The 144,179-nt window shown below is 36.2% G+C and overlaps 1 protein-coding gene across 3 annotated transcripts; it reads left to right on the top strand.

Moving 5' to 3' along the window:
• Positions 1-67,782: 67,782 nt before the first annotated feature.
• A1cf (APOBEC1 complementation factor) lies at positions 67,783-140,789 on the top strand. 3 transcript variants are annotated; one of them, XM_047553383.1, is made up of 12 exons: positions 67,783-67,877; positions 91,842-91,985; positions 106,973-107,107; positions 108,925-109,055; positions 113,774-114,012; positions 120,147-120,311; positions 122,988-123,085; positions 127,232-127,505; positions 129,636-129,817; positions 132,428-132,564; positions 133,576-133,730; positions 136,645-140,789. In XM_047553383.1, the coding sequence occupies exons 2-12, from the start codon at positions 91,887-91,889 to the stop codon at positions 136,794-136,796; spliced, it is 1,767 nt and encodes a 588-aa protein (XP_047409339.1). In that variant the 5' UTR covers positions 67,783-67,877; positions 91,842-91,886; the 3' UTR covers positions 136,797-140,789. The 3 variants fall into 3 exon arrangements, with proteins under 3 accessions (XP_047409339.1, XP_047409338.1, XP_047409340.1); XM_047553382.1 differs by having other exon boundaries at positions 129,612-129,817; XM_047553384.1 differs by lacking the exon at positions 91,842-91,985 and having other exon boundaries at positions 129,612-129,817.
• The last annotated feature ends 3,390 nt before the right edge of the window (positions 140,790-144,179 follow it).

Here is a 144,179-nt window from a genome sequence, read left to right as displayed (position 1 = left end):
TGAGCTTCCTATTCCTGTCTTCTCTATGCTGTCCAGACTCGATTATTATAGTAAGGGAAGGTGGTACTACATCAGTTTTACCAGCATTTTCCCACAGAAATTTATGATCAGAGCTAAAGATTTCATTCCAGGGTAGGTGCTCTCTGGAAACAAGGAACATAAATGGAAGAGAGGATTGTGCACCTATATTCTACACTGTGGGCACACAGAGCTGATGAGCAAGAGAGGCCATATGAGGTTGGTACAAAAGGAGAAGCAGAGATTAGTGAAGGTGAGAGTTCTGGGGGATCTGACTCCTGAGACATAGTCATATTGCAGTCTTCTGGGTCCATGATATACCGAGCACCCTTACTTAACTCAGTTGGAATTGAATTCAGTTACTAGCACTCATCAAGTCTGATTTGGCTACCCCACTGCTGTGAGCCTGACCTACTAGTAGCAGAAACCCATATCAAGTTCTCAATGTGGAGTCATTCCCTGGGTTGATTAGCCAGTGATCTGGTAGCAAGCTGATTGCTTGAAGCCCTTCTGTTACTGAAAGTACAGTACTTCATTCTTTACCTTACAGAAAGTACAGTACTTCATTCTTTACCTTATCCATATTGTGGTAATCTCTACAACATTGTTTCTGATCAAGGAGATCACAGCAAATAACATGCAGCAATGGGTCCATGCTCATGGAATTCACTGGTCTTAGTAGTCCTCACACCATCCCAAAGAAGTTGGTTGGACTTACTGGTGAAATAGTTTTTTTTTTTTTTTTTTTTTTTTTAAGATTCAGTTGCAGTACCAAATAGATGGCAATACTTTTCAGGGCTGAGACAAGGTACATCAGGAGACAATCAGTATTCAATGTATGATACTATTTCCCTGATTCACAGATCTAAGAATCCATGGGTAGAAATTGTGCCACTCACTATTATACCTAGTGATACACAAGAAAAAATTTAGCTTCCTCTTCCAGCAGCCTTATATTCTGCTGGAATAGAGATCTTAGTTCCAATAGGAGGGATGATTTCCCTGGAAACACAATAATTTCATTGAAATAGTAGATAAGACTTTTATCTTAACTAGTAACTTTAGGTTCATAATGTCTTTAAATCAGCAAGCAAAGGAAGCTACTATGATAGCTGGTGATCATTCCTGACTACCAAGGAGAAATTGGACTGACAATACCCAACAGAGGCAAGGAGGAGTATGTCTACAATAGAGGGGATCCAGAGTATATTTTAGTACTACCATGTCTTCTGATCAAAGTAAATGCAAAACCATAACTATATGATTATTAACGGTTCAGACTCTCCATGAATGAAATTTTTTTTTAAATTTTATTTTGATTTGAACAATGACCAAATGAGGTGTGTGTTGAGAGCAAATGGAATAGAAAATGTATGGTAACATATGATAGTTTAAAATAACAGCTACAACCATGTGCCTATTTGTAGACATGAGGATGCTGTATTTTTTCTTATTTTTCTTTTGGGTATACATATATTTATATATAAAGTAAATATTTTTCTTTCCTTCTTATACCCTTAATATCATAAAGTACATTAATTAACTTTACATCACTGGATTTTAATTATACTATATTAATAGAGTGAATACCTCTGAAATGAAAAAAAAAAAAAAAACAAACCTGACCATCTTGGTGTTGGTTAAGATGTGAATCAATTGAAAGTCTTATGCATTGATGGTGAAATGAAAATGGTATAGCCACTTGAGAAAAAGTTTGACAGTTATGTTTAATATGACCAATTCATCCCATGCCTAGATATTTATCCTAGGGAAATAGGAATCCGGTTAACACAAAGACCTCTGTATAAATGCATATAGCAGTAGTATTCATAATCACTAATACATGGAGACGGAAGTAACACAAATGTCCTTCATTAGATGTGTGGGTTACACCACAGGTACACGGATAAAATGGAACATTATTGCAATAAAAAGGAATGAACTATTGTTACATTCAGCAACATGGATGAATCTCATAAGCATTATGATTATTGAAAGTCACCAGAGTCAAAAGGATACATACTATATTATTCCATTTATATGACTTTCCAGAGAAAGCACAACTACCCAGATGGAGAACAGACAAGTGTTTGCCTAGGGCTAGAATAGGAGCTGAGTTTGATAAGAAAGCAGCAGCATGAGGAAAGTTTTGAAGGAGGAAAGTTGATCTGTCTCTTGTCATGATGGTAGCAGTTATAAAACTATGGATCTGTCAAAATCACAGAACTGTTCAACAAGTTAAAAAATGTGAATTTTAATGTGTGCACATTTTTAAAGTGTTCTCTAAAAGGACTTAAAGCAAAGATGTTTGCTTAAGAAAGATAACCTTAAAGAATGAATCAGATGCACCAAAACCCAGAAGTCTTCTTGGGGAGGGGGGTGTTGCATTAATTCAGTAAGACAGTACTACAGTCTTAACTAGGGTCACAACAGAAAGGATGGAGAGAAGCAGATGTGTTTGAGAAACACTATTGTAAAATTTGTAGAATGCAAGGAATAAAAGGCAATGCTTATGGTTTTGACTTGAATTAGTATTATCTACCAGGAGGTCATTCACAGGAGAAAACTGGATACAAGAAAGATTTTTAGAGGAAGACTAGTAGCTCAGTTGGAGATACAATAAGTTTTGAGGTATAACTGTAAGTTTGCAGGCAGATATTTACATGGTGTAATGTCTGAACTAAAATACTTGTGTTCTATCCAAGTAATGGTGCTGAAGAGTGACATAATACACTATAATTTTATAACTGACATTTCCAGGAACCCAAAGAAGTTCATTAAAAATGCAAAGTGTGTCTTTTCAATTCATTTGAATTACTCCTCCTGGAGACATTTCCAGTTTGGGGACCTAGAGTCTTCTGCACATTAATTTGTTGTCCACACAGAGGTGCAAAACTGATGACTTGAGTTTGAATAACAAGGGCAATTACTTCATTCCCTGGAGTAGCTTGAATCTCTCTTTAGCTCATGCCAGTTATCAGCTCCATTGAGAGCAGGCTCTTCAGACTAAAGGCGGAAAAGAATTAAAAGCTGAAAACAGGACAGATGTTTTTAGAAGTCCTTGAAAACCTTTAAGGCAACCTTTAATTTTATAGCTCAAGGACAATGAAAACAAACAAAAAAGTCTGCTTTTTGTCACATAATATTTCTCAGTAGGTTAATTGTGTTTATGGTACTTAATACTTAAGATGACTGGTCAAATTTTTTATCTCATTAGTACAAGCAGTAATATAACACCTAAACTGCACATAGTCATTTTTATGTCATCCTATGACTTCTATGTCATATCCTTACTCTCCTTCTCAACAAAGTGAAAATGCCAATAAGGCATAGTTGTTCTCAAAGTTGCAGATGGCAATAATTGTTTCTATGTTGTTTTGAGTTCTTTTAATTGTTTTATGTGTACAGATCTGATATTAATGAACATGATGTTCTTCAAGAAGCAGATGTCTGAAGTTTGTGTTGACCTCTTCCCAGTCCTTGACACAATGCTGGATACACATTCAGAAGTCAAAAAGTCCGAATTGCTTGCAATGTACCGTAATTAATCTTAAATGGTTTTTAATTGACCCAAAGTTAAAGTACTGTCTTTTTCCATCTTGTCTCCTCCTATCATGCTGTATCTCTCACCCCAACCCACACACAAACCATTTTTAGTCTCTTTCCTTCACTCCTTCCCAGGTTCCTTAAAGGTAGGGCAAATTCTGCTATAAATGTTAGGAAATAAGTCAAAATCTTTATGGCAAGTGTTTCTAGTATGTCTCAGGGATTCAGTTGAGCCTGATTGGAATTCTGAGTCTGCCTGATTGTGGGAACTGTTGACTTTTCTGACACTCTATCCCCAACCCTAGGGAGGTGTCCTTTGTGGGAAAGTAGGAGAAAGCAAACAGGTCCCAGAGGGAAACATTTTGTGTGCACATGGGCTTATGTCACAGAAAGAAAAGTGGAGCTCTAGAAGAATAGGAAGACATTGGTTCCCTAGGTCAGATCCTGAACAAGGTGATTCCCGAGGAGAGGGAAAGTCATAGTTTTGTAGTAAACTCATTATTAAAAAAATTCTTGAATGATTCTATGAGTGATAGGGTCTAAGCAGAGACACTCTGTGGCGAGGATAACCAATTCTGTACCTTTTAAAAAATATCTTAATGACTTTCCAAAGACATTTTCAAGAGGCCTTTCAGATGATTGATTTAGATTGGAAGGATCAGGTTATATAAATATGAAGACTTAGCCTATACTACATCATTATAAATGTATATATTAAGACCTGATTAATAGCCTATTCATAATAAAGGTCTTTTAAGCTACACTATGTTCAAGCTGTGAAGATTTTATTAGTTAATAAATGATTGCAAATCTTTCAATATTACAGTAAGCTTTCCTTTCCAATCATTTAATTATCTTTATGGCTTACTACCAAGTTTCCTGTTTCTCTTATATTTTTTTGCACAAAATTGAAAATAATACAACTTCTTTGGCTGGCTGATTTTGATTTTTTTAAACTTTTAAATTTTCTTCAACTCAATTATTCCATGTTCTCAAGCTGCCAGGAGCTTTCTAGAGTCCTCCATTTAGTCAGTCCACCTTCATCTCCTACATAGTACCTCATTCTCTCACTACCATCTTCCTCATATTGGCTTTCACCCTAAAACTCTTTCTGTACCATAGCAAGATGGTTGCTCCAGTCCAAGCAGCATATTCTCACATGACAGTGCCCCAAAAGGAGTACTAAAGAAAGGAAAGGGGATGAAGACAAAGCGTACTTTCCTCCAGTCTTATCAAGGAGAAAAAGCTCTCCATAAAGTCATCAGATGATCTACCATTATTGTTCATGAGTCAAAAGTGAGTCCAACGGACACTCTTCCATGCATGGGAAAAGAGTATAACAAAAATGAGAAATATTACCAAGATTGAACTAGTCAACCCATAACTTCCCATTTTAAACTTGGTGTATTGATGATCCAAAGAAAGTCAGGCTATTCTTATTAAGAAAAAAAAAATCAGGAATAGCTGTTGGGTAACCCACCAATTAGTTCTTAACACAGTTGGAACTAGAGAATAATGTGAATAAAGGGTTTTCTTTCTTTAGGAATCTGGTAGATCATAAAGAATGCTGGAAGATGAGAAAGTTTGGATGGGGTAAGAAAGATAATTTTCATTTTGGACATGTCAACTTTGAAATGCATGTGGCGAATTGAGGTGGGTGTGTCCAAGCAGGTGGGGAAGATGTGGACCATATGCTGGAGAGAAACTTGTGGGCCAGAGGAAGACTTGAGAACCAGCAGTGGAGTTGATGGCATTTGAAGCCAGGGGTTTGAATGTGACCACCCTGGGAAAGCACAAAGAAGATTAGGAACTAGTGTGATATACCCTTCATTTAAGCATAGGAAGAAAAATTGAGATCCTGGAAAACAGTTTAGAAAGATAAGACAGAGATAAGAGGAAAATCAGGTGAAAGCAATGTCATAAAAATCCAGAAAGAATTTCAAAACAGGACTTAAAAGAGAGTTAAACACTGTGGAAAGGTCAAATAAGATGAAAATGGAAAATAATGATACATCTCACACTGTAAGATACCACTGTTTGGTAGCAGCATTTTCAATAGAATGATTAAGAAAAAAAGGCAAATTATAGTAGGTTGAATAAATGAGAACCAAGGAAAAGAAGAAAAGTAAGATAAAACCACACACACACACACACACACACACACACTCATAAATATAATTATATACAGTTACTGCTAAGATTTGTGATATATTTAAAAACAAATGAAAATGGTGGCAATATTAGGCACTATGGGTTTTTTGTTGTTGTTTTGTGTGTCTTTCCACACACCCTCTAGTTCATCCGCAGGTTCTATGTGTGGACATGTGTATTTAGTATGAACTTTTCAATCTCATAAGTGCTATAATTCAACCTGAAATCTAATACTACTTTCAATCCTTACTAGCTTTGAGATCTTAGGTTATGTGCTTTGCCCAAGGTCACACGTCTAGTGTGTAAAGCAATCAGACTTTAAGATCGAATATGATTCCAAAACCCACATTCTTCAGCATTGAGACCTCTGGTGAGCCAAGTGAAGGATGAGTCAGCACCCATCTTTGTCAATGCCAGCAGACTTTAATTTTCCACATGAATCTAACCACCCTCCCTTCCACAAAATGTGAGTTACAAGGTAGTAAATAGAGGCCCTTTGATCAAGAATCCTTCCAAGAAGTAGGAGTGGAAGGGGTGGTCTCCATACTCTTAAGGATGGGAAATCTATCGCTTCCTCCCATCCAACCACCCCCTTTCTTGGAACTACAAGATAACTATAGCTAAAAAACAGATAACCTGTTCAACAGAGAAACTCTTTAGCAAAGGACTGTTTGAAAGAGGAGTATAATTAAGAGGTGTCAATAACAACAACTGATCATATGCAAACTTTACAGGTCATGCTGTATTGATTGTCCAGGTCTTCAACATAACATTGTGATAATAGGCAGCATGTTAATTATGTCATTGTAAGAGTGAAAAAAAAGTAGTAAATAAAAAACTCGAAACATTCATTTGAAGTCAATCACTCATATTTTAAGTGACTTAGCAGTGCAAGGAAAAAAATAATTTTTCAGTGAAATAGAGCAAATAACAATAACTTATTACAAGAAGTTTCAAAAGAAAAAGGATTGTTATCTGAAATTTCAGTTTTTTAATGGGTTTTCCATGACCCAGGGCTTGTCTTCTTTGCATTTTACTTTCTCTCTTCTCTTATTGAGGAAACAAAAAAATGACAGAAGCTAATGCCAGGTCCTTTGAGCTATCACTCTATAACAAAGAAATTTAGTGAGGCAGACAAAGAATGGAGTCAACTTTTATGAGAAAGCTGTTCATGTTTTCCTCTGATACAACTTTTCCATTCAGATGTTTTATGACAACTGCAGCCTCTAAGGACTAACTACACAAAGACTGATATTTTAAAAAAGACTTCCCTTATTACTTAATCACTGCAATCTGACAATAAAACCATCTGCCTATCATGGGCCAACTTTGCAAACTGCTCAAGTTTGAAAACTGAAAGGATTCATTGTTTTAGCCTGGGATGCTGAATTTTACTTTTAGTCAGAAATCTTAAAACTGAATTTTTCATGCCACCAACAGTATGCAACATTTTGCTATTTTTTTCTCCACTACAGGCATCTAAAAAATTTTTTAAAATATGATTAGTTTTACACTAGCTGACGAAAGTCATTATCAAAATTCCTTTATAAGTTCTACCTTTGGTGATCTGTTGTTCTATATTCACAATAGCAATAATTCCTGAAATTTATTAGGTTGTTAAGCTAGCCAGTATGCCTTACTTGCAATTTACCAATGAATGCATGCAAGGACCTTACAGGATAGGAAACATTATTTTATCAATTTTACAGTTGAGAAAGCTCTGAGGTTTAAGATCAGAGTCCAGTACTTACTCCAAAGAAAATAGAAGGCATCGGTTACTACAATCAATGACAACTCTCATTTAGGTGGCCCCATCAAATGGTAAATAAATTAATGCTACAGTAAGAAAGGGGGCTAACAAATATTCATTTAAACTCTAAATAGCATGGAAGAGACCTATACACAAGTCGTTTGTTTTCACTTTCATTGTTAGTGTAAGAGATCATTTCAAAAAATAAACAAGAAACTAAATGATGACTTTAGGTCAGTTGCATTTTCAGGAGACAAAATCTTGGTAATAAGAGTCTATTATGCCAAAGACTTAGAAAGTTTTCTAACACTTTTGCAAGGGAGCTGTACCTCAGCCCAACCCATTAGGTTTTTAAAGACTCAAAGTGGGAAAAAAAAGTAAAATATGCATCTTGTTCTAGTGATGGATTTTTTAATCATAGCATCATTTTTTGGACTGTTGCTTCATAACCAAGCTAACAGACTCCTTATATGACTCGTTGTTATAAAGTGATTTACTGAAGATCCATCATTGGTCCATATGGAATGGAATTAGAATGAAATAAAAGTCATGGTCTCTGGGTGGCCAAGTTTCATCAGTTTGATTATGCTTAAATTTGGATGAACAAAATTTTGGGGGTCTTTCTGAATGGCCACATCTCCTCAGCAGTTTCCTTCTCTTCAAACTGGGGATGAGTAATATTGTAAACTTTTGCCCTTTTTATGCAGATAGTATAAAGTTCATAGTTGCAGCCCTGATGAGCTTCCCAGGTTACCATTTTAGTAATTCCAGGATGTACATAGAATAATTTTCATCATTCTATTTTATGTTTTCATCTAGTACATTCTCCAGATTCTTCTTCCCATGGGGGAAGAAATTACTTCTTTTCAGAACTTTGGGGTATGAAACATACACCATGCAAAAAAATCTCTGAAGTTGGGCTCACTTGACTCAAAAGGAGTTGCTCCCCACTGGAGATCCAGTGGCCAACCATATCATCATCATACCTCTTTGACTATGTATGTCCTTAGAACTGTATTTTAATGAGATATACTTTAAAGGGTCAATGACAAGCTCACTTCTCATTCTTACAAGAGCTCTGACTACAATAATAATTTGGTATAAACTTGTAAGAGAAGAAACTAAATAGTTCTTTTGTCACAAAGATGCAGAGGAACTTCATAGCAAAAGCATGCATTTTCAATTCAGAAGGACCAAGGTTTTAATCCTGGCTCCACAACTTAGCTATGAAGGTTGATGATAATGGAAAAGGAAAGGAGACTATGGCCAGGAAATAGAAGTTACAGCCCTACTAGTATGTTGGAGCATGTTAGTTCTCCAGTCAATATGACAAAGATATGGAAGGTGAACAGAGTTTAATGGGCATGGAACCAAGAAATAAAGGTGGTTGCAGAAGGGCAAACAGGCTCAGAGAAAAACAATAAGCACATATTCAAGTCTTCCAGGAATTTACACACAGTCAGGAAGATATTAAACAAAACAGGTGACAGCAGTGATAATTTGAAGATGTTTTAAAAGAGGGTGAACTTCATGCATGAGAAATGAGAAGCATAGTCATAAACATAATGAGCCCTAGACCTAACAGAAACGAAATGTTTTACATGCATCATCTTACTTAAGCTTCAAAATTCTGTGAGTACATATTCTTCTTAGACCCATGTCACTGAAGAGGAGAGGGAGATCCTAGAGGCTAAGTGCTTTGCTCAAGGGCACAACATTTAGTGAAACCAGAATTTGAGCTAAGGTCTTCTAATTTCAGAACTTTCACCTACATCCACAGTTATACTGGTGCCTCTGTATAATAAACCCAGGGTAGGATGAGAAAGGCCCTGCTCTGGGGATTGAGAAAAGGCTTACTCTCCAATGAGAGCAATGAGCTGTCAGGATTTTGCAAAAAAGAAAACAACAGATAACAAAGTGGAGGATAAAAGGTGTGTGCGTGCCAGGATAAAGTTATTAGGTGTGTGTATTCACAGTTTTCCTCTTCTTTCCTCTGGTCTCTGAGGAAAGCAAGGACAAAGTCTAGGTGAGTGAATTCTTACAAGATAAGCTATCAGAAGGGAAGAATTACAATCCCTATGGGGACTTCAGTGTGACACAAAAAGAATGTGGGAGATGTGAGTATTGCAGGAGAGAGCTTAGGTTAAATGTTTATTTGGGGGAAAGGCCAGTGGAAATTATAGGATTTATGGAGGAAAAAATTTACAGTCCAAACTGGCGCACTTCTGAGTGAAAAGAATCACTATTTGTGGTTATAATGAGTCAGCAGGTACCATGCCCTGGACTCTGGATCATCCTACCTAATGCTGCCCCTTTTGGTTGTGGCCCTTCCTGTTGAAAGTAGGAAAGTGAGATCTGTCATGGAGTTTGGACATGCTAGAGAATCCAAGAGGGCAGGAACTTTGATAAGACTGGATGTGTACAGAGTTCTTGGACCCTGTTAGAGATAAGATTGAAATTCCTGTTTAAGCCCTGTTGCTTTAAATGCAAAACCACTCCAGAGTCAAACTAGTGGGCCATGGTTTCAGAGTTTTATTAGAGTTTGTACATAAAAGAATCCACACATACATGTGGACATAATCAGAGTGAGGCTGGTAGAAACTGGTGGATGAAGTCCATGTGAAAACAAGCATGAGAAAATAAAAGAGCATAGGAAGACCTGAACAATGGAAGAGAACGGGCAGCTCTTTTCTGTAAGGAACAGACTTAGGTTTCCCCTGTGGTAAATTTTCTTGTAGGACACATGCTGAAGTAAGAATTATGAGACTAATCACCAAGTAGCCCTTTGTTTATAAAAACATATAAACAACCACACAGTTTGGCTTCATAAGGAAGGAAACATAATTCAGAGAAAGAAAGCTTGTTTAGAATACAGTGTAACTCCAGATACCAGGTGATCTCCTCCCACTAAGCAGGAAGAGCTCCATTCCCACTCTACCATAATGACCACTCAGCTGCCCTCTCTGCCTGGAAGTCATTGGTTTCTGCTCTGCTCACCAAGGACTCCCTCCTTCTATGGGTTTGGCATTCAGCATCTCCAAGGCAGAGGATCCAATTTCTTCATTCACCCACCATCCGTAGAGAGTTCCTGCTGGGAAGAGGATTTGTGTCAGAAAAACTCATATGCTTCTAGTTAGTCTGCAAACGAGCTGTACTTAGATCAAATGCCTACTTCTTGCCCAATAGCTATGACCAGGGTCATGGGGTCACAGTAAATAGAAATAGAATGTGGTTACCCATGGTACTGGGACACCACATGCTCCTAGATGTGCTTCCACCTCTCCCAGCAGCTCCTCATATTTTTATCTGGTTCATGCTGCTCTGCTCAGGCACTAAATTTTGAATTTCCTTAAGACTGAGGCTTGGCCCTTTTACTCTTTTCCCACTTTTTCTCTCTGCTTATGTCTCAGATGCATGTGAGATATAACATATTCTGGATTTAACAGTACACTTCTGCCTCAAAACTGCTTGTCTTCCAGTAAGCTTCTTTGGTGAAACAAAGTCTATTTGTATTTACTATCATATCCTCAGAGGCTGGCACCCAGAGAGTACTGACTGAAGACTATGTTTTCGATGAATAGATGGGTGGATGGATGGATGGATGGATGGATGGATGGATGGATGGATTAATAAACACATACGTGAGAAATCACCATGGCCCATTTCTCTCAATATAATAATGATATAATTTCTCTTTGAAGTTTATCTCAGTCCACTTGGGCCACCATAACAACATATCATAGATTAAATGGCTTTTAAGGAGACTGGAAAATCCCAGCTCAAGGTGCCAGCAGATGCTGAATCTGGTGAGGACTCCTTTCCTGGTTCTTAAATATCCATCTTCTCATTGTCATCATGACAGAAGGGACAAGTGACCTCTGATTTCTTTTATAAGGTCACTAATCCCATTCACAATGCCTCCATCCTCATGAGTTAATCCCCTCCAAAAATCATACCTCCAAATATCATTAAAAGGGGGATAGCTTTCAACACATGAATTCCAAGGAATGCAACCATTTGATCCGTTGCAAATGGATTTTTTTTATTATTGTAAACAAATGGGATACATGTTGTTTCTCTATTTGTACATGGAGTCAAGGCATACCATTTGTGTAATCATAAATTTACATAGGGCAATGTTGTTTGATTCATTCTGTTATTTTTTTTCCCTTCACCCCCACCCCTCCCACCCCCCTTTTGCCTCTATACAGTCCTTCCTTCCTCCATTCTTACCACCCTCCTTATCCCTAACCCTAAACCTAATCCTAAACCTAACCTTAACACCTCCCACTCCCCATTATATGTCCTCATCTGCTTATCAGTGAGATCATTCGTCCTTTAGTTTTTTGAGATTGGCTTATCTCCCTTAGCATGATATTCTCCAATTTCATCCATTTGCCTGCAAATGCCATAATTTTATCATTCTTCATGGCAGAATAATATTCCATTGTATATATATGCCACAGTTTCTTTATCCTTTCATCAACTGAAGGGCATCTAGGTTGGTTCCACAGTCTGGCTCTGGTGAATTGAGCTGCAATTAACATTGATGTGGCTGTATCTCTGTAGTATGCTGATTTTAAGTCCTTTGGGTATAGGCCAAGGAGTGGGATAGCTGGGTCAAATGGTGGTTCCATTCCAAGCTTTCTGAGGAATCTCCACACTGCTTTCCAGAGTGGTTGCACTAATTTGCAACCCCACCAGCAATGTATGAGTGTTCCTTTTTCACCACATCCTCGCCAACACCTATTGTTGCTTGTGTTCTTGATAATCGCCATTCTAATTGGGGTGAGATGAAATCTTAGGGTAGTTTTGATTTGCATTTCTCTTATTACTAGAGATGTTGAACATTTTTTCATGTATCTGTTGATTGTTTGTATATCTTCTTCTGTGAAGTGTCTGTTCATTTCCTTAGGCCATTTGTTGATTGGATTATTTGTATTCTTCGTGTAGAGTTTTTTGAGTTCTTTATATGTTCTGGAAATTAGCGCTCTATCTGAAGTATGAGTGGCAAATATATTCTCTCACTCTGTAGGCTCTCTCTTCATATTACTGATAGTTTCCTTTGCTGAGAGAAAACTTTTTAGTTTGAATCTATCCCAGTTGTTGATTCTTGCTTTTATTTCTTGTGCTATGGGAGTCCTGTTAAGGAAGTCTGATCCTAAGCCAACAAGATGAAGGTTTGGACCTACTTTTTCTTCTATAAGATGCAGGGTCTCTGGTCTGATTTCGAGGTCCTTGATCCATTTTGAGTTGAGTTTTGTGCAAGGTGAGGGATAGGGGTTTGATTTCATTCTGTTGCATATGGATTTCCAGTTTTCCCAGCGCCGTTTGTTGAATAGGCTATCTTTTCTCCATTGCATATTTTTGGACCCTTTGTAGTATGAGAAAATTGTATTTATTTGGGTTTGTGTCCATGTCTCTATTCTGTACCATTGATCTGCCTATCTATTTTGGTACCAATACCATGCCGTTTTTGTTACTATTGCTTTGTAATAGAGTTGAAGATCTGGTATTGCAATACCCCCTGCTTCGCTCTTTCTACTGAGGATTGCTTTAGCTATTCTGGGTTTTTTATTCTTCCAGATGAATTTCATAATTGCTTGCTCTATTTCTGCAAGGTACATCATTGGGATTTTAATTGGAATTGCATTGAATCTGTATAGCACTTTTGGTAATATGGCCATTTTGACAATATTAATTCTATCTATCCAAGAACATGGGAGATCTTTCCATCTTCTAAGGTTTTCTTTAATTTCTTTCCTTAGTGTTCTGTCATTCTCATTGTAGAGGTCTTTCACCTCTTTTGTGAGATTGATTCCCAAGTATTTTATTTTTTTCGATGCTATTGTGAATGGGGTAGTTTTCCTAGTTTCTCTTTCTGAAGATTCATCACTTATATATAAAAATGCATTGGATTTATGAGCATTGATCTTGTAACCTGCTACTTTACTGAATTCACTTATGAGTTCTAAAAGCTTTCTGGTGGAATTTCCAGGTTCCTCTAAATATATAATCATGTCATCAGCGAACAGGGATAGTTTGAGTTCTTCTTTTCCAATTCGTATCCCTTTAATTTCTTTGGTCTGTCTAATTGCTCTGGCTAGAGTCTCAAGGACGATGTTGAATAGAAGTGGTGAAAAAGGGCATCCCTGCCTTGTTCCAGTTTTTAGGGGGAATGCTTTCAGTTTTTCACCATTTAGAATGATATTAGCCATGGGCTTAGCATAGATGGCCTTTACAATGTTAAGGAATGTTCCCACTACCCCAATTTTTTCTAGTGTTTTGAGCATGAAGGGATGTTGTATTTTATTGAATGATTTTTCTGTATTTATTGAAATAATCATGTGATTTTTGACTTTAATTCTGTTGATATGGTGAATGACATTTATTGATTTCCGGATGTTGAACCAACCTTGCATCCCTGGGATAAAACCCACTTGATTGTGGTGCACTATTTTTTTAATATATTTTTGTATGTGATTTGCTAAAATTTTGTTGAGAATTTTTGTGTCGATGTTCATTAAGGATATTGGTCTGAAATTTTCTTTCCTTGATGTGTCTCTGGTTTAGGTATCAGGGTGATATTGGCTTCATAGAATGAGTTTGAGAGGGTTCCCTCCTTTTCTATTTCATGGAATACTTTGAGGAGTATTGGAATGAGCTCTTCTTTAAAGGTTTTGTAGAACTCGGCTGAGAACCCATCTGGTCCCGGACTTTTCTTTGTTGGTAGACTTTTGATGACCTCTTCTATTTCATTGCTTGAAATTCATTTATTTAAGTTGTGTATGTCCTCCTCGTTCAGTTTAGGTAATTCATATGTCTCTAGAAACTTGTTGATGTCTTCGAGGTTTTCTGTTTTGTTGGAGTATAGATTTTCAAAATAGTTTCTAATTATGTTTTGTATTTCACTCGTGTTTGTTGTGATATTTCCTTGTTCATTCCAAATTTTAGTAATTTGAGTTTTCTCCTTCTTTCTCTTTGTTGGTGTGGCTAAGGGTTTATCAATTTTGTTTATTTTTTCAAAGAACCAACTAATTATTTTGTTAATTTTTCTGATTGTTTCTTTTCTTTCAATATCGTTGATTTCGGCTCTGGTTTTAACTATTTCCTGTCTTCTACTACTTTTGATGTTGATCTGCTCTTCTTTTTCTAGGGCTTTGAGCTATAGTGTTAAGTTGTTTATTTGTTGATTTCTACTTCTTTTGTTGAATGCGCTCCATGAAATAAATCTTCCTCTAAGTACTGCTTTCATAGTGTCCCAGAGATTTTGATATGATGTGTCTTTGTTCTCGTTTACTTCTAAGAATTTTTTTATTTCCCTCCTGAAGTCTTCTGTTATCCATTCATCATATAATAGTGTATTATTTAATCTCCAGGTATTGGAGAAGTTTCTGTTTTTTATTCTGTCATTTCTAATTTCAATCCATTATGATCTGATAGAGTACAAGGTAGTATCTCTATCTTCTTGTATTTGCTAACCATAGCTTTGTGGCATAAAATATGATCTATTTTAGAGAAGGATCCATGTGCTGCTGAGAAGAAAGTGTATTCGTTCTTTGTTGGATGGCATATCCTATATATGTCAGTTAAGTCTAAATTGTTTGTGTTATTGAGATCTATGGTTTCTTTATTTAATTTTTGTTTGGAAGATCTATCCAGTGGTGAGAGAGGTGTGTTAAAATCGCCTAGTATTATTGTGTTGTGGTCTATTTGATTTCTGGAGTTGAGAAGGATTTGTTTGACGTACATAGATGAGCCAATGTTTGGGGCATAGATGTTTATGATTGTTATGTCTTGCTGATTGTCCCTTAAGCAGTATGTAATATCCTTCTTTATCCCTTCTGACTAGTTTTGGTTTGAAGTCCACATTATCTCAAATGAGGATGGATACTCCAGCTTTTTTGCTGTGTCTGTGTGCATAGTATGTTTTTTCCCATCCTTTCACCTTTAGTCTATGGGTATCTCTTTCTATGAGATGAGTCTCTTGCAGGCAGCATATTGTTGGATTTTTCTTTTTAATCCAATCTGCCAGTCTATGTCTTTTGATTGATGAGTTCAGACCATTAACATTCAGGATTATTATTGTGATATGATTTGTACTCCCAGTCATTTGACTCATTTTTGTTTTTTGACATTTGGTTTCTCCTTTATTTGGCTATTCCTTTAGGCTAGTTCCTCCTGTTGCTGATTTGCATCATTGTTTTTCATCTCTTCCTCATGGAATATTTTGCTGAGAATGTTCTGTAATGCTGGCTTTCTTTTTGTAAATTCTTTTAGCTTTTGTTTATCATGGAAGGATCTTATTTCATTGTCAAATCTGAAAGTAAGTTTTGCTGGGTATAAGATTCTTGGTTGGCATCCGTTTTCTTTCAGGGCTTGGTATATGTTGTTCCAGGCCCTTCTAGCTTTTAGGGTCTGGATTGAAAAATCTGCTGATATCCGTATTGGTTTCCCCCTGAATGTAATTTGGTTCTTTTCTCTCACAGCCTTTAAAATTCTGTCTTTTTTTTGTATGTTAGGTATTTTCATTATAATGTGCCTTGGTGTGGGTCTGTTGTAATTTTGTGTATTTGGAGTCCTATAAGCCTCTTGAACTTGATTTTCCATTTCATTCTTCAGATTTGGGAAATTTTCTGATATTATTTCATTGAATAGATTGTTCATTCCTTTGGTTTGTTTCTCTAAGCTATCCTCAATCCCAATAATTCTGAAATTTGGCCTTTCCATGATATCCCATAATTCTTATAGATTCTGTTCATGATTCCTTACCATCTTCTCTGTTTGGTCAACTTTGTTTTCAAGATTAAATATTTTCAAGGATTTCTGTTTTTTTTTTCAGTATCTCTAACTCTTTATTGAAATGATCTTTTGCTTCCTGTATTTGCTCTTTTAACTGTTGATTGATGCAATCATTTAATGCCTGCATTTGCTCTTTCATCTCCTCCTTCAATGCCTGCATTTGCTCTTTCACCTCCTCGTTTGCTTCCCTGATTGTTTTAATTATGTACATTCTGAACTCCCTTTCTGACATTTCTTCTGCTGTGCTGTCATTGGGTTTTATTGATGTAGTATCTAGGTTTGTTTGGAGTATTTTCTTCCCTTGTTTTCTCATATTCGTCAGATGTCAATGGGACTCTGAGATATTGCAGATTTCCTCTATTGGCTTATAGTGTCCCTGTAGATTTCCAGTGTATCACCTCCCAGCCTTCAGTAGCCTGAAGTCTTGGAGGAATTTGATAATGCAGTGCTTCAGAAGAAAGTTGCCCCTAGCAACTGGTTCCAGGGCTTGAAGCCGGCTGTGTGGAAAGGCTCTCACTGGGGGGCCTGCTCCGAGAAGCTGGCTGTGTGGGAGGAGCCCACCGCTGGAGTGTGCAGGGCTACCTGGGGAAGACTCTAGCTGCCCTGCCCTGCTCTGATAAGCTGCTCCTATCCGTCCCTCCCGCCCAGGCCGAGCTTCATCTGGTGGGGGAGACTCACCCCGTGGCTCTATTTAGTCCGAGTCTCTCAATGTCTCCCCTTCTTGAATTCTGGGTTCTGGAGCGACTGGAGATGCAGTCACCCTCTATTCTGCCATCTTGGATCGCCCCTCTGCAAATGGATTTTTCCAGGCTGCTTATCACTCAAAGTCTCCTAGATTCCTTGTAAGATAAGCAGAAACAACAAAAGCAAAAACTAACTTTATGAATTAACTAGTGTGATATTACTGTGGAATCAACAAAGTTCAACTTCGACACTAAAAACTGTTATTAATCTGAGGTGGGAAAAAGGTCAGCCTATGCTTTGAATTGAATATGAATTTAGAAAAAAGGACAAGACAAGCAACATAAATAAAAAGCATATCAATAATTAGGTCTTTTGGTTTGAAGTAGATTGGTAAATTGTACTTTTGGTGTCAGAGAAGAAATTATCTTAAAATTCTTGAGATGCCAGCAACATAATATTTATGTTGTGAATAACCCACTCCAATACCAAAGACAAAATAAGCAGGTTCCATACTGAAAATTTGAGAGAATATAGGGAGATTTAAATATGTTTCCATAGTTGGCTAAGAAACACGTTATAACTATACAACTTCTATAATTTTGTGTGCTATAGAGTTAACATGTCTAATGTGTTAAAACTGTTAAAACACTTATTATAGTTATCTACTCTATAAAGGACACATACATCTCTCACTTAGAGACCAAATTCTTATACAATCCTGATAAGATAATGTAAGTATAACATTAAAAACACAAACCATAATGGAAAAATTTAATGGATTTAATGTTATAAAGATGCCAAACCTCTGAAAATCATGCATAAGCACCACAACAAATACAGTTAGCAATTTTTAAAAACTAATGAAAACTATGCACCACATATGACATGAAGGACTAATGCCTTGAATATAAAAGAACCTATTAAGAAGCTATTGAAAAAAGCAGACATCCTGTAAGAGTAGTCAGCAGATCAAACAAGCATATGATTCAAAAAGTAAGAAATATAAATGACAGAAGAAAAAGAATGCATAGCCTTACTATTAATTGTTAATAAATTAGTAAAAATGAAACATTGCAAAAAAAAAAAAAAAAACCCAACACAATATCAGTTTTTTAGCTCTCAAATGGAAAAACACTCAAAAGAATAAGAACAATTTACATTGGCATAAGTGTTGAGGAAATGGGTCTCTCAAGCAACTTATGTAGTAATGGAAATAAGTTGGTCCAATAATTCTGGTGAGCAATCTGACAATACATATGGGTCAAAATTTTTCAAATGTATACCATTTAACCCAGACATTTAGTCTGAGGAAATAATTGGAAAAATATTAAAAGGTACTGAGATTAAGAATGCTAATTTCAGCAATGTTTACAGTAGTACAAATTCTAAAACAAACTAAAGTTATAATAATAAGTTAGGTAAATATAATGAATCCATTCTATAGAAAACTTTGTAATGATATTTTTATGTTTATATATCCTTTATGTTGATGCATCATAAAAATGTGGTTTATTTGGTAAAATGCATATGAGAAAACAGAATTTTCTGAATATCAAAAGGCTAATAGTGAGTAGGACTGGGTAGTAAGCTTATGAGTGATTTCATCTTTTATTGCTTCCTCTTCCATTTAATTATTTTTATAAGCATAACTGCTCATATCAAAGTTTAGCATAATATAGACTTAGAAAATAGGTCTTAAAATCATGAAAGTCAGACTTGCACCTATATTGAGCTATATCCTGCTACTTCAGATATTACTTTTATTGGTTCTTTTTATTATATGTAACAACAGGATTCATTTTAACAAATTATACAAGGATGAAAATAAATTTGTTCTAATTCATTTCCTGGTACTTACCCTTTCCCTTTCCTCCTCCCTCCCCCTGTCCTCCTGTATACTGATATTTTTGCTATTTACTTATTTTTTTGTTTTGTTTTTAAATAGTGTCTTGTGGATGTACACGACAGTGAGATTCACTGGGGTATATGGATATACCACGTAGGAAAGTTAGTTGGGTTTCCTATCCCATCCCTCCTCCCTTTCCTTCATTCCCCTACTCCACTGATCTTTCTGCTGTTTTTTTTAATCCTGCCCTCTTATTTTGGATTAGCTTCCACATATCAAAGAAAACATTCAACCTTTGAATTTTGGGGACTGGTTTATTTCACTTAGCATGATAGTCTTCATTTCCACCCATTTACCAGCAAATGCCATAAAGTCATTCTTCTTATGGCTGAGTAATATTCCATTGTGCATATATACCACATTTTCCTTTGAAGGGCACCTAAATTGGTTCCATAGCTCGACTATTGTGAATTGTACTGCTATAAAATTGATGTGGCTGCAACACTGCAGAATACTGATTTTAAATCTTTTGGATATATACCAAGGAGTAGGATAGATGGGTCATACCATGGTTCCATTCTGCTTTCCAGATTTGTTGCACATATTTGCAGTCCCACCAACAATGTATGAGTGTACCCTTTCCCCACACCCTCACAAACATTTATTGTTACTTGTATTCTTGATAATTGCCATTCTGACTGGAGTGAGATTGAAATCTCAATGTAATTTTAATTTACATTTCTTTAATTGCCACAGATGTTGAACATTTTTTTGAATATTCGTGGCATTTGAATTTCTTCTTTTGAGAAGTGTCTGTTTAGTTCCCATGCACCGTTTATTCATTGGATTTGTGTGCTTGTGTGTGTGTGTGTGTGTGTGTGTGTGTGTGTATGTGTGCGTGCGCGCAGTGGATAGATACCACTTTTTTTAAGTTGAAAATTCCCATGCTTTGGAGTGAACGTCCTTTTCCAAGAATAGTATGATAACTCTAGCATGCCATCTAGTGTTAAGAACATGGGATGTCTTAAGAACAGTGCAACTCAACAAGATTTTTGAGTATTTCAATTCACATTTCTATTGGCAATTTGAGCAAAACAAATTCATCTTTTAAAAGGAACACTGAGATTTGTTGTGAGCATAGATCGTTGTCAAAGCTTAGTTTGTGAACTCTAAGAGCAACTATGCCCTTTCAATTCAGTATTAAGACATTTAAGAGATCCCAGAAGAATATCGAAGGGCTAAGCTACTAATTTAAACTGGTAAAGTTGGAGGGTGAATCTCAGACCACATCCTCATTTCTTTCTCTCTCTCTCTCTCTCTCTGTCCACATACACACACACACACACACACACACACACACACACACACACACACACAGCTATTATTACTAACATTGCTGCCTGGGTGTACAGAAGTTGAAAATCAATCAGTTTCTTTAAAAGGGTACAAAAATGAAGACTATTTGAAGATCTACCCAGAGTCTATTTACTTTTGCAGTAAGCATGAAAAAATAAACAATAAAAGGTAAATAACAGATTTATTTCTTTCTGTCTTATCTACATAGTTCATTACCCAAGAAAAGTTGATGTTCTATTGGTAACTTGGTTCTAGGTTCATCTGGGAATAACTTAATCAGTATAATTAAGGCAGTCAGACATCAGTCAGGTAAAAATATTTATTGAGTACCTGAGTACCTTCTTTGCCTGGTTTTGTTTGTTTGTTTGTTTTTGTACCAAGGATTGAACCCGGGGGTGCTTAACCACTGAGCCACATCCTCAGCCACTTTTTTTATATTTTATTTGGCACAGGGTCTCTCTAGATCCTTAGGATTTCACTAACTTGCGATTCTCCTGTGCCTGGCTCTTTTAAATGTTAAGTAAGTATTCAAGGTGTTAGGAAACAGTAGTCAAAAAAGATAGTCTTTGCTATCTGGCAACTTACAAAGTTGTGAATGTTCTGAATTAAAGGAGACTTTTCTGATTTAAAACCACATATCAAATGCCCTAGAAATTTGCTTACTCTATGACTGATCATTTGATTTCTGGAAGTTTATCCTAAAGAAACAACATCACAATCTCATCTCAGCAATATATATATAGTGACAAATTACTTGACCAAAAATAGGGGTCAGTTAAGAAATTAAGACACATTCATGGAAAAGAATACTCTGCAAGCATAGAAAATGAAATATCAAAGAATGTTTAATTCATTTCACAAATATCCATAATATCAAATGAAAGGAAAGAAAATGATAATATGCAAAAGTTCGGAAGTACGTCTGTAAGTGAGGTATTCGTGAGAGATTGAGCCTGTCAGTTTCAAGGACTGTCATAAACAAATGGGCATGGCCAAGTTCCAAGGCCAGTTTAGGCAACACATGATGCACAGTATTCCTTAAAACAATTCCCTAATATTATAGCAGACACACAGACAACCAGGTTCCTTCATAGACCTTAAAATGGAAAATAGCAGAGTGTATAACTGCATCATTATCAGATGTACATCACTCAGAAAGAAACAGAACTGAGTTTGAAGAAAATGTATAAATACTCCCATGTATTTAGCATTATTGAAAGTAAATATTGGGGCAATACCAGTTATCCAGCTCTCAACTTCAGTTTTCTGAATATTTTGAGATATTTGGTGACCAGCTTGGTTGTCTATAAAATAGAACAGTTTACCAGGAGTTTTGTAATGACTTTTTTATCCTTAGTAGTCTATTGTATTGGCCCTTGCATGCCTATGTTGAATGGAGTTTTATGTGTCCTTGCCAAAAGAACTGGGGAATGGTTCAATTTGTGAAGGAACCAGCTATCACAGTCTAAACTGGCAGCCAGGAGGGATATTAAGCTAAACCAAGAAATAGTTTGCTTTCCTAGCCCAGATCCTTCCATCTGCTCCTTCTGCATCCTCTTAGTAACGCTCAATATCCAAAAACCCCAACCCCAGTTAAGCTGCCTCAGTATCCATCCGCTTCATTCAGTTCTTTTTTTAATTTTATTTTATTTTTATTTTTTTTATTATTGTAAACAAATGGGATACATGTTGTTTCTGTTTGTACATGGCGTAAAGGCATACCATTTGTGTAATCATAAATTTACATAGGGTAATGTTGTTTGATTCATTCTGTTATTTTTTTCCCCATCCCCCTCACCCCTCCCACCCCTCTTTTCCCTCTATACAGTCCTTCCTTCCTCCATTCTTGCCCCCCTCCCTAACCCTAACTCTAACCCTAACATTAACCCCTCCCACCCCCCTTATGTGTCATCATCCACTTATTAGCGATATCATTCGTCCATTGGTTTTTTGAGATTGGCTTATCTCACTTAGCATGATATTCTCCAGTTTCATCCATTTGCCTGCAAATGCCATAATTTTATCATTCTTTATGGCTGAGTAATATTCCATTGTATATATATACCACAGTTTCTTTATCCATTCAACAATTGAAGGACATCTAGGTTGGTTCCACAGTCTGGCTATTGTGAACTGAGCAGCTATGAACATTGATGTGGCTGTATCTCTGTAATATGCTGATTTTAAGTCCTTTGGGTATAGGCCAAGGAGTGGGATAGCTGGGTCAAATGGTGGTTCCATTCCAAGTTTTCTAAGGAGTCTCCACACTGCTTTCCAGAGTCATTCAGTTCTTTAACAAAGCATAGTGAATGTGGTCTGTGAATTGGGCACTGTGCTGATGAAATGGAAATGAAAATTGATCACAGGTCAAACGCTTTCTGACCTTAACAGAACATGGGGTGGGGGATGGTGGACATTAATAAACCAATAAAAAGTAAGTAGCATAAGAGCGCACAGGAGTCACAAGAAAGCAAGGGTCAGGAGCCCCCTGCGGAGGGAGCTGAGGCTTCATTCCTAAAAGCTGAAGTTGAATAGATATTGACAAAGAGAAAGATGTTAAGAAGGGAACCCAGCCAGAGGCAGGGGCGGCTTGAGATGAGAAGAAGCTGATTCATTTGAGGGACTGAAATTCAGCAGAGCACCGTGAAGCCGCATCTGCATCTGACGATGAGATGCGGGTCCTGGGACAAGGGCCAGATTACAACTGTGTTCTTCATCCCAAGAGTCAGAAGCTCCAGAATTTCACGACTTTGCTTCTGTCCTTTCCCCTACTTCTTGAAAAACATGTAATTTTAACTGTTAATCGCAATCCTGCTTATCTTTGTAAAATGAAAAGGTTGAATTAAATAAGCACTGAGGTTTATTGCAGCCATGAATATGCTCTGCATTTACTTATACTTAATATTTACAGAATAGTATGAAGATTCTCAAGCATCTATGGGAACATGCAGTCACTCACCCTTATTAGAAACTTGATTTTAAGGCACTTGAAATATTCCCATACCAACAACTTCTCAATGCAAAGTAAATATTCACGAGCATCTTAGGAAGCAAACTGGTCAAGAATAGTGTGGATCAATCACTTTAGCTATTATTACTTTTTTCTTAGTGTGGAACACAATATAGCCAAATGCAGAAAAGGTTTCAATAACATAACCAATAAACTCTAATGCTTCATATGGTACAATGGATTTGGAATGATGCTAACACTATCCATGTATTTTCAGTACCTTTCTTCCAGTTATAACTTTCTATCTTAGAAAATTAGGCTTTAATGAACAAAAAACATTCTTCAGAATCCTATGCCACTGAGTATAATGTACCTTGCAACTTAGATGTTTAATCTTGTTTTGGTTTGAACTCCAGTCTGATACAGGCATTTTGTATGGTTTTGAAGACAACTTAGTTTGGTTTCCTTCTAATAGTGTTTCTAAATTGATTTTCCAGTGTTTTATTATGGTTGTTAATGTCAAGAGCGGGATGGCCTGAGGATTAAATGACAACTCAGAAGAAAGCAATTAAACATCTTTACAAAAGTCAAGTGAACACAAATAACCATAATTATCACCTGTCTAAAATCATTCTTGCCACCAAATTCAACTAGTCCTTTCATAATACTGTAAGTAATGAAAATGTATTACATGTGGACAATAGGCCAAGCCTGGTAGAAGAACATGTAATTTCCTTCTTCCTGCAAGCAAGTTTACTACATTCTCAAACAAGAAGTTATGCTTGGAAACTTTAAGTTGAAGCAAATCAATTCTCTTAGGTTTTTCAATTTTGTCAAGGTGGTCGGCTCAGTTCTTGCTTCTTGTCTGACGGGGGAGGACTGCTTTCTCTGTGTAAAGAATCTGTAATTTAAAGTTCAGAAATCAGTGACTTTTCTGGATGTCATAAAAGGTATAGAATAAAATGTCATTTTTTAAAAAGTCTGAATGATATTGCAAATATGCAAGAGAGACTTCAAATGTGAAGCAGGAACCACAGAGCATTTGGACTATGGAGCTATGGAACATTAAACCTCTTTCCCTCTTATTAGTTGGGTTATTTAAATTTTGTTTGGAGGTGTGTGTGTGTGTGTGTGTGTGTGTGTGTGTGTGTGTGTGTGTTTGAAAGAGAGAAGGGCGGGGAGAGAAAGATTGATTTAATTTTAAAAGGTAGAAAAAGCAGCAGGAACCATGGTGACAGACCAACAGGTAGTGACAACCAGCAGTTGCCTGTGGTGGCTTCGCCTGCAGAAAGGAGCAATGGTGCAAGGTAGTTAATGGTGTGGATTCTCCAATCAGTCAATCAGCACCACTAACCACTCATCCGAGCTGCTTAGGTGTGTGGTACCCTTCTGTAAATCTCTCTATGCCTCACCTAGGAATGCATCTAAAACTATCCACCTTCTACAATTGCAAGGGTTGAAATGAGGTAATGTATTTAGATTGTTGGAAGAGTATCTGCATATTATCTCACGAATATTGTAGCTATGTCTCATGTTACCCAAGACATTGCCTACTATGAATAATGAATTTTAATGGTGGTTACCACGATATCTGGGAGATTAAATCAAGCTATTTTCCCCCAAAGTTTATCAATGCATAAATAAAATAAGCAATGTCAAATGGAATGCACAGATCAATGGGGAACTCTTTGGACAATCCTAATGCTTCCAGGAAGACAATGTCTTACATTTTAATGCAGAATATCGACTGGGCAGTCAAAAAGTTAATATTTCATGGGGAAAGTTTCTAATAATCAAAAGATACATTGCTTATCTATGTACTAACTTATAACCTACTGAGATATTGACTTTACAAACACTTTTACTTTCATGTCTTAAACATTTTTGAGTTTGACACTTCTATAAAGCTTGCCTGTTTCTATTATATCTATTTCAGATAATTCTACATAAAGGTAAACATGTTAAGAACTATTTTAAAAAAATAAACATTTTAACAATGTAAATACTCCTTTATGAGAAAAGTCGGACATGCATTATTCCTTTAAATGATCTCTTAAATATGCCAGAAGAAAAATAAGCTTATCTTAGAATTGGGTGATTGATGCGAGCATTAAACAGTAGCAGTCTAATAGATCATTGCTCAAGCTGAAGAGTCCATAATATATAATTTATTGACCTAGACATGATATACAGATTTACAGATAGGGAAAACAACCTGAATTAGAAAGTTGGTAAGTATCCAACTCTTGTCTAGTGTTGTAGCATGTTAGGAACTGATCGACTCTTTAAAACCACAGGATTTCCTTGGACATTTAGTGTCAGGGTAAGAAAAAAGAATACAAATTAAAATATTAGGTGCAAAGTACAAAGATATAGCTGCTATTTTATGATTGCCTAAAAGTAGGTTACTAACTAAATAGATTTACAGTTTTGAAACATTTGTAACAAAAGTCGCTTTAATTCCTTTTAGTATTAATTTCATACCCTCAGCAATACTGGATTAAAGATCACACATTGCTAAGCCTCATTAGACTTCTCTGTAGAGATCATTTTAAATTTACATTTTTTCCCCCAATGGTCTTTTTTATTTTTTTCAACATCTTTATTTTTACGTGGTGCTGAGGATTGAACTCAGTGCCTTGTACGTGGGAGGCAAGCGCTCTACCACTGAGCTATAGACCCAGACCTTAAATTTACATCTTGATACCATACCATACCTAAATTTAAAATGTATATTGCTAGTTAGTTCATAACAATTTGTTCAGGAAGAACTAAGAGCCCTTTAGAAGAGTTTCTAGAAGAAGTTGTACTATTTTGTCATTTCTATCAGAGGTAAACTGTGAAAGTTGCAGAGGGAAGAAATAAATGTCTAAATTAATATTGTTGATAGATTTTCTTGAAGAAACATTGAAAATACCTTAAATATTGAATGATATTGTAAATATGCAAGAAGACTTTACACATGAAGTAGGGGCCACAGAGCATTTGAGCTATTATAACTCATACTTCAGTTAAAAACTATTTTTCCAAAGTCAGTAATCTTTTATGAAAGAGTTGAAGTCATCAGTTTAGAAATTCAAGTTACTGATAACAGTCTCCAAAAGCTCTACAAAGTCATCAACTTAAAAATAGGTAGATGGGGCTGGGATGTAGCTCAGTGATAGAGCACTTGCCTGGCATGCATAAGCCCTGGGTTTGAGCTCCAGGAAAACACACACACACACACACACACACACACACACACACACACACACAGAGTCCTTTGCTCTTCAGTGTACTGATAATGGTAATATTTTCATACTTTGAAATGCAATTTTACAACTGTAAAAGACCAGAGATACTGTGAAAGAAACCAAACAACTAATAATAGCTCTATCAACACACTAAAAGATGTTAAGAGGTCACCCGTTGTAACAGAGCTATACATTCTCTATTATTTATTACTACTAAGACTAACCAAATATTTACATGTTTATGATTCTGCCCATCAAGATGTCTTCTGACTTTGAACCTAAAAATAAAATGACCATAAAATACTGAAAAAAAAAAAAACTTAACAGCGGTTTTCAGAAAGGAGACATATCCAAATTATATGATATTTTCTATTTGCTGCTAGTGCTACTACTACTGAGATTAAAGATATTTTTTTAAAGTTAAACTTTCCTGGCTGGTATGATGACACATACCTGTGATCTCAGCAATTTGGGAGGCTGAGACAGAAGGATTTAAAGTTGAAGCCAGTCTCAGAAACCTAGCACTTTAGTGAGACTGTCTCAAAATAAAAATAAAAAGGGCTCAGAGATAAAGTACTCCTGGATTCAATCCCTCCCCACAACAAAAGTATCCATTCCTCTGTTGTTTTTAGAGGGATTATTAAAACTCAAAAGTAACCATACCCATAAAAATAGTTAAATAGAAAATAAAAATCTGAATAGGTAATTCACACACATGAAAAAGAAATATAATTAACGTAGGAATCAACTTTAGCCTCATTCACGGAGACACGTAATTCTTAACAGTTGTTCACATACTGACAGGCAAATATTTAATTGTCTCATAGCTAGAATAGGTGGAACCAGGTGCTCTCATACACCGCTGAAAAGAATAAAATTGGTGAAGGATTCTTGAAGGAAAAATTCTTGCATATTGTAATTCTTTTCAGATATACTCATAAAACTATGACAAGAGAAACATGTGTAAGAATATCCACTGAAGTGTTGCACATGCTGGAAAAAACTAGATATAACCTGAAAACTAAGAGAGAATGTCCCATGAATTGGAGCCCATCCATCTAATGAACTACCACACAGCCTTACACTGGACGTACCTGGGAAAATTCATTCCTGTGTGGGACCTGAGTCACTTCAAGCAAACTCCCACTTTATAGCAAGACTGTTTTTAATTAACAGGCTGCCCTCTAAAAGTAGTTAAAACCTGTCTTTAGGAGGAAATTTAGTTGAAATTCAGTTATAATGTAGTTACTTAAATTTTCATGCAAATGCAATGTTCGAAATACCCACTATGGAACCATCCATATGCGAAAAGGTTTATAAAACAATTGGGCACAGAAATCTTAGCCTCTGAATTCTTAACGGCTCAATAAGACACTCTGATAACCCATGATGATCTCCATAATAGAGAAGACAATCAGATTCTCTCTTTAGGACAGCCAGAGGTAACAGGATCAATTTGCAGTTAGGATAGTTCTGTATAATTGCTGAAACTGAAGTCTGCCCCCTCCCCTACTGGGAAATGGACTCAGCCCCATAGGCAAATATGAGGATGGTGCTCCTAAAGCTCACCAGCATCCACCATACCCTCAACCTCTTTGTGTCCTCTGCTTTGGAACCTCAGTTTTTGTTCCCAGTGGGACAAGGAGAGTATAAGACAACATTAAAGCTTTGGTTTTACACCTGGAGGGTCTGTAGACACTGCATCAAGACCCACTTAATAGAAGAAAAGTCTCAGTTCCAACATTAAACAATAAATTATTCTTTAACCAAGTGTTCAAAAAAATTAAAATGATATTCCTTTGTATGTGAGTACTTATTCATTATTTTATTCATTTATTGAACAAATATTTATTAAGTATCCACTAAATTTCTGGCACTGTCTTATGTGCCACAGACATAGCTATGGATATGGACCTAGCAGAGTGTCTGTCTGCTTTCTTAGCACTAACATTCAAATGGGGAATACAAAGAAAATAAATACATAATTATATATGCATAGAATTTTTTTTGCAGTACTAGGGATTGAACCTAGGACCTCATACATGCTAGATAAGAACTCTACCACTAAGAGGCGACATCTCCAGATTTTATGTATATATATATACTCCCTGACATCAAATATTTACTTATTTTAATATATATTATATATTAACTTATTTTAATATATATTATATATTAACATATAGTATATATTTTAATATATATTAACATATAGTATATATATATAACATACTATATATATAAGTATATATAACATATTAAAATAAGTAAATATTTGATGTCAGAGAGTAGCAATATAAATAAAGTGAAGGAATAGAGTATTAGAGGAATTGGTATTAGATGGGATATGTCCCTCTGAGAGGTGACATTCAATCAGAGACTTGAAGGAGGGAAGAGAGTGAAACATGCAGCTTTTTAGTAGACAAACCTTTCTGGTAGACAAGAAAGGAAGCTTAAGCCAAGGGCATAACATGTACAAAGGATGGTCCATTTTTATCAAATACAAAGGACATGGAAATAATATACTGCTATGTAGTTTTTTTTTTTTTTTTTTTTTTTTCTTGATGAACACTCAGGATAGTACTTATCTCTAGAGGGGAGAAAGGGAACAGAAATAGGGCATAAGAATTTACCTATCATTTTGTACTTTCTGTACTTTTGGAATTGTTTTTACCACGTGTATTTTCTTTACATAGTATTACCTCGGTGATAAGATCATGGGCTTTTTTCATTTTCTTCTTTAAATCTATATGTATCTTTAAAAAGGAAAACACCTAATAGTGATTTTTAAAGGAATAAGCAATAACCTCTGTTAAGTACCCACTTATGGAATTACAGTTGCACATGTAGTAGGTAACAGACACAACAGACACAGCTGATTATCCTCCCACAATCCTGTGGCCCACTTGGGCTTACCTACAACTGTGTTGGACACTCCTCTGCATGCTGAACTTCCTGTCTCACGTGACTGACTCTGCTTCTAAGGGCTTTCTCTGGCACCAAAGGAGCAAATATTTCAGGAAGGGAAAGGGTGTTGTGGTTTGTATAAAAGATATTCACACACACACAAAAAAAACCTCATGTCTGAGACAATACAAGAACATTCAGAGGTGAAATTATTAGATTATGAGTGTTGTCACCTGATTAGTAGGTTAATCCACTGATGGATTAACTGGGTAGTAACTGTAGGGAAGTAGAGTGTGTGAAAGAAGTAGGGTCACTGGGGACAAACCTTTAGGGTTTATATTTTGTCTCTGGAAAAATGAATTTCTCTCTCTCTCTCTCTCTCTCTCTCTCTCTCTCTCTCTCTCTCTTCCTCCCTCCCCACCTCCCCCTCTCTCTTTCTTTCCTAGTTACCACATTCTGAGCTGCTTTCCTCTGCCATGATGTTCTGCCTCACCTTGGGTCCTGGGCTATGGAGTCCACCAACCATGGACTGAACATCTGAAACTATGAGCCAAAATAAACCTTACCTCCTCTAAATTGTTCTTGTCAGTTATGTTCGTCACAGCAAGGAAAAGATAACTACAAGAAAAGGTTACAGATTCCAGGGGACAATCTTCAACCAAGATCCTTGGATAGATGCCTGAACATCCCTGTCATCCACCGCAGAAATTCTGAGGCATATGGGGTAAACATGTTCTCAAATGGTACTCCGTGGGACTGAGACCCTGGTATCAGTAGAAATGACCCAATAATTATTGCACCCTGACAAATTTTCGTTGCTTCTTTTGTGCTACCTGGCATCAACTCTCAGAAAAATTGTCTGCACCCAAGTCTTTGTCTCAGCATCTGGTCTGGAGAGACTGCAGAAAGATAAGACTATAGTACACCATGTGGCAAAGAATAGATGCTCAATAAATGCTGTGGAATTGATTTTCCAGACCCTGCTGTGTACCCTATCACCAGCAAAAGAGAAGTACTCTCAACATCCAGATCCAACATCCTTTCACAGGTAAAATTATATAACTCTATGATAAACCGTTGGTGCATAGTGTATTCTAGAAGCACAGATGAGAAAACAATGCTATCTTTGAGAGTCAAGGAAAACAACCCAAGGGAAGTGCTGTTTGAAATGTATATTAAAAACAAGGAGGAGTTTAAAAAAAAAAAATGAAGGTGAAAGGCATTCCAGGAAATAAGAATAATTGATGCAAAGATACTGATCTAGAGAAAATGTATTGTATTATTCTGGAAATGACAAGTAATTGTCCCATGAAGACTAGAACAATATAAATCTTTGTAAATGAGAGAAATCAAATTAAATGTAAAATAGATGTGAACCTGCCTAACAAAATGCCTAGCATAAAGTAGGTCCTCAGCAAATCTTGGTACATTTCATTGTTGTGGTTTAGTTATAAGGTGTCCCTTAAAAGCTCATGTGTAGGACAATGAAAAAAAGTTTAGAGGTGAAATGGTTGGGTTATGTAAACCTTAACCTAAACAGTGCATTAATTTACTGATATAGCCTAACTGGTAGGTAGGTAGGGTATGGTTGGAGAAAGTAGGTTGCTGTGGACATACCTTTAGGGTTTATATTTTGTTCCTGGAGAGGGGAAAGCTCTCTCTGCTTCCTGATTTCCATGTCCTGTGCTGCTTTCATCCATAATGCCCTTCTGCAATGATGTTCAGCCTCAACTCAGGCCTAGGGCAATGGAGTTGGATGTCTATGGACTAAGACCTTGGTAACCATGAGCTCCAGACAAACTTTTCCTCCTCTAAAACTGTTTTTGTCAGGATTTTTGGTCACAGAGGTGAAAAAGCTGACTAAAATATTCACTTTATCTTTTATGTCAGGAGTGGGCAAAATTTTCCAGAGGATCCAATAAAAATTTCAAGTTTTGTAGGACATAAGTTTTCTGTTGCATCTACTCAGAATTGCAACTGCAGCATAAAAGTAGACAAAAATGATACATAAATATAATCAATGTGCCCCGTTATAATAAAGCCTGATTTACGAAAATGGAGCAGGGGCTGAATTTGGTTATAAATTCCTATTGTCAACCAGTGGTTCCCAAACTTTTCATCAAAAAGAAAAACCTTAATATACAACATCACTATGAAAAAATGGTGAATATATATCTAACATATCATTTATTAAGCCTAGAGATAATGACTGGAGAGTGAATTTAAGGACTTTTGCAATGATCTGCAGCTTGCCATGGCTGTGCTGTGATTCAACGGAAGGAGGTGTGGCATGTTCACTCTGGGCATGTAGGACAATGTGAGGCTGAAGGAAGGTAATGATCAATACAAGGTTGTGCTTTTCAGAGTATTCCTAACACAATATAAGTAAATATATGGAATAATTGAGAAAGCCAGTACCCCAGCAGTTTTTAAAGTAATGGGGTCAAATAAAATTGAATAATTTCTGGGTCTAATGATAACACTTAAAAGTAAAAAAAGGGAGACTTAAGACTTGGGGCTGGGAGGATATTCTGTTGCAGCAGGAAGTAATAAGCCAGAGGATCAGAGACAGTCAACCAGTCCCATCTTCCGCCTTCAGGGAAAGTAGCAAGTAACCTTCCCTGAGTGACAATAGTGAAGTGACAACTGAGAGTTATAGTAGGTAAGTTCATTCATCTGACATCATGAAGGTGAGAAAAGAATGAAGACTTGCTCACCACAGTACGGAGTTTACTGTTTCCACTATATCTGAATAAAGAGAAACTGAAACAAAACCAAATAACTCTGGAAGTAGACCTACCATTGCTAAAATGGAAAACACAACCACAGTTGTCTAATTGTTTTGGTCCAAAAAGAGCTCCCTCTCATTTACTGGGGCACCATATCTGTTGCAATGGGGGTGACATAATAATGATAAAAATATGGCAGAGTAGCTACTTCCTAGAAGATGTTGTCTGCACATTCCTAACTAAACTGGCTAAATTATCTTGAATTCACACTAGGCAAGACTGTGATAACAGTTGTGAAGTAGACTCATTTTGGACCCTGGTCCCAGTCCCTTTGAATTTGAATTTTCTTTTCCAACTACATCCATCAACATTCATCCCCACTTCACGTGCAGTACTGCAACCTAGGGGATGACTAACCTCTCCAGTTTTCTAAGACTTTCAATACCAAAACTGGGATAATTGATCACTCTAACTGCTTATTGCTCATGGAGGGAAAAGCTGGCAGTAATGTGGCCATAGACAAAGTTCTAGTTCCCAAGAAGCCTGATCCACTTAGCTTGGTTCCACTGTTGAGAACCTGGCAGACTGCAGTGCAAAGCTGGAATGAAAAGAAAAAATGGAAAAAATTACCTGGATTCCTGATGGTTTCCTGATTCTGATTCCAGTGATAACTGAGGACCAGCTGCAATTCTATTCCTTCAGTTACATAAAACATGCTTGTATAACTAATTCGTTATTTATTGTTGACATTGTTAAATTAACACAGGTTGGTTTCTTTAATTCAGAACTAAAGTAACTTTGATTAATACAATATCTATCACTGTACTGTTTAAATGATTTAAAATTTAAAAAAAAAAATCTCATGCCCTGCTGATGGTGGGTCAGTAGTACCGTATTTGAGCACCAAAGGTAGAATTATTAATAGTTTCTGGAACAGTAGCAAGGCCCATTAATGGTTCAGAGAGAAAAGCACTAATGGAAAAGGGCCGCCTAGTTTCCAATTTTCTTTGTTAATGAGCACATTTCATTCTCAGGCCAACAATGACTAGCTCAGATTCCCTGGTGCCGGGAAAGTTCTAATCTAAGTGCTATCTTGGTCTGTTTTGAAATCACAATGCAGATAAAGGTTTATATTTCCAGGCCTTAAAACAGATTTGGAAACTAAAATTATAAAAAAAAAAAAAAAACTTTAAACAATGTCATTCCTAAAATCTTTATTCCACAGTATAGCAAACATCAATCCAATGCAGGACAATAAAAAGACAATTCATAAAAACATCAAGGTCTGAGTCCTAAATTGTCTCACACTCAAAAGAAATAATGTTCTCCTCTGAGTCATCTCCTCTAAAATGACTGTTTGTCATCTAACTTACACTCTTCCATTGAGTGTGAGAACAAGGAGGCATAAGTCACAAAAAGACAAAGAGAAGGACCAAAGTGGTTGAGCGAGTGGTCCACTATCTAGAATAACAAAACAATGACAGCAGCACAGTTTGGAAAATTCATCTTGAATCTCACCACTTTCCCAGTCCCAACCTGATCCACACTCCTCTCATCCCTCACTTTCATAGCAATTGCGCCCTACTTTGTCTCCTGCTTTCTCCTTTTTACCCCAAGTCAGCTCCCCCCAAACCAGCCAAGCTGTCATCTTTTGAAGCTAAAAATCAGATTGTCACCCTTGGCTTGAAACACTCTAATTGCCCATCATACTCAGAACAAAATCCAATCTCTTGACATACAATCTCTTGTATGTGTATCCAGCCCTATATAACCTAGTTGCTATTGTTGAGATTGTCTGTCTTCCTCACTATAATGTAAAGTTCATGAGGGCAAAATCGTGTCTTCTGCTACACAGCCATGTTCCCAGTTCCTGGCACATAGCGAGTCTCTGAGGAAATGAAAGAATCAATGGATAGGTCAAAAAGATGAAAAACACCTCTAGGTTCAAATCCAGCTCTTTCCAACTGCCAGCTTATGTTACTTTTATTAAGGCACCTAACTTCCCTAGACCCAAGTTTTCTTCATCTCTAAATCATAACTATCCCCTCCCTTCAAAAGTTGTCAGGAGGAACAATTGAGATAACTTATGTAAACCCCCTCCATAGTGGCTAGAACTTAACAGGCATTCAGCAAGTTTTCCCCTCTTAACATTCCTTCACCTTCCAGGGAAACCAAAAGCAGTGAACAGTGAGCCTCACAATTCTCAGGAGCTGTTGGGTTATATGAGTTTATCAGTACACCTGAGCACAGATATTCTGTCATTATTAGTCAATAGATTTCTCTGTCACTATGTATTTACTTAGAATGCAAACATTTCTATAAAAAAATATTCATCTTTATCTTAATAAAACTCATGCTTAAAATGTTTTTTTTTCCTGTGACAAGAAGCCCTGTAAAAGTCATAGAAAGCAGGACCCAAAGATGCCAAAAAACAACTTCATAGATGTTTAGAGAGTTTATTTAATTTAAAATCACAGCCTGAAATAAGAGTCTTAGCTGAATTGTCAGGGATGGAACAACTGGCACCTGTGCAGGAAAGACCATCTTAAGTATGAACCTCACTCAGGTAGGCAGGTTTGTTACTAACTGACGGATGGGTACTCCTACTGGGAAATTCCCAAGTGCCTGAGATAGACAAACTGTGCATTGTTTCATTGGCTCCAGGAATTATTGTATTAAAATTAAGCTAATGATACAATCATTTCAAACTGCCTTAAGATTTAATCATAGTTGTTCTAAGATGACCAGATGACCCCAATCCTACTATAATTTAACCTAATGCCCTATGCCCTCTGTTTTCTGTTTACTCCTGGAGGTGGAAAGGGAAGCAACTAACCTTAATCAGCAACTTTCTCTTTCTTCCATCATCTTTCCGTAAAGGAGGCACAGAAAGAAACTCATCTGATCTGCTCACAACACACCTCAGCCACAGATGTTGTTACCCTCATCTTTCACAACTCTTCAAGGCCATGAAATGCTTACCAGCCCTCTCTCTTCTGGCTCCATAGAGTCTAGAGCCTAAAAATGTCTTGGTTCTTTGGATCCTAGAGAATTTAGAATCTAGGAAAATCCCCCAAAGTCTAATAGCTTGTGGTACTATAACACTGGGGGATATCAAAAATCATCCTTTTATTTATTGAATCTTCTTCAGTGATGGGCTTCCTTTCCCCATAGTTCCAACCACCACCTTCAACCCAGGTAAGCTTTTAAAGTTGAAATCCCTCTTAAAAACAAAATTCTATCCTTTTGTAAAACATATTTTTTTTTCTGGTTGCCAAGATATGTTCACATCTATGTGTGTGGAATCATGGGGTCAATTATTAATAATCAACCCGGTTTGGCTAAGTTTTGTGGCTTTCTTTTATTCCTTACACATCCCCTTATGTAAGTTTAAGCCCACATTCCTAAAATTGCATGGGTCTTGATTTAATAAACAGCCATAACTAAGATTGCTCTTTGGACAGATATAAAACTTATTTTTATAGGAAATGGAGCTCACTTTTTAACACACCAATACCTGAAGCCCAGCCAAAACCATCTTCTCTCTTACAGAAATCTGGGCTGCTGATATTTCTTAGAGAAAGAATTCTAAATCTGGGAGGGAGGAATGACCTGAAAGCTCATCAGTGTCCTAAATTCTGTACTAGTAATTTTAGAATCATAATTTTAGAACATGAGATTGCACTGAGGAGCTAATAATACTACTAAAACTTGTTGCTATCTTTTCTCAGCCTAGATTAAGGTTTTATAAGCAAAGAACACCAAATCTCTGAAAAAAAATTATTACTGTTATTTGCAGGACAACCTAGATTAATTTTTGTCTCCAGGAGATATTTCATCTACATCTACATATACATATACATATACATATACTAAAGGTAGAAGAAGTGGGAATGAAAAGTAAAGTTTTGTTTACTATTTGTTTACTTGAATGGTAAGAAAAATGGTCTTTGAAGAAGATAAAGTCCTTGACCTATGGTTTGACGTTTTACACAGTTTTTTTCTTGCCATTCAAACTTGACTGATGAAGAGCAAAAAACATGAGAGAGTTTATGGGGTCATTGTTTATTTAAAGGCATTCCAGGGGTCTCTCGGATGCATCAAAACCACTATACCCTGCTCATTGTTTTCTCTATTTTCAATTAATTGTTTTAAAATTATTGAGTGTTTGCTAGAGGCCAATCACTGTGCTAGGAACAGAGGGTTCTAAATTGACTCCATTCCATCTTTCCAAATAATAACTCAGTCTTACAGTTCACTTGTCCTTCTTGGTGTCTGTACTTAGAATGATGAAGTCCTCATTGTTGGCTTCTGGAAGCCAGCAACTCTACTTTCCCCTTCAGTACTTTGCTTCCTCCATAGACTCATCTCTAAAAAGTGGCTTGGAAATAATCAGCATCTTTGTGAGTGAATACATGCTTCCTTTGCTTCTCTGTCTACAATTCACCTTTTCCAATAGAAGAGAATCTACTATTACAGAATATATACAATGATGTAGGGGTATTGCTTTTCCAGGAATGTCACTTTTTAAAAAGGACCCTGGGAGAGGATAAAGTTGAGCAGGAAATGAAACTTCAGCAATGAACTCTCCAGCTATGCCTACATCTGGCTACCTAGTATCTTTCATCTCTTATGATAATAAAATAATATAAATATAAAGAAGGATTCTTTTTAAGTTTTTTACTATGTTGCTAGATATCAAACCCAGGGCCTTGTACATGCTAGGCAAGTGCACTACCACTGAGTCACGTCCCAGCCCATAGTGTAAAGCAGGATTAATGATAAAAACATAAATATTTCCTGGGCCAAGGACAGAAAATGAAAAATTGATGGGAATTCAGTGTTATTTTTGCTGGAAACTAGAATGACCAAAGGTAGGTGTTACTCTCCATCTCTTTCTCTCTGAAAATTTCTAACTTCTCTGAGTTCTTCCATCTTCCTGTCTCAGTCAAATGTTTTTTTCTAATTTACCTTGGACATGACTCAATGTGGCTAGCAACCCCAACTCTATATCATCAAGTTTTAGTTCTAGTATTAGTATCAGATTTGGTTCCTAAATTCTAATATGAATGAGGGAGAGAAAAAGGGAAAGTATGTGACTCAGACATTGGTTGGTCCAGCTCATCTCTTTAAGCCAAGCCATAGAATGTGCTAACTAAGCATTGCAGATATTGGCCAAGGTCTTCCTCCAGGCTCAATTATCTGAGCCCAGAAAGTACCAAGGTATCAGAGTACATAGGGCTATCTACATGGGATCTGGACAGAACAGAAGTTTCCAAAAGTCTTTGGGATGAGACAGGCAATTAATATATTTTCTAAATGATACAGAATAATTACACATATTTATGGAGTATAATGTGATGCTTTGAGAGATGGATATATTGTGTAATGATTAAAACAGGATATTAAGCACAGTTATCACTTTACACGTTTATAATTTCTTTGTGGTGAGAACAAAGTTCTCTGTTATAAGCCTTTTTGAAATAACGAATATAATATTGTTAACCATAGTTGTCCTACTGTGTCATAATACCAGAAGTTCTTTCTCCTAGCCACTGTAGCTTTGCACCCTTCTACCAATCTCTCTGTATATCCCCCCCATCACTTTCTTTATCCTCTGCCAGCCCCTCTGTGCTCTCTACTGCCATGAGACGAGCTTCTTTAAATTCTGCATTTGAATGAAATATCTTTAATAGACCCAATCTTTATATTCCTAACATAAAATAGTTGTGGGTTTTTATAAAGTATGATCAACCCTTCCTCTCCTTCTCCTTTCCAATTGTTATAGATTTTCTTGGTTCAAATCCACTTTACATTGTTTTCTTGCCTCCCACATCTATTTATTTGCCTTCATTTTAGGCTCTCAACCTTCAGAACCTAATGAGTACTGAAACAAAATGTAATTCACATAGAACCACTAGTGACCGCAATTGCCCACTTTGATAGCAATCATGATAAGAGGGTGCTTAGACAGTCCCCATCTGCCTGGCACTTTGTGGCTGGAACATTGAGTATCAGAGACAAGTGGACAGAGGGGGTGGAGTATTTGTAAATGCCCTTTACAGGCATCCAGAGAGGAGCCAAACATCTCTAGATTTTTCCCTCTTCAACTGACAGGGCTGAACTGGCCAGGCCTCATAATATAGTTTCGTGCCTTTACCTGTATTTACCTGGTTGCTTTAAATGTCTGTCTCCCCTTGTCTTTCTTTCCCTCTCCTCCTGACAGTATGTTAGCCCTAATTTTAGCTATTGAGGGAAAACAAAAATTTTACTATAGATGGGAAAATTGCCCACTTGCATTCAATAAACAGTGATCCAAGAAACCATACCATAGAATAAAACTTGTTTCGGTGTAAAACGCCCTTATGAAATCCCTCACTATTCCATGGATTCAGCTAGGCTATGAGGCTCTGTCACCTACCTCATTTCATAATGATGTATTTGATGGCAAGAAAAACTTGAAAAGTAAATATTTTTGTCCTTCAGAAACAACTTTTTGGTGAATAGGAATAAACTGAAAATTATGGTTAATAGAATAGGATTTCTCAACTAAGTTCCCTGGCTCCATCATTGGATTCCTCATTGGACAAACTGGCTTAACTCTTGTGGGAGTTTGCTCAAAAGTCAAGTGTTAGACATAAAGCAAACATGTTGGTTGCCAAGAGTCATTCTCTCCTATCCTCCTTGCTATTGTAGCTCATCTCCCACAATAAAAGATGCAAATGATCACTTCAGTCTCTCTGCAGTGATGATTCTCACTTCTCCCATCACCTCATGCAACTAGGACATGGGCACCTAACCAGGGTTGGACAAGGGAACTGATCACCCTGCACAGAATTTTCTGAGGAAGGTTTCCTTTGCTACTGAAAATAAACTTCCCTCTACATGTCTTTGGAAGTTTTTTCATTCCTGGAACGATGGAAGTCTTAGGGCAACCATGAAGTAGAAGCTAAGAAGATTATATAGAATCTGAGCCAGAGCCATGAATGACATTTTTAGCTGCTTAGTTACCACCCTAAAAGTCATTAAACAATTTTCATTGTATAAACTGTTTTGATTGGAATATTCCATTCTTTATAGCCAAAAAATCTCCTTTCTGAATAACTATCATTACCTCTAAGACTACTTCCAGCTTACAGAATATATGATCCTATGAGAAAAGAGAGAAGCAATGTCCCTTTGAAAAGTAAGTTATTTGAAGGATCAATAGAAATTTCAAAAAGTGTTACTTCAAGAAGCCAGACTTACAACCAGTCAGAGTCAAGAGCTGCTGGCACAGTATGGCATGAAAAGCACAGAGATGACCTACCCCAGAAATCTTCTACCTTTATGGCTTAGTTGGGGGAAGGACAATCTGTACTGTACTTCTGTGACATTTTTTGACTGCCCATCATTTAAGCATTTTTCCTATTTTACTATGGAAGTCAGAGGGAGATATTCTCTCTCCAGGAAAATCAGAGGACTCAGAACTGCCTAGGAACAGGGCAGCTGATGCTCATACAAGGGGTATGGGAAAAGAGGGATGCCAATGCCGTTCTAGAGTTTTTGATGGCAGAGGCCTTGACCTTGATGTGGTAGTGAAGATACCACCAATCCTGTCTTCCTAACTAGACTTATGTCTGCAGAGTGAACTTGGATAAGAATTCCTGATGCTCAGTCTCCTTTGGTCCTGCTTGTATTTTGACTCTAGTTCTCCAACTTCCCAAAGTTTTCTGGAGGCTTTCCCCAATATGTTTCAAATTAATTGTTTTCTGGTTTTAGTTAACCAGAGACTGTTTTTCACAACCAAGAAAGCAGACCAATACAGACTCAAGTCTTCAATATGAAGAAATGTGTCAAGAGTCTAAATCTCATATAGACTTGTGAAAATAAAATTCATAACAATTGCTGGAGTTTTCAGAGAACATCTGGAATTTTCTAATACCTCTGACCCCATCCAAGAGGAGAATGTTAGTCTTAGGAGGCACTGAAGAAACCATGTCAGTCCTCCACAGAGCAGCTTCAGATATCTTGGCTGCCCCTATTCTGTACAGGACCCCCCAGCCCACAAAGACTTGAGATCAAGTGCTCATTCACAATTTTAAAGAACAATCATGTTTATCACCGCCATTTTTCAGTGAAAGCAACGATTGTCCTTCAAAGGTCCTTTTGATGTACACTCAGTAAGGTGTGTGTATGTGAGAAACAAAATTGAATAGAAAGTGACCTTTATGGAGAGGAACACCTGCAGAGTTGACTGGAGAGGAAGAGGCCTACAATCTTTCCATTTATGGTGGAGTTGTTCTCATATCCCCTAAAGAGCAGACTTCCTGCCATAATTATAAAAACAAGTTACAAAATTAAAATAAACAAAATTAAAGGAAAATATAAATTAGAATTAAACCAAAACAAAGATAATAAGCTAATTGCCAACTAAAGTTGTTGGAAGAAAAATACAATAATCAAAATATGAGCAAAAGAGATAAAACCATTAAAAAGAAAACAGGAATCAGAACAGTTAATTATAATGTAGAGAATAAAATATCCAAATACATTAAAGATAATAGGAACTTTAAAGTACAAATCAAAATGAAGAGTGAAAGAGAAAATAAAGTCACAAAGAGAGACTAAAAAATAATATGAAACCAAATGGAAGCATTATTTTTTAAAAATCTAATTCAAAATAATATAGAGTAGCAAACTGATGCAAAGATGTAAATGGTTCGTAACTCCATTCTCCGTGAAGATAAAAAAGCATGAACAACAGAAGCAAGTAGCTGTAAGACCTCAAAAATCAAGCAACTTCCTTTACAGGAAAGTTCAGTCTCTTGAAAGGCTTCATGAACAGAGACCACAGGGACAGAGAGCAAATAGAGAACCACATATAACCATAGTTATCTTTTTCAGTCTTACCTAATTAAGATAACAAACTGTCTCAGAAAATAGCCCCACCAATTAGGCAAGAATACAATTGTCTTAATGTTTGCCTTTATTACCTTTTGGTAACAAAAATACACTTTCTGAGCACCTGCTGCATATATCTCAATTTAAATCTTTTTGCTTTTATGAGTTTTCTTATTTAATTTCTTCAACAATGCTTTTGAGGCTCAATGATTCTCTAACACTACATATTTACTGTGTATTAGCTTCTAATGGATGCTGTAACAAATTTAGTGACTAAAAAAAATGAAACATATTAATTAATTCTCTTAAAGTTCTCAAGACCAGAAGTCCAAAATGAGTTTTTCTGAAGTAAAATTAATGTTTTGGGGAAGGGTTGATTCCTTCTGGAGTCTCTAGGGGAAAATCTGTTTTCTTGCTTTGTCCAACCTCTAAAGAGGCTGCCCTCAATTTTTTTTTTTTTTTTTTTCAGTTATAAATTTTATTTCATGCAGCTTCCCTCTTTTTTTTTTCATTTTAGCATACAATTTATTTGCTTAATCTCAAACAAAACTCTTAAAATTGCATTGTCTTCAATGTCCAGACATTGAATTGTGCTTCTAAAATTAACTGACATTTCATAATCTCAAGATTTTTCAAGAAAATATCATAGTAATGCTACAGTTATAGCAACTCTGATTTTGCTACAAAAAATTAAGAAATATTTGAAACCCCAATGCTTATTTTACTTTTCTTAAACAGAAAGCCTATATGGACAGAATGACTAATAATAGTTCTTAACTTTGAACAAAGCCTTTTCAAAAGACAACATTGTAATCTGATTAATTTTTAAATTACCAATATTTGTACAACACTTACATGAAATTAAGCCTTTTCAGTCACAAGACTTCTCATCTTTTCACTTGCCATCTAAAAATTAAACTCCTGTAATTCTAATAGAGTAGGTAGTTGGATCCTTTTTTTTTCTTCACTTTTTTAAAATTGTAAACAATGGGCTACAACTTGTTTCTCTGGTTGTACATGAAGTACAGGCATACCATTTGTGTAATCATACATTTACATAGGGTAATGGTGTTTGATTCATTCTGTTATTTATTCCTCCCCAAAACCCTTCCCAACTGGCTTTTCCTGCTATACAGTCCCTCCTCCCTCCATTCTTGCCTCCCTCCCAACCCCCATTATGTATCATCATATGCTTATCAGCAAAAATCATTCATCCTTTAGTTTTTTGAGATTGGCTTATCTCACTTAGCATGATATTCTCCAAATTTCATCCATTTGCCTATAAATGACATAATTTTATTATTCTTTATGACTGAGTAATATTCCATTGCATGTATATACCACTGTTTCTTTATGCATTCATCAATTGATGGTTCCACAATCTGGCTATTGTGAATTGAGCAGCTATGAACATTGATGTGGCTGCATCACTGTTGATTTTAAGTATGTTGGGTATAGGCCAAGGAGTGGGATAACTGGGTCAAATGGTGGTTCCATTCCAAGTTTTCTAAAGAATCTCCATACTGCTTTCCAGAGTGGCTGCACTAATTTGCAACCCCACCAGCAATGTATGAGTGTACCTTTCCCGCACATCCTCACCAACATCTATTGTTGCTTGTATTCTTGATAATCGCCATTCTAATTGGGGTGAGATGGAATCTTAGGGTAATTTTGATTTGCATTTCTCTTATTACTAGAGATGTTGAACATTTTTTCATGTATCTGTTGATTGCTTGTAGATCTTCTTTTGGGAAGTGTCTGTTCATTTCCTTAGGCCATTTGTTGATTGGATTATTTGTATTCTTCGTGTAGAGTTTTTTGAGTTCTTTATAGATTCTGGAAATTAGTGCTCTATCTGAAGTACGAGTGGCAAAGATTTTCTCCCACTCTGTAGGCTCTCTCTTCACATTGCTGATAGTTTCCTTTGCTGAAAGAAAGATTTTTAGTTTGAATCTATCCCAATTATTGATTATTGCTTTTATTTCTTGTGCTATGGGAGTCATGTTAAGGAATTCTGATCCTAAGCCAACATTTTGAAGATTTGGACCTAGTTTTTCTTCTATAAGATGAAGGGTCTCTGGTCTGATTCCAAGGTTCTTGATCCATTTTGAGTTGAGTTTTGTGCAAGGTGAGAGATAGGGGTTTAGTTTCATTCTGTTGCATATGGATTTCCAGTTTTCCCAGCACCATTTGTTGAACAGACTGTCATTCCTCCATTGCATGTTTTTGGTCCCTTTGTCTAGTATGAGAAAATTGTATTTATCTGGGTTTGTGTCTTTGTTCTCTATTCTGTATCATTGATCTACCTGGCTATTTTGGTGCCAATACCATGCTGTTTTTGTTACTATTGCTTTGTAGTATAGTTGAAGTTCTGGTATTGCAATATCCCCTGTTTCATTCTTCCTGCTAAAGATTGCTTCAGCTATTCTGGGTTTCTTATTCTTCCAGATGAATTTCATGATTGCTTGCTCTGTTTCTGTGAGGTATGCCATTGGGATTTTAATTGAAATTGCATTGAATCTGTATAGCACTTTTGGTAGTATGGCCATTTTGACAATATTAATTCTTCCTATCCAAGAACATGGGAAATCTTTCCATCTTCTAAGGTTTTCTTTAATTTCTTTCTTTAGTGTTCTGTAGTTCTCATTGTAGAGGTCTTTCACCTCTTTTGTGAGATTGATTCCCAAGTATTTTATTTTTTTTTTTTTGAAGCTATTGTGAATGGGGTAGTTTTCCTAACTTCTCTTTCTGAGGATTCATTGCTTATGTATAAAAATGCATTAGATTTATGTGCATTGATCTTATATCCTGCTACTCTACTGAATTCACTCATGAGTTCTAAAAGTTTTCTGGTGGAATTTCCCGGTTCCTCTAAATATGTAATCATGTCATCAGCAAATAGGGATAGTTTGAGTTCTTCTTTTCCTATTTGTAACCCTTTAATTTCTTTGGTTTGTCTAATTGCTCTGGCTAGAGTTTCAAGGATGATGTTGAATAGAAGTGGTGAAAGAGGGCATCCCTGCCTTGTTCCAGTTTTAGGGGGAATGCTTTCAGTTTTTCACCATTTAGAATGATATTAGCCATGGGCTTAGCATAGATGGCCTTTGTAATGTTAAGGAATGTTCCCACTATCCCTATTTTTTCTAGTGTTTTGAGCATGAAGCATTATCAAATGCTTTTTCTGCATCTATCGAAATAATCATGTGATTCTTGACTTTAAGTCTGTCGATATGGTGAATTACATTTATTGATTTCTGGATGTTGAACCAAACTTGCATCTCTAGGATAAAATCCTCTTGATAGTGGTGCACTATTTTTTTTAATATTTTTTTATGCGATTTGCTAAAATTTTGTTGAGAATTTTTGCGTCGATGTTCATTAAGGATATTGGTCTGAAATTTTCTTTCTTCAATGTGTCTCTGTCTGGTTTAGGTATCAGGGTGATATTGGCTTCATAGAATGAGTTTGGAAGCGTTCCCTCCTGTAGAGACATGTTTAAGGCTGGCATTGGGCCAAGAGGTAGCACATAATTAGTGTTAACACGGCGTGATCTCTCATGACCTTTTGCCTAATTAGTTAATGTCTCCTCTGCGCTACTGGTCAACAGATGTTTCTCATTCTTTCTTGACTGGTACCGTGGCACATGCTCCAACCATGCTACTTAATCCTAAGCTGATTGACTGCCTTAGTGTATACAAGACCTTCTCTTCACCTGGGAGGAGATCACAGAACAGAGGACTAAAGCCACACCTCTAGATCGCAGGATGGAGAACTAAGAACACACCTCTAGATAGCAGGTTGCAGGACGCAGGCTGCAGGCTGCACACTGCATGCCGCACCCCGCGCCTCCAAGAAGCGACTCACCTCTAAGAAGCAGACCTCTGAAAGCGTAGCCTGTCTGAAAGTGTAGCACCTCTAAAATTAAGCAAAGCCTCTCTTCCTCTAAGCAAAACCTCTCTTCCTCTAAGCAAAGTCTCTCTTCCTCTAAGCAAAGTCTCTCTTCCTCTAAGCAAGCCTCTCTTCCTCTATAAACTAGTGAATGAGCAAACAAGCAAGAAAGCAGCCCAGAAAAAGATAATAGAAGTAGTTAATTCCCAGTCCACCTCTGATTCCTTCCTGCAGGATTGTTGCTGCAGGCGGCAACACCCTCCTTTTCTATTTCATGGAATACTTTGAGAAGTGTTGAAATGAGCTCTTCTTTAAAGGTTTTGTAGAACTCGGCTGAGAACCCATCTGGTCCCGGACTTTTCTTTGTTGGTAGGCTTTTTTTGATGACTTCTTCTATTTCATTACTTGAAATTGATCTATTTAAATTGTGTATGTCCTCCTGGTTCAGTTTAGGTAATTCATATGTCTCTAGAAACCTGTTGATGTCTTTGAGATTTTCTATTTTGTTGGAGTATAGATTTTCAAAATAGCTTCTAATTATGTTTTGTATTTCACTTGTGTCTGTTGTGATATTTCCTTGCTCATTCCAAATTTTAGTAATTTGAGTTTTTTCTCTCCTTCTCTTTGCTAGTGTGGCTAACGGTTTATCAATTTTGTTTATTTTTTCAAAGAACCAACTATTTATTTTGTCAATTTTTTCAATTGTTTCTTTGTTTCAATTTCTTTGATTTGAGTTCTGATTTTAACAATTTCCTGTCTTCTCCTACTTTTGGTGTTGCTCTGTTCTTTTTCTAGGGCTTTGAGCTGTAGTGTTAGGTTATTCGTTGATTTTTTTCTTCTTTTATTGAATGCACTCCGTGAAATAAATTTTCCTCTAAGTACTGCTTTCATAGTGTCCCAAAGATTTTAATATGATGTATCTTTATTCTCATTTACCTCTAATAATTTTTTAATTTCCCTCCTGATGTCTTCTGTCATCCATTCATCATACAATAGCATATTATTTAATCTCCAGGTGCTGGAGTAATTTTACTCTGTCATTTATTTCTAATTTCAATTCATTATGATTTGATAGAACACAAGGTAGTATCTCTATCTTCTTATATTTGCTAACAGTGGCTTTGTGGCATAAAATATGGTCTATTTTAGAGAAGGATCCATGTGCTGCTGAGAAGAAAGTGTATTTGCTCTTTATTGGATGGTATATTCTATATGTGTCTGTTAAGTCTAAATTATTGATTGTGTTGTTGAGATCTATGGTTTCTTTGTTCAATTTTTGTTTGGAAGATCTGTCCAGTGGTGAGAGAGGTGTTTTAAAGTCACCTAGTATTATTGTGTTGTGGTCTATTTGATTTCTGGAATTGAGAAGGATTTGTTTGATGCACATGGATGGGCCACTGTTTGGGGCATAGATATTTATTATTGTTATGTCTGGCTAATTTATGCTTCCTTTATGCAGTATGAAATGTCCTTCTTTATCCCTTCTGACTAGCTTTGGCTTGAAGTCCACATTATCTGATATGAGGATGGATACTCCAGCTTTTTTGTGAGTCCATGTGCATGGTATGATATTTCCCATCCTTTTACCTTTAGTTTGTGGGTAATTCTTTCTATGAGATGAGTTTCTTGCAGGCAGCATATTGTTGGATTTTTCTTTTTAATGCAATCTGCCAGTCTATGTTTTTGATTGATGAGTTCAGGCCATTAATGTTCAGGGTTATTATTGAGATATAATTTATATTCCCTGTCATTTGGCTCATTTTTATTTTTTGACACGACTTGGTTTCTCCTTCATTTGGCTATTCCTTTAGGGGAGTTCCTCCCTTTGCTGATTTACATTGTTGTTTTTCATCTTTTCCTCATGGAATATTTTGCTGAGAATGTTCTGTAATGCTGGCTTTCTTTTTGTAAATTCTTTTAGCTTTTGTTTATCATGGAAGGGTTTTATTTTGTTGTCAAATCTGAAGGTAAGTTTGCTGGGTATAAGATTTTTGGTTGGCATCTGTTTTCTTTCAGAGCTTGAAAAATGTTGTTCCAGGCTCTTCTAGCTTTTAGGGTCTGGGTTGAAAAATCTGCTGGTATCTGTATTGGTTTCCCACTGAATGTAATTTGATTTTTTTTCTCTCTCAATCTTTAAAATTCTGTCTTTATTTTGTATGTTAGGTATTTTCATAATAATGTGCCTTGGTGTGGGCCTATTGTAATTTTGTATATTTGGAGTCCTATAAGCTTCTTGTACTTGATTTTCCATTTCATTCTTCAGATGTGGGAAATTTTCTGATTTATTTCGTTGAATAGATTGTTCATTCTTTTTTTTGTTTTCTGTGCCTTCCTCAATCCCAATAATTCTTAAATTTGGCTTTTTCATGATATCCCATAATTCTTGTAGATTCTGTTCATGATTTCTTACCATCTTCTCTGTTTGGTCAACTTTGCTCTCAAGATTAAATATTTTATCTTCAATGTCTGAGGTTCTGTCTTCCAGGTGTTCTATCCTATTGGTTATGCTTTCTACGGAGTTTTAAATTTGGTTTATTGTTTCCTTCATTTCAAGGATTTCTGTCTTTTTTTTTTTTCAGTATCTCTAACTTTTTATTGAAATGATCTTTTGCTTCCCACATTTGCTCTTTTAACTGTTGAGTGGTGCGATCATTCAAAACCTGCATTTGCTCTTTCATCTCATTGTTTGCTTCTCTGATCATTTTAATTTTGTACATTCTGAACTCCCTTTCTGACATTTCTTCTGCCATGCTGTCGTTGGATTTTATTGATGTAGCATCTAGGTTTGTTTGGGACATTTTCTTCCCTTGTTTTCTCATATTGGTCAGGTATCTACCCCTCTAGTAGTGAATCTCTGAGATATTGCAGATTTCCCCTATTGACCTATAGTGTCCCTGTAGATTTCTAATAACTCACCTCCTAGCCTTCAGTAGCCTGAAGCCTTGGAGGAACTTGATAACACAGTGATCCACAAGGAAGCTGCCCCTCTAGTGTTGGTGACCTTCAGGTGGGGTATATTCCCTGCTAGTGGGCAGAGGCGCCTTCACTTGTTGACCGATGGTCAACCAAAGGGGGACTAGATTGCCAGCTGGGGCACGTCTGGTCTGGGCCTGGGTCTCTGGTTCTACCACCCAGTGGGAAAACCTCGCCCGGTGGGGAAGACTCACCCAGTGGGGACGTCTCACTGGGCAGCTCTCCTCCAAGAAGTTCCCTGGAGTCCAGAATACCATCTGGCCAGGGAGCCTCACCCTATGAGTGAGTCTCTTGCTGGGCAGCCCTCCTCTGTGATGCTCCCATCTGTCCAGGTTCACGGCTCCAGTGGGGAAGTCTCACCGCGCAACTCTTCTCTTCGAAGTTTCCTGTGTTCCAGGACTACCACCCTGGCCGGGAACCTCACCCAGTGGGAGAGACCCAGCAGCTCTGAGTTGGTCCTGAGTCTCTCAATACCTCCTCTTCTTGAATCCTGAGTCCTGGAGTGACATGAAATGCAGTCACCCTCTAGTCCGCCATCTTGAAAAACCTACCCTTAATTCTTGACATATCACAGTGTTTTCTCTCTCAGTCATGACATTGTTTCTCCTCTAGATCTGACTCTCTCAGTGTTACTCATTATTATGAGAACTATTTTGGTTCTATCAGGTCATCTGAATAATCCAAGATCAATGTCTCCATTTCACAACCCCTAATTTATTCACATCTACAATGTCCATTTGCCACGTAAGTTGGCATTCACAGACTCTGAACATTAGGACATAGATATCTCTGGGGGCCATTATTCAGCCTACTACAGACTGGTCATGTTAGAATATCCCGAGGAGTGGGTTGTTCAGTTAATAGGATTGTACCAATGTTAATTTCTCAGTTTTGATAATTGTATTAAGATTATTTAAATTGTTAACTTGTGGGATAATAGATAAGGTGTATATACAAAGTTTCAGTATGATTTTGGTAACATTTCTATAAGTCTACAATTATCAGATGGTAGGGGTACAGCTCAGTGGTACAGAGTATGTCTAGCATATGTGGAGCCTTGGGTTCAATCCCCAGCCCCAAAAATAAATAAATAGATTAAATTATCAAAAAGACAATATAATTGAGTATATAAACCAACAATGATAAAAAAAATTTTCTGGGGGTTTTAAAAGATTGTCAGGATTATAGAATCACATTCTGCAGAGACAGAGACTAAAAATCTTTATTTTAGACAAGTACATGATCCTGTTTCACAGTCAGTTCTAAGAACTACTAACCTAACAATTATATCAGTACTATTCTAAGTGTGGATCACTATCAGCAACCTCACCTGACGTCCTATTAGAAATGTACATTCTCAGGCCCTGCCGTAGATCGACTAAGCACCTTTGGAGCACACAGCTCCCGCATTTTGTGTTTTAATAAGTTCTCCAGATGATTCTTCTGCACTTAATACTGATAAGAACTAGATTGAATGGTTTTTAAATAATGAAATGTAGCTATTGCAACCTAAGGCTCAGTTCTATGAGATACTCAATATAATAGAGCTAGGATGTGCAAAAACTGGGTTAAAATTCCAGGTTTTATTAGAATCTTCATCAAAATTTCATTTAATTCTGATATTTCACCTTCAGGCTTTAATGTTAATGTGTTGAAGTCCCTCATAAAATGAAAATACCTTACCCCATGTGAATATATCCTTTAGAGTGAAATGGCATTCATTAACTACAGATGAATGAAGTTATTAGCAGAGATTTGAGGGAACAAGAACCAGAATAATAAGCTTAATGATCAAGACAAAATGCCAAAATCAGACCCAATCATATATTTCAAAAATTTCAGGCCAAGTAGACCTTCCTTCAGTTAATTTATTCTATTGTCTCTGTAAGTATATTTATACTTCTCAGATATAACTGCCAAAGAATAAGATTCAGAAAAAAAAATATGATTATCTTAACATTTAAAGGAATAGCCAAGAAGGCAGGTCCACTTGTGTGGTGACAGGAAGAGTCTATTCCTATTACAATTCCACTCCCTGTTTCTTGGGCTCCTGGACATTCAAAGAGCAAAAGTGAGTGTTTGGTAATGTAACTCAAAGCAAAGAAAGAATAAGACACAAAGATCACAACTCAAAGTAAAGAAAGAATAAGACACAAAGATCACTCAGAGAATGCCCAGGATGGCAGAAAACAAGCTCTGATTGTCATGCTAATGATACACCTGGAGTCTGAACATCTTCCTCAGTACTACCCTGTGTACAAGAGATAGAACTGAATGATTGACAGCTGATATCAGAGAAGAGGCAGGGCCCAGAGGGTGAGAGCAAAAGAGATTGAAATTTAAAACCAACCAAAAGAAGAAAAAATGTCCCCTAGTGATAGAAGAATAGTTAACTGAGAACACCCAGTATTGTGGGAGATGTGAGTGACCCACACTCACTGCCTTCTGAAAGAACATGCAGACAAAAGGAGCAGAGCCAATTGCACATCCACCCCACCTGAGGATTCCATGTGAGTTGTATGATACAAATCAAACCTGATGGACTTCTAGATTTTTCTGGACCTGTGTATGCTTATCTAGTTGATGTAAGGATCTTTAATCATTAATTGATCCCCCATCCTATCCACAGCTCCGAGTAAGCAGAAAGACAGATATGGGGGTGGGGAGTCTGAAGCCCAAAGGAAGGTTTAGTTAGAAAAGAAAATCAACTTCACCTAAGCCTGAGAGGACTCCATAGTTGAGCATATACCCACCATGTAGGCCACAGTGCCAGGGCATTGTCTCTCTCTGGCTCTCTGTGATGTGTGAAAAGGTGGCTGTTTTAATTAGTTTTTCATTGTTTTTCATTGCTATGACCAAAAAACCTGACAAAACAACACAGAAGAAGAGAAGTTTATTTTGGCTCATGGTTGGCCATCTCCATAGCTCTGGACCTGAGCTAAGGCAGCACATAAGGGCAGAAGTGTATGGCAGAGGAAAACAGTTCAGGACATGACAACTAGGAAGCAGAGGGAGAGAGAGAACTCCACTCACCAGGGATAAAATGTAAACCTCAAAAGCATGCACCCAGTGACTTGCCTCCTCCAGCTACAACCTGCCTGCCTATATAGTCACTACCCAGATAATCCATGCCAGCAGATTATGCCACTGATTAGATCATACCTCATGTAATCTAATCATTAATCTCTAAACTTTCTTGCATTGCCTCACAGATGAAATTCTGGGGGACACCTCATATGTAAACCATAACAGTGGCCTACCTCCTGCTAAGAGTACTTTCAAATCCTCAGAACCCTTCATAGACTTGCTTATTTCATATCCTCATTTTTTTCAGCCCATTTTTGACTATGAAGAAACCCAGTTGTTTTTTGAAGGGACAAAGATGAGGAAAATAAATCCTAGAAATGATTCTGGGCTCCATTTGACATTGGTTCAACATTACCACCTGCAGCCTGACTAGAAAGAATTTTGAAGTGCTTTGTAAACCACTCAAGTACTTAGCAGCTCTTGCTTAGGAATGAAGGCTAAGAGCTCACAGAGTGGGAGGTAGGACGAAACATGCTCTTTCTGAGCTGTCCTGACATGCTGGCTGCCTTCCAGAATACCTGATTAAATCAGAACCTAAATTTGTCACTGACCTGTTTTCATATCTCTGGTATAGTCAGTTAATGCAAACCCGGTATTCTGTGAATTATTTCTTGTGTGTGTGAAATTTAGGTTTAGGCTAATCTGTTTTTCATATGTGAATTTTGCAAATAATGAACTATACTGCTAGTTATTGCTTAAAGTTGGTAATGACCCAATAATGTGGGGGCAAAAGAAGACTGGTAATGAGCCAAGAAGGAAAGCAAGATCCATTTCTATGCATGATTTCATAAACATGCTACTGCAGATTTCTGCTGAGCACATGAAAGCTAAAGAGAAATCAGAAAATCATGGAACTGGCCCCCATTCCATTCAACACTTTCAAAACGCATAGTTCTGCACTGATAATGAACAGTAGTTCTTACCCCTGGACCATTCCAGGATCCTGTGCCTAAGAAACTCTTTGATGAGGTGTTCAATGCCTAGAGTTCTGGAGCAGGGTCTTCGAAAATAAAACACACAGCTCCTGATCTCAAAGAACATACAGTTTAGTGGAGGAAAGACAAGCAAACATATTTATAAGACAGAGTGGTGAATGACACAATGAAGGTATGTCCTGTCTTGGAGCCAGAAGATGGGCAACCAACCCAGAACTGCTTGGTGCAAGAGTAAAAGGGAGGAGGAGAGGGGAGGAACAATGACCAAATTTATTATCTATAGTCCAAGGAAGTTTTTGCTTCACTTCATGTTTTCAGAAGATAACATTTGAGAATAACCCCTGAGTTTCTCACCAAAGCTTCAGTCCTTGAGAAAAATTGATTCTTTCTGGAGTCATAAAGAAATAAAGGGCTGATGACAACCTGGATGGAACTGAGGGACACTATGTTAAGTGAAGTCAGTCAGGCACAGAAAAAGCAATTATGTATGCTCTTATTTACATGTGAAAGCTAAAGTTGATAGACTAAAGACAACAGTGGTTATCAGAGCTTGGAAAGGGCATTGGAGAGGGAAGAGGGCAAAAGGATATAAAGAGCAGGTGGATAAAAGAAATGACTTCTAGTATTCCATGGCTTGGTAGGATAGCTGTGATTGACAACAATATTAAGTATTCCAATATACCTAACAGTGGGTGTAGCTCAGTGTAGAATGATTGGTGTACATTGCCTATACAATATACAAGGCCCTGGGTTCATTCCTCAGTACTGGGTGAGGGGCACCTAATACAGAGGATTTTGAATGTTCACAATACAAAGGAATGATACATGTCTGTGTAACAGATATGCCAATTGTCCTGTTCTGATCATTAAACCTGTACACATGTATTGAGATGTCACTCTGTGCCCCATGAGTTATGTACAATTACTATGTGCCAATTTAAAATACATATTATTAAAAATAGCTACAGAAAAATGAAAATAACTTAAAATAAATCTGATTTATAATTCATCCCCCCCAAATTTTTTAAACATCTTGAGATGTTTAAAATTCTATTACTACTATATGACATTTAAACATGTGATAGATCTGTAAATCTGTATGTTTAGCAATATGACTGTAGTTAACAATACTATATTGAATACTTGAATTTGCTAAGAAGATAGACCTTAAGTGCTCTCACCATAAACATCTAAAAAAGAAAAGAAAATGTTAACTATTATGGAGTGATAGATATGTTAGATGTTTGGAGTTATTATTTCATAGTGTTTACATATAGTAAAACATCATATTATGCATCCAAAATATACACAAGATTTATTTGTCAATTATACCTCAATAAAGCTATGAAAAATGAAAAAAAAAGGGGGGTAATAACAATGGATGCCTTTCTCAAACGAGTAGAATTTTCTAAGGCACTTTACACACATCATCAAACACCAGAGGAAAAATCACTTAGAACACTGAGACTATCTAAACTGATTTCTTCTCTTCAGAGCTTCCTGCTAACCTTTGTTGCCTAGCTTCCCTCCATATCTAGCAAGGTCCCTGGCTCTGGGTGGCATTCATATTCATGATTCCTCCCATACCTCTTGCTTGCATGGTACTGCCCAGATCCTACCTGTCTCTCCTGAATGTCTAGTCACAGGCTCAGAACCAGCCCACTGACTCCACTGCAATCCACCAGTGCTGTCAGATATATTTGCAAAATGAAACCCCTATCAGTTGAATCCTCTGCTCAGTAACTTTCTCCATGAAAGAGCTTCCTGAATCTCTGGACCTGGTTGTACCATTAGCACGAGCCAAAAAGAGTTCTATACTGTTTTCTTGTAAAGACTGACTCAAATGCCTTTCTTTGTTTTGGTTGGTACTGCTTTTTTTCTTTATTCTTTAATGTTAAACGTGTATACAGTAAATATTTAAACAATATGCATATAAGGTTAAAAAAAAGATGCCTTCTTTCATCACTGATGCTTTCCTCACTTTTGCAGAAGGAATAATGGTATCAGTTCTAGAAATATTCACTGCATCAGTAAGCATATCTCTGCATACATATGTCCCCTCATTTTCAGCACACTATGTACATCCTTTTGCAGTTGACTTTTGTCTTAGAGATTGTTTTACATCACTGTATATATAGTTCTTTCTCATTCTTCTTAGCAGTTACATAATATTCCATTATAAAATTTATCATACTTTAACCAGCATACTACTAACAATTTGATAAGTCCAGTCTTTTTGCAACTAAAATGATGCTAAACTACATTTTAACTCCAGCCAGAGATGATTTTACAGTAAAGCTAATGATTCTCAAATATGAGAGTCCCTCATTTGCATGGGCCCATTTCCCCATAAAGAGGGAACCATACAACTATATGTGCTTCAAGAGCAAAAGAACTTGGATTAACACCTGGAGACAGTATAAATTTTCTGTTACAACAAAATCACCATGTGTGTATTTTGCATTTTGGGTGATGTTACTGGATTCCAAAATCAATTCTGTAATCCAGGCTAATGAAAACTCTAGCTCCTTAGAATTTCCATGGCCTTCAGTTGATGCTCCTGGCAGGAATATATACCTATATGTTTTAGATTAGTTATTCAGGTGTCTGTCCTACCTTCCTCCTGGAGCTATAAGCACCTTGAAAACAGTGTGTGAGGCTTCTGTTACCATCTTCTATCCAGTGCCAAGCAAAGCTTTCATGTCAGGCATTCAAATATTTGTTGAATTTGCTTGAATTCATTTTTGATATGATGAACATATAATCAAAATCAGCTAATAAAATACTTATTGAGTACCTAAATAAACCACTTATACATCCTCTGAAGTACAATTTGAATTTGGATTCTACTCATGAGATACTATCACTGACAACTTTGAAAGTTTAATGACTGTTCTTTCTATCATTAAAATCATGTAAAAATAGTATAGCACAGTAGCCTAAGGCCAAAGACCTACACAATTTTACCTAATTTGTTCTCTTCCCATCTTTGCCAGTTAATATTAAGCCACTGATATTACAGTCTAAATATAGCCTCGAAATGAAACAATTTACGATTATTAAAAAGATTCAACATTTTATTGAAGCCTAAATACATACTGGCCATGGCTTTCTCATTATCTTTAATAAGGAAACTATGACTTTGTCAAATTTCACTTATCAGATATAGTTGGATCTTTACAAATGCAGTAGAGTTACTAGAAAAATCTTCAGTTTGTATGCATTGTTTGCTATTTAATGCAGAGGACTCAAGTTAAGGTGACCAGAGTTCATAGGTGTTAAATTAAATGAGATACATAATTTCTCATTTAAACAATATGAAATTTAACAGTGTTGGAAACTATGATAAAGGCATAATTTTTCCTTGATGTAAATAAAATCCTGTTAAGTGTAGAGGATCCCAGAACTCCTAATAAGCACTGTAATATGTTAATCTTGGCCTCATGACACCTACCTGATATTCACTTGATTCCAACTCCACTGGTCCTTTCCTGCTTACTAATTCTCTATTCACTGTCTTTCAGTCTACTCAGTATTTCTCTGACTTTGATATGCATCACCTGGTAAGTCTGTTAAAAATACAGTTCCCAAGTCCCATCCTTACAGTGATTTCTCTAGATCATGCAATTAAAAAATATGATTCCTATAACATAGCTTTGACATCACCTGTGAAAATGGCAAGCTCAGTCCCTCCCCAATCCTACTAAATTAGAATATGTATGTTGAACAACATCCCTAGGAGATTCATATGCAAAATCAAGTTGGAGACTGCACTGAACTATATCCCTCTTTCTTCCATCTCCTTTCAGTTTTTGTCCTTGATTCTGAATCCTTGTGTCTACTAATTATTCCTTCGATCACCTCCTTTTGCTAATATTTTTGTTGTGCACTGTGCTCGAAATATACAAGGGCCTTGAGGCAAGAGAAGTTGCTACCACAAGGAGTTTATGTCATCTTCAGAAAGACAATTAGTAAAATCAACAGGTGAAATAAAATAGGTAATGGCTGGGATAGGTTAAAAAAGAAACACAGAATGACAATTAGGTAGATACTGTTAGTATTTCTAAGAATTTCAAAAAAAGGGAAACTCACTCTGTACTAGAGTTGAGGTAGACTGGTCAAGGGCCATTGCCTGGGAGCAGGAATAAATTCCTAATTGTGAGTTTGTTTCTATATGCCGCCCTTACCCTATGAAGGAAAATGATCTGTAGGAAATTCTTGTGTGGTCAGCAGAGCAACAAATCAATACAGGAAATATCCATCTCAGGTACTCAGCATAGCACTCCTGAAGACAGGCATGAAAATTTCCTATTTACAGATGAGAAAACCAAGGTTCAGAAATTATGTGCCCAGAACTGCCAGAGGTCAGACTTAAGCTGAAATCTTTCTTACTCTCTGCTTTTTCTATACAACCTAGAATAATTACTTACTTTGTCTGATACAGACAACACACCCTAATATGATAAAATCATATTTAAAATTTCATCCTGGCCACAGTTACCTAGGAATGTATAAAGTTCACAGAATAATGAGAATGTCAATCTACTTCCCTGCTTAAATTAAAGAAAAAAAAAAGAAAAATAAAAAACAACTCCTCCAACATAAAGTCAGCAGTCAAATGTCTGAACTCACAGGAGCTCAGCAAAGTAGGACTTGCTGAATTAAGTGTGCCTTTAATTGGTGTTTGGGTTGAATGTCCTTTTGCATCAAACCGATCCATAATAGCTGCCATTAACACGGAGCTTGTTTTCCAACTGAGTGAACAGAATTGGGTGAGGTTGTAAAGTTTGGTTGTTCCATTTTCCATGTTGCTGCATTGTGTGAAGTTAATGGGTCAGAAGTAATCTACGTGGACAGGCCAAAATATTTCCAGCAACAAAATCCAGAAATATTTTGGTTGGCCAAAGCAAACACAACCTGGGATGAGTTTAAATCATGAGCCGCCTTCCTTTCCAATTCTCTCACCCCAGGATTCAGGCATAACAGTGCTACCCTGAGCACTAAGCGCATGTTTTAATTGTGTTTTGACACACACTGAGTGCAATGTGAGCCACTGCAACGTAGCAATCTAACAGTATAAAGTAGCTCTTCCCTTTGCCCACCGTTTATCAATTTTTTTTCTGGATAATGAACTAATCATATTGAAAGTCATGTTTTACTTCAATAATCTGTAACTAACATCTTTTGAATACTTATTTTATGCCAGACAATGGGTTAATCACTTCATATAATTATACTAATTAATCCTCAAATACTCCATTTTAGAAAGAAGGAAATGAAGCATCAAAAATTTGAATAATTTCAACAAGATTTCATCAGTGAGTAGAGGAGTTAGAATTTAAATGAGCAACCTACTTTAAAGCCACCTACAAAGAGTGCCTTTTCTGCTCACATTAATGAAGATTTTCATATTGAACATTTTGAGTTTCTATCTCAGCACCATCTTTGTTTCCTCTACAAAATTTTGCCATGCATACATTGATCATTTTCTTTTACTTTTTGTTGGTTTTGTTTATTGGAATGGAAGTTTCCTAAGAGAAGGTTTTATGAATATGCTTATAATTATATTCTCAGCAAAAATAAATGTTTCTAGTATGAAAAAAAAGAATGTAAATGAGCAAGAAGTCAAACTTGAGAAGCCAAGCCTGAGAGTCACTGCACCTTCCTACTGGACATCGGTACCAGTATGAGCCAGTACCTACCTCTTAGTTCAAACCTAGAACCCAGCAGGTTCTAAGATTGCAATCCACGTTTTAGAGTTGCTTACCCCAGTCCTCCAAACTCCAGTCCCCAAAGATACTCACAGAGAACTTTCAGCCTACCAAGTACACTAGCCCTCTAGAAGCTCATAGCACAAAGAACTGGTAGCATCACCATCCTAGAATGAAATAACCACAGGTTTTTACTGCTGGAAGGGAAGTTAAGAGTGATGGTGTACCTATGATCACCCAGGTGGTGACGGGCAACAAGGAAACAAAGGCCAACATCTCCTAACACCATTTTTTACACTAAAACCAGACTGAACTTGGTTATGCATTAAGACATTGACCCAAGCTGTGTTTCTTTCTCTGCTTATTTTAGTACAACAAAATGTGAGGAAGAGATTGATGAACACTATGTAAGGATCAGAAGACAATGAAAAAAGAAGAAAAAAGGAGAGATAAGCACAACCACCACCTCTCCACTGGCAGGAAATGGGGAAGAAAAAACACCTTTGACTACTCCTGGAAAACTCATCCAGCTCTCACACTGTAAAAAGGCATTCCTCAGCCAGCCACTCTTAGCAGTCCTCTCTATCACAGGGTAACTGCTATACCTAGCACAGGAATAAATAATGTGAGTGAGCCCTCCCACCCAGCCTTCTCTTTCCTAGACCAGCTCGTCAAATTGAGTTTTATTAAACATCTATTTACCAACAAGTTTGTTTAGTAATCTTATTACCCATATCAGTATATAGAATTGCTTTAGAATAATTGATATTCAAAGTAATAATTGTCCAAATTCAAATAATGTTGAAAAGAATATATTTAGTTGCCCAAGATTTTTTTTTGTAATGAGCTACTTTTGTCTTGTTTTATTTTGTTTTATGAATGTTGATTCCTATAACATATCTCTGGGAATAATAACTCTTATCAACTCTACCTTCCCAATTTGTTGCTTCTGATTTGTCTTGGCTCAAATGTTACTGATCTTGATTATTCATTTCATAATGCCTCACCTCTATTTGATTACTGTCAAGTTTCTAATGCAGGTTATATGATGGCCTACCTCAGGGGAGGGAGGGAGGAAGAGACAGAGGAAGAGGGAGTGGGGAGAAAATAAAGAGATGTCTGAGTACCAGAGTGGAGCTTAGTTCTCTGGATGCTGGGTTCCTCACTCTCTATTACCTACCTGGGCCAAGTCCCCACTTTTCTAGTACCATCTCCCTCTTGGCGAGGCTTTAGAGAGCAGTTACACAGTTTTGTCTCTTTGAAGTGATTTCCCACATTCATAAAACCTATGCTTTCTAGACCTCCTTTCAATTTGAATATTCTATGATTGAAATGACTACATTATTCAGGGTTCTCCAGAAAAACAACCAATAGAGGATGTGTTTTTATTTACATGTGTGTGTGTGTGTGTGTGTGTGTGTGTGTGTGTATGCAGCTCATTGTGATAAGCATAGTCCTTTTAATCCTAAAACATGTTATCACTTAGTATTTATCAATACCACTTAAAAAATGAGAACACTGATGCTCTAAGCCTCAGTTTAGCAGAAATCTTCCAAGGCTTCTCAGTGAAAAATGGCAAAAACCTGCACTCTGCTCCATCCCATGCTATTTCCTGGTGCAAGACTACTTTGTATGAAATACTCAACTTCATTATTTCATCTTCCTCTTCTTTAAAATAGAGGAATTTGCAGCTTAGCAAGTCCCTAAGCAACTCGATGAGATCCTGTCTCAAAATACAATAAAAAAGGACTGGGAGCATGGCTCAGTGGTTAAGCACCACTGGGTTCAATCCCTGGTACAATAAAAAAAAAAAAAAAAAAAAAAGAAAAAGAAATTTTCCAGCCCTAATTGCTTCCTGAAATTTCTTTAAGGATTAAACACAAGTACATCTAACAGCATCTTGATTTCCACAGCTACCTATGATCCTCACAGCACATTCACCTGGTTTTTCCCACAGTGTAAACATATGGCACTATTTACCAAACCAGGTAGATGAGCTTGGACTTTGTGATAGGAAATGCTCCAGTTTTCAGAGAAGTATGTCTTGAGATCACACAGGATTACAGTTTTCATTTCTGTTTGCTGGGATAATGGAAGAAATTCAGCTAACATTCAAGACTCTTTAAAACTCGTTAATATAAAATTAGCATAGGTAAATGCTTACCACAAATCTGGCATTGGGCTAAGCTCTTTCCATGCCTTCTCTCCTCAAAGTCTGACAGAAACTTACAATGTAGGTGTCACTGAGAGTGGTTGAGGTAGAATTTCAGTCCAAGCAACTGGAATGAAAATCTGTGCTTTCCAACATTATCCTTTACCCACTCCTAGGACTGATACTGTTGTTAGGACCTGGGAAAGTATCATGGAACTTCAGCGCACATATGAAAGGTAAAATTCCTTTATGTATAAACCACAATGAACATTAATTAAGAATTAGGTTCACCAAGCTGTAGCTTCAGTTTTGTTTGAAAGGTTAACAATGTTGTCTTCAGAAAATACTTGCCATTAATTTTAGCTTTCATTTTTTTCACTTGAACAGATATAAGTGCATATAATTAGCATTTTATTATTCTTTCTTTGATATTCTTAAGCACCAAGTTATTCCAGTATTTTTTAAGAAAATCAGAAAAATTTCCCTTTTTATTTCATTGACAAATGTTTTTCTACCTGGATATAGAAAGTCTGGATTTAATAAATTATTCTTGATTTGAATTCAGGCAATGATGGAGGCCAGATGTAGTTTTCATTGAGAAAAAAAAATTAAAGATGCTACCTAACTTGCCATATTCAACTTCTGAGAATCTTTGTTATCCTGAAGAATTCAAACATCAATTAGAGGAGTCTTGAGTTTGTGTAAAAGAGGAGAAAAAGATGATATGTATTTGACAATCTTGTCTGATGTTTTATACCATATTTTTACTGTCCTTTGTGTGTTTAGACATATGTAGACATGTGAGGTACGCACAGAAGTGCATGTGTACATGGTCATACATCAATTCACAGTAGGAATACATTCTGAGAAATGCTTCATTAGGTGATTTTGTCATGGTGCAAACATCTTAGAGTGTGTGACACAGCCTAGAAGGTGTAGCCTACGGCACACTGGGCTATATGGCAGGGTCTATCGCCCTAGGCCACAATCCCAGCATGCTATTATGCTATTATAATGGTAAGTGTTCTGTATCTAAACATAGAAAAGACACAGTTAAAAAATGGTACACCTGTGTAGGACATTGACCATGAGCAAAACTTGCGGGACAGAAGTTGCTCTGGGGGAGTTCTGAAGGCCTGGGACATTACTATGCCCTGTTGGCTTTATAAACATAGTACTCTTGGTCTGCAATAAATTTATTTTTAAAATATTTTTCAATAACAATTCTACCTTAACCTACAATAAGTCTCTCACTTGATGAATTTTTTAAAAACTTTTTGACTCTATGATAACATTTAGCTTAAAACACAAACACACCGTACAGCAATATTTTCTTTCTTTAAATCCTTATTCTACAAGTTTTTTCTATTTAAAACAGGTTTTTTGCTTTTCTGTTTTTCATTTTAAACCTTTTCTTAAAAACTAAGACAAATACATACACATCACCCTAGACCTATTCAGGGTCAGAATCATCAATATCACTAGATGGTCTTCGGAGTGCTATAGTGTGTAGCTGGAATGTTCCTCAAATGTCCCCTTAAGGTGTTGAAGTCTTGATCCGCAGACATAGTGGCATTAAGAGGTGGTAGAACCTATAGGAGGTGGGGCCTAATGGGAAGAAGTAAGGTCATCAGGTGGTGTGACCTCAGAGGAGATATTGCAACCCTGACGCCTTTCTCACTCTTTGCTTCCCAGTCACTATGAGTGAACAGGCCTTCTCTGCCACACACTCCCACTGTGATGTACTATCCTACCACAGGCCCAAGTGACCATGGACTGAAACCTCTGAAAGTGAACCTTTGCCCTTAGTAAGATGATTATCTCAAGGTTTTGTCACAGTGTTGGAAAGCTGACTAACACAAGGAGCAATAACACATATGGAGCTGTCAACTCCTATGATAGCAATGCTTTCCTCTGGACTAACTCCTGGAAGACCCATTTGAGACTGTTTTACACTTAACTTTTTTTTCCAATGAGTAAAAGGAGTACACTCTGAAATAATAATAAAATGTATAGTACAATAAATACATAAGCAAATAAGACTCATTTATTACCATCATCAAGTATCGTGTGCTCTATATGATTGTATGTGCTATACTTTTATATGGCTGGCAGTGAGGTTTATTTACAGCAGCGTCACCTCAAACACTACATCACACTACAATGTGGCAACAGCTATAACTTCACTAGGCAATAGGAATTTTTCAACTCTATTATGATTTCACAGGACCACTGTCAAACATGCAATCACTAACTAAAACATGACTCCATTCTGCATGACTATGTATTTCAATTTCCTTTATCTGGAGTGTCTCCTACCATTTGAAAAGAACATGTCTTTCTTTTTTTCAAAATTTAGTGAAACTAATGCAAAGAAATAGGTTATAACCTGATTATTAAAAGGAAGAGTATGAGATAAGTCCTCAAGAAATTATCTAAAATCTAGTGCAGATTTTTCTGTGGGAATCGTTTTCTTTACAGTAAATAGAATAGAGAACAGCACAGTTTAAAGGCCCAACAATCCACCTTTTAAATGTTACTAGAGGGAAACACCAGATGTGGTAACTAGATTTTCTAAAATTGCTTTTACAAAAATCAGTATTTGCTTTTGGGTTTGTTACGCTAAATAATATTGCTTTTTTTTAAAAAAAAAAAAGAACAATATTCAAAACTCTAATTTTGAAAATATTCATTAAACTCAGGAGTGAATATGAAAAGGAACAAGGATTCAGAGGTGGGAGATATTAATTCAGACTTAAAGGACAGGGCCAGTGTAGCATTCCTCCTGCTGCGATGTCTTTTAGATATAGCTTGGAATTCATATAAGCTCTCAAATTCTCATTGAATTTTATAACATTAAGATGATATTCAAATGTGGCAGGAAAAACAAATGTAATTGGGTGTCTGTTGCGGGTGAGGAGAAGGGGAGTGTGTTTAATCGACTCAACACTAGATGGCTCTAGTTACAAAACCAATGCATTTTTGAAAGCCTAAAACCCTGGACTCTGCCATTCTGAGAACAGATGGATTCTAATCCACTGATTCAAATTCTGCATCTTCCAAAGTCTTGCAGGCATTAAGAATAGCATCGAACATTTATGTTTGAAATGTTATAAATCGCCAAAAGAGCAGGCATAAATCCTAGAAGTCCTTACTTTACAGATAAAAACAAGAATTTGCACTGGCAACATGAAGAATATAGATTTAATTTGCTCTCTAAATATTCCACTCTATACTTGTATAGTACTCTATTATTTTTAAGTTACTTTCAAATCTATCAATTCGCTTGACCCTTTCAATAATGAAGGAAGATAAGGGAGGTAGACAATTTCCTCATTCCAGTGCACTGAGACTCAGGCAAGGGATAGAGACTTGCTCAAGGTTGGGTATACAGCCCAACGTTCTGACTCCTGGGTCGGTGTTCTTTTCTACACAATAAGCATGGAAAGGAACTGGATTTTTGCCCTTCAGTGTGTTTATGAAATGACACTTTTATCCTTTAGCAACTCCCTTCTAATTAATTACATACCTCCACCTACCTATCAAACATTCAAAAACTAAATCTTGAATTCTTAGAAAGATTAAAACCAATGAAGAAATATTTTTTTGAGGTGGGAGAAAAAGAATTACCAACCATGTATACTTGATAATCTTCAGTTTGGGATTATATTTATGACTTTTAAAAGGTTTATGCTATGTCTTTGGTTTTGGATTATATTTTAGGTTTTTAAAAGCCTTATGTTGTAAATGAAAAATCAGTGATTTTTACCTAAATAATCATCTGATAGTATGAGCAGGATAAAAACCATGATCCAAATAATTCATATGTGACTGATTAACAATTGCTGCCATTTAAGGAGCACTTCAGAAGCCTCTTCCTTTTGGAGTATTTCCACCTCAACAAAGGGTACCGCCATCCAGCTAATGCTGTACCCAGCAATTTGGGAGGCATTCTTCAGATGTCACTCTCCCTCAGTTCCCACTTCTCCTGATGGATTTACCTCCTTTTCTGTGTTAGTTAGTCAACTTTTCATCACTGTGACCCTAATACATGACAAGAACAACTTAGAGGAGAAACATGTTATTTGGGGCTCACAGTTTCAGCAGTTCAGTTCATGGTTGGTCAACTCCAGCTCTGGGCCTGAGTGAGGCAGAACATCATGGTGGAAGGACATGGTAGAGAAAAACTGCCCAGCTCATGGCATTCTGGAAGCAGAATAAACAAGCAAGGAACCACTAGGAATAAAACATAAACCTCCAGGACACACCTCCATGAACCACTTCCTCCAGCATACTCCACCTGCCTACAGTTATCATCTATTCAAATTATTAATCCATCAAATGGATTAATCCACCAATTAGGTGTCAACTCTCATACTCTCATCTGTTTACTTATGAACATTCCTGCATGGCCACATGAGCTCTTCAGGGGACATATCATAGCCAAACCATAATATTCCTCTTCATTTGACCAAAACTCATCTACTTTCCTCTCTCCCCAGAACCACCTTCATTTTCACCTCCATCACCTGCCACCTTCGTTCTCACTGGTCTTCGATACTTTCCTTTCTGAAATCCAAATCATAAACTCTTATTTGAATAAATAGATGAATAAAATAATAAGATGGAGGGATAGGTAGGCAGGCAATATTATCTCTCAGCAATTTATTCTTCACTCTATACCCAGAATACACACAAATGGATTATGTGAATCCCCATCTTCAAATCCTTCAGTGACTTTTCCTTGTCCCGAAATAACATGGGAAATCTGTAGCATCCTCATGCATGGCCAGTAATTTATGATTTATCATGACTCTGTCACCTACTCCAGTTACTTTCCTCCTCTTTTCCTTTTACTACTCATGATGACCTTCTATTAATTATCTGAATGTGCCATGCCCATTCAAATTCAGGGCATCCACACATGCTGTTTCCACCAGCTACCTCCAACCCCCACCCCCCATCCTTTAAGTCTCAGTGCAAATATCTTGAATTCTAGAACATTCTCCTCATCTACCTCCTAGTCTACCCAGCCTTACCCAATAAGATAATGCCTGTGTTTTATGCTCTGTTTGGCATCCTGTACTTCTCCTTCATAGTATGTAATACAACTATACTGAGTACATCACTGGGTTATTTGTTTCATACACCTTCTATCTACTTAGTTAACCACCGAATCCCTAAAGACTATTGCAGTATATTGCAGACTTTTAACATTGTGATCAATGATTAAAAAAATAAAATTTACAATATACACAAATACACAGGTATTTGGAAAAAAAATCTCATGAACAATACCCTTTCTAAGTGCAGTTCACTTGGTGTTTTCTATTCTATTTTAAATACATTTATACAACCCATTTTATTGATCATACAGTCTACTAAGAGACTCAACACTCATTTTAAATAATCATCCACCTAACAAAACTCTTAGTAGAAAGTAGGTCTTCAGTAGTTGTTTAGAGAATAAACTAACAGGAAATTAATACATAACAGGTACTACCTAACTGGGTTTATTTTCACAAAATTAAAAAAAAAAGCTTTGGACTGAGAATGTGGCTCAGTGGTAGAGGTTTTTCCTGGCATGCCTAAGGCCTTGGGTTCAATTCCCAGTGCTGCAAAAAAACAAAAACAAAAACAACAACAAAAAAGTCTTGCCATCCTCAGTACACTCCCTGTTTCTTGTCCCAGGGTCACAGATTTTCACCTAAATAGCCCTCAGAAAAAGAGAGATTGATCTTTCCATCATTTTGCACTTTATTTCCAGTCAACACATCCTTGTGCCTGTAAAACAAATGCTTTACCTAACAATGCCACCAAATTCATTATAACATAGGCTCCTATGAGCTGTGGTTCAATGTGACTATAATCCTGACCCATTGAAAGTCAGAACCTACCAAATAAGAAACTATTGTTTTTTTATAACTAATTTTTATGGACTGAATTTTTGCATCACCACTAAAATTCATATTTTGAATCCCTAACCCTCATGTTAGGTGATTTTGTGAGGGTGGGGCTCTGGTTAGGATTAGTCCCATTACTGAAAAATAAGACTCCGAATTTCTCTTCCTGCATGCATGTACCTAGGCAGGCCATGTGAGGATAAAACCAAAAATGTGGTCCTATTTGTACCCTAATTTTGAACTTCCAGCCTCCATAACTATGAGAAATAGATGTCTGTTTTTGAGGCCACCAGTGTGTGGTAGTCATTTATAGCAACCTGAACTAAGATACTAACTAAAACTAATAGCCCTGACTGAGAATAGGTCAACTTAGACTTCTCAACTTAATGATAAAGTAAAAGTGATATGCATTCATTAGAAATTGTACTTTGAATTTTGAATCTTGATCTTTTCCTGGGCTTGTGATTTGCCATAACCTAGTCTCTCATGATGCTGGGCAGTGGCAGTGAACCACAGCTCCCAGTCAGCCATGCAATCAGGAGGGAAAAACTGCCACTCCACATTGTATTATAACACTAGGCTATGATGTTCTGCAGGTTAGGCATATTAATGCAAAATCAACTTAGGGTATTTTCAACTTACAATGTGTTTACTGGGAAGCAACCCAATGTAATTCAAGGAGTCTCTATAGAGCTCACTATTTTACCTGTTATATTTTGCAGTTTCTATCAGATACCTAAAAGTTCCAACTTTCCCTTTTTTCCCTCTTCATTTACCACTATCAAGGCAACTGACCATACAAAGCAATAAAGGAAACCCTACCAGGAATGTCAATCTTAACATATCAATCAATAAATCTCTGTCAGGCCAGGCAAACTGAAAATAAGAATTCCCCATTTATGTATGATCTATTAAAATGTATAAATGCATTCTACTGTCATGTACAACCAATTAGAACAAATAAAATTAATAATTTTTTTTAAAAAAAGAATTCCCCATTCATTTGAGAATACTTCAAACCTAGACTGAGCTTTCCCTGGAAAAACCAAGATTGCTTGGTGAAGGGATCTACTCTGAGAAGATAGAAGGATGTGTCCCTCCATAACTGTCTGGCCTGGTGGGACATGAAGGCTTCCCTAGCTATCACTTCAAGAACACAATTATAGGGCAAGACAATTAATCCAGGGGTGCTTTTGTTAAACCCTGATATGTATCACTTTGGGAAAAGTTTAGGTAAATCAAGTCTTTCTCATGTTTGAGAACTGAAAACTCTCAGCGGAACTAGCATTCTTTTATCTCCACTATGTGTGATCATAGATGTGCTTAACTGGAGCATCTTCCTCTGTCTGTATCAGACAGAACCAGAATTGCTGGTTCTGTGTTTTTCTATAAACACAAATATTCTTCTTAATAGTTGGTTCCTAGAAGATTAAACTCCTTTTACTAGAAATGAAGCCAAGAGAGAGATGATCTTCTAATTCTACTTTTGGAGCCTGTGGTTTACAACCCTTAAACCAAAATTTATTCAAAATAAATTTTGAAGGGTTCAGTTTGTTCTTTTTTAAGTGACCCTTTACCCTTCAGACTGAAGTTCTTACTAGAGAATTGAGAATGTAGAGTATGTATCTTTAAAAATACGATTTCTCCACTTCTTAAGAAACACACTTACCACTGAGATTTCAGCAATAAACAATAGCATCACCCACATCCCCAGTGTGTAGTTAATTGTTATGCTTTCTCAGAGATGGATCCCTCTCAAAATCTGAATGAGCAGCTTGCATAAAAGGAAGTACATTTTCCTCAACCCGATCTGGCCTTTATCTGTCCACTTGGTTACATAAACGCTTTGTGTATTTTCTGTTTGTAAGACAGCATTTATCCACATACTTGACCTAAAACACCACACTTCACCCATGTAATACAATGATAGAAAAACCATAAAACAAAGGCATATTCTCCTAAATTGCCTTGGCCTTAATATCACTTTGGCATAGCAAAAAACAAGGGAACTCAGATGAAGTAAAATTTAGTTACCCAAATTGCAGTGAGTTCTACTTTTTAAATATTTAAATCAATAAAATAGCTTCAAAGGAATATTCATCCCAATGAATACATTTCAATATTGCAAACAAGAAGGAAGAGTAATTTTGTATATTCCATTTGGGTTGTAGTGACCCAATTATCTGGTCAAAGGGCTGCATGGATGCAAGAGACAGGGTGAGTTAAAGTTTAACTCCCAGGAATTGTAAACCAAACCTAAAGCCACTGAACCTTTGGAGTTTGATATGATGATTAGAACATAACCGGAGTGACACGTTGAATTCGCCATAATCAAGGAACCTTTTCCGGGTGGGGATCTCTGAAATTACTCAGGTATGGTCCATGCGTTTTGCTTTCTCTATTTCAATTCTGAAACTGTGCATTGTGGTACTAGTGAGAATGCATGAAAACAACTTTTACCCTCTTCTATTCCTGAACCTAATCGGGAATAGTCAGTCCAGTTTGCTTTTACAGTAACGAAAAGAACTGAAAACAAAGAAATATATTGGAATGATCACATAATCTCAAAAGGAGATGGCTGCCATGTTTTGCTCCTAAATTTAAAACAAAAGTAGATCAGGACTGTAGGTTCAAGAGTGGGACTAATGCTCTGAGAAGTTTATTTAGCTAGCCAGACATCATGGAGAATTGGGGTGGTGGTGGAATGCCTGTCCTGGTCCACCCACCCTGGAAACAGAAATGTAGTTAACAGGAGAAATAATAGTAACATTCCTGGCAGATTCGGGGTTCTCTATATGGGTCATAATTCCTATCATATTTTAGACTTAATACATTCAATTATCTCCTTCACTACCACCACCATAAAAAAAAAAAAAAAGAAAACCTTGTGGTGAATTCTCGATATTTCCTCTGCCATTATCCTGCTAACCAAAAGAATGTCCTAAGCTATTTGATTTTTATTCTAGCAAAAAAGAAAACAAAAACAGTTATGGAAAACTACTGACATTTAGTGTGTTAAATCTCAACCTTGGAATGGCTAATTATTAGATAGTTTCCACAGTTTGGACAACTGTACTGTGGTGGATATATTTTTATGTTATCATTTTTGTCGACTCCCAAAAAGATGATTCACAACCAGAATGCAGTGTGTTCTGAAGAAAGAAATCAATCAAGGCATTTAACAGGAATATTTCATTTCTACCAGAAATCTCCTAAACTCTCTGACTGAAACACTTTTGTTTTGTGACTAACCAAACTAAGTTCCAAGGATGAGTTTCTTTACTATAGGAATTCTCAGATGTACATTGTTTATCTTTAAGAAAATGAAGAATGCAGTATTATTTGAATATTGTATAGGATTAAGCCTTGGCAAAATATACACTACACTGTTGAGTTCCACTCCATTCATAACTTAGGAGCATCAAAATTGTGTTGCATTGGTCTGAAGCATTCTTTATATTATGCTGGAAGGCACAGTGGGAGGATAGATCTGGAAAAAGAAGTGAAATCACTTACTTGTCAAAGCAGTGGGACTTTCTCCAGTTAAATACAGAGCAATTAACAAATGACTTACAAGGGGTCATTCTTAAGGATGTTTTCTGGAATAACATTGATACTACCCATTTTAGACAATTTGTACATTTTACTGCTCCAATTTATTATTTATCAAGTGTAAGGGAAGTGAGAGGATAGTTGGCAAGAAAAAGAAGTTGTTATGGGCAAACATTATGACACAATAGATATAAAAATCACTGACTACTTTGTCATTTCCAGCAGAGCTAATAGCAAGTCAGTCTTGCAGTATTTCAAATATGAAGCTATCCTACACTGTATTCAATGATTAATAAGTCAAGTAAGTTGAGGATATGGTGTTAAAGTGTCCTTCATACTATATGAGTCTTTTGAGTAATAACATTGATTAAGCACCATATTGTTCAATGCAATTCATATTTATCTCATGTTATTTTCAGGACAACCAGATGATGTAGACACTATCATGACAAAACTGAGGTACAGACAATTTACCTAGCAAGCTCACTGTCACCCACTTACCAAGTGGCAGAACCAGTTTCCCCAGTCAGGTGGTCTGACTCCAGAGCACTGGTATGGGGCCATTTTCACAAGTGTTGGGGATTTGCTATGTGTGTAAATATGTACATTCACTGTGAATAACCAAGAGAGTAGGCAGTGTTTTGTTTCCTAAGCTTACTTGACAACAGAATATCTTCTTCCAGGAATATCTATTGATGCTTCTCAGAACTGCTATTCTTTGGAACAGAGATTAAGAAAGAATAAATCATTTTTATAGCTCATGCCTGGCATTCATAGCAGCCAGAATCAATTGAAATCATCACTTTTAAAGTTATGGTAGTCAAACACATCTAAGGTCCATACACTCTCATCTTCCATCAGCTTTGCCTCGCTGAAAAACTTTTCAAAAAGAACACGAGACTTTTCTCCAGACAGAGCTGGTCTGGAGAATGCTGGTTCCCAAACTCCCTTAGGCATATAAATTTGTGCATATTATTTGATTTCCTTGACTCTCAGATTCCTCAATTGTAGAATGGGTATAAAGTCTACTCCACAGACTTTTGTGACAGTTAAATGAAATCATAAAGCAAAATAGTTAAGCATAGTCTCTTGTGCTTAGGAATTCAGTAAAACTCTCTTCCCTTTCTATTTCCCTATTTGAAGAAACTTCCAGAAAAAACTACCTAAAACTATTAGAACTTACCCATTGGCTCCTCTTTGTCAAAACAATTCTATTAAAATAGAAAACTATATAAATAATGAAGTTTTGGTTAATTATGATCCTATTCCATTTATTCAGAGAAACAACCTTATTTTTTTAAATAACAGCACACACAGAGGGTATACTTTATTTTAGAAAATATTGCTCAAAACTCCTAGTTAAAGCCCAGCACACTTTTTGCTCAAATCCACAGGACACTCTGGTAAAGTGTATGCTCATTTCATCACACAGTGAGTTGTTGTTAAAAAGTCTGTCTCAGTAACTATCTTTTTAAATACTGTCATCTCTTAGAAAGCAGGGTAGTACTTTGGGTACTATTGCACAATGGCTGTCATTACCTTATGTGTCTCTAAATGACTCAATAAGTTCAAACAAGACAGTATTGATCGACAGAGGATAAACACCACTTTATCTTATTCATGGAAACAGTAACCAGGCTCCTCTAAAGTGCAGTTCTAATAGTCCAAACTCCCCCAGGAAAAGCGGCTAGAAAAGGAGCCCCACTCTTGCTGTGACAGTCTATATTAGAAATCTAATTCCATCTGCTCCTCGGTCTGAAACTGCAAATCCTGGCAGTTATTATTAACAAATATTTACTGCCAATTGGATCAGGAAAGATAGTTTATAATTTTATGCCATCAAACTCATTCCAACTAGTTTATCAGCCTTAAGCACAATTTAGAATTTTTAATGTAATAAACTAAAATTTTAAATTGCATATGTTTGGTTGATGCAAATCAAAAATTAAAATATAATGTCCCTCTGTAACCACAAGGGATTGGTTCTAGGACCCCCTATAGGTACCAAAAGTCTTCAGATGTTTCAGTATCTTTATTAAATGGCATACTGTCTGCATAGAGCCTGTACATATTCTCCCTTGCACTTAATTTCTAGACTACTTATAACACCTAATGCGATGTAGATGCCATTAAATAGTTGTTATACTATATTGTTTAGGGAATATTGTTCAAGATGAAAGTCTGTATATGTTCAGTATAAGTGTCATTTTTTTTCAATTATCTTCAAACCATGGTGTAATCTATACATGGGGAAGCTACAGCTAGACAACTGTATTTTCTTCACAACCATAGAAACGAAATGATGTACCCCATCTGTGTACAATGAATCAAAATGCAGTCTGTAAAAATAAAAATAAATAAATAAAATAGTTTTATCTAAAATATCCTGGTATCTTCAACTCTTCAGTTTGATTTTTAAAGGCCTGTGAGCTAAGCTTTTTCTTCATGGATATATGGGTAGAATTTTGTGTATACAGGTATTAGCAATCATTTGGAAAACATCTTCCAGGTTTGCTTGTTCCAACAGGGATCAGTCCCTGGTAATGTCAGGAGGCAAGTAGTGATAAGGATGGAAGATAACTCCCTCTACTTTGCACAGTTGTGTGCAGTGTTCTGCTCCAGTAAATGATATGACTAAAGAGAATTAGCACATGACAGTTTGGCCAGACAGACTGTCTAAGTGAGCAAATTGGCTTGTAATTCTATGAAACCCCACTTTCAATTATATAGTAATGTCTTCCCTTCCTACAGCAATTAAAAACTAATCATTGTTTTGGGATGCCCAATTGATTTAAAGAATACTAGATTTAAGTAGTAGAATTAACTACTCTAGTAGCTTATGCCCATAGAATATTCTAGTTTATAAAAGTATTTCATACAGAAGAATTTATAAGGATTTTTTAATGTCAAGTTTCTTCCTAAACTTAGTATGCATTTAAGGTATGTGAGTCCATTTTTTCATCATCCCACATGTATAAAACTAGTTAATTAGAAGATACTCTTTCCTTCTCTGTTATGTAGCACAGTGCTGATGATGTGGTGGACCTTCAACTATTCTATTGGACTGTAACTCATCCATTGATCAAATAAAAGATTAGATGAAACAATAAAGAGAGGATACAGGGTCCACAGGATGTAGAAGAAAAGGAGTCCACAAAAAAAAAAACATCCCTGAAAAGATTTAAGCCAGTTCAGATACCATAATTACACAGTGAAAGGGGTGAAGGAATGAATCATAAAATCCCATAACAGGCCAAGCACAGTGGAAAATGTCTGTAATCCCAGCAGCTCAGGAGGCTGCAGCAGGAGGATCGAGAGTTCAAAGCCAGCCTCAGCAAAAGCAAGGTGCTAAGCAACTCAGTGAGACCCTGTCTTTAAATAAAATACAAAAAAAAAAAAACAAAACAGAGGTGGGGATGTGGCTCAGTAGTCGAGTGCCCCTGAGTTCAACTCCGGGTACCAAAAAAAAAAAAAAAATCCGGTAACAGAATGTTAGGGGACTGGCAAAGCACTATGTACACATGCAATTGTGTCTCATTTCTAGTAGCTTTAGTGTTCTACTATTTAGCTCTTTTATTAGGATTCTGTTTGGTGCTTATCTTTTCTACTAGAAAGTCATCGTGAAGTAAAATGGCTTGTTAGATATAATTAGATCCTGAAGTCTTTCATTATTTGCAGAAGTCAGAAATCAGAATCTGATACCATAGGGGTGGAGGGAACTGTATTGGCACATAGAGATGTCCATCCCAGGAGTAACAGAACCAAACAACCCCCTGTGATCTGGGCATTTACTCCTAACCAATTAATTAACCCTATAGTTTGATAATGACGATATTAATAATTACTTGAACATTCTCATCTAGCTTTTGCAAAGTGCCAAGGCACGTTAGTGAACTCATTTAATTCTCCTATAAAACAGATTCTATTGCTGTTATTTTTCCAACAAAGAAGCAAAGGCTTAGGGATATGGATAAACCTTCTCAAACTCACAAGCTAATAAGTAGTGGAGGCAGGAGTGACTCATAGCAACACCCAAGCAACACCAAGGACAAATGGAATACTGAAAACATTGAGACTTGGTAGTAAAGGAAACTATGAGAACCTCTGGCAGAGAGGAGAAGAGATAAGTGAATTTCCAAGGTAGAAGATACTTTTGATTAAGATAAGACACCAAATGCAAAAAAGACCTAGCCATTACACTACCTGCCACTGCACTATTTTTTTTGGGGGGGTGGGGGCGGGGGACTGGAAATTGATCCTAGGGCTGCTTTACCACTCAGTTAAACCCCCAGTCTTTTAAAATAATTTTTTTTTGAGACAGGGTCTTGCTAAGTTGCTTAGGGCCTCACTAAGTTGCTGAGGTTGGCCTCTAACTTGCAATCCTCTTGCCTCAGCCTCCCAGATTGCTGGGATTACAGGCATATACTGCTGCACCCAGTGCCACTGTACACATTTGTAAGTCAGCCTATATCTACATAAATTATAGGAGACAGATTAGTAGGACTCCATGGTTAAGAGAAATTCTCCCTTCATTAAATTCCACCCTTCTTTCTATACCCACACCCACAGACAGACTGACACAGCCAGGCTCTATTAAAGGAGACCCATTTTGGTGACTTGGGAGACAGGGAGGTTCAAATCACAAAGAAATGTGCAAGCAGGGCACCATGAATATACTACAGACTCTGCCCTGAGATGTTACCGAACATACACATAAATACTTTGAAGAGCTTGGCTTCCCCATCTAAACTCTCTTAGTGCCTGAAGAGGACAGTGCCTCCAAACTGGAGGACACACCCTTCTCCTGAGGGGAAGAATAACTGGGCTGCTAGGTTCAGGTCTGCTACTGGAGTCCCCTATCAGACTGACCTAATTTGGAGCTTTAAATTGAGACTCAGATGTTCCCAAAGAGCAGTTCCACCAACCAGAATAACAGAATGATTCACTTAGGATAATAATAATTTCCAGAAGTTTCTTGTTAAAATAAAAATTAGCTGGAATGCAGGATGTAAGTGATGGGGATACTTCAACCTAAAATCACCGAACACATTAACAAACTTGGCAAAGCATTGTGGGAATGTTGCTCCGAACTTCAGTTCTAATGATGGGGAAGGGAAGAAATGGAGCACAGGTGACCAAGAGTAACCAAAGCATGATATAAGGATCTGGAATGTCATGTATTTGTCTGAACTTTGAGGTAGAATATGCTTATTTAATAATTTTGATTTGTCATTTGATCATTGCACTTACCAGATACTAATTCCTCCATGTCACTCCCCTATGGCAACAGGTTCTTAATACAGGTGAATTGATGAGCTGGAATCACACAGGGAATGCCATTATATGCCCCCTGAAGATATTCTAAGGGGAAAAGCTATATCTTCTAGAAATTCATTTTATTTGCCTTTTCAGAAACAAATCATAAAGTCAAATATTTTCTATAATAACAATTCAGTAACTCAGAATTGTAAAGCTTTCTCTAAAGCCCAATGATAGTTAGTGCTGGAATGGCAGAGAGAAACAGATTGTATGTTAAAGTAGAAGATTCTAGACCCAAAATGCCTGGCTTCAAATTCTGGCCCCACCATCTGCTGCTGTGTGACCTTAAACAAACTTACCTTCTCTGTGCCTGTTTTCTCTTACTTTAAGTCAGGACTGTTTTAAGAATTAAATCAGAAATTATATATGAAGTTCTTAGAACAGTACAAAGCAAGTGTGCATAACTCTTAGCTATTGTAGCTATTATTCTCATCATATTTCTGTTTGATAACACAATACTACAATAGAAGAAAATGGTTATTAGAGACATCATGAGGTGAAAATGTAGAGCATGGCTTTTAGGCTGGAATAAGGTGGTTGAGAAACTAACTCCATCCCCACCAGTGACATGAAGTACATGCTTGGACTAAGAATGAATGAAAAAAAGCACTCATGATGAATCAAATCTTTAATATGTCACATAAGTAACTGGTCCTAGATTGTTGAAGACACACAGCAAACATCTGCTTTTAAACTGAAGGATACCTACATTTGTATTCCGTGATTACCACTCCAGCCATTTATATGTCCTTTTATTTATATTAGACATATGCAAAGAAACCCTACTCTTCTTATTAAGCTATGTCATTCTAAAATTCTAAATTCTGCCAATGCTCTTTCCCAGGAAGCTTTAAGAAAGTCTGGCATGGTGGAAAGAGTTGAGCCAACACAACAGTCATCTGTAGCCTGATATTCCTGGTACTAGAACAATAACAAGAAATCAGAGCTACACAATTAATCAGTGTTCTCCAGAGAAAGACAACCAGTAGGGTGTGTGTATGTGTGTTCATGTACACACATACAGAGTTTTATTATATCTGTAGACTTATTATATGAAATTGGCTCAGAAGATTATGGAAGCAGAAACCCCAAGATTTTTTTTTAAGATATTCTTTTTTTTTATTGTAAACAAATGGGATACATGTTGTTTCTCTATTTGTACATGGAGTCAAGGCATACCATTTGTGTAATCATAAATTTACATAGGGTAATGTTGGTTGATTCATTCTGTTATTTTTTTTTCCTCCCCCCCCCACTCCTCCCACCCCTCTTTGCCATCTATACAGTCCTTCCTTCCTCCATTCTTACCACCCTCCTTAACCCTAACCCTAAACCTAACCCAAACCCTAACACTAACACCTCCCACCCCCCATTATATGTCCTCAACCACTTATCAGCGAGATCATTCGTCCTTTAGTTTTTTGAGATTGGCTTATCTCACTTAGCATGATATTCTCCAATTTCATCCATTTGCCTGCAAATGCCATAATTTTATCATTCTTTATGGCTAAGTAATATTCCATTGTATATATGCCACAGTTTCTTTATCCATTCATCAATTGAAGGGCATCTAGGTTGGTTCCACAATCTGGCTATGGTGAATTGAGCAGCAATGAACATTGACGTGGCTGTATCTCTGTAGTATGCTGATTTTAAGTCCTTTGGGTATAGGCCAAGGAGTGGGATAGCTGGGTCAAATGGTGATTCCATTCCAAGTTTTCTAAAGAATCTCCACACTGCTTTCCAGAGTGGCTGCACTAACTTGCAACCCCACCAGCAATGTATGAGTGTTCCTTTTTCACCACATCCTCGCCAACACCTATTGTTGCTTGTGTTCTTGATAATCGCCATTCTAATTGGGGTGAGATGGAATCTTAGTGTAGTTTTGATTTGCATTTCTCTTATTACTAGAGATGTTGAACATTTTTTCATGTATCTGTTGATTGCTTGTATATCTTCTTCTGTGAAGTGTCTGTTCATTTCCTTAGGCCATGTGTTGATTGGATTATTTGTATTCTTCGTGTAGAGTTTTTTGAGTTCTTTATATTTTCTGGAAATTAGCGCTCTATCTGAAGTATGAGTGGCAAAGATATTCTCCCAGTCTGTAGGCTCTCTCTTCACATTACTGATAGTTTCCTTTGCTGAGAGAAAGCTTTTTAGTTTGAATCTATCCCAGTTGTTGATTCTTGCTTTTATTTCTTGTGCTATGGGAGTCCTCTTAAGGAAGTCTGATCCTAAGTCAACAAGTTGAAGATTTGGACCTACTTTTTCTTCTATAAGATGCAGGGTCTCTGGTCTGATTCCGAGGTCCTTGATCCATTTTGAGTTGAGTTTTGTGCAAGGTGAGAGATAGGGGTTTAATTTCATTCTGCTGCATATGGTTTTCCAGTTTTCCCAGCACCATTTGTTGAAGAGGCTATCTTTTCTCCATTGCATATTTTTGGCTCCTTTGTCTAGTATGAGAAAATTGTATTTATTTGGGTTTGTGTCCATGTCCTCTATTCTGTACCATTGATCTACCTGTCTATTTTGGTACCAATACCATGCCGTTTTTGTTACTATTGCTTTGTAGTAGAGTTGAAGATTTGGTATTGCGATACCCATTGCTTCACTCTTTCTACTGAGAATTGCTTTAGCTATTCTGGGAAACCCCAAGATTTGCTGTCAGAAAACAGGAGACCCCACGAGCCAGTGGATAGGTCAAGTTCAAGGTCAAGGTCTGCGAGTTTGGACAGTCAGTAGTGTAAGTTCCAATCTTGAAACTGATAAGCTGGAGACCCAAGAAGTGAAATTTTCATTTTGAGTAATCCACTAGGAGTTTCCTTTAAGTGGTGTTTGTTCTACGAGGTTCTCAGTTGACTGGATGAGCCCACCCACATTAGGGATGACTCCTTAACTCAGTCTGTGGATTCAAACATGAATCTTGTCCAGAAACATCCTCACAGACGCCCCAAGAATAACATTTGGCCAAATGTCTGGGCCCTCGGTGGCCTAGTCCAATTAACACTACAGTTAACCCTCCCAGTGTCACCTTGAGGGGAGTAGCAGCTGCTCATGTTGCTGACTTAAAACTCTCCATGGTGTCCCCAGTCCTTCCCCAACACATGCACAATTCCCATCTGCTGTTAAATTTTCCCAAGGTCATTTTTGGATTTAAAAAAAAAAAAAAAAAAAAAAAACCACCGTTCACCTCTCAATCTTCATTGTTGACAAGTACAAGTCACATATGGTATCCAAGTCTCAAGGTTTCTACCCTTCAGGTCTAAGTTTTGTAGCTGAGAGCTGTTGACAGAACTGGTTCTAGAAGACATAGAGAGCTAGGTCTCTTGTGTGGTATGCTGCTGCCAGGAGCTTATTCACCCTAGTGTAGATAGGTGCTAGCGCCCTCATATGTGCATACACACCCCCCCACACACACACCCTTATGGAGCAGGGAGAGAGGGTATAGAAAGGGAGAGCACTGAGTAGGAACACATGTGGATAGAAAGTAGGAATACATGTGACTAGAAAGCAGAAAAATGAGATCCAGGCTGGCCCAGCCTCCTGCATTGGAGATTGTTCTAGATGTAGGGATTCCTAGAACTGCTCAGGTGCCTCAGCAACAACCTGACTCAACTTCTTCCTGCTCCTCCCTCTGCTACAAATCTGCCTCACTATCTTTTCTCTGCCTTTGCTTCACCTCCACCCACAGAGCCAAAAGAAATAGTTTTATTCATATGGTGTTAATATAAATACCTTCTTAGCCGGGCATGATGGCTGTCTACCTGTTATCCCAGGGACTGGGGAAGTTGAGAAGGGAGGATTGTAAGTTTGAGGTCAGTTTCAGCAACTTAGCAAGACCCTAGGCAACTTAATAAGACCCTGTCTCAAAATTAAAAGTAAAAGTAAAAAGGGCTGAAGATGTGGCTCAGTGATTAACTGCCCCTGGGTTCAATCCTCAGTACCAAAAAAAGAAAAGAAAAGAAAAGAAATATATAACATATATAATTACATATATGTATATAACATAAATATGTATGTATAAATACATGTTATATAACATATATCTCTTCTTGGTTGGTCCTCATTGAAATTGAGTTGAGCCAGAATCTAGTTAAGAATGAGGTTTTTGTTTTTGTTAGGTAGTTCCAGGTCCTTATTTCTAAATGCCAGCAATTTGGCAAACACTTACTTACTTAATAGAAATGATGAAAATGTAGACAAAAAATTATTAGAGACAATATGGAATCATTCATCCTTTTCTCCTGTAGAATAATCTCCACCTTTCTTTTATAGTATTTTTTCTTCTCTCTAATAAAAATTTTTGTGTGAGTATCTATCCTATTTGGCAGGTGGGAAAAATTCAATTACTCTGGGTTGTTTTGTTTTGACATTTAACACGTATAGATTAGAGCTTCAGTCAGCTGTTCTAGACTCAGCTGCATATTATCATCACCTAGGGAGCTTTAAAATATACCATTTCCTGGGCCCCAGGCCAGATCAGTTGAATCAGAATCCTCCAGAGTTGGGAAGATATGTGAGCACAGGTGATTTTAACAGGGAGCCAGGCAGGGAGTCTGTTCCTTGGGCATAGCTCCTACAGCGCACTCCTATTGTCAGCTGACTCTCCTTTGGTGATCATTTTGTGCCAGTTGGGAGTATGTGTTAATAGGGGTACAAATATAGGGCCTTAAAGCAAGTTATTGAAGTCACACTTAAGAATTTACTCAAACTGACCGCCGCCTCTGAGCAGTTTACAGTGAAGCTGTTGTTGTTTGGTTTTGTTTGTGGTACTGGGGATGGCACCCAGCGGCACTCTACAACAGGGCTACCTCCTCATCCCTTTTTACAAATTTTAAAACCCAGTCTCACTGAATTCTCAGACAGGTCTCAAATCTGCAGCCCCCTACCTCAGTCTCCCAAGTAACTGGGATTCAGGTACATGCTATTGGGTCCTTGCTTTTGTTTTTTGTTTTTATTTTTATTTTTATTTTTACTTGTTCTAATTAGTCATACTTGACAGCAGAATGCATCTAGATTCATGGTACACAAATGGAGCACAACCTTTCATTTTTCTGTAGAGTCAATACCATTGGTGCAGTCATACATGTACCTAGGGTAATGATGTCTGTCTCATTCCACCATCTTTCCCCCGCCCCCCCCGTGTCCCCTCACTCCCCTCTGCCCAATCCAAAGTTCCTCCATTCTTCCATTGCCACCCCTCCCCCCGCCCCATTATGTATCAGCATCCACATATCAGAGAAACAGTGAGGTTGTTTTTGAGAGCGTGAAAAAAATAAAGGAAGTCAAGAGTTAATGGAGCAAATGTGACTTGCTAAAATTGAAAAATACTTGTAGTTAAATCTCAAAATCCTATTTTGACAAAATGTGCATAAATTAATGCCTCCTCTGCTTATCTTTCCTTGTATAATTTCCAATTTCAAGCAAAACCCCAGGGATTTGAAGGGCTTCTCATTAATATCTAAAGGGCATTTAAAGCAAATAAGTAATGAAATGCCTTTTGAAGCAGATAAAATGTACCTCTATAATATCCACTTAATGAGAATATGCTAAAAAGCAGAAGTGTTTGTATTGGACCATAAATTACACAATTTTAAGCAGATTTTTAAATGAAAACAAATAGATCTATTTGAAATATTTCTTCAAATAAAACAAAAAGGATTTCTAGATTGTCAAAATTGATTTTGCAAGAAGCATAATCTGTGGGCCAGAAAATTATGCTTAATTTTCCCAAGAGTTCTATAAATTTTTTTTTATAAATTTGATTGTGTTTCATTCCTATTTTGACATAGTTGAAAAATTGTTAAAAAACTAAACATGGGAAAACATGTCTTCCATCCCACTGGCATATTTTAATGCCCTGATTTAGGCCTGGCGTGTGTCCACATATATACTCAGACATGTGTATATACACATATGCAAAATTGCAACACAATAATCATTTGCCTGTTATACATCTGCTTGTTATTTTTCTTTGGTAAACTCTTCAGTTAGTAGTGCCAATGATATTTTTCCCCTGATACAGTTTTATTTTTCTCTATAGGTATTTTTACTGAAATACAATTTCCCCAGTATCTTGTGTTTTGTTATTTTGAGTTACTCTAGTTAGGATTCAGAATGATTCCAAATAGGATGATACATGGATTGTAAACATCAACAAACAATAATGAAGTATCACCAACACTATATATTTCTGCAAAAAATAATTATGTATTTAGAAGTCATGTCTATCAACACTGCTTTCAACAACAGTTAATATCTCATCTTAAAATACAGTATGCATTTCAGATGGAATCAGCAACTTCTTTGCCACGAGTGTCACCAAAGGAACAAACAGAATAAGAAATTAAAGAATGAAAAAGAGTGAGGGACAGGAAAAGGAAAGGGAATATATGGACATTTAGAGGTGGTGAGTGTAAGACTCCACTCCCAAAGTAACTGTCCTGGGTGCTGTGAGAGGCAATTGGGACTGTGGCTACCCATTACCCACCACCCCATTAGATATTTGATTCATAGTGAGTTTCTTTCTCTATCTACAATCTAGAAGAACTGAAGATCAACAGAAAAAAAAAAACTTTAATTAAAATATAAGAATAAAAATAGCAGGTCAGATCCTGACAAGTGAAATATCACCTGGCAAACCATGAAGAAACTACTCTCTGCAGTGGGGTGATGTTGTTTGGGTGAGCTACAACTCATTTCATAGCAGACAGCTGTTAATACCACATGTCTATTTTGGACCACATCTAAAGGAGGTCAGATCCTGGTCCAAGTGAACCATCAGACAAACCACCCACAACCAATTCAAAGGAGTTATTATAATAACTCATTTTCATTCCAGTCAAGAGACTACATTATGTAGTGCTTCAGATCACCAAGACTATGTGTCCCTATGGAAGAGAATGCACAGTGGCACCCCCATCGTCTTCATTATGGTGTCCTGTGTTATTCCTAGCAACACTTTAAGGGAAGCAGGATGTATAATCTGCCTGCCCTCTGCCCATATTTTTTAAGGTGAAGAAACTGGGAATAAGTAAAATTTAGTAATTAAGAACACAGATGCTGTCCCCTGAATACCTAGATTCAAATCATATGCCTTCAACTTGTTACCTGTGTGATCTCGGGCACATTAATTCACCTCTCTCTACCTTGGCTTCTACCTGTAGCATAGGAATGATAAGACAAATCTCACAGAGTTTTTATGAGGATTAAATTAATCATGTTTCATTTTTTTTAAAACATGTCATATAGTATGTGTTCAGTAAATGTGAACTATGCTTCTTATTCTTATTTAAAAATCTTTTTAAATTTTGCCAAATAAACAAAAAAATGATATCTTGTTTTTTTCTTTTGGTATTTTCCTGATCACTAAAGATTGACATAAATAAATCTTAAGTTTATAGGTTATTTTTATTTCTTTTTTCTCTGAACTGACTTTTCATGTCCTTTGCTCCTTTGTCCACTGAGGGGTGAGTCTCTTTATTATTCATTTAAAAGCACTCTTTTAAAATTAGAGATATCATTCTTCTATTACTTAAATAGCAATCATTTTCTTGTACTCTGTGTGACCTCTTTTTAACTCATCTTGCCATTACAGAAGCTTGTGATTTCAATATAGTTAAGTCTAAATGTGAGCCACATTTCATCGTGGCTCTTTACATGCTTAGTTTTATTTTTAAAGGTTATTTATTTAATCCACTTAGAATTTTGTCTTAGGTCATATGCCAACTTTATCTCTTTCTCAAATTGTCTATGATTTCCTTATGATTTGAAATAGAATCTATTGGCAAATTCCAATATAAACAAATCCATGGATACAGGCTTTTATTCCATTGCACTAATTTATCTATTTTTATGCTTGTTTTACTTTTTCTGTTCAGTTGAGTAGGCTGGTTCCAAATCATTCTACACTTTTAATATACTCAGTAGCATCTATTGCACATTTTTCCTCCCAAATGAATGTGGATCAATTAGTCAAATTTTAAACTAATTTTATTTGGATTTAACTTGGAATTGCATTAAATTAATAATTTGAAAAGAACCAATATCTTTACAAGCCTTTCATTTATCCAAGTCTTTAGATCTTCCAGTAGAATTATATCATTTTCTTCATAAAGATTTTGACATTTCTACTTTTATCTTTGATACCTTTTAGTCCATTTTCCCATTCCTAATTTCTTTAGTTGAATGCTTATTTTCAGTGGGGTTTTGTTTTTTTGTGTGTTTTCTAATAAAAGATAATTTCCTCAGAATAAAAACTTGATCAGATCTCATAATGAAAAATGTGGTATGCTTTCCTTAATATTCATTTATTAATATAATTTTGATTTTATTTTTATTATTTTTTGTAGGAGTTATATATCATAGAAAGCTAAAAATAATTAAATAAGCAAAAATAAGAAAAAATAATTCATTAAGAACTTATATCTGTGATGAATGTCATTGGATTACATTGAATCTATGTAACACTTCTGGTAGTATGGCCAGTCTGATAATAATAATTCTGCCTATCCAAGAACATAGGAGGTCTTTCCATCTTCTAAGATCTTCAATTTCTTCCTTCAGTGTTCTATAATTTTCCTTGTAGAGGTCTTTTACCTCGTTGGTTAAAGTTATTCCAAAATTATTGAGTTTAGTTTGCTTGCTTTTTTTCTTTGTTGAAGTTATTGTGAATGAGATGGTTTTCCTTATTTCTTTTTCAGTAGAAGTGTTAATAGAGTATAAGAAAGTGATTGATTTATGTGTATTGACCTTATATTCTACTATTTTGCTAAAGTTGTTTATCAGTTCTGTAAGTCTTCTGGTGGAATTTTGTGGGTCTTCTAAATATGGGATCATATCATCAGCAAATAGATCATTTGTTCTTCTTGTACATCTTTAATTTCCTTCTCTTGCCTGATTGCTCTGGTTAGAAGTAAAAAAAAAAAGTAAAAAAAAAAAAAATATGTGAAATAACTAGACCAATTATCAGAAGAAAGTTATATTTACTTAGCATCATCAAGCAAACACATGAACTCAAGATAGCTCAAGGAGCTCAAGATGGTATTCATGCATTTCTTCCACCTTGGACAACTAATGCTAAGAAGGGAGGAAAATCATGACAACATCACAGATGATGGTTGAGTTAAGTCAACTGGAACAGCAGATGAGGAACAAGAAAGGAATTAACTGAGCACTTTCTAAATGCCAGTCACTGTTAGGTGCTCTCACATCCATTGTCTTCTTTACCTAATCTTAAGAAAAAGAAAAAGAAAAAAATCACCCCATACTTCAAGTTAGGTATCAGTGTTCCATTCTTTTAAAAAAATAGGAAACCAGGTTTCAGAAAAATTAAAATCATTGTAGCAGAACTGAAATTTAATTGCAAGCTTATCCTCTCCAAAAATGTGGACACTGTTACAAAGGAGAATTATCAATAATTGCAAGTAAAATTAATATATTCATTACAAACAGCTTTAATTTCTTTTCTCTATTTTAAGACTTGTCCAGGACCAAAATGACATAGTCCAAATTGATGCTTGATTTTTTACTAGTGTTTTAATAACTTAGAGGAGATTCTGGTTAATTTTTTTTTGAAATCTATTGCTTTAAAAAATAAGTTGCCACATAATTGAGATTTTTGTATGATGCCATTATGATTACATTTTGGAATTTTGTGTATGCATATTCTGTATTACTTTTGCTATACTTCATGATGTGGGTCCAAATGAAGAGCTGACACATTCCAAAATACACATTAAGACCATTTGTAAACATTTTTCCAAGTTGAATATTAGAATTAATTTATATTTCCTTTATCAGGCAAAAGAAAGTTATATTTACTTAGCATCATCAAGCAAACATGTGAACTTTGGTCACAAATCCTTCACAAACCACTTCAGTACAATCTGTAACACCATGCGAAATTCCCAGGAGATACTAAAAGTCTTAAAATTCATACTAAAACCACTTACACAACATGCATGTTACATAAGGGTTATGTCCAACTATAATCATGAAATGATAGAGCTTAAAACATTAGGAAAAGAGTGGATTTAGAGAAGTTCCAAAAGTAAGTAAAGCTGTCAACAACTTGACATGCACATGGGCGCATTGTCAACTTGAGCCCTAAGAAGACCTACTCAATTACAAAAGAATACCACTCCATTACTTACCTAGCCAGGAAGAGTCTTTCTCCCCAGTTTACTTGTCCAACCTCTTCCAAAAAATCAAATCAAATAAATAATATAGTAAGCATAATAATAACAGAACTCCTTCACTTGCTAATACTAATTAGTCTACCACAGGTATATAGCAAATATTAAATTAAGATTTATTGATATTTTTGTTAAAGTTGATTGATATTTTTATTTATTCAATGTTCAACCAAGATGCCCCCTCACTTTAATTCCCCAACTTTACCTCCTTTTTGTTCTTTTTCAAACTGTCATTTCTGCCTTTACCTCTGAAGCCTATTCTTCTTTGACTCTTTAAATGTGCTTTCCTAGCATGTATTTCTCATACTTTTGTCTCATTTATTGACCAATTTACCATTCTGAGAGACTTTTAAAAAGTCTTTCTCTGTTTCCCTAGTTGCCAGTGAATGTTCCACTGGGGTAATAATTCTTCCGCCATAATTTCTGGCAAGTCTAGATAACAAACCTCACAATTCTCTCCTGGTTTTCCTTCATGACTTGTTCTCTATGTGGCACCAATTTTTAAGTACAAGATAAATGTATTTCCTCCTTCTAGACCAGGGCTATAATAATGGAACAGAATATAATATCCACCTGCAAGGTGCGAATTTAGAAAAGTCAGAATTTTCTCCCCCATACCTGGTCTTCTCTTCCAACTTCCTTTCTGAACCAGGTCCCACTGGCACCTAAGGCCATCAGGGTCAGGAACAGCCGCTCTGACCTTGCCCAACAGTGAACTCTGGAAATTTCTATTGAGCAATTAAGCAAAGTGATGAGGTAAGGTGTTCATTTTAATCCTCCCCTAACTTTCAGGAAGGAAGAAATCCTAGACCCCAACTTCTAAGTCCTTTTCTTAATCAAATGGGCTAGTGCCCATTGCAAATATAAAATGAGAATGTCTAGAGAAGAAAAGTGGATCCAAATAACAACTTGACTTTCAATCACTTTGCGCTTGAAGATGTTTACTCTTCTTGTCTCTCTCATAAATATGGTGATAGAGGCATAAATGCAGAGAAACATGAAAACCAATTTCACACAAAGTTTGTTCCCAGATGGAGCTTTCAGGAATTGACTGATAAAATGAGAAACAATAAGTATTAGGCATTAGATTCAGGTTAATTTTATTTCTGAGTGAGTACAAATCACTGTAATTTATCAAATTACTGATTCAGTCTTTCATTTGTTTGGCAAGTATCCATGGAATGCTTAGTGGAACATCCAGCTAAATCTTTTGGGCATACAGCAATGAGTACAAGATTGACCCCACATTTAGCAAGTTCACAGTTCAGTAAGAAAGACAGACTTATAAGCAAATAATTATAGAATTGTGTAAAACCAGATAAGGATATATAGGCTTTCTTGAGAGCATTGAGGAGGTGACAATGTTATCCACAGGTTGTCAAAGACAGCATCACAGAACAAACATTGCAATCAAATACAGAAGGATGAATAAGGCCAAGCAGTGAAGTTAGGAGACTTGGGAAGAAAAGAACATTCCAAACAGATAGGCTAAGGTATAAGAAGGAATGGAACACTGAGTGGCGGGCATGTGAATGACACTAGAAGGGGACTCTAGAACCTAATGCTGAAGGGACAGTGTGTCATGATAATGATGGGTTTTTATCCTCTTTACAAACAAATAGATAAAAGTAAACAATTATTATAACAACATGATACAATAGCTAACACCAGTTATTAAATGCTAAAACAATTGTTATTTTAAGTGTATGTTAATATTTAATCTTCAAAAGAGCTATCTTAGTTTTATACATAAGGAAAGGCTGAGGCTCAGAGAGCTTTTCCTGGGATGGAAACAGAAGAATAAAAGAGCAGAACATGTTTAGATTTAGATAGCAGGTTTGGTGGTGAACATACTCTGAAACTAAGAGTTCCATTACTAAGAAAAAACATACTGTCAGAGGAATGGAGAGATATTGATCACATATTACTGAAAGTTGGCAGCACCAGAGGAGACTCCTGCCTCTTCACATGACTGGTTCCTCCTTCACTCCATTTTTAAATGAAAATAAGGAGGAAGGGAAAGGGAAGGAAATCATATAAGGAAATGATGACCCCCTTCCCCAGGAGGCCCTTCTGGAATCACCTCCACTCTGCCTCTGTCCTCCAATATGAGTTAGTAACAGGAAATCATGTGGTCATGAGTTATGCAGTCATGCTGGAAGGCTTGCTGTATGCTGGACCTAAACTGAATGCTTCTCAAATATTTTCTCCTTTGTCTGCACAACAGCAGCATCCATAGTCACTTGTTATCCCATTTCACAGATGAAGAAACTGATACCTAGGGAGGATGTACGAAAATATGATTCTTTCCTGTAATGTTAACTATAACTTTCCTCCATCTAACTTCCATTTCTCTGGCCCTCTGTTCTCTCCTCATCCAGGTTAACATTGCCGTTCCTCAAATCTACACAACTTATTGCAGTCTCTGAATTTAGAGTTGAGGCGCTCCTTATATAATTGGGGATTAGATTGCCTCTTCCTTTCTCCTCTTTTTGATATTATATGTCTGTCTAATACTAATCCAGCACTTCCCCTATGCCAGGAGCTCTTACAAACCCCTTCAATGAATTATTCATGTAATAGCCACAGTGATCCTGAGAGAGGTACTATCATTGTCTCAGTTGAGAATACTGAGACAGAGAGGTTAAGGAATTTGCCTGGAGAATACAGTAGGAACACAATGAGATTTTGAAACCTGAAAGTCCAGTTCCTGGGTCTGGATTCCTATTAAGATATTTTCTCCTTGACGTAGTAGAACTTGTGCAGCTGGCCAATCACTTGTTCTCAAAATTCCTTGGCTTCCAAACCATCTCACTCACTTGGTTCTCCTCCTACCTTTTTTGCATTCCACCTTGGTTTTCTTTGCTGGTTCCTCCTCACATCCCAACTTCTACACATTGGACTCCAGAGATCAGTCTTGGACCTAACTATTCTCTACACTCAGTCCTTAGACGATCTCATCCAGTTTCACAGCTTAAATATCACCTCTACATGGATAACCTCAAAGTCAGCATCTCCTTCCTGTATCTGTCCCAGGAGATTCAAACTTATGTCTACCGCCATCAACTTAACCACATGTACCTCTTAAAGGAAATTAAAGACTAGCATATCCAAACTGGAGCTCCTGCTCTTCTTCCTCCAAAACTGAATGTCATTCTTGATCCTTGTTTTCTCCCAAACAACACATCCAATCAGTCTGTAAAATGTATCCAAAATGTGTCCACTCTTCAAGGCCACCACTGTCTCCACGAAGGGCAAGCCCTTCTCATCTACTTCCTGGAAATAGCAAAGGCTTCTAGTTTATCTCCTGCTTTCCCCCACCACCCCCACCAACAAGAGTAAGGTAAGTGAGGCAAATAAGGAGCTTGTCTCCAGAGTAAAATTTAAAGGGACATCCAAAAACTCAGTAATCAAGACAAATGATATATTAATGCAATATTTTTAAATCAAACCAATGCAAAAATAATTCATAATGAATCAAAGAGTTAAATTTTAAATAAAAACAGGACTAGCCCCTCTATTTGCATTACTTGCCTCTCTGGTCTCATCCTGATCCCAGCCAGTTCTTCTCCCTTCCATATATTCTTAACAGTCACAACAATCCTGTAAAAACATAAGTGAACTCTTGTCTAAGAGCCAAAGTCCTTATTGTTACTGACAAGTTCCACCATGATCTGGCTTGATTTTCTCTCTAACCTAAACTCCTTCTTCTCTCCTCTTTACTGAGCCTCATCCTCTACCACACTGGCCCCTGTGTTCCATCAAGGCACTCCCACCCCAGTCCTTACTCTGCCTAGGCTCTCTGTCTAGAATACTCTATCCAGTAACTCTCTCTTCACCCAGGTCTCTTCCCAAATTCACTTTAATAGGACAAAATTTCCAAGTGTTCACCCACCAATGAACACATTGTAAATATTCCTTTTTGACACTTTATTTTTTTCTCCTCAGAAATTATCACACTACCATTCTATTTGACTTATTGATTTTATTATTTATTGTTTCTCCCACTTGTTATGAAACTCTCAGAGAAGTTTGTGGGAAGGGTCTGTTTCATTCTCTGCCATATCCTCAGTGTCTCAAAAATTCCTGGAAGATGGTAGATACTTAGTAAATTTTAAATTAATAAGTAATAGATACTCATTGGCGCTTTCCTCTACCTCCAGTGCCTCATATGTATAGGTTTTGGATTCTGTTACCTCAATATATTACATTGGGAATTACTCTTTCAAAGTGCAATATTCTCAGATCTGAAGCATTTACAGCTGGCACTAAATTAGAAAACGTATTGCAAAACCTTCATTTCAAATTGACCAAGATTTTCTTTATGTTGAGCAAAACAAATTTAATCTCAAATGCTGACCAAGATTTTTAACAAAAGTTTGATTTGCTTAAAAAAACATTTATCTGGGATTCAAGCTTACCCCTTAGATTTGGTCAAGAGTAAGAGAGAACATTGTTTTGGAGGGATAAAAACTGAATATCCAGTGTCTTTTTGATTTGTTTTGTGGTTGTTGTTATAGTACTGGGGAGTGAACCCAGGGCTTCATACATGCTAGGCAAGCACTCTACCACTGAGCTATACCCCTAACCCTTCAAGCACCTTGTTAGCAAATTCTGAACTTTATTTCTATGTCTTGATTTCCAATGACTTGAGACTAAATTCAAATGTTACACAAATTATCTCAATAACTCAGAGTTAACTCATATGTAATCAAAAGACCTTTCTGATATCAAAAGACCTTTAATCACCTTTAGTAATTATTAACAAAAAAGACAGGTAGGTTTTGCAAAAGCAAACTTGTCATGTCACCATGAACTGTTATCTTTTGATGGAAAAGATGAAGTTCAGCAAAGAGCAAATCTGGAACTTGGCAAAAGATTACAGACTTTGCCTTCAAAGAGCTGTATCACACACAGAAATAAAGGTTTATTTCACACCCATCCATAGCCTCCTTCTCTTGCAAGTTAAATCAGCACAGTGGGAGAGTTTGAGAACATCCAGTGAAGAAACAGTTTAGTAACATTTGGAAAAAGTACAAGAGTTAGATTTTGTCTTAAAGGTAGTTTTCTTTATAAATCTTCAAAAATGCTTTTCATAGTTTTATTTATCTGTTTTAAGAAGATTTATATTGTCTCATAGAGATCCCTAGGCCTGTATTCACCAGCACTTTAGGATTATAAACTGAATACAGGTCTCAATTTACACTATATTTTAGAATCCAAATGTGTCAGTAAAGGTACTTGTCCCAACCCCAGTTGCTACGTGTATATCAAATCATCACTATTAGAAAGAAATTCTATTCTGTCCTTCACAAGATACAAAATCAAGATTAAAAAAGAAAAGAAAAAACTTTTGCAAAGGGTAGACACTGAAACTGGTACGTTAACCTAGTGAGTTAGCAGATTGCCTATGAAACACAATACCCTACAGCTGGGCAGGGAGTGGAGTCAGCATACAGAGAGCACTAACTAAACTCTTCTTAAGAGAATGAGTGAATACAAACTGAGTTGACTTGGGTCAAGAAAGAGTAAGCAAAATTATCAGAAAGGTCACGAAATGGCCATGCTCATCAGCAAAAAATGACACTGACACGGTTCTTTCCCTAAAAATCTAATAAATATTCTTCCTCTGGAATTTTTGCAAATTTTCCTTTGGCTTCCTAAAGTATGTTGAAAATATTGTGTTCTAAATAATTCCTGTTAATTAGTTTGTAGGGTTTTATATTCTATCACCTTAGTAATAGGATACCCATTGCTATTATTACTAGTAATAGCATTATTGCTACTATTGATAATCTTAATACTAGCAATACTACTACAAGTAATATTTTATTACTAGTCTATTACTTAAGTAATAATAATTTTAGTAACAATTCCTAGATGCTGCATTTTTTTTCTAAAATAGTCAGTTTCACTTTTTTCTTCTGTCACTTGATTTTTGACAGTTTTCTATATTATTAATAGTTTATACAGTGCTTTATGAATGATTATGAAAATCAATATAGGAAATCTCAGTGCATTTTGAAAAGAATTTTTCAAAAGGATCTATAGTCAAATACATTAGAGTTCCATTTTGTCCAAATTATTATAAAACACATTCTTCTATCCTGGGCAGCAGAGTACATTAAGCAGAGTAAAATCCCAGCATAAAACCTTCACTGAGCTTTTTATACTCTTGCCCTGATGGCTTTCACCCTATGTTCCTAGTAACCTCTAGAGCCTCACTCCATCACAGCCTGGAACCTTCAGAATAGCCATTAACTTGTCCTGGAACCTGTGAATTTGAACAACAACCATCATGTTTGGAATAGGGTTCAAATCATATTCCCCAAACAGAAAGTATAGACAACCAAATCTGAAATTATATGTACATACACTCAGAGAGACATGGACTTATGTAAACTTTCATCATTTCCTAGACTCTGCAAAGGGTTGAGTTGTGTAGGTCATACGTGATCTAGGTGTTGGTAGGCCCTTCCAACACCTCCTCCAAAGGATCCATTGTTCCTGTTTTGTTAAAATCCATGCCACATTTTCATCATGTACCCTGTGTACCATATGTGGCTTCTGTATATCTCTCACCAGCACAGTCTCCTCTAAAAGTTTACCTTTGGAAAATAAGTAGACAAGTATCTTAGGAAACAGGTAGAATAGATAAATGAAGCTCAATCTCAGAATTCTGATGTCTATTCTTTGCTGATTTGATGTAGACAGAGTGCCCTCTTTCCCCATCTGTAAGGACCAACCTTCTTTTTTTTTGGTACTTGGAATTGAACCCAGGAGCACATTACCACTGAGCCACAACCCCAGCCCTCTTTATTTCTGCCCTTGAGACATGGTCTTGCTAAGTTGCTGAGGCTGGCCTCAAATTTGCAATCCTCTTGCCTTAGCCTTCTAAGTCACTGGGATTATAGGTTTACACCACCATGCCTGGCTCTCCATATTCTTCTAATTGATGTGAATTCATTTGTTCTTGACTATTTGGTGATATCCTAAGGTAACTAGATTGAGAATTACTGATATGCATCCTAACAGGAGAAGGGATACCACTCATTTTCACCTTCTAAGTTTCAACTATACTTAACATTTTTAAGCACCCTATTCTTAATGAGTACATTTAGTCACCTGCTTTGTTTGTGTGTGGCTGTTAGTTGCTCTAACCTCAATGACTCATTTGTAGAGAATGTTTCCTAAAGATGTTCTTCATCAGAAGGACAAGTTTGGACTTGGTAACAGTGATTTACTTAATTTATCTTAAATTTGGTTTCAGTGAGCTACCCTAATTAACCTGATTTTTTGCTGATAATCACTCTCAATGGAATCAAATCACAAATCCGGGGATGGATTGAGCGGCACCCAGAAGGAAGCAGCCCTCCGCGCACTGGTCCAGCGCACAGGATATAGCTTGGTCCAGGTAGGAACTCCTTTTGACATCTGCTGAGACTCACCACTGAATTCACACAGTGGTGGGAACATTAGTGGTCCTCAGATGCAAACCATGAACTTGTATAACTCTTCACATGGCTGTCCTTTTCCAAAACAGAAGAAAACTGCATCCTTTAATTTCTGTGTTGACGGGCCTTCTATTCTAGGTTATCCACTCAACTTTATCTTCTCACTGAAAAACAGAGTTGGTATCCACAGTCATACAGACTATCACAGTTTTGAAAGAACATTTTAGAATACGAAAAGGCAGGTGGGATTTCCCATTCTTGATGAAGCAGAACTAAACTAGTATTTCAGGAATCAGCAAGAGAAAATGTCTGAGGAACTAGCCTTAGTTTCCAAAAAAGATCACTGCAGATATAAAAGGATTTGTGGGCATGGAGTCAAGAAATGAACTTTTGGCAGCCTACCTATTCCAGTTTGTTTTCTCAGAATACCTGCCCATCCAGCTTAGAATATAAAACACTAAATTTTGCTTGTGTTCTAAATAAACTATCTTATGGACATAATGAATATGCCACAGTGAATTTTGCCTTAATGAATATCTATAATGCAATAATTTAAAAAATTATAAATAAATAGAAGAAGGACCAGTGGAGTAGAGGAAAGCAATCAGGAGAGGGAGAACTGAAGAGAAAGGGGTAAGTCCTAGGGCTGAATTGGAGCAAATTATATTCCATGCATGTATCATTATGTCAAAATGAAGCCCAATATTACATATAACCATAATGCACTAATAAAATTTTTTAAATATAACTAAAAAGGTCACAATCTTAAAACTGTATTAAGAATTATCTGTAAATTATTATTGTCATTATAATAACTTCCTTTAGAGAACTAATGCTGCATTGAAAACCTGTTAGAAACATATAAATTATTTAGTTGAATAAATAATGTTATTTTTATAGTAAGAAAAAGTATTTTAAGTCCTCAACTCTTGTCTTTCATCCATACTTTTCCAACTTAACAAATCTAGATACTATCATGAATATAAATATCATATGTGCTTAACCATAAAATATGCAACAGTATCTTTTACTAGATGTTCTTTTGTAAGATTGTTTCAAAATATATAATTTGTTTCACCAGTTCTACAAATCATGACATGCTTCATTATATGTAATACAATGCTCCAAGTTATTTATATTCTTCATTTGAATGAACTTAACATCTTTTCCCTTTCCCATGTTTGTCAGAATGGAGGGTGTTTTTTCCATTTTCCTGCTTTATGCTTTACTCTCCCAATGCCAGTTTGCTAACTGCAGTTTCTGACTAGGAGTTGAACAGAAGGGAGGGAGAAGAGAACAGGAGAAGAGAGGAAAGTTCTTCCTTGACTAATTCTGGTGCTGGGCTCTCTGGGCCTTATAGATATAGAAAGCTGTGGGTTACTAGGTAGGATTGTCAGAGATGCTCTTCATCCCACAGCCAGGGTCTTTCATCTGGCTGCACTTTTCCCAACCTCAGCCTCTTTGTGTTGAGCTCAGATCTTTGTGTTTTGACACCAGGCAGCCCTCTTGGAAAGGAAGACAACAGAGGAGTTCCACAGATAGCCACTTCCCTAGACACACTCATTGAGCTAGTAAACTGGAAGCCCAGGCAACACAAAGCAGCTGCTCCCCTGACCAATGTCAGGGCAGTGGGCCACCTGTCAGTTCACCTTTAGATATCTCAGGAGCAAGTGTGTTCTCACACATCCTGGTATGTTCCCCAGATAAAAGGGCAAATATCCATCTGCCCGAACACTTTTCTTAACCCCTTTTCCCTGGTATAGGCAAAGGGAAGGACACCCCACAATCCCTACTGTGCAGAGAGATGGAGATTTAATACAACAGCAGTCACCTCCAAACATCTTTGTGTAGACTCCAAAAACTCCTCTGAAGTTCTTCAATCATGCAAGTGGAAGCAACCCTCTTTTTTGGAGATAAAAACAGTTAAAGTTTACTAATGGTTTAAAAATAATTCGAAAGAAAAAATAATTAGACTTTTATTGTCTTGGAACAAGAAACATTAGCTTCTCCTTTGACTTAAGTGAAACTTTCAAAAGTCAACTATGGATAAAAATTTATTGAAATTTTAACAAACCCTAAATAACACAGCTAAACTTTGTAATGTGTTTATTTTAAGTAATATTTGTTAATAGAATGACTATTAGATCAGAAATTCTCTAGTAACATGGAAGCCTAAAATTCTAAATAACAATTATTTAGACTTAAAACCTCTAATCAAAATGTAAATACACATAAAATTACTTTCAAGTGAATTGAAAAATACTTCCTGATATTGACTGCAAAATGTGGAAAATCACTCAAATTTTAAAATCAGAAGGGCTATAATCTAACCTGTTCCCTACCATATACAAGTTGTATGATCTTGAATAAGGGACTTGACTGCTTTAGGCCTTAATTTCCCAAAAAATCAGCTAGGTCCTCCTCTACTCTACTGGCCATGAATCTGTGGTTCCAGTATCTTCTGAATCTAGTTATAAGTCAACAGAGTCAGCAGACTGACTATTTGGTTGAAGAAGTGGACCAGACATGTGTGAAGATATAGCCTTAAACTGGGTGACATAGAAAAGGCCTTCAGTCTTCTTCAGTCTTTCTACTCAGGATTAGAACAAAGTTTAATGATTAATATGATCAAATAAAGGAGGCAACATCAACATCAGAATCAGATTTACTTTTTAAAACATCGCCATGCAAAAATGAAGAAAAATCTTAATACAATTCAAGAAGTACACCCCTAAGGTAATGGTGTAGAATTTTGTGGTATTTGCTAAGTTATGGTTTGGTCAATTTACTTCTATGATTTATCTTTGCGGTCTCTGAAATTAAACATTAGATTTTTCCAGAACAAAAATTCAAAAACAGGATGACAAAGTTGTCCTCTCATCACTAGCAAGACAAGTAAAGCTATCAAAAATAGAATTTTTCAAGTTACTTAATACAAGCCAATCCTTTACATGGCAACTGACACAATAATGTGTACCTTTGAAGATTTAAAAGTTTTGTGATTTTTTTATAATTGAATATCTTTGAATATTGATAGCTGAGAACTTTTATCAAAGTACTTTAGAGAATAGAAGAAACTCAATGCAGTACCCTGTATATAGAAGGCCTTCACATAAATAGTATTGATAAAATTTACAAGTTCAAGTTTAAACTTTATAGTTGTACTATGCCATGTAGAAATACTTGGGTATTGTGCTACAATGTGTTTTGTCTCCGTGTAATGGAATTATTTGTATGGTTTTGTTTTTTTTTTCTAATTTTCACTCCTAATTGTACTTTCCAAAGCTATCATATGTTTCTTTGAGAATCAAAGAAAAAGTATATTATTATTATGGTCCTTATCACAAGAATGTATTCATGGTGTGAGTCATAAACTCTGGTGTGTGATGCTTCCTCCCCCTAGGATTTTCTCCTTAAACCCAGGAAAGTACATATTCATAGATGAGTATATTCAGAAAACTTTCTACCCAATGTGGGGTCAGTTTGCATTAATTTTAACCCTACTACTACTAAAGCCAAATTTATATCTAATAAATATCACCCTCAAGTGGTTTGAATACTTTTTAAAAGTAGACTCGGGATTATTATCATATATCATTTTTACATGATTTAAAATACAGTGTGTATTAGCATTACTTGTTCAATTGTGCTATTTTATAATCTATTTTCTAAAAATCATTATGAGCCAGTCAATGTTTATGAACTATGATAATTGCATTCTTCTTTTTATTCATTTATTTTTGTACGGGGGATAAACCCAGGGGCAGGCAATTTACCACTGAGCTACATCCCCAACCCTTTTTATCTTTTTATTTTGAGACAAGTTCTCACTAAGTCACTTAGGCCCTCACTAAGTTGCTGAGGCTGGCCTTGAATTTGTGATTCTCCTGCCTCAGCCTCCCAAATTTCTAGGATTACAGGTATGTGCCACTGCACCAGGCTCCTATTGCATTATTACACCAATAGTTGCCCTAAATAAACATCAAGCCTTTTTTTGTTTACTTTGTTTTTCTGCTTGTTTCCTTGGTGTATATTATTGAAACCAATGCGTTAGTGCTGGGTCTTGAGATTACAGAAGTATAAAATGTATTGCCTGACCCAAAGTGGATGTAAAGTTGATGGGATGAAAAGTAACTTATCAAGAATTTTAAATGGGCTGGGGATATAGCTCAGTTGGTAGAGTGCTTGTTCAATCCCCAGACCACCACCAAAAAAAAAAAAAAAAAAAAAAAAAATTTAAAATGGGAATCAATATGTCAGTCTTTAATAAACAATATAGTAAAAGTAACACAAAATATGAGTATGTTCTTCTGTATAAGGCCCTATAAAAGTGTTTAAGCTTCCTTAAAAGAAGTAGGTGTATCCTTCTTATCCTACACATCCTTGCCAACTTAAGCACCAACCTCATTCATTCATTTATTAATGCCTTTATTGATTCCACAAAGAAAAACATGGTTTCTGCCTTTGTGGAGATAATTTTCATAGGGAAGACAGAAAGTAAACAAACAAATAAATAAAATAGTTATAGATAATAAGTGCCTGGAATATCATAAACCCGGTTGTGAGACAAAGAATTTCAGGTGACCTTCTTCAGAAAAGATGGCATTGAAGTTAAGATTTACAGGAGAAAGCAAACCTTGCAGTCAAGAAGTTTTCAACATCCTTGGCAGAGGGGACCACTCCTTTACCAAATACTTGTAAAATGCATGACCTTTGAGAAGTAAAGATATTTATGAGTTTTAATTTCAAAGATCTAGAAAGATTACAACAGATAAATAAGAGACATAAGTGGATTTCATTTATCCATCCTTTATTAAGCAGACATGAAGCTAGTTTCCTGGGAACAGTCCCCTCAAGCTAAGAACAAAATATATTCTTTAATTCCCACCCCTCAACTTTGCTTCCCATGCATTCTCTCTTATGGGGAGTTTCAGTACAACTGTTTTGCTTCTAATTTGTTCAACTCTTGAACAAATACATACAAGCCATAAAGTACAGAGGACGGCACTAGATCAACATAAGTCTGAATAGAATACCAATCCCCTTCTTATGGTAAAGATAAATCCACCTAAATTAATTACCCTTCTCTGGTCTGGTGTAACGTACATTAGTAATTTTAATTGGACCTATCAAATTGTCAAAGGTCAAAGACAAACAGAAGTTCCTGGAAAGCAGCTACAGAAAAGAAGCAAATAAAATATAAGGGAGTTTCAGTATGCCTAGCTACAGACTTCAAGGCAGAAACTTACAGACTAGAGGAAATAAGATAATATATTCAAAATTCTGAAGGAAAAAAATAATACTATGATGAACACTATATCTAGCAAAACTATCCTTCAGAAATGAAAATGAGATAGACGTTCCTAGACAAATAAAAGCAGAGGGAATTCATCACCACCAGGCTTGTGATACAAGAAATGTTAAAGGGAATTCTGAAAAGACAAAAAAAAAAAAAACACTAATGAGTAACATGAAAACATCTAAAGGTATAAAACTCACTGGGAAAACTAAAGATCTGGACAAATTCAGAATACTCTAATATTATAATCATGATATGTAAACCACTAATATCTTTAGTATGAAGAGTAAAAGACATCTCAGCACTGCATCTAAATAAATAAAATAAGGATCCATTGATAACAAAAAAGAAAAAAAAGAAAGTAAAAGACAAAACTATTAAAAATGGTAACTATAATAATTTGTTATGGCATATATAATAAGATGTAAATTGTGACATCAAAAATTCAAAATGGGGGAAGGGGTTAAAGAATTGAAATTTGAACTGGGCCTGGAGCATGTCTATAATTCCAACCACTTGGGAGACTGAGGCAAGAGGGTCATAAGTTTGAGTTTTAGCCTGGGAAACTAAATGAGATGCTGTCTCAACATAAAAAAGGATGGGGGTGTGATTCCATGGTAGAGGACTTGCCTAGCCTGTACCAGGCCCTGGGTTCAATCCCCAGTTTCTCTCTCTCTCTCTCTCTCTCTCTCTCTCTCTCTCTCACATACACACACACACACACACACACACACACACACACAAGTAGTTTTCTTTCTTTCCTTCTTCCTTTTTACATAATCGAAGTTAACTTCTTACCCGTCCATAATAACCTGTAATAACTACAAGATGCTGTTTGTAAGCCTCATGGTAACCACAAAGCAAAAAATGATAATACACTTTTTTTTAAAGCCAAGAAATCAGAACATACTACTAAAGAAAATCACTTAACCAAAAAGAAGATGGTAAGAGGGAAAAGGGAATAATAGACCTACAAAACAACCAGAAAACAATTAACAAAATGGTAGTAGTAAATCTTTACCCATTAATAATGGCCTTCAAGGTAGATTTAATTCTCCAATTAAAAGATACAGAATGGATGAGTGGATGAGAAAAAATAAGACCCAACTATATGCTACCTACAAGAGACTCTCTTCATGTGTAAGGACACACATGAAGGGCTCAGAATTTTAGTAGTGAAGGGATAGCAAAAGATATTCCATGCAAATGGGAAGCAAAGACAAAGGGAGTATATACACGTTTATCAGATAAAATGCACTCAAATTAAAAAAAATAGTAAAAAAAGACAAGAGCATTAAATAACAATAAAGAAATCAATTCAACAGGAGAGTACAACTAATAGAATTAAAACAATAAGTAACTTTAGGACCCCGAGTTTACTAATTGGTTTCATCTGGACTGGCCCCAGAGAGCAGCAGATGGAAAAACACTGTGACATTGACAGTTTTTCCAACCACTGCACAAAAAAAAATATTTTAGGAACAGAAATAGGAATTTGACTTCATGGCAAAATATAGCTTCTGGGTCCTTTTTCTTCTATTGCCTGTTCTCACCACCTGCTTACATCCCTGCTATCCAAGGACTTAGGTCATTCACCAAGTACACGGATACCAATTCTTTAAATAGGTAGCAATAAGCCTGAGAACAAGATGGGACCAGTAGATCATCACAGATGCATGCTTCCCTAAGCTTATCACCCCAGCTACTCATGGACCAACTTTATTTTAAAGTGCAGAAGAAACCTTGCTTTTTCCTAGCCACACTTTTTCCTAGTGTGGTCTAGAAGACTACAAATGAAGGATCCAATTAAGGAGAGTGCATGTGCCCAATATTTTTGTGAATTTCATCATCCATAGAAATGGGTTCCAGAAGCTATTTTCAAATAGCAATAAATTTCTCCCCAAATAGCCTAATAGAGAGTTGGCATAAGAGATCTTCAATGTAAGATCCAAAATCTTGTAGAATTGTGTACTTGTGGTACATTCCCTTGAATTTCTAGCACAAAGATTTTCTATTTATCAGATTAGAAACTAATGTAAACCTCATGACCCAAATATGAAGCAGCATGACGGGATGTTTGGACTCTGCTTGCAGGCAACTTCAGGGTTTTTCTAAGTGATACCTACTTGTTAATTCTGATCAGAAACCAAAAATAAGTGACTTCATCTTTGGAGTTTAAAGCATACCATTATGAGATATAAAGACAGTTTTCAAACATAGCTAGGCAAAGAAATTAGTGAGATCATGAGCTGTGCCATCAGGAACTTCAGCATCTGAAATCCTTTAAAACATTATTTCAGATGTGCTGGGAAGGGAACTGAGAAGATGTTAAATGGTGCACCACAGCATTAAGCAACCTTGAATCATATACTGAAAGAATTAATCCACTCTCAGTACTTCTTCAGACTTTCTGATGACAAAACTTAGCAGTTGGAGTCATGTCTTAAATAATCCCCTAGACCTTGCTAATCTTTTTAAATAAAGAAAGTAGGACAAGGGCTCAGAACTTTTAGTAGACAACAGTGTCTAGTTAGAAGAGGATCACAATTTTCCTTTTTCATAACTGTTTTTGTAATTACCTTTCATTTGTGAGAAATGATATATGGATATTCTCTATATATATAATATATATGTCCTATATGCATTAATCTTTTACTATATTCACATATATATTATATACTATTATATATACATATATACATAGATACAATATAATATGTTTCTTCAACAGTGAATCAATGCAAAGAAAGTTGTTAAGTAAAAAGATGTCAAGTAGATACAAATTTTCAAACATAGATATACAAATTTTTAAAATTCCAACAACATTACCTGTAAGGCTTCCATTAATTAACTCACAAAACATCCTATGAACATTTTTCCTCGTTTAAATATGGCATCAAAGTCAGCCTCCCTTTCACAAGCATCCTAGCACCCCACAGGACTATTGCAAACATCTAGTAAACCTAACTTTTATTTTATAGATGAAGAATTGAAAGAAGGGATTGAATGTCTTGCCAGGTCCGTCAGTTTATGAAAAATTAAAATCCATGGGGATATAATAAAGAGAACAATGACTATATGAAATTCTTTGCATGCCAAAATCCAAGTGCAGTAGATGAGATTACCCTTGGCAGATGTTGAAGTAGGAAAAGACAAGAAAGCAATCATCCAAACCAGATGTTCCTTATGTCTTTATCCACCTGTGGACAGTTTTATATAACTTAATGAGATCTTCATCTGCTTTAATAGTATTAGTTAATCCAAAAAGGCAAACTGTATCTGTAAGTATATATAAAAAGTTAGGTGGGTTTATTTGATAGATTACATATTCCAATACCCAAAAGCAAGAACATATCACCAAAGTTTTCACCTAGTGATTTCTTAAGTGCACTTTAAAGGCTCCTGTACACGTGGCACTGTGTTGAGTGAGACACATGTATAGAGCCAGAGGTGAACATGAGCACAGCAACTCCTAGTCTCTGGAAGAAAATATGTGTTCCACAGTCCATCATTATGCAAACCTCACTGGAAAACATAAACAGAGAATCTTTTTAAAATATATTTTAAAAATATATTTAAATATTTAAATATATTTAAATATATTTTAAATATATTTTTTAGTCATAGATGGACACAATACCTTTATTTTATTCATTTATTTTTATTTGGTAGTGAGGATCAAACCCAGTGCCTAACATAAGCTAGAGAAGTGCTCTACCACTGAGCTACAACCCCAACCCCATTAGAGTCTTAGTAGTGAGCTGACATTTTACTTTTCCCTTCATTTAAACAACTGTGCATATCAATGTTTTCTGATTTCAATTTCATGTATTCTTGATATCCCATGTGAATGGCAAAAACTTACATAATAAAAAACTTTATAAAATGGAAGTTATTTTTTTAAATCTGCTTGTTTTTGAATGCTTCAAACATTGATAGAGAATCCCTAAGGGGTAGTTTGTAATACATAATCCTTAAAGGTAAAAGAAAACTATTAAAAAAATGTTATTATTAAAGGTGTAAATTTTGACACACAAAAAAACTGATTTCGCTTCCATAAAACAACTAGAAGGATGATATTAGGACTGTTTACCTAGGCAATGGAACTTCAATTGTCTATTTTTAGGATAATAATATCTGGTATTCATATTACGTATGCCTTACAAGGATAATAGAAAACAGATATTAAGAGTAACACTGACTTCCTGAGCCTATAAATATGTAAGTTACATAAATTATGCTCACTAAAAATTCCTAGTATAAAAATAGATTTTGCCACTATGATGTCACCAATTTTAACAAGATGTGAAAATGAACAAATTACACAAAACAGAGAATTATCCTTCATATAGAATCAATGAAATGAATATTCCCTATAGCACTGTCTGTTCTTCTCAGGCAACAAAATCTCCATAAGACTCAATGTAAAATCATGTCTAGGAGGGTCTTTTCAGTAGATTTTATTTAAGGCCCATTAGATTTGCTTTAGACCCCATCACATCATAAGGGATCTGGAATCTAGATGGAATGTAATTGAAATCATGCCCAATAAAAACTTTTAGTCAGTCTCACAAATTAATAAGTAGGAACCCCTAGTATAAAATCAGGAACCACAACAGCACAATCTGAATAGATGTTCTTAATGTATTGATATCAACTCTGAGAACCATCCTCAGCAGTTTGACCACAGAACCACTGTCTTGAGTATGGCAAGCTGTGAAGGCTAGAAATGCCACCCAGCATTGATAAATTGGCAGGGAACAGCAGCAAACATAAACCCAGTTAATTGGAAAATAGATAGGAGAACATCTGAAAGCACTTTAGTTAGGAAAAATATGCAAATTCTTCCCTTTTGGAGAGAAAGAAAAATATACAGAACCAAAGAGAACCACTAAGATGATTACAAATTTGTAATAACAAATTTGTAAAAATCCATTAAAAATTGAAATTACTGCTCAGGAAGAAAACAGATTGAATGAGTGTTTGTCAATTAATATCCTTCCAGTTTATAAATGGGATCATGTATGGGGAAGCCACTATGTGGTCTCCATGTCTGATGAAGTAGGCAATAGCACACAGAGTGTAGAATTATGAAGCTGGGAAACCTGAAAAGGAAAGTCTTCACAACTTTGGATGGTAAATACACCATGAAGTTCACCTGAGAATCATGGAACCCTTATTCTAGTATTTTCTGTAATAAATGAAACCACTTTGTCTTGGGACAACTCATGTAATGTCTCTGAGCTTTCTCATCTATAAAATGAGTATATGGGGTTAATCAAGAACCAAAGAGCAGTAATGTCTTGATGAGGAGCATGGACCTAGGATTTAGATTTTATCTCTGCTGCTCACTACTTATATGAATTTGGATTAATTCCATCCCTTCAGTTCCTTATCCTCATGGGTTTGTTGAAAAAATTATTTAAATGAATACACATAGAACACCTAACACAGTGCCTGACTCAACCAGATTTAACTGTTGTTTTTGCAGTTGTTAATTTTAAGTGCAAATAACAGAAGATAATTATGTCTGATTAAGTAGAAACAGTTTATTAAAAGAATATTAGGTTATAGCAATTGTGGACTTAGAGAACAAGATTCAAGGGTGAGCTTTTAGGAATAAAACCCCAAAACACATCACAAATTGTAAGAAGAAAATATATTCATCATTACAGAATGCTCAACACTAAAGTTTGCACTGCTGTGATTTTGGAACCAGAATTCAATTTTATTTTACTGTAAATCCATGATCATCCCAGCTGCAAGAGAAGTTGGAAAAGCAAGTATCTGGCAATTAAAAATTCTGCAAGAGAAGGTGGTTTTGCACAGATTCCCCAAATATATAAAAAATTCAGATGACTGGTGGCCAAATGAACTCAATTTCAATTGAAACTTTTCAATTTCCATGCTAAGCCTTATAACCCAGAATGATCTATTAAAGAAGGCTGTCTGCTTTTATTGAAGGTCAAGAAGATGGTAGCCACAATATCTTTAAGACTCTATGGCTTCATTATGGAGGATTTGAAATACCTATGACAGGAGGGATTTCCAAATACTCTTGACATGCAAACTGAGTTACTGGGTAGGCTCAACATTCAATATTTAAAATAAAGTCACTGGATTTGTAGTTAAAAATCAGGTCCTCAATTTTTAATTTGCACAGTTGAATTATGTGACTAGAGAGAGAAACAAGTCTTTGATTGGAAAAGTAAAATTTTCAGAGTTTGATAAACATCCTTTCATTTAAAAAATTCTATATTCTTTCTCTGAACTATTAATACATTTGGGCTGCTTGGGAGAGTACATCCCATAGGAATGATATCAGTCAGGAGTGAAAAGAGCAGTTATAATTGGAATTTATCTATTTTAAACTCTTAAACTATAAAAATAGGGACTGCAATACCAGCAATCCAGAGCCCAACTGTCCTTTCTGAGTAAAGGACAGCTATTCTAACCCCATGACTAAATTCCAGGGCCTGTCTTAAATCGGTCCGGATTTCTAACTACTGGTGCATTCCAACCCACTGGTTGGCTCAGCAAGCACATCTCCTCCACATCTCCTTCATGAACTTAGGGCATCTCTGAACCAGTCAGACTATTTGCAATCCCAAAGACTATTCTTGGAGAATTTTTTCAAGTGTTTATAGAAACCACAGAAACACAATTAATAAATGTTCTTAACCATTTTTATCTTAAAAACAAATGAATCCTCTTATATACATAATGGTCACAAAATAGCTTGGTGACAATTTTAGCAATTAAGACAATTAAGAAAGTTGAAGGGAAAATTAGAAAGATCAATCTGCCCATTGCCTTTTTATTTTCAAACTATCAGATGAAGCCTGTCAAATCAGAAATTCTGAAAGAGCCTCTTGACTATCATGGGAAGAGGGCTTGACTTCCTCAACCAAACAGGCAGAAATAATGTCAAATTTATACTAAGTTTATTACAATGATATATTGAATGTTACAGACATCTAAGATACACAGAAATGAACACAAAGGGTATTATCATTAGTCAAGTGGAAAGACATGACCCAGGGAGAACTATGATTGGCCTCTCTGTAAGATATTCTCCCAAAAATTTACTGTTTTAAGATGACTGAAAATTGGAAAGAATTTTAAATGCAGCAGAGAGTTTGCTATTCAATAACATGATAAACTTTTTCATAAATAAAGATTATTTTAACATATGAATTTGTGGTAAAGTTCAGGTTTCCCTATATCAAGGCAGCAACATTAAGTTAATAAACCCAGGCCTACTTCCTAGGTCTAAATCCTGATTTCTCTACCTACAACCATGTTATCTCAATATGTTATTCTAGGGAATTCATGCCTTCTGTAAACTAGGGTAAAAATCATCCCCAACACGAGATATTATTATGAGGATGGCATGTAGTAAGTGCTATGTAGGTATTTGTTAGAAAATAGGAAAATCAATGACTAAAACCTTCAATATTTCTACAAATGTCAAATTCGTATTATTAGGAAATTCTTGGTTGAGGTAGAGACCACTGAATGCTTAAGTTTTCTTTTTTTTTCTTTTCTTTTTTCTAAAAGCTCGAAATACTTAAATTCTTAGATTGTCAGTGACACCACAGTTTGCTACTGCATAATCCTGTAAGAATATAGAGTTAGAAAAAAATTAAAAGAATTCTACAACCAACTTTTTTAAGTGTTCAGTGAGATGAATATATCTAATTGCCTGAAATAAGAAATAATCAAGGCAAGATAGAACGCTCATCTGTCAACCTTTCATCTTATTATTTAAAGCAATATGATTAAATTATTGAGAATAAAAAAGAGGTCCTGACCATATACATCATGTAAATTCTGTGATCCAAACAGCCTTTGTGCAAACTTTATGAAATAAGAAGGCCAGATGTGGTGGTTCGACCTGTAATCACAGTGACCAGGAGGCTGAGGCAGGAGGATTGTGAGTTCAAGCCAGAGACAGAAACTTAGTGAGACCCTATTCAACTTAGTGAGACTCTGTCTCAAAATAAAAAACAAACTTTTTAAAAGGGCTGGGGATGTGGCTGTGTTTAAATGCCCCTGTGTTCAATCCTGGTACTTAGTAATTAAGGAACAGTCAAGTTGGTGTAGACGGTTAAAAGAGATACTAAAAACGCTTTATGCTAAATTTTTTAATTCAATAAATATTTATTCAGTAAATAAGATCATATTTCAGGGTCTGTCACAACTAGCAGTTTATCTGATAGGTATTTAGTAGATGGCTATGTTTAATCTTTACAGTAGCCCTTTGAAAGGCCCTTTTCCAAATTTCTTGAGGTTTGATATATTTAGAATTTCAGAAATTTTTGTATTTTAGAAAGACAGTATGTTATAATCTCAGAGTGACTTGGGGGCACAATAGCTATCACACAAAAGAATGTCTTTTAAAAACTAATGTATCTTTTAAAAGTATAGATAGAAAAATATTTGGAAAAGCAAACTGAAGTTTTTAACAGTAACTACTTCTCAAGAGGAATAAAATGATACATTGGGGCATTTTTCTTTTTCTTTTATACTTTACTGTTTATTCTCCAACAACGTGTATCATCTTATAGCATAAAACATCCTAAAATATTTATTGTGAAGTTAATAGAATGCTGACTTTTGGTCCCTATATTTTCTTTTTTTCCAAAAATCACAATAAAGTGTAATGACCTGAACTCTAACTGTGTCAAAGTGCAAAGTAATTTGTTTTTCTTTCCCCAGCAAATGAACTATTACAGATCAATAGTGGTGGATTAGGCCCATACTTTGCTTTGGTCTTTAACCTCTAGAAAAACAAAGATAGCATTGCAGAAAAACACCACTGTTATTCCTCCCCAAAAGAAGAAGGAGAAAGAGGAGGAGGAGGAGAAGGAGAAGGAGAAGGAGAGAAGGAGAAGGAGAAGTTGTTGTTGAAGTTAATTCAGTTTGGGCTGAGAACATCATTATTCACCACATAAGAGCCAACATTAGTAAAAACTTCTCAGAATCTTGTCAGCTTTGAAAACAGATTCAAACCCCTCACTACCCTCCAAATTAGTCATTGCACCTCTCCAACTGTAAATCTTCTAAAGTTATGAAGCAACCTAAATCCAAGAAGGCAAAATTGAATTAATAACTGTTAAACACTTACCACAGGCCAAGAGAAGGGCCGTGCATATTTGAGGCATCATCTCCTCCAATCAAAAGCTGATATTACCTCCACTTTGCATATAAGAAAACTGAGGTCTAGAGGAGTTAAGTCATTTGTGAAGGTTCCACACTCAATGAACCATGGAGCCCAGCAGTACAGTTCCAGGACCTTTGCTACTATTCTACATAGTCGTCAATGTAAATCAGAGTCCTAGATTTAAATTATACTTGGCTCATTTGATAATTAGGCTTTGGCAGGTTTACATAACAATAGAAAAACATAATTGCACTTTACAAGTTTTAGCAATACTTATTTCAAGCAAGTCTCTGAAGCACAGACCATGGTATTATAATTCACATAAAAGAGACTTTACCTTTTGCTGTCCAACCACTCAAATATTGTGAATGATAAATGTTCCTTATTGTGGAAAGATATTTAAAAAAAAAAAAAAAAGGAAACCAAACTAAAGATTTTATTGTTTTCTTCTCTTCTTCATACACATCCTCCTGGATTTGCAGGAAAATGGACAAAGAAAATATGGTGGCCCTCCACCTGGTTGGGATGCTGCACCCCCAGAAAGGGGCTGTGAGATCTTTATTGGAAAACTTCCCCGAGATCTTTTTGAGGATGAACTTATTCCATTATGTGAAAAAGTGAGTCCAAATTTAATATTTAATTTTTCTTACCTTTCAAGGGAAAAATACTTTCTTTGCATTGCTTTTGCTCATGTCCTTCCTGGTCAATGATGGTTTCTCTTCCAACTGCCATTCATTGGCAAAGTTAAAGCCTTCCAGCCCTTGTTGACTATCTCCTCCTTATTGTTGCTTTGACTCAGCTCTTTGTCCTGTTACTGAAGGCACTATCATTGCTGTGACTCTCAGATTTGTAACTTGTCCCTGATCTCTCCACTAATATGACCATCTGACTTCAATGCATCTATCAATCCAGAATAACACTACAACAGTCTATCTAAAATAAGTTATTACTCCAACTTGACAGTTTAATATAATTCTGTAATTATATTAATTAATTCTTTCACATAATAACATTGTGTATGTTGTTCATGTCTCAAACATATGCCTATACATACTAACTCAATAAAATTTTCTTCTACAAGTCTGAATTTCTTATTAATGAAATGAAGAGCAATAAGATTAAGAATATGGTTTCTCCATGTCATTATTTAATTAGTAAGGTATAAATTTTCTCAGTTTTAATTCCAAATTATATTTTGTTCCTAAACTCAGAGAATACAAAATTAAAATTTATTTTTAGTAATTTACCAAGTGGCTTTTAGCAGCAAGCACATTTCAGGAAAAGTTAGTAAATATGAGAGTTTAATTTGTCCTACAGATGCCAAAATCAATCGTGTGTGTGTGCACACATACATGTGTGTGTAATTCAACCTCAGATTCAAAATTACACCTAATGTTATACATACAACCCCACTAGGCACATGGACAAATTTTTGAGAACCTAACCCTATAAGAATTTTATATTCTTTAACTGAAAATGAGCATCCCCAAATATCTGAAGCACAAATGAAATATGCTCACATTTTTCCCCAGCAAAAACAGAAAAAAAATGTGTTCCTCACTGAGTACTTTAGTTGGGGGGTGGTGAGACTGAGCAGAGGGGCCACCAACAACTAAGGTGATGGTCTGTGCTCTTCATAATACTTCTCCCCATACTTCTGCCCACACCTATTTGGGCCACACTTCTTAGAGCAGCCTGAACTTCTGAGTCTGGGTGGCTAGAGAACATTTGGGGTGCAGGAAGGAGTAGCTGCAGCCAGGGGCAGAGTGAATGCTCTTCTGGTACAGAGGTCCGGCCCTGTGTCAGCTGTATTGAGATTAGCATTTGCATTTCTCAGCCCACATACTGAGAAAATCACAGCACTGCCCAGACCATCCTCTGAAACTCACCTGTGTTTATACTAGTGTCATGGCAGGGGAAAAATACAGCAGCCACATAGTTTAGCAAGATCCCAAATGAGTGTTCCTGGTCTTTGTTTTAAATATCAATGATAGAGTATGACCAAGTAAAGGTCAAACTATGGAGACCTCAGAAGCGAATTTAGAAGACATGGACAAATCTATTAAGAACTTGTACTTCTGATGACAAATGAGGTTTCAGGCTCTTAAGACATTGCATAAATCTCCAGATAATTGTGTGATGAAAGGTCATTTGTTCTGTCAAGACATATTCGGTTAACTCAAGCTGAAATGCCACTTGTATATATTTTCTTTATTTAACTTGACTTTTCCCAAGAGTCAGATAATTAATATCAACCAAGCATAAAAATTTGTAAACAATTCCACATGAGATGCAAATGCCAAATACTGGCAGGGGGCAGAATTCAGAAAACACTGAATGGGTGTGTATGTGTTCGTGCACACACATATGTACACATGTTTATTTAGAAGTACGAGTATATAAGCATGAAATTTTCTGTTTCTATTACTTATAGATTGGTAAAATTTATGAAATGAGAATGATGATGGATTTTAATGGCAACAATAGAGGATATGCATTTGTAACATTCTCAAATAAATTGGAAGCCAAGAATGCAATCAAGCAACTTAATAATTATGAAATTAGGTAAGACTCACATCTTCTAAATTAAAATTGCATCAGAAAATGCACTTGTATCTGTTTTTCTCTCAACTTTGTCCAATACAGTATATGCATACTACAGTCAAACCAAAAATTAAATGTTAGATCTGTGCCTTGGTGAGAATATATCTGGTTAAACATTTATTTAATATTAATACTTCATGATGAGCCAAACCAAGTTCTGTGATATGTTCAAAGAAATAAAATTTACTAATTTATCAATTTTGTGAGTATGTACTGGGCACTGTTCCAAATATTGAAAATATATCAAGGTACAATTCTCTGTCTATATAGTAAATAAAAATATAAGATTATATAGAATAGTGAGAAAATAAACCAGGGATGGGACAAGGTTGTGTAAGGAGGTGGTTATTTTAATTTGGTGCATTTAAGAAAATATTCTCTAGGAAAGTAAATTTTGATATAGGACTTAAATGAAAAAGATGTAGCCCTGGTATTCAGACTCATAAGAAGATTATTCCAGAAAAAGAACAGCAAACTCTGTGTTCTCAAAATGAGAAACTTGATATGTTTGAAGGACAGGAAGGAAGTCCATGCATCCAGAAAAGAAAAGAGAGAGAAGATGGTGAAAGCAGTACAGTTGGAGAACCCTGTTCTCTGTGATGAAAATTTGAATGGTATCTAAATAGGAAGGGGAAATCATAGGAGGATTTTAATGAGATGTATGGTTTTAAAGCATTACTTGGGCTATTGGTTGGAGAACAGATTACAGCAAAGTGGAGACTAAAAGAGGGAAGCCATGCAGAAGATTCCTGCACAGCCTAGATCTAGACAAGAGATGACCATGAGTAGACAAGAGATCCTTGGTGGAGGTGACCAAAGAGGGTCAGATCTGTGGAGATTGAAGAGACAGGACTGCTAGATATTGTATTTAAAGTGACAGAGCATTTGAAAAGCAGGGGAAAGTTGGGATTTTTGTCTAAGTGTCTGCAGAAGCAGTAGTACCATTGAGATTGAATAGATTGGGGAATAGCATGAAACACAAGAAAAACTCTGCGCCACTTGGCACATAAGATACACATAAGATGCACATCAGACATCCAAGGGGAAATGTCTGCATAATAGTGGAGTCAGGAGAGAGATAATAGTTGGAATATAAATTGGGAATCAGCCAAATATAGATAGATAGCATTTTAAACCATGGAACTACAGGAGGGTTCCTGGATATAACTAATCTTATGCAACCAATAACCTGTCTTTATAAAATAGAAACAGGCTAATTTCATAGAGTTGAATGAGTTCTAAAAACTTTGCTTGAAGGAAAAACTGCATAAATTCCTTCCTAAAGGAGGCCCTGGGCCTCCTGAGAGGAAGATTAGTATAGTAGTGAAGAAGCAATAGTTTTGGGGTCAACCAGGCTTCACTTACTCAACAAGTAACTTTACCTCTCTGTGCCTCAACTTCCTCATCTATAAAATGGTAATAGTATGTGATTCATCAGTTTTCTTGTGAGTATATTATAAATGTTTTACAATGTTGGTAATCCAGTATTTGTAATTCAGTAATAAGTCAACAAATGATACAAATTAGCAAAGTTCATCAACGGTAAGGTACAATTTTTCATATGTAATTTCCTTCCTGAGATACAGATGCATCTTACCTTAATATTGATAGAATATTAATGAAGGCAGAATAAAAGATTTCCCACCTGTATTTTTCTCCCACTATCTACAAACCAACATAAGCCATACATTATCCTAATAATCCTGTAAATGAATCAACTACTGGATCATTTTTCTTAAACTCTTTAGCCTCAGTAAGATCAGTAGGATTTGACAACTACTATTGTCCTAGCCACTTCAATCTTAAGGTTGGATTCTGGAACAGAGTGTTGGAGAAAACAGAAAGGGGTCTACCTTTCCATACATGCCTTCCTGAACCCAGAAGAGATTTGTGAGATGTTTAAGGGATTGCTGAAATAAGAAGCAGGAGACCTTAGGTCTAGCTAAGGTTCCTTTGAGCAACCCTTTGATTTCTGAAGGTATACCCTAATGCTATATAGATATATACATAGTTATATAGTATTATATAGTATATATATTATTATATATACATAGCATATATACTATATGTATAGCTATATGATATTATAGTATATCATGTATATATAGTATATAATATAATACTATAGTTACATGATGTCAGAGATTTAAGATTCCTCGTTCTTTGGTCTTTCATGAAACCTGGACTTACTAATAGTAAGGCTTATTCCCAAAAGGGCTTTTGAACTGAGAGGGAAGTGGAATTGGCCAGGTAGGGAATCAGCAGAATTTGTTGTATCCACTTAACACACCATTATCCATTGGGGCATGTCAGTACTTTTGAAAATAGGGTATGAAAAATGAATATGATCACTCTACCATGATCACCACTAATTAGCAGTATCCTCTGTGAATTTCAGTGCCTTGCCTGTAAAACAGAGATAAAAATATACCTACCTCATGGAGTATTATGAAAAATAAATGAGATAATACACATAAATCTCAGCACCTGACACACTTTGGCTGCTCTATAAAAGTCTGCTGATAATTATGATGGTGGTGAGAGAGGAAGAGGGAGAAAAGGAAGAAGAGAAATGTGACAAAGAATTTGGAAAGAGAATTAGTGCCCATATTGCAGTCAAAGTTTCGGTTGGATGCCAGAAGCAAGGCAAAGGTGCAGAGATACTTCACAAATTAGGGCTTGGGATAAAAGGAATATGAAATAGCCGAAGAAAGACCCCAGAGCTACCCTCACGACTTCCACTCTACCTTGGGTCAGTCCTGCCAGAGAGAGGACCTTTCTTGAAGAGAAGACCATAGTCTTCCATTTGCTTTTAGCCCCCATTTCCCGGGGGATTCACAATTGTCATAAATATGCACTGAACAGTAAATGCCAAGATTTTAGAGACATTAAAGTTGTACCTTCAGCTTTTGAAAGATGACTCTGTCTCCAAGCAATTGCTGGAAGGTTCCTAACAAACCACACACATTTAAAATTAGGAAAGAGAAACTCTGGGCTCCCCCTGCTGGTAACTGATAACCAGGTCAGCCCTCTATCAAAAACTTTTTCATTTCTCATTAAATGTCTTAGAAGAGAAGAGTGTTTTGTCTTTTTTAAGAGAATTTTTGAAAAAATAACAATTGGAAGATCACTTTATCAATGTTCCTTCCCTTAAGAAACCATATTCCTTGGACAAAGCTCAACCTTCTGAGATGGATTTGTCATGGATTTGATAAATGATTCTTGATTTTTCAGCAAAGCACAGGAAGCAACTAGGACTGTGCCCAAACATGGTCAGAATCCCTGCCACACACCTTAGAGCCACTAGTTCACAGAAAATCAGACCAATCCCCCACTTACCTGGTTGACAGCTTTTATTGGTGGCAAATGAATAGTTTCTGTTAAGGATACTGTATCCATTTTTAATAACTTAAAAAGTATATGGCCCAATACATAACACATGGAAAACATCAAAAAGTACAGTTAAAATAATTCTTCCATAACAGTAGTGCTTAAACATAACCACTGTATTGACACAATATTGCCTTTCCAGATTTTCTACACATTTTTTTACATTTTTAATCAAAATGGCCTTCTCACATCCTTATCTTACAGACTTTTTGTTTTTTGTTGAGCAGAATATAGTGAACTGACTTTTTAAATCAATAAGTGTTCTTCTGTGTTCTTTCAATGGTTGCAGAGCATTTTTGATATGAATGTCTATCTCTTATTTACCAGTGATTCCCTGCCAGTAGCAGTACTATCACCCTAATGAAATTTACCAAGGGGGAAGGCATTTTTGTATTAGCTGATGGATGGCTATTGGCATTTTGTGACTTCTCAATAAAAATGCATTAAATCAGTTCCTTACTATAAAGTATTGCTTACTTTCAATATGGTGACTCCTTTAAATGATAATGAATAACTATGCATAAAAACTTAGTGTTCCTCTCTATCTACTAAGGGTGCCCTCCTAGAAGGGGCATTATTTGGTCTAATGTTATACACACTTAAGACTTTTGAATCATTTTCCCAAATGTGCTCTTGAATAGTTGAACCCATCCCTTCTCTGACCATAAAGGTATCCTTCATCTTGCTAACAAGTAACTCTGTGCATGGAAGAAACAGAAACTGAGGGCCCAGAGACCAGTTTCATTCCTTCAAATCTATAACATCTTCATCAAATCACTTAATTTCTTTGAGTCCCAAGTTCATCTGTAAAATGAAAATAACACCTACTTTGCCCATTTCATAGGCTGCTTTGTATGAGCCAAATAAGCTAATATGCAAAATATGTTATAGTATAAGTCACCATTTTTAATAGCTGTTCTCTCATTGGCTGGAAAAGAAATGGAGCATGAGGAGTTGCACCCCAAATATCTGCAGGACAAGTAGGTGTCGTGCAGAATGTGGGCAAGTATAGCACCCTCAGTGTTAGGGGCCCATCGGACAGTGGCATGGACTGATAACTCATGGATCCACTTCTAGTCTAAAAAGAGCAGGTGCTCCTCAGTTTCATATCATTCTTTCCCCTTTCAAAAGTATTGTCACATCTCCTGATCTTCCAAAAGAAGCCCATAAATGGTTTAAACACTATGAAATCAAACACCTCTCTGGCCCGGGGTCATACATTTTCAACCTCCACAGTAAACCTTAACCACACAATGATCTTTGTCAATCAAAATGCCTGTTTTTTGCAGAAATGGGCGTCTCTTAGGGGTCTGTGCTAGTGTGGACAACTGTCGATTGTTTGTCGGGGGAATCCCAAAAACCAAAAAGAGAGAAGAAATCTTATCGGAGATGAAAAAGGTCACCGAAGGAGTCATTGATGTCATCGTCTACCCAAGTGCTGCAGATAAAAGCAAAAACCGGGGCTTTGCCTTTGTGGAATATGAAAGTCATCGGGCAGCTGCCATGGCTAGGAGGAAACTGTTACCAGGTTAGCAACTCCATCGTCAAAGACCAGGCTTCTCCACTCCACCTGGCCGTCCTCAGGCTGCTGCCCTGCCCTCTGATCAAAGAAAGCAATGATTGTTGTTCCTTTTTTCTCTTTATGTCCTCTTCTTGTATCTTTAACTCTTCATCTTTCTTATTTATCGCATAGTTGATTCAGTTCCTTGAAGTTTGCACATATGGGGTTTGGAAATGTTCACTCTGTGCCTTAGGTCTGATTTACATGTGCTGGAGAAATCTAGAACTTTAAGCTATAGCAATCCTATAATGAATCTTTAAAGTGAAGAATCTTCTAAAAATTAAATATATCAACCAGTTATTTTTGCATATAAATTATATTATCAATCTTATTAGAAATAGGATATATTATTCATTATAATGTAGATACAATAAAACTGTAAGTAATCTCAATGACAAGTGATGTACTTTTATTATGACTCCCTGATGTCTAATAATTTCTGTCTAAATGAGAGCAAAGAAGCTCTCCTTAGAAGGGCATCTTTGTGGATATTCCAGCCACAGGACAAGTCCCCTTCTAGCAAAAACAACCAGTTCCTGAGTTTAAAAGACTCGAGCAAGACCCTGTTTCAGTCAGATCAACTTAGGAAAAAGTGTTTTAAGATCTTGAGCTCTTCCCACTATTAAGTGTAATTATAATGCACCAATATAAAAAAGAACCTCGCTTATTTGAAAATGGAGGGGAATTGGAATGGGTAATAGGGTGGATACAATTAAAGTATGTTATATGCATGCATGAAAATATTACAAAGAAATCCCTTATTTTATGCACACACCATTAAAAAATACCATAACTAAATTAAATTTAAAAATAAAATGTTCACTAAAAAAATTACCCAGTCAAGTATTAAAGTAAGAATATCAAGATGACAGAATGGACACCTAAGAATTAATTTTTCTTATGAAAATTATGGGAGAGACACCAGAATTAAAAACAAAACAGCAAAGCTTTGTAGATTTATATTGCCCTGGTACACATTCTCAAAAACAAAACACACCAATTGATTGTAGGATTAGCCTTCTAGAAATTTTCAAACTTGGAAGAAAGCTTCTGAGCTTGAAAAATATGTTTTAATAATATTTTCACAAAGAGCTTAAAGTGAAAAAATATGAGATACTCCAGAAACTGCTGAATCTATTAGGAAGGTGGATATTTTTAGTGTTAAAAATTCATTTCTCACTACTTAAACATCAAGTCATCTGAATCAAAGGTCCATTGCTGTGGAATCCAAATTTCTTGGTGATCTGGACTTAGGATTTTGCTATCGTCTTCAGTTCTTCTCTTTTCAACACCAACCTTCCTACTATTGAAAAGTCCCTTGTATCCATCCTGTTATCAGGCCACCAATGTCATCTAAACACATAAATTCTCCACCTTAGATTATTTTTTCAGAGTCTCCCACTTATCTTCCCAGTTCTGCTCTGTCTTTGACACACCCACGTTCTGCCTACTCCATCCTGAACATTACCACTAGATTAACGCTGTCCTATCATTCTTTAAACAAGTTCTGGAAAAAAGTAGAAAGTCAGTCTCTATGAAAAGCCTGACTGAATGGTGTCACTAACCTGCCAGTTCATGAATATTCCCCAAGTATTTGCTGCATATGAGATAAGGAGTAAATTCTGACCCTGGTATTTGTGGCCATTCCTTCATGTCACCGTGAATTATTTTCAAATAAAACCTCTCCTTTCTATCAGGACTGACTCCTCCAACACCATTATGCTCATTTCTGCCTCCTTTATTCTTAATGCAGTATCCTTTATCAACTCAGCCAACATCCTGATGAGCCCACTGTCACTATTCCCACCCATATTAATCACTTTCACACTCAGGCAGTCATTCGTTACCTGTAAAATCAGATATGCAGAATGAGTTTGGGGGGTACAGGGGTAATGACAGTGAAAGACGGTCTTTAGTGGGTGGAAGAGTTTTCAGGATCCAGACAACCAATACTCCTGGAAGGTCTGAACCTCCAGAAAATTTCCACATCTCTTCAAAGAAAACAACATTGACCCAAAAGGAAACTTCTATAAGTTGAGTTTGCTAGAGGCAAGCAAGACTGAGTAGCTGGGCTTCAAAATTCTCAAGTACCTGGTTAAGGCTTCCAGCCAAGGCCCTGACTTTCCTTTATGGATTCTGTGCCCAGGATTCAACAGTAGAGAGGCTACCTCACTCTCCCCTTTCACTGCCCATTAATCATGATGGGAGGCAACCCCCTGAACTATGACCCTTTGAGATGACCTCAATTGGGCTTCACTCCACTGGGTTTCAGTCAGACTGTCTTACCAGCAAACCAACAGGATGAAGCACAATGGGGCATGAGTCTGCTGGGTCAAACTGTTCTATTTCTAGTAAGACCTAAGAACAAAATTGGTTACCCATCCAGAGCTGTCTACCTGTTTCTCCACTGTAGACTTGCCAGCAACAAAGGAATTCAGTAACTGGCAACCCTGTGGGGAGTCTAGTTTTAAAGAAGGGGGAGATATTTAAGAAAAAAATAAGCACAGGCCACAATTAAGAATTTTTTCCTTAATTGTGCAGTCAAATTTGTGCTCTACTGCTAAATTTATCAGTTAATGATATTTTACATCCTGCATGGGATGTAAATAGGAACACCTCAATGTAAATAGGAACCCTCAACCAGCAAATATTTATTAAGCATCCACAACAAATAATGCTCTCTGCTAAATGACATGGGAAATTCTGAGGATAAAACAACACATCTAAGATTGTACTCAAAGAGTGCATATTCTGAGGAAATTGTACCTACAAGAAAATAGAAAAAAATTTAAGGAGTATATATTGTTGAAAAGAGATAAACTGAGTCTTTACCTGAATCATCTTCCTTTGTCTTCACAATAGTAGGTACTCTTATTATAAAGATGATGAAAGAGATGATTAGGAGTATGTTTTCTAGCCAATATCATTGCTCCAGTTTTGAACTTACCTGACTTCAAAGCCCATGTTCTCAAATCACTCTGCCACCCTGACATGCATCACAGTCCTTCATGGATGTTTGTAGAAATCATTGCTTCCCATGTCTCCTCTCATTTCTGTTCCTTTCGGCTTTATGCAGCTCTTTAATCCCATGTGTGGTTTACAATGGTCTCAAGCTGGGAAGATGAAACCAAGAGCAGTGGTACTCAACCTTAGTTGCATGTTAATTAACTGAGGGCTGTTTTAAAATCCTGAGGCCCAGACCATTTACAGCAACATCCAGGGACATCCAGGGGTCATCCAGGGACATCCAAGTGTCAGTAATGAGCTGGTACATCTTGAATAGTTGCTCTCAGGGGAAAAACAAGAGCCCTGATTGGTAGCATTTTCCTATTTGCATGCTGTTAACACTTTGTGGCTAATTTCAAGCTACCAGTATGATGTCAACTGACTCACAAAGTTCTAAAGTTTTCCTTATCCATTTATCCATCAATGAACACTCAGGTTGATTCCATATCTTGGCTACTGTGAATGATTCTGCAATGAACATGGAAGTGCATAAGTCTTTTTGACATATTGATGTCATTTCCTTTGGATATCTACCCTGTTGTAGGATCAGAGGATCACATGGATCACATGAAGGTTCTATTTTAATTTTTTGAGGATCCGCCATACTTTTTTCCATAATGACTGTACCAGTTTACATCCACACCAACATCAAACAAGGATTCTCTTTTCTCCATATCCTTGCCAGCATTTATCATTTGTGTTTTTGATAATTGCCATTCTACCCAAAGTAAAGTGATATTTCTTTGCAGTTTTAGTTTGCATTTCAATGATGATTTTGAGCATTTTATATGCCTGTTGTTGTTCATATTTCTTCTTTCCAGAATGTCTATTTAAGTCTTCTGTCCATTTTTAATTGGATTATTTGTTTTCTTGTGATTGAGTTATCCCATAAATATTTTGGATACTAACTCCTTATCAAATGTATAATTTACAAATATTTCCCCCTTTTTGCATCTGCTCTTCACCCTGTTGATTATTTTCTTGCTATGCAGAGTTTTCTAGTTAGATTCAATTCCATATTTCTCTTTTTGATTTCTTCATTGTACTTTTGGGGGTCATATTAAAAAACTTATTGTCCAAACCAATGTCAAGAAACTTTCCCCCTCTGTTTTCCTCTAGCAGTTTTACAGTTTCAGGTCTTACATTTGAGTCTTTCATTTGTTTGAGTTGTTTCTTTTATATAATCTGAGATGAGGGTTAACCCCATTGTTCTGCTTCTGGATACCCAGGTTTCCCAGTAGCATTTATTGAAGAGACTTGTCAAAGATCACAAGTGCTTTCCAAGGAATAAAATGATGAATCTGGGTTGAAAATACTTGCCTCCTATATGTTATAATTAAATAAATAGATAAATAAATAAATAAATAAATAAATCCTTACCAATACTGAGGACTCCTGACTTTCTTCTCTCCAACTTTGTATTATTCACAGGATAGAGTTTATTCCCAAACAATGAATAAAAGCAAACTAGGTTTACCACCAAATTCAGAACTGGAGTTGAGTCTCATCTTCTTATCACTGTGACATGGATCCGAACCTCACAGAGGTAAAGGAAATGAACCACAAAATCCAAAGGAGAGAGGTGGTGAGGTGAAATAGGTTTGGGCAGGTTACCCTCTCTAAAGCTCATTTCCTTTTCTGTAAAATTGGGATTAATTCCCCTCCCCCACAAGGTTATGGTAAGAAAGAACTGAGAAAGCACGTAGGGAAAAGTACTTAACAAAAAATTACTATAGAAATACAAAAATATATGTAATCCTGGACAGCAACTACACGTTAAGGAGAGTCAGATTTCTTATCATAACTGAACTGACTCTTAAAGGTTAAAAGTTATTATTTAATCATACTCTGAGCTAGGGATGTAGCTCAGTGGTAGAACACTTGCCCAACATGTGCATGACCTGGGGCTAAATCCCCAGTAACTGTATTTTTTTTTAAAGATCAGGTTTCTAACACTTCTGCTTTTTTTGCCAGAATAAATGTCTGTGTTAACCTGAATTACAGATAGTAATTATACTAAATACCTTATAGTTCTTTCCACTTTTGTGAAGTCTGAGATGCTAATAGATGGGAAGTTATTGGAAAGTTTTTTTATACTTAGTAATGAAACTTTGTCTCTACAGTTGACAGAAACTTTGGCTACTTTGAAAACCAGTCACTGAATTATAGCTTCCAAAACTATTGATAATCTGGGTTAGTATTCAGAATTTTTAGTGCCAGAATTATTTCCTTGAATTTTCAGCAACGAATCTTAACAGTTTTATGGTGCCGTTGCTTAGCGATCTCATGTCACTAAATTATAAAAGTGAGTCAATGCAATATATATGACTTTCTGCTATAATGCAAATACTTTAGTTTTAAATTTATAAAAGTATGCTGTAAAAACTGTTTAAAACTATTTAAATAATAATTTATTGGTTTAATATTTTTTAAAATAATTTTTATCATAGACTTTTTCTTTGCTCTTCATCTTTCTTCCTAATTAGGATTAAAAAGAAAGAACATTATTTTTCTCCAGATTCCCAAGTTACCCAAGCTTTAAAAGAAAATTAGGAGGAAACACAGTAGGTGTGAGGGGCAAAGAACAAACTAGGGGTGCCTGGGTCCCACCCACATTTGCCCAAGTACCATTCGTGAGACATCTCAAATGGTGCCTGGCCCAGATAACAACACAGATTCCAACAGCAGTAGACACATGTTCTAGTAACCTTTTTAATGTTTCAGAAAGCCAAATTCTATATCTGAGTCCTAAATCCATTCTTGGCCTTTCTCCCCTTTTCCTTTGTTACTTTAAACAATTACCTTGCCCCTATAAGATCTGTCTTAAGACCCAAACATGTCTACAGCTTCTATTTCAAACCACAGCCTACTTCCTTTTATACTCAATCATTATAATAAACCACTAGTCACACAGAACTCTCTAACCACCTCCTACATTTTTTGAATGTCTTAAAATCAATAATAACCTCTTCTAATGGTCTTGCTCATTCAAGACCTCAAGGGTCAGTTCAATTTAAAAATAACATCAGTATGAACTGAGATAATGTTATCCTTATTTCTAAATAATGAACCATACTTGTGATCATTTTCCATAGGAAGAATTCAGTTATGGGGACATCCGATTGCAGTAGACTGGGCAGAGCCAGAAGTAGAAGTTGATGAAGACACCATGTCTTCTGTGAAAATCCTGTATGTAAGAAACCTTATGCTGTCCACCTCTGAAGAGATGATTGAAAAGGAATTCAACAATATTAGACCAGGTGGGACGTACATGTAAGATTACTTTTTCAAAACATACTTTACAAGCTTATGCTTGAGGTGGCTTCCCATAACTTTAAAGAGAATAGCTTTTATTGAAGTCATTCTCATAATTGAAAGCATATTACTCAAGCTATACTCCCATCTTTGAATTAGAAAATGAGACCTATGGTTCTACAACATTCAACAATATTATAATCATATATTTATCTGTGTGATTAATGAATACATATTTACTTCACTAAACTAGCAATTGCAGGAATATAAGTTCTTTTTCCTCTTATTATGTTCTCAGTTCTCAGTCACTCAGTCTGTGGGCCTAGAATATAATAAGTACTCAACAAATATTGACTGTATTGCTGAGTAAATGGCCATAACTCTAGGGTTAAGGCAGGGTTTCTCAACCTTAGCACTAATGGCATTTTGGAACAGATGATTATAGTGGGGATCTGTCCAGCAGATGGCAGGACATTCAGTAGCAGCCTAGACCCCTCCTAGCAGACACCAGTAGTGACCTCCATAACAACCAAAAGTATTTCCAGACATTACCAAATGTACCCCAGGAGTGTGCAAAATCACCCCCAGTTGACAACCACTGTTTTAATGGAATATACTTGTAACTTCAGGTGCAAAAGTAAGGAGGTGATGATTAATCTTTGGAAACTGGGTAAAGAGAGAGGAAAAGGAATCAAGGAAATGTTCTGACAAAAAGGGATAGTTAGTTGCTATTTATCTTGTCAATACTTTTTCAATGTCAATTATAAGCTACAAGATTGACTCTCTTTATTCTCAACATGGAAGCTACAACACTGAAACTGGTAAAGCATTTCAAGAAACAATGTTCAAATGAGAATTTCCACAAACCAACACAGAACACCAAGTCTATAAACTGTTAATAGATGTTCCTGATAAAAGGGCCCCTGGTCAAATAAGTTTGTAAACACTAGATTCTGCAAAATTAAGCAGATTTCTTTATTATGGGACTTAAAGTCATTAGCCTTCTAATATGCTTGAAAGTCTCCAAGAAGAGATGTGGGATACCTCATTTCTCAAACTTTTGGAACATGGATCCTCTTTTGTGGCAGACCATCTTGTGGGGTTAGTGTATCTTGGAATACATTCTGGACAATATTGACCTGGTTTTATCACAGTATTAACATCTTTCCATAACAGAATGTCTAAGTCTTCAGGAAAACTCTCTAGGATGTTGATAAACCCTGGGTCATGGTGTCACCATGTTAAACTGCCTGAGAATATTCACCTTATATATTCGTATTGTCTGTTTCCAACTCTGGGTGCTATTTCAGGCATAATAAAATGATAAGTTGATGATTCACTCTGAAGTTAATTAGCAAGGATGTCATTTTTTTCTTTTTAAAAATTCCCCAAAGATTTATCTTTCTTCAGTCTCAGTAACTCTACCTTCCCTATACTTTAATATTATGATGTAGGCACATACCAACACCTGTGAATTCATGGCTAACACAGAAAACTGCAAACAATGGACTGGTCACTATCAGTCAGGCATTATAGTGGGCACTTTTGCATCATGTGTTATTTATTCATCATAGTGACCCAATAATGTAAGTTAATTTATTAGTTCCATTATTTTCTAGATAAGAAAATCAGAACCCAGAGTAAAGTAGCTTACCCAGGGCCGCACAACCAGCAGGTGGGAGATCCCCGATTTAACAATTCTAGGATCCCCACATCCCACTCTTATTCAAGTCATTCATGCAACTGGCACTCTTTCAGTATTTTGTAACTTTTAAAAATAAACAGTGGGTCTGGACCTTTCCACGTTAGTACTCATAGGTCTCTTCTCTTTGAAGACTCTGATGTTGGTATAAATGTACCAGATTTAATCACTCCCATAAAAAATAGACATTAAGTAGTTTTATTATTGCTATTTCAATAGTGGTATAATTGGTATCCTTATAATTGGTATACTAGTAAATTTGTGTACAAACTTCACACAAATTTTATTTCTATATGAAACATTCCCCAAAGTAGAATTAGTAGACATCTACACTATTTCCAACCTTTAGGTATCATTATAGCATGGGAGGGAATCTTGGCTCTCAGCAGTTCTTTCAGAAGCAATTTTATTTTTTTATTTAAAGAGCATTGATAGGCTTTAGAAGATCTGGTTCTAGATCCTGGCTATGTGGACTGTAAATGTCATCTATCTTGTCAGAATCGTGGTTTCCTAACATTTAAGTAAAAATAAGTATAGTGAAAGTAATAAAAAATCAAAATCATTACTAAAGTCTCTCCTGACTCTAAGATTCTATTATATAGCCAAAAGAAATAAGATATTTCAGAGGGATGGCATAAAACTTAAAATGAAAGATAACCAATAATTGAGTGTGAATCAATTCAATGGTGTTCTACCACTGCATATGATACTATCTTTTATATAAAATGCAAAGTAAGCTGCCATTCCTGCCCTTAAAAATCTTAGAAAATAGAAAACACAAATCCATAGAGAATTATAACAAGTCACACTACAAGTGTTGTTTTAAACTTACAGACAAAATCTTTAAAATTTATAGAACTTTAAACCTGGACACAAAAGATTACTGATAAGATGCTTATGTATACTCTTAGGAGCTAACTGCATCATTGTGGGTACTGTCTCAAAGTTGCTAACCTGGCTATTTTCACTCTCTTTGCAGGTGCAGTAGAGAGGGTAAAAAAAATCCGAGACTATGCCTTCGTGCACTTCAGTAGCCGAGAAGATGCAGTTGAGGCTATGAAGGCTTTAAATGGGAAGGTAATGTAGGACAACAAATAAAATATGCACAGATTCAATCCAACTTTGGTATAGACATCCTATTCAAAAGAGCAATTAGGCAAGTCCATCCCACTTCATCTTTCCCCATGTCCAACATGTCTGCTGCAGTCCGCTTAAGATGCACAAAAGGGAAATGATGAAACATACAGCAGAAAATGGAGATGGAGCTAATGTAGCCAATTCTACCTCTAAGTATTTTTCTAATTTGAACAAATAACTGGTTCTCAATTTTTTTAGAAAGTGGGGATTCAAGTTAATTATTTTAAGGTGTTCCCCTCCCAATTCTAATTTTCTCTCATTACTATACTTGGTAACACAGTATTTTAAGAGCCAATGGTCCCTTTCTTAAAATGTCAAAATGTCATTCTACCCTCAGAGTTTGATCTGCGGGCTCTAGAAGGCTTAGAATTTCTCGTCTTGCCAAGTGTAAGATCTGGGGGAAAACAAACATCTATGTCCTTACTACTAATTTGTCTATAGAAACCAATTTAGTATTTACATCAGTCCAATAAACCTAAAACACACTTATCTACTAATATTTTCTGAAATACAAAGAGAATTAAACCAAAAATACTTGTCAAAGAGCTAAAATTCGGGGCTGGGGATGTGACTCAGTGGTATAGCACTTGCCTAGCAATTGTGAGGTACTGGGTTTGATCCTCAGCACTACATAAAAATAAATAAATGAAGTATTGTGTCCATCTACAACTAAAAGAAAGAACCTTAAAAAAAAAAAGCTAAAATTCTCCTGGAGGAATAAGAGAAACACAAACGCCTATGCAAAATATAGTTAGGTAAAGTATCATAAAAAGAGATAGAAAAGCAGTAAAAAAAAGTTCAAAGAGAGAAGCAGGTCATCAAGAGCCAGAAAATCTTCATGGATATGAGAAGATAATATGAAGAAAAGGCCATGGAAATTGGGTCTAAGTGCAAAAGATAAAATATGGAAAGGAGAGTCAGTCGTAGAGGTCAGAATTTGGAAATTAGAAGGCAAAATTGGAGAACAGTAAAATGTAGAGCAATATGGTTAAAACATAATGCACTAGGGGCTGTTTTACCCTTGAGTCTTACATCCATCAGGATACCAAGAGAAAACCATTGGCAAAGGAATTAATTGTAGATATGTGAGCGGGGAGTAGGGAAATTAAAAGAGATAGTACAGGAACCTGAGGCTCACAGCACTCCTAAAGTCAAAGGCACAAGGGACTGCAGATTAATAGAAATCCTAAAAGAGAGGAGAATTAGGTACAGCTGATCTCTTCAAAAGGAGTAGTGACTAAGAGCCATACCACCTTGAGGAGGCCCAATCTTGTCTGAAAAGTATAATGTCCTCTGGTCAAGGAATACTGCCAGTCCAAGGTAACCTTTTGGAGAAGGATCCAGGAGACACATGCCCCAAACTTGCGGTTGTTTCTCTCTTTATCCTCCTGTCAATATTTCTCATTGGTCAAGTCCAATGATAATACAGAAGGTCACAAGCCCCGGTGAGAAGCCACGTAGAGAAGTCTCCCAGAGCAGCAGGCAGGCTGGAGATTGGTGGGGAGTAGGTCTGGAGGACAAATGGAAGACTTCCCAGACCAGGTATCTTCAGACATCCTGGAGCCTTCAAAAATTTAAGTACTGGGAGGGGGTGGGTACTGAAAACTGAAAAGCAAAAGGTAATGCATATTAAAATACATACCTACATAAATATGAAACAAAACAGTATTTCAATGTAACAACATGAATCTATTATGTATATTGACAATGTCATGTTATTACATTGAAAACAATCTGTAAGTTAACTTTTTTCTATTTGGAAACATTTCTAAGTATACATGATGATTGCTGAGAAGACAAAGCCAATCATAAATTAAAGCCTAAGTAATTATATTGTAAAAATTACAGTGGAAAATTATTCTAATTAGTCTCAATTTTGCAGCTAGATATTTTTATAGCAATGTTCACACATAGAGTTAATTATATTTAATATTATTAACAAATATAGATCAAATATTATATTTAAGTATAATGTAGCATGAAAAAAAAATCAAAGATAAGTTTCCCCAGGATGTATGTAGGCTTATTAAGTATAAATAATGATATTTACATTTCGTTTATTAAGCAAGGTGAGACTTTGAAGTTTCTTTGTGAGGTAGAATAATGATCATGTATAATTTAGAGAAATTAACATCGAAAGAGTTGACTTTTTATTGAGTAGCAAGAGAGATATGATGGAAACTAGTTATAAAGCAATTACAATAACCAAAATAAGGGCTTGAACTAAGGTGGAAATGGAATATAATAGAGAGCTCTATGCAGAACTATGGAGGAGTTAATTCAAAGTGTTTAGTAACTGACTAGAGAAGGTGATGAAAAAGGGGAAGGCAGTTTAAGTTTTTCTTAATGACAGACTAGTAGGGAAGTCAGGTGGAAAAGCCTATTTGGAGAAAATGTGATGACTTTAGCTTTCAACATGATTACTCACTTATTCTATAAATTCGTATGGATGTCTATGAGGTGAAAGAAAATTTTCAAGTCTTGGGGTCTACTGATAAATAAGACATAGTCCCAACTCTTCAGATGTCTAAACTCAATAACTAAAATACTATGCTGAGTTTAAGATGCTATTGGAGAGGGCAGAGAAATGCAGAACAAAATCTATTACAGTAAGAAATCTGACTTGGCCAGTGACTATTTCATTCAAAACATTTCCTGATATGGAAGCGCTTATCAACAGAAACCTATTTGAGTACCTCATTTTCCTGAAGACAGAATGAAAGATATAAAGAGTCTTATACCTAAGTCCATCCCCTTTCTTCAACATTCCAAGTTTCTTCTAATTGCATCAACAGCAATATAAGATTGTTGAGTATCATCTGGATTCTGTCCATTTTGTCCGTATTTGACACTGGGTCCTACTACTGAAAATTAAGGTACATACATGAAATTAGGGGAAAATTGCCACCAAGGCTGATGAAAATGTCAGGCTGACCATGAGGCAGAAACTTTGCCCAGCGCACTTCAGTTCACTTTGCCCAGGAACCACTGAGTCACTTGTGAAACTGAAGGATAGAATGCACACTCGGCTGTTTGAATGGGAATTTTTGCAGGAACACTTTGTTATTTGCATTCATTGTGTAAAATAGAGACTGATCATTTTCTCATTCAAAGAAGCCACAAATGTTTTCTGACAACACTTTGTCCCTTAAATAAGAAAATACATGAATCTATCAAGTATCTGTTGAGAGACATCTTTGTTTCATGTGTAGGCAAACTGTACATAGGAGTTAGTTACACATGAAGATCTACACAGATATTATCTTCAACAGCTGGAGTTGCTTACTGTTTCAGAAACTTGCCACCGAGAAGGGCTACTCCAAAAACTTTAAAGGACATGTTTTAAGTGGTGCATGACTGGACAATTCTCAGTACTGCTCCCATCCCCCTATCGCAATCCCTACCAACCCTGTTTATTAGCTCCCAATTGCCAATGGATCAAAAGTTTTTTTCACAAGGAAGTACCTGTGGGAGACAATGCATAGCCTCACAGATTTCCATTCCTTGAGTTGGGTCCCACCTGAGCCTCTGTTCTTCCCCAGTGAAAATTACCTATTGTGTATTTGCTCTAATGAGAAAGACATTTGGCTCCCTGACAGCTCAGTGTTAATAAATGATAAGAACTCTTTATTGTTTTCTTTCACTTTTATTTTATTGTACCACTTAGTAAAAATTATACTCTACCCAGAATGAACCTAAAATTTCTGGTAACTATATGATTTTATAAATATGTGCTTTAAAACATATATATCACATTATAGAAATATTACATAATTCTCCATCTCATAATTTTTCTCCCTATCTCTAGATTATAAATTCATAACCAATGTATCAATGAGCAGTAGCCAACATGCCACTGTCAAGCCTGTTGGTGTCTTATGAAAGTTACCAACAAAACCACTCAGAGAAAATTTAAGTATCATACAAATAAGAATCTATAAAGACACAAGATATGAATAACTGAACCAGTCAGTAAACATATAGAAAATATTCTAAGACTCAGAAGGAGATCTGTTTTTAGAGCTCAGTCACACTTGATTGTCCTAATGTCTTCTTATGTTACTTTTTCCTTGCTCTCTACAACAGGTGCTGGATGGTTCCCCCATTGAAGTGACCTTAGCCAAACCAGTGGACAAGGACAGTTATGTTAGGTATACCCGAGGCACAGGTGGAAGGGGCACCATGCTTCAAGGAGAGTACACCTACTCTTTGGGCCATGTTTATGATCCCACCACAACCTACCTTGGAGCTCCTGTCTTCTACGCCCCCCAGGCCTATGCAGCAATTCCCAGTCTTCATTTCCCAGCCACCAAAGGCCACCTCAGCAACAGGGCCATTATTCGAGCCCCTTCTGTTAGAGGTAACACTAGTCAGCTCCTGTTTTAGAGAAACTCCAAGATTTCAAATGATTTGTAGTGCAATAGTCTTAGGCCAATTGGGTATGTCCACTGAGAGAAAAGGACTGGAAAAATGATTATTAAAAAAGTCAAATATATAAATAGCTCTCACTTCATAGGAATCTTTTTTTTTTTTTTTTTTACATCACAACTGGTAATTGAAAAGTCTTAGTCAGAACTTAGTGTAAATGAACATAGTGCACAAATTTGATCTTTGCACAGATCGATAAAATTTGCTCAAACTAAAACCTAGCTCCAACATCTTATACTGATTACAAAACTTCCAAAGGCCAGTCATGGTAGCACACACCTGTAATCCCAGCAACACAGGAGTCTAAGACAGGAGGATTGCAAGTTTGAGCCCAGCCTCAGCAACTTAGTGAGACCCTGTCTCAAAATAAAAAATGAAAAGAGCTGGGGATGCGGCTTGGTGGTAAAGTTCCCCAGGGTCCAATCCACAGTTTAAAAAAAAAAAAAAAAAAAAAAAAAAAACTTCTAAGGTAATGGAATATCGTCCAATGGAAAATGGAAATTGATTACCTCAAATAACAAAAACATTTTAAGACCCTTATGTATTTGATGGTGACTCAGTGGCATCATCTTTATATGTAAATTACAAATTATCATAAATATAGTCTAACAGATCAATGGGATGCTTCTTCTAACCTCTCCTAATGAATATATGTTATGCTTTCAAAAAGTCAATCATTGAGCAAATCAACTAATTTCTTTATTATATAAGAAACCATATAAACTCCAAATAGAAAAACAAACTCAATCTGGCTTCCAACCATAGCAATTTCATGTTTGAATCCTATAAGAATTCCCAATATTCAAACAGTTTTCTGAGCTCAATTTATTCAAGCAATATAGAAGATAAGGAAAATATTTTTTATTTCCAAGCAATTGGTTTGTCTCTACCTATAGGACAAGTGAGTGTGGCTGTTCTAGAATGTGGCTAATGCCATCAAAATCCCAGTCCTGTTTTCGTAAGGTGACATCAGTCTTAGCAATATCAATAAATTATGTATTTAAACCATGGTCAGGTTTGACTTAGAAGCAAGAGGTCACACTCATATTACTGTGGAGACAATTATTTTACTGTGTTTTACAAACTTTCAATAGAACTGAATTGACCATTTTAAGACCTTTATCCTTCAACAGTCTTAAAAGTTCTATACTGATAATCATTCCTGCCAAAATTATAACACAAAAGAAATCATCAGGTCTTCCTTCAGAATAACTTCTATGATAATATATGTTATATGATAATAAATGTCATTGAAACATTATTCATATAAAATCTAAAATATATCATTAAGCAATCCATATATTAAATATGTTGTCAATCAGTTGTGATGTAGAAAAAAGCTTCTAAGGGGAAAATATGTAATTTATAATAAGAAAGGAATCAATGAATAATATTCATGAATGAAGTATAATCAACTTAGTTTTCATCTCTTTATGCCACCAAGAGGAAATCAAAGTAGCAACATGGCAAAACAAAAATCAAAAAGAATCTATATATGAAACTCAATGGAAATTTAAGCCTCACATTGACAGAACTCAAGAAAGAGGATGATGAACTTTAAAACATGCTTTCTCTAAATGTTGGTTTTCCATTAAGCCATTGAGGGTGGAATAATTGGGGAAGCTAGAATTCATTTCTGAATTTCTGATCTATATGCAAGACTGGTTTCAATACAAGTGGTCATATTATTTTGGAATGTTTCATACACACATTTCCAATCTTTAGTCTTCAGAAAAACATTAGCAAAAGGTTAACTGAAGATGGAAATTGCAAAATTTCTCTCTGTACTAAAGTTGTTAAATTGCTAATGTGCTTATCAAAAGCTCTGATGGTATTACTTTCAGGTAGTTTATAAAACAGAGAGATGCCTATGGTGAGCCTTAACTTAGGTTGAGTTTCATTACATTAGAATCCTAGAGTTTTCTACCCATCTTCAAGGTTATAAACAATGTGAGTTGGGCTAACTTTTCCATTACAGTAAGATTCAGGGTGATTTTCTGGTGGTTTGATTCAGTTTAATGCCTTCTTACATTCCTAGAAATTTACATGAATGTACCTGTAGGGGCTGCGGGAGTGAGAGGACTGGGCGGCCGTGGCTATTTGGCATACACAGGCCTGGGTCGTGGATACCAAGTCAAAGGAGACAAGAGAGAAGACAAACTCTACGATCTTTTACCTGGGATGGAGCTCACCCCAATGAATCCTGTAACTTTAAAACCCCAAGGGATTAAACTTGCTCCCCAGGTAGGTAAAGTCATTGCAGAGATAACTTCTTTAAGTTGGTCAATGACCATCTTTCACCTATCAGCAAATGACTGGATTTGATCCTTACTTGGGCTATGGTTATGTTTTAATAGATAAAGTGACTAGTCAACATCATGTACTTTGAGGGAATAGGGGGCATTGAGTGCCATTTTCCATTAAAGGCCCTTTCATTTTTTTTAATCATAACATTTAAAATCTTAAAATCATCTTCCACTGAAATGCAAAAAATCTAAGAACTATTAAGAATTGTCAACCAATATATTAAATGGGAATAAAACATGGCAAAGATCTTGGCTTAGACTAAATGTCCATGTGTGTGAGCCAGTTCAGTTGGCAAAAGAAGAGTACTAAAGGCAGGGAACCCTAAATAGACCATGTAGGACATATTTTCTTGGAAACACTGTGCTGAAGAGAAAGCTATACCATGATATCTAGGTGAATCTTTAACTATAAGGTGACACCAGTCATATCAAATTAAGTCTTCTACAATGATCATATTTGGGCAGTGGCATTATGGTGAATTTTACTGCAATCATCTAACAGTTCTATGTTTCCATGTTTCTGTAGAAGGCTGTGATTTTTCTTACATGAAAATTAAAAGTTATAAAGTGTGTTCCAGTATGAAAACTAAATTCCAGGGTTGAAATAAAACAAAGTAGGATCTATGCTAACCCTAGACTGCTCCCTGTAGATGTGGAGTATATGCTGATCTCTCTGCACTACACTTTGAATAACCAAAGCTACAGTTTGTTTTCTCTGAGGGAAACACTCTCCTCCCAGACCATACTTACAGAAGTAGCTCTTATGATTACAATCAAGAAGAAAACCTGGTTTTCTAGAACCTTGTCTCAGGTATCTAAGGTGCAGGGGGGGATTGTAGCTTGTTTAAATGCACAATTTAGATCATCTAAAGTTTTTGCTAACTTTAGTCAGACTATTTGTTTTTAAAAGAATGCCTGTCAGAGTGGTAATCAGCTATTGGTTGTTTTAAAAAAAAATATTAATAGGGCTTTTCTTATGCAGAGTCTATTGTGTTCAGTGTTGGAGATGAAAAAATGAATATAACAAAGTTCTTGTCATCAAATTTCATATGGCAATCAAGTGGGATAATACCAACACATGATTGTAGAGACATGACATGATATAATTTCTCAGAAAATAAAAAAAAACTAGTCATCTACTAGTCTCTTGAGTCAAAATCCAATATTAAGAACGTCAAGTACTGGGATTCCTGTAAATCTTTAAAGGAAAATTTAAAAGAAAATAATCATAAATTTTGTATAGTATTTCTGAGAATTGCTGTAGCAAGAGGAAAGATCTCTGCTTTTTATATCAAAACTCAGGTTAGAAATTGGCCATGCTTCATATTAATCTGTAAATAACCATGTCTATAACCTAAAGAAAGGTCTTTAATTAATTTATCTCTGAATGTTAGCAGATATGGTTGAGAAGTTGAAGATCATGCCACCCCCAACAAATATACCCTGTAGTAGCATTATGAACCCCTAAGCAGAAGAGCAGAGGCTGGGTCCTGTCCTGCAGGGTCAGCAATTAGAGTGGGTGCTCTCCCCACATGTTGCTCACCTGGCATAAACAGGCAGACTGACTATCCTCCAGCTTACTGCACAGGAACTTTGGAGAATGCTTTGCAGATGACAAGGGATGCTACAAAACAGTGCTTTTATAAAGAGTTAACAGAGAAAAGAAGAGCAATCTACAAATTAATAAGCTGGAAAATGTCATGCCACAGCTAGATTAGTGTTAGAACAAATGAGATAAGAAGTGCCAAGAGACACATCCTGGGGCACTCTTCTGTCTCAGAGTTATTTTCTCAGACTGGTGCCTGTTATGCACAGTATACTGATTCTGCTGACTAACAGGGTCATCAGGACCTCTCTGTAATGACTTCTGAATGAAGTAAAAGATTCAGTGTGGTGTAATTACACACAAAAAAAGAAAACATGCAAAGGATGCAGAAAAAAAAAGTCATCATAAAGATAGCCAGAAGCAGCATGTTGCCAAACAATTTAAAAGTTGCAATTGTCAACACTCATCTATCAATGCTCATCAATAGTACCAACCCATAAAACTTTTCACTGACTTTGTTTTGAAAATGTGAGGTTAAAGCCCTATGACAAAAGACATTAAATAAGAAGATATTTTTCATTTATCTTCTCTAAACCACTATACACAGAGGACTGGAGGGTGATAATAAGTAAATCTATTCACACATTGCTGGCAAAGCAGGTTTGTTTTTTTTTTTAAGATGGAATAAATACCTCAAACAAATCATGAAATTAAATTCTTAGTAAAAAGTTACAGCTAATGGACTAAACTAAAAGCTTATTAGAGTAAATGGTGTGAAAATTATTTTATGAACTAATAGTTACAACATCTTAAATGGAGTTCAAATTGAGTTCAACTTAAATTTTATGAGTCATTAAATCAGGTAGCATTTTTTAATCTTCTCGTATTGGTTTAAACTCTGGAGATCAGAGTTTAAAACCTGAAAACTAGAGAAATAATGCAAATGTGACATTTGAGGGAGAAATCATCTTTTTTTTTTTTTTTTTTTTCTTACTCTTATAGATACTAGAAGAAATTTGTCAGAAAAATAACTGGGGCCAGCCAGTATACCAGCTGCATTCTGCCATTGGACAAGATCAAAGACAATTATTTTTATACAAAATAACTATTCCTGCTCTGGCGAGCCAGAATCCTGCAATGTATGTACACTTCTCTAAATTCTTCATCATTCGGACTACTAATACTTCATCATTCGGAATACTATTAACTTATAAATTTAGTATATTTGATCATTATCTAAATGGTATAAATGCTCAAGTCTATTACCAACTAATCTGTCATTAAATGCAAGCATTGAGTTGAGTAGTCAGGAAGTAGGCTCCAACTATGAGACCTGCATCAAAAAAGTCCAAAATCTCCTATAGACAACAAAAACTGTGTAGTATAATCAACCAAAGGAGAACAGTAGGTCATGTGAAAGAATGAAAAACTGTAGCCAATTCTTTTATCTGTGTAGTGTTTTGTTTGAACCATATGAAATTGCCATTTTTATGTATAATGCTTGCTCCATCATTTAATTTTTTATTTTTATTTTATTTAGGTATTTATTTAATTTATTGGTACTAGGGATCTAACCCAGGAGCACTTTACCACTGAGTTACATATCCCAGCCTTTTTAATTTTTATTTTGAGATAGGGTCTTGTTAAGTTGCTTAGGGTCTCGCTAAGGTGCTGAGGCTGTCCTCAAACTTGCTATCCTTCTGCTTCAACCTCCTAAGTCACTGCGACTACGGGCATGTGTCACCACACCTAGCTCCATTATTTAAAAATTTGGACAAAAGCTATGACCTCTCTGTTAGTGGATATCACCTTCTGGATTTTATCTCAAGTTTGCATTTATAGATAGTTTAGAAATCACTGTTTCACATGCCCTGTGGTGAGTTGTAAGTATGTCCCAAGAATGTCATGGACCACTGGGAACTGGGTAAATTCATGTATATTCCTACATGCACATATATTTAGAAGATTTTAATAGCAAAGATTATGAAAAATAACCATACAAAACCCCATCATCCAATCATCTTAAAAATCTAATGTGACAGCAGATAGCCAATCCTGAAAAAAAAAAAAAAGAACTCAGAGTACCTTAGGTTTTCACCCGACCCAGTACACAAGGTTAAAAATTCCTACCCTGACTGCCTGCTTTCCAGACACCCTTTCACACCTCCGAAGCTAAGTGCCTATGTGGATGAAGCAAAGACATATGCAGCTGAGTATACCTTGCAGACCCTGGGCATCCCCACTGATGGAGGTGATGTGGGGAGCACACCTGCTGTTGCTGCTGCTTCCACTGCTATTTTCCCAGGTATGGAAAATCAAGCCAGAGTGTGTTTGCTACCAAGTGCTCATAGAATTGTTTGTGAACTCCGCCTATAATAGATCTGACTTGCACCATCTGTGAAACAGGGTTTGCCAGCTGAAGTGAACCATTCAAGCATGAGGCAAGGAAATTGAGCAAGGCCACAGAGTTGGTTCTTGACTCAGCTCAATCTGAAGCAGCTGCAAGATCTTAAATGAGTCAATCTCTTTGAGTCTGGGATAACTTGGGTTCATTTTGTTTTCACTATTAGTAAGAGACTTTGGGACAATTAATAGGAGGTGTTACAGAATTAGATACCCCCAATGCTCACAAATTTTATAATATGACACCACTGAGTTAGGTTAAATCATAATGCCCTTTATACAAATGAAAGAATCCAAGTACTGGAAAGATTAAGTAATTGGGTCAATGTCAATTAGATTTTTAGCAATGCTTGAGCTCCCTCTCCAATTGTAGTCTTCTATCTACTTTTATTACTTTACTTTCTGCAAAAAGATGGAAAAAGACATCTCAATATGTGAATAATCGGGCCCCAATTTATCTTTATTGAATTTTGGTCCAGGGCATATTCTGATTATTAACATTGAAATTATCTGCAGATCAATGTTCCCCTGGAAGTCATATTTAAAGGACTTCCCCTTTTATTATAAACCCATAACAAAGGCTAATTATTAAAAATGAAGACTCCAGGGGCTGGTGCTAGGGTTGTAGCTCAGTGGTAGAGTGCTTGCTTCATACATGTGAGACACTGGGTTCGATCCCCAGCACCACAAAATAAATAATTAATTAAATAAAGGTGTCCATCCACAACTAAAACTTAAAAAAAAATTAAATGAAGCTACTAGAGATCAAAGAGGACCAAGCAAGAGTTTTTTTCATAACAGCTAGTTTAACCCTACACTTTTTAGTAATAAATTCTATTTATTTTGAAGAAATTTATTGTTCTGTGATTGTGTCAGCATGCCCTTCACATGCAAAAATCAAGAGCTTTCGCTAGACCTAGAATTATGCCATTTCTATTGATTGATTAATTCACATATTGGTCATGTGTAGGTAGGAGATTTTTATATTCCTCACACCCACAACACCTGGAGTTCTCTCTTTCTCTCTTTCGTTCCTTAAAGATTGTGAATGTCTTCCATTCTGGTACATGTGGCTAAAGCTAATCATGTTTTACACACAAATGTGACCTTGATTCTAGTTTTGTTTCTCTGTAAGAACATGGAGATGCTCTTTAGTGAGACCCTGCAAGGTTACCAAGGCAACAGCTGACACCGCAGAGAGCAAGGTCCTCCCTGGGCAACACTGTCATCTGCCTCTGTGCATACAGAGTGTTTACCAGTCCTACTCAGGGCTTACGCTGAGTCTTCTCAGGTCTTAGAGAAAGTCGAACTCCTGTTTTGCAGAAAGCTATATCCCAAAGACAACTAATATACTGTAAGAATAAATAAGCCACTGTCAAAGAGAATTATAAAATTTTCTTAAAGGATTTGCTTTCACTCAAGATTTTTTATAAAATCTTATCCTCCCTTCTATTTGCTCCAGCAAGAAGTTAAAAATATTTAGGCCATGAAAGTTGTTTTAGGAATGAATGCCTAAGAATTTCGTGGCCTTTTATAACTGTACTATGGAGTTAAGCAAAGGACAATAGGCTCCAAAGGAAGAATCTGAAACACTAATGCCCTTGCACTTAAGAAATTAGCCAAATTAAAAAAGAAAATCCAACATTTCTAAAGGAAAAAAAAAATGCTACACAAACACACTCACACATTTATATTACTTGCTAACTTCAGAAATACCATTTGCAAAATTATTAAAGTAGTTGTTAATATATTTCTCATATCCTTTGGAAATGTACCAAACTTTACTTGTGCATTAGCCAGCATTACTGACCAAAGTGTGCAACCAAGGTATGGATTCAATCTTTAAAAACATAGTCCGGCTAGCTTCCTGCCGCCACTTCCTGAGAAGACACCAGAAAAAAAAAAAAAAAAAAAAAAATCAATGTGTCTGGGCTTGGGCAGACTTCCACCACACAAACCAAGGGGACTTTTAAAATTTTAAATCAGATCCCCACTTGTTTCTTAAGTGTCTCTCTCCCTTTTTACAATTTAGGGATCATCTCTGAAACACCCAGGCTTTGTTCTAAAATACTAACAAAGAAATACAGCTCTAGACAGTAGTTATTGGACTTTCTTCTTCAAAAGCAAATGTTTATCAGTCAGACATAATATATATTGAAAGCACGTTGGCTTCTGAATACATTAAGGACAGGCTTGGTGGAGGGGTCCGAAGATAGGGTTTCTGCTGTTCCTGGTTAGGTCCAAATAAGGACAGGGTAGACATTTCCTTTTGTGGTATTAAGTAGACACACACTAAAACTTTACAGTATTTTCACTACTAGTATCGCCAGTCCCTACACAGCCTTCTTGGGAGAAGGCAAAGGTTTCTCATGTTCTATTTAGGCAGGTTGTAGGGGTGCAGCAGAACCTCCACCAGGCCCTGCTAACCCCTCAATGGCCTCTCTTTCTTTAAAATTTCCAAGACACTCTGGAAAAACTCCATAATGCAGACTTTTATTAACCCAGTATTTTCATAATTTCTGTTTCTTGAACCCTCTCTCCCATGTTTCTAATTTTCCAAGTGTGAAGTGATTCTGACCTAGGTGACACAGGCAGTTCCCACTTTGAGGATCACTGTCCTAAGACTTTCCAAATGCCATTTAAAAATCAATGTGCCCACCTACTGTGTTCCATAAGAGCACCTTTTAAAACATACATACTTACTTTTAACTTTAAGCAATATGTTAAATACTTTCAAATTCCTAAAGGAAGAGTACATGCCAAAAGGGAGCAAGTCTGAATACCTTTCATGAAGTTTTCTCTGCCTCCGTCTCTAGGATATGCTGTTCCCAGCGCAACTGCACCAGTGTCTGCAGCCCAGCTAAAGCAAGCAGTGACCCTTGGGCAAGATCTAGCGGCATACACAACCTACGAGGTCTACCCTACTTTTGCAGTGACTGCTCGAGGGGATGGATATGGAAACTTTTGAAGATACCTTTCTTTTAAATTAAGAATAAGAAACACAAAACTCTATATAGAAGAAATAAACCTCTCACTCAGTCCTCTAATGATCATAAGCCATGCCTTTCCTAAACTAGTTCCTTTCCTAAGACTGTATAACTTACACTCATTGTAGAATCATGAAATGTGAATGCTGTTCCTAGATGAAATCAAATGTTAAGGAGCATTTTGTTTAACAGGAAACTGCAGAGCCATTGACCCCAAATTTATTCTTCCAAGGTTCCTGAGTGTCCTGAGAGTATGTTTACAAAACAGAGAGGGAGAGATCTCTTAGCAGGCAGGTGCTGGGACTGAGCAGACCTAGGCTGTCACTAACAAGGGGTAGTTGATTAAACTTTGGGTTCTCAACCCCTGGCTCAGCTGCTTTTGTGATACACAGAGGCACTGAGAGGCAAAAGGAAGGTGGAGGTTGCTTTGCAAAATACCTTCGCCATTGCCCAGAGTGTGAGGCATGATCCCAGGCCTGAGACCAAGAAAACTGTCCAAGATTTTATGGATTCAGCATCACTTCAGTCTGAAAATTCCACCCAGTCAAAATTTGTCATAAATTAGGATCTTTTTGTCCCCTTCAGTCCCTGGGGACATCCTAGAAACTGATATGATGTATTGCACATACAGCTGAAACAGTTCCAGGTCCCATGTTTATTCAACTCTTTACCCTACACCTATTTTTCTCTAGAACTCCTGCCCTGCCCAGGATGCCACAGCACAAAAACCATACCAACACGAAGTAACTTTCTCATTTTAAAAACTTTGACTTATCCATACAGATTTGCTTGTTCATCTCATACCATTGTGTTCATCTCTAATGTAGTAAAAACAGTTACCACCTCTACAGGATACCACCTATAATATTTTTTTTTCCTATTCAGCAAATTAGCTGAAGAGTCAAGTCAAAGAGAAAAGTGAAGATTTGCTGTTGTTTTGTTGTTGTTGTTATTGTCATTCTGTTGTTTTGCTTTGGGTGGTGGTGGTTGTTTCGTTTTGTTTTGCTTTGCTTTGCAGTACTGGGGATCAAACCCAGGGTCTCCTGCATGCCAGGTAGGCACTCTACCCCTGACCTATATCCCCAGTCCTATTTCCAACTCTGATTTTTTGCAGCACCCAAACCACCATCAAGTATTTAGAGACAGTTACATTAACTGGGGGATAGCCTTGAATTATTGAACTCATAGAGTCCTTTCCTTTTACTTTCAGTTAATAGAAGCAGTTTTATCAAACCTGAGTCCTTTTGTCTTGAAACCATTCCAAGATAATTCTATATCCATCACTGCTGAAAAAGAACTGTTTCTTCAAAGACTCAGCAAGAATGTTATTTGCCCAAATCCCCTAGAGTCTTGGACTGTTCTCCATGAATATCTGATGGTGATGGTGGGGAGATGCCACCAACCAGGAATGAGGGTACAAAGGAGTTACTTCCCCAACATACTTGTAACCACTTTATTCAAAACATAAGCAATCAAATTGGTGTGGGGGGGGGGCTTGCAAAATTATAAGACACTTAAAGGAAAACAAACACAAGGTGTCAATAATTTTGTCAGCTCCTTAATGGGGTTCTGTAATCCAAAATCAGGCCATATTCCAATCAAAGTCAGCTACATTTCAATCACAATTAAAAGTCCCTGTAACATTTCAATTCTATGAATTCCAATCAGACATCAAAGACTTCAAAATGACAGTTGAAATTCTGAAAGATTTTTGTGCTTTCTGTTTCACATTTAGTTTCTCAAATTCCCAAGGATAACAGTTCCTAAACTTGGCTGCAACTGGAAACACCTGGAGAGCTTTTAAATATGCTAACGCCAAGATCGCACCTCGTACCAATTACATCAAAATGTCTTGGAGTGAAGACCTGGCATCCATACTTTTTAAAAATTCCACAGTGATTTCAATGTGCAGCTGAGTTTGGGAACTACTGTATTCTTTGTATTTTCACTCCATCTCTTAATTTTCTTTAAAAAATTCACTTTTATTAAATAGAAAAGTGCAGGGAAAAATGAGTTAAATAGCCAAATCATAGTTTTGCATATATTCACCTTGTAAAGAGTATGCATTTAAATACAATTCATTTTGGCTTCAAACTAAGTCTTCAGCCAAACTCTAAAAATGAGAACATGAAAAAATTACTTCTAAAGTAATTCTTATATCCAAATTTACACTGCCCCAAAGATCTGCTTTTATTCTTAAAGAAAACAATTACAAATATTCTCTGGGGCAAGATAAATTTCTACTCAACCTAAAAAAGCATTCCAAATTCCAAGAGCAAAAGTTTTGATTTTCCTTAGAATCTTTGAAAATAAATTGCAAAGGCCATTATGCAAAGTCTAGTCAATGCAAAATAGAAGGACTCGTTCAGAGAAATTTTAAATGTATTCAAAATGAAAAGATGATTAGTTACTACAGGAATCTCCTTATGAGAAAAATCATTATTCTGGATGACACGTTATCAATGATTTTTTTTTAAATGAAGAGCAAATATCTAAACATAAAAAAATACTAAGGTGCCAAGAAAATTACCTGTGGAGCACCATATCATTACTTTTAAGGAAAAACACAAGTATACATGACATTTGCCTTCTTAGGACTGGTTTTTATACAAGTGAGTAGATATGCTTTGGAGACTTTGAATCCCCTTAGAATATATTCATGTATCTACTGTGCTGTATGCTTGTTTTTATTTTCCCCAAGTTAAGACATATAGAGCAAGTCCTGCTATGATGAATTTGAAACTCTGGGGAGGAAAATGAAATTTTTTAAAAACCAAGTGTAGAACTGAAAGTTAATTTTTCATAATGTTCATATTTTTAGACTTGTGAAATTAGCAATATTTAACACCTCCATACCTTACCCATAATTATTCATTTTTCTATTTCTTCCTTGACTGCTAATTCTCCATTAAAAAAAAAAACCCATAAAATTAGTTAACAAACCAAGTGATAATAATAAAATACCTAAACCAATAATTTAGATATCTAGTACTGAATTTCTAAATATTGGCAATGAACAGCTTATTGATGGTTGAAATCAGCCCAATATTATTTAGGAGGAAACGGAAAAGCATTGAAATTGGGTGTTTGTTTCCTTACCTGTAAAAATTTTACCTCTTCTCAAATTGCTGTATTTCTCTCCCACCCCCTTAATATATGAAGAAAATCACCTGTGCTGCAATAAACTATAACTTTCTAGATAACTACGGTACCCTCCAACATGTAGTATCATACCAAACTACACTGTGTTTGGGTATCAACACCCAAAATGCTGCTAGAAAACTACCTCATATTAAGAAAACATTGACTTCAAAAAACATCTAACAAAAGAGGACCTATTTCCAAACCACAGTTCCTCAATGTTTTGAAGGGGGATGGAAGTTAAATTGTAGCTATGTATTGTTAATAGCTATGAATTGATCATAGCTATGTAGAAAATAAATTTTTTACTCATTTGCTTTTTAAAAAGTTCCTTTAAGTCTCATAGATTAGCAAAATGCTATATGAACATAATTTTTAATTTATGCTCATTATCAGTTTACTATTCAGTATATTTTCATATTTTTCAGAACAGGGAGTCCTAGTCTCCCCTTATTCCCCGTGGACACAAACCCTGAATTCCATTTTCATTTTGCAGAGCTTGGCCAGCTTGTCAGGAGACAAGATGGCTCTTGGGGATGCTGGCTCAACCTGTCAAGATCCACAGGGTCTCAAAACATTTGGCAGTTTCTTTTTTCCTTAGGCCAAGTTACTTACATCCCAAACCAGAAAGAACTTCCTATGTAAATCTATACATTAAAAATCTTTTTGCCTTTTCCCCTTTCTTCCATTCACAAATTTGTTCAAACACTAACTTCCTTTCAGGTAACTTCATTAATACAGCTGCTTAGCAACTATTTTTCACTGAAAAAAAAAAAGTTTCACATAACCCCACACACAGTTTCTATTATTTTTAATGTAAAATAACATTGACAGGTTAGTTTCCCTTTTATAGAATTTTTACTCTTCCTTTATTCTTGTTACTAATATTGGCAATTATTATTAAAGAATAGCTTTATTGCTATCAACCTACCAACTTATTCTTCACAGAATGTGTGATCAGTCTGTGTTTACTATGTACCTGCTCTTATACCACAAATTGTGAATATCAATACATATATTTCTCATTTCTCTCCTCAGTGGGGCACAACAGTCCAGTGGGTCAGTCTGCATTTTTCAAAGCTAAATACAATTGCATCAGCTGGTAGATTTTACCACCTGGTCAGAATCCCAAAAATAAATCAACTCCATTCTAAAAAATCTTAAGTTTCTACTATTATTGCCAAACACTGAGTTGGTAGAGTCTTTTTTAAAGATGAATTTAACATTTGACCTATTATTATTGTTTAAGTAAAATGAATTTTCAAATATTTTCTCTGAAAGAAATATAAAGAGCTATTCCAAAGTAGAAGAAGATTTAGAGATTCAGAAGACCCTGGAAAACATGAAATTTAAAAAATTCACATAATGACTTACTATGTTAAAGAATGAGTACCATACTTTTCATTTACTTGAAAACATTTGGGTCATTAACTATTTCTGTTTTCTAGATGTACTTGTGTTTACAAAATTCAGAAGTCTATTTAATAAGACTTAGCCAGACCTATATTCTTGGCAATGAATGATTCGCAATGAATATACACACATTTTTTTCTTTTTACAAATGTATACAACTACTTTTAAATTTGACATTTCCTACTATAATTCCTAACACATCTTTGGGCTGCTGGACTGCAAGTGTATTTATTTAAATCAATCATCATTTTCACTGGTTTAAATAGTTAATGTAATTATTGGCATTTTTGTGTTACGATTCCTTCATGGAACTGTTTTTTTCCATTTTTTCTGACTGTGCTCTAGCCAAAAATTGCTATCCCTTATCTCTTGATGAAAAGCAAGCTCTCAATGAAATGCATTTCTAATTTCCAGATGTTAGACAATCTCTTGCTTCTTTTCCTGTTTGTTATTGTTTTTATTTATGTGAAGAGAACTAAGATACCAAAAGAAAGAGATAAAAACAGTATTAAAGAGTGTGCATAAAGCACTTGTTTTTGTACTTTGAGTACAATGTTTTATAGAAACCTATTATCTATCTAACTAAATTAAGTAAAATTATACAATTCACTTACTGGGAAAAAATCATTGGTTTGGAAGATATGAACATATTGTGCACCTTAGAATTATAAATCATATGAAATGAGAAACAATGCAATATTGTATAATTCCAAGATAGTGAAATGATTTTAATTGAATTTTATAGTATCATTATAAAGTTTTAAAAGTTATCCACCTGACTTACTGTCTGATTTCTTCTTTTCTGAAAACCGAAGTTTTGCTTTTTCTTTGAGTAAATATCTGACTATTAATAATCTGTAATTGTGATGTGTTTCTGATGATTTTTTACATTCCCATTTTTTATTTAAGTTCCCTCTGATGAATTTTATGAGAGTAAGTGTGACTTTTAGTAATAGGTACATTGTTTTCCAATCAATAAATAAAACCTGAGAAATGTTCAGAAGAGAAAACAGGACTCCACAAAGTTACAATGTGCTCTGAAGTTGACATTTTCCTGGCAGTATCTGCTGAACCCTACTAGGTTGGAATGGGCATCAGCCAACTGTCCCTCCAGGACCAAATCCAATTGTATTGGCCCTTGAGTTAAAAATGGCTGATGTGTTTGTAAAGGATTTAGTTTTAGTTTTTTGTTGTTGTTGTTGTTGTTTTTGCGGTGCTGGGGATTGAACCCAGGGCCTTATGCTTGCAAAGCAAAGCAAGCACTCTACCAACTGAGTTATATCCCCAGCTCTAGCTAAGATTTTATGTTTTTTTTTTTTTTTTTTTTTGCATTTTTAAAAGGTTATTTTAAGAGATGGGGGAACTTTGTGGCTGCATAACCATACATGGTCTGCAAAGCCTGAAATATTTATCTGGCTTCTTACAGCAAAGTTTGCCAACCCTACACTAAGCCAACGGCATGTATTTTGGTTTCTGTCACATGTAGCACCTCACTTCCAGGTACTAAATTCTGAATTAGCTAGGGATTAGGTTTGGCTGGCAATGACAGTACTTTAGTAGTTTAAATAAGAGAGTCCTTATTGTCTCTTGCCCAAAAGCCCCCGAAGACAATACAATGCTGGTACTTTGCACACAGTGTCTTAGACCTGGGCTCCTTGTTGATTTATTTGCAAGATTCCAACTCATGGTCTAAGATCTACCTTCCAAGTAGAAGGATGGAGGAGGGATAAAGAAGAGGAAGGGACACCCACTACCTCTCCCTTAAGGAAGTTACCAGAAACTGCCACACAATACTGTGGTTTATATCCCATTGACCAGAATTGAAGCTTACCTAGTTGCAAAAAAGGATGGGAAATGTCTTTATCATGGCAACCCTAAAAAGTATTGTACTATGAAAAGAATGGAAGAATAAACATTGAGGGAAAACTAGCAGAGTCTGCCACAAATAATTACATCCCAGGTAGGATGTGAAGATTAAAGGGACATGAAACCATCAGACACTGGACTTGGCACATGGCAAGTGTTCCCCCTCGTCCTGCCTTCACCAACTAAAAGGAAACTGCCTAATTTCATTAGGTTCTTGAATATCGGTACTTATGTACAACTGTGCCCCCACATCCTGGTGTTAATACCATTGCATAATCTCCTCTCCTTGAGAGCGAGTTTCATTTAGTACTTGATTTTAATAAAGAGAATATGGAAAAAAGGATAGAATACCACTTCCAAGAATAGGTTGTAAAAGAGAATGATTTCCATCCTGCTGTTGGCTCTTCCTCACTATGAGGAAACAAGCTGCCATGTTGTAAGCTCTGCTGTGGAAAGGATCTCAGAGGCAAGGAATTAAAAGCAGCCTACAGCCAAGATCTTGGGGAACCGAACCCTGCCAACAACATGTGATTGATCCCTCCTCAGTTGAGTCTAGAGAGAATGGCAGGCAGATGAGAGACTCTGAAGCAGACACCAAGCTATCTATGCTGGTTCCTGCCTCATAGAAACTATGAGGTCATATATGTGTTATTGCAAGTTGCTAAGTTTCAGAAAAAATTGTTATGAAACAATAGACAACTGATACAACAGTGAAAGTTATAAAATTACAATGAATTCCAAATGTTTTATAATCTGAGAGTCATCGCAATAGAGAACAAATACAACAATGAAACCTACAAAGTGACACTGCATTCAAATGTGTTAATCATCTGAGAGTCACTGGAGCTTTAGCAAAATTACAGGAATCAACTCAATTTTGAGGTTATGAATAACTGTTGTTGACATCAACTGTGGGAGCACATGCCCAGTGCCAGGGAGGATAA

The sequence above is a fragment of the Sciurus carolinensis genome, chromosome 5 (genome assembly GCF_902686445.1).
Source record: "Sciurus carolinensis chromosome 5, mSciCar1.2, whole genome shotgun sequence".
In the NCBI taxonomy this organism is placed as follows: Eukaryota; Metazoa; Chordata; class Mammalia; order Rodentia; family Sciuridae; genus Sciurus; species Sciurus carolinensis.
Note: the sequence above shows the minus strand (reverse complement) of the source record. Positions and strands in the feature narration are given on the sequence as shown.

Coding starts and splice junctions, on each gene's coding strand:
- A1cf (XM_047553382.1), top strand. CDS start 91,887: ATGGAATCAAATCACAAATCCGGGGATGGATTGAGCGGCACCCAGAAG. Junction 109,056..113,773: donor CTTAATAATTATGAAATTAG/GTAAGACTCACA, acceptor TGTTTTTTGCAG/AAATGGGCGTCTCTTAGGGG. Junction 129,818..132,427: donor GGATTAAACTTGCTCCCCAG/GTAGGTAAAGTC, acceptor TTACTCTTATAG/ATACTAGAAGAAATTTGTCA.